This window comes from Nomascus leucogenys, chromosome 20, assembly GCF_006542625.1.
Source record: "Nomascus leucogenys isolate Asia chromosome 20, Asia_NLE_v1, whole genome shotgun sequence".
Taxonomy (NCBI): domain Eukaryota; kingdom Metazoa; phylum Chordata; class Mammalia; order Primates; family Hylobatidae; genus Nomascus; species Nomascus leucogenys.
The window spans coordinates 60,025,031-60,169,209 of NC_044400.1; the positions used below are offsets into that span (position 1 = coordinate 60,025,031).

General features: G+C 41.0%; 1 protein-coding gene, 1 long non-coding RNA gene and 1 other non-coding gene across 3 annotated transcripts; 1 reads left to right on the top strand and 2 right to left on the bottom strand.

Moving 5' to 3' along the window:
* Positions 1-16,274: 16,274 nt before the first annotated feature.
* LOC105738309 lies at positions 16,275-62,870 on the bottom strand. Its single transcript, XR_001114098.2, has 2 exons — positions 62,758-62,870; positions 16,275-17,322 (listed from the first exon to the last, which is right to left on the bottom strand). It is a non-coding gene; the product is annotated as an uncharacterized LOC105738309 (long non-coding RNA).
* Positions 48,933-48,993, bottom strand: LOC115832012. Its single transcript, XR_004027487.1, has one exon. It is a non-coding gene; the product is annotated as a U7 small nuclear RNA (small nuclear RNA).
* Positions 62,871-62,928: 58 nt separating the features above from the next.
* On the top strand, positions 62,929-103,540 carry SEPSECS (Sep (O-phosphoserine) tRNA:Sec (selenocysteine) tRNA synthase). Its single transcript, XM_003258545.4, has 11 exons — positions 62,929-63,255; positions 64,400-64,554; positions 66,517-66,635; positions 67,288-67,446; positions 68,335-68,488; positions 71,416-71,518; positions 78,304-78,433; positions 78,580-78,671; positions 96,180-96,273; positions 97,752-97,842; positions 99,302-103,540. Exons 1-11 carry the CDS (start codon positions 63,142-63,144, stop codon positions 99,594-99,596), a joined length of 1,506 nt encoding a protein of 501 aa, XP_003258593.1. The 5' UTR covers positions 62,929-63,141; the 3' UTR covers positions 99,597-103,540.
* The last annotated feature ends 40,639 nt before the right edge of the window (positions 103,541-144,179 follow it).

Consider the following 144,179-nt stretch of genomic DNA (forward strand, 5'->3'; position numbering starts at 1 on the left):
CTGGATCCCCAAAAAAGAAATGCTACGGAACAAGACAGAGCGTGATTTTACCATGCATTTCATTGCAAAGCAACCCAAAGACAGTCAGCCTGTTCTGTGATCTCGATCATTATTTCTTCAAATATTTCTTTTCTGCTCTATTCTCTTTTCCTTCTGAGATTTCTATTACATGGATGTTAGACTCTGATATTGTTCCAAAGGGCAGTAGAACTCTACCTATGTTTTCATTTTTCTCAATAATTGTTCTCTCTGTTCTTCAGGTTTGATAATTTGTCTTTAACTGTTTTAAATTCATCAATCTTTTGACTATTTCCAAAAAGTTGTTAAGCCCACTCAGTTTGTTTGTTTTTAATTTCAGACCTGTACTTTTCAGTTCTACAATTTCTATTTAGTTCCTTTTTAGAGCTTCTATTTCTCTGCTGAAATTTTCCATCTGTAACTCATTATGACATATATTTTTAAAGTCCTTGAAAAAAATGTATATATATAACTTTTAAATGTCTCTGCTAATTCTTACATCTGGGTCCTCTTATAGTCAGTTTCTATTTACTGCTTTTTCTCTTGATTATGGGTCAAACTTTCCTGTTTCTTTACATATCTGTTAATTTTTTATTGTATACTGAATATTGCGGATGATATATTATAGAGCCTCTAAATTCTGTTATAGTCCTTTCACAAATGCTGATTTGTTCTAGAAGATAAATAACTTGGCTGGAGTCAAACTCCACCTGAAATTTCTGGTCATTTCTTTCAGCAATCCAACTGTTGCTTTTTGTTGAGCTGCTTGAAGCCTCTCCATGCGTACACAGTTCAGGAGTCAACCAAGGATTTGGGCAGAGTGTATATGCATATTTTGGAGTTCTCTTCCTCTCTGACTTCTCTGTTTTCAAGACATCTGTCCTCCAATTTTAGCTGCTCTGAGAGCCCCAGAGTCCATTCCCTAACTTCTGAAGCCCTCAAGAAACTGTAGCTTTCTAATTGAGTTCCAGCTGCCTTGCACAGTGAATATTCAGAAGTGCCCTTAGGTGAAAAGGTGTATGAACATAAATCTCACTCATTATATTTCTATGTTTTGAAGAGTAGCCATGACTTCCATTCCTATCTGCTTGCTTTTGGTTGCTTTTCAATGTCTTCAAATAATTGTTTTTTGTATTTTGTCCAAAGTTTATCATTTTTATACATAAGATTAGTTCAATATAGTTTTCTATGGTGTGTTTGACTGGAAATGCATTTTTAGTGAAATGAATAATGCTATATTTTCTCAGTAAGTCATCTGTTAGTAGAGAAATATTACTTATAGGTAGATGAGACAAGATTCATCATCAGTTCTATTTGTAGTTTTAGTTTTTACAAATGGAAACACTGAGAAAACCTATTCAAATTAATAGATGGATATGGGAAACATTTTGTAATAGCAACGTCACTCAAGTCTTAGACCTTTTTCCAAGATATATGCTAAAAAAAATCAATCACATAATACTCTAGCATCAAACACCTTATGATTTATTATCAGACTCCTTATTTAGTTCCTCCAACATTTGAATTATTCACTTTCTCAATTTCTGGGGAGTACACCAAAAAGCATTTTAAAAGACTTACCACATTGTTAATAATTATACTGCAAGTCTTTCATTTCAAGCCACCTTTTAACTTGGAGTTGAGAACATAGAAATATTAACATTTCTATAGATCTTTTGCCAATAAAATATTTTTTGTTAAAATGGTTTTATCTTGAAATTTAAGTTTATTTTTGTCAAAGCCCTGGAACTGCTGATTTGGCTCATTCAATGTATGTAAAACATCTAACTTAAAAGTTAATCAGGGCTGGGCATGGTGACTCATGACTTAATCCCAGCTTTTTGAGAGGCCAAGGCCAGAGGATTACTGGAAGCCGGAGTTTTAAAGACCAGCCTGAGCAACATAGTGAGACCCCATCTCTGCAAAAAAACCCAAAATTTAAAAATTAGCTGGGCATGGTGTCGCACACCTGTAGTCCTAGCTTATGGAGAGACTGAGGTGGGAGGCTTGAGCCCGGGAGTTAGAGGTTACAGTTAACTGTGATCACGCCAGTGCACTCCAGCCTGGGCAAGAGTGAGACCCTGTCTCTAGAAAAAAACAAAAAGTTAATTGGAAAAGCCAGGTTTCATTATCAAATCCGTCAGCCAAAGAAGACTTTTTTCAATTCACATAAACATGTTAAAATGTATTATTGTATCAACATCTCGGTTTTAAATTCTAAGGCTCTACCACCTTCAGTATACCTTACTGATACTTTCTTCACTTGGTTCTTATGGGATACTCCCAAAGTACCGGGATTACAGGCAAAGGAGTATTTCTTTAACCAGAAAAGAAAGAAAACACTGCTGCTACTTCAGGGAACCTTTGTTAAAGGAGCTTTGCCAACACCTATATTTCAAATGCAGCCTTTGTTGGGAGCCTTGGGTTTGTTTACACCTTGGGACAAAAAGCCATTGGAAGATTCAGAACAGGTGTTCTGACACCAACTCAGGCACTGCTATTCAATTCTGGCACTAACCACCCAGAGTTAGTACAGAACCCACAAGTTAAGCATTTAGTCCTCATTTCAGATGCCAGCCATGCTTCTGGGGCCCCCTGGCCACCTCCCCTTATGAACAACTAGATACAAATTCAGGCGTCAAACCTGACCCCCTCAGATTTGACAATTTGGTAGAATCATTCACAGAACGCAGCAAAGATCTCAAGGTTCCTGCCTTCATGAAGATTTTGATGAGATGGGATTTACAGACCAATGAACAGGTGATTCCAATACAGTAAGATAAATGCTATGTAGAGGAAGTATGGGCTGCTAAGAGGGCATAGAAGAGGGACCAAGATTTGGGAGGATCAGGAAAGAGAGTTAATACAGACGAAACAAGGGTAGGGGAAGGACTTGACTGAAGTCAAACTCCACCTGAAATTTTGGATCATTTCTTTCGGAAATTCAGTTGTTGCTTTTTGCTGGTCAAATAAATGGTCAGGGTAGGCTTCAAGGGGCAGATGACATGTAAGTGGAGACTTAAAGGATGAGAAAGAGCAGTTTATGCAAGAAAAAAAAAAAGGAAGAGTGCTCCTGGCAGACAGGACCAAAGGCTCTGAAGAGTGCTCCCTGAAGCTCTCTGGTGACCACAGATGGAGGAGTGCCCGTGACCAGAGGGGGAAGCATAAGCTTCAAGAGGTGGTCCAGGGCCTCACTGTGTTTTATTTCTCAACCCGAAATACTCAATGACCTGTCCAGTACAGCAAAAAACAAAAAAAATTAACCACGCCTGGTTAATTTTTGTGTATTTTTTTGTAGAGACAGGGTCTCACCATGTTGCCCAGGCTGGTCTCCAACTCCTGGGCTCAAGCAATCTGCCCAACTCCCCACATTTGGTCACAGAAATCTTCTGTGTTGATTGTTGTTGTGTTGGTGTGAGGGTAGAGGATAAGCATGGTTTGCAAGATATCCCCCTTAAAAGATATCACCCTCAAAGCTCACTGGCCAAAACGGGTTCACATGCCCACCACTAAACCCATCAATTACTAACAAAGAGAATGAGACCATCTGTATTGATTTGGACCAATCAGGATTTATCCCCAGAGTTGGGAATATGATCCCATTTCTCTGAGTTACCTGGAGGAGATATAGACAACTTAAAACTATAATTTTGCCTGTAAGAGCTAAGGGAGGAAAAGATATTGGACAAGCAACTAAAGGTGTCACTAATTCTTTGCCACAAATTTGTTTTCTGTAGAGCAAGCTTGTCCAATTGTAATCACAAATTGACACATAAAGCTAATGAAGGAAATAAAAATATTTCACCATAAAATATGGCTCCCTGGTATAATGAGTATTTTAAAGTAAAAACTCTTAAAGATCAACAAGCTCTGGAAGAAACTTTCCCCTATCTACATAAAGATAGGACTGACCCACCAAGGAGAACAATTGCTCCTATTCCCCTCCTTGTTATCTTATGATCCATTACAGGAAAGAAGACCAAGAATGTAACCACACCTGAACAGACCTTATTCAAGGTATTGACTGTCTCAAAGTATCATATACATTCGAAAGAGAACTATTTACAAGTTAATTTCTGTTCTCCTATCCAGTCATTCTCCCTACTAATCATTTATTGCCCCTCAATGAAATTCCCCTTCTCCCCATCCCATAATCCACTTCACCAGGATCCAGGCCCCTATTCTTTCTGTAAACTCAAGATGGTACATAAGCTTCTGTACCTCATTGGGAGGTTGAGTCTTCATTCTGAAGGCTTCTGTGTTAAATAAATTTGTATGCCTTTTCTCCTATTAATCAATCTGCCTCACGTCAGTTGATTTTTCAGCTAACCTTTAGGCAGCCAAGGGCTTTGGCCCTGTAAACCAAAAATAAAATTCTAAGTACCCCCAACAGGCTGAATAGACCCCTCCTCCTAGTCAAGGGAATTCCAAAGAAACCTGAAAAACTAGTTCAGGCCATGATGGGAAGAGGGGTTGAATATGCCTCATTATACTGTCCTCCCTTTGGAATTCAGGCCAATCTGACCAGCATTAATATTAAAACAGAGATCTTAAGACTGAAAAAACAGACTCTTTTTAGCAATAAGACACCAAATTCCAACCTGACTCTAGTATAGCATCACATCACTGATGGCAGGCCTTGAAAGAAATTAAAGTATTTTACCTCAAAATATATATTTTTTTCTTTTCCTTTTTTTTTTTTGAGATGGAGTTTTGCTCTTGTCACCCAGGCTGAAGTGCAATGGCATGATCTTGGCTCACTGCAACCTCCACCTCCCAGGCTCAAGCGATTCTCCTGCCTCAGCCTCCCAAGTAGCTGGGATTACAGGCGCCCGTCACCATGCCTGGCTAATTGTTGTATTTTTAGTAGAGACAGGGTTTCACCATTTTGCCCAGGCTGGTCTTGAACTCCTGACCTCAGAAAATCTGCCTGCCTCGGCCTCCTAAAGTGCTGGGATTATAGGTATGAGCAACAGCTCCCGGCCTCTTTTTCTTTTCTTTTTTTGAGGAAAGGTCTCACTCTGTCACCCAGGCTGGAATGAAGTGGCATAGATCATGGCTCATGGCAGCCTCAACCTCTGGGCTCATATGATCCTCCCACCTCAGCTTCCCAAGTAGCTGGGACTATAGGTGTACGCACTACCATGCCTGGTTAATTTTTGTGTATTTTTTTGTAGAGACAGGGTCTTGCCATGTTGCCCAGGCTGGTCTCCAACTCCTGGGCTCAAGCAATCTGCCCAACTCAGCCTCCCAAAGTGCTGGGATTACAGGTGTGAGTTACTTCAGCAAGCTCCAAAATATATTTCTTTGACATATTTTGAAACGGCCCTGCAAAGCTGTCTCTTGTGGGGGAAATTTACATTCTGTAGAGAATCCTCTTCCCTTTCCAGGTCTTTTTCTGATCCTGAAGAGATTAGCTGGGAGTCTAGCACCTTTCAAAGCTCCAAGTAGGAAACATTTGCCATCTATTGCCTCTAAGGGCAGCCACTTATGAGACTTCATCTACATAATAATCTTGGTCTCCGCAACCCCTTGTCTTAACCCAGACACTCATTTCTGTTTATTACAGGTCTTTAGATAATAACTTAACTCTTTCAACTAATTGTCAGTCAGAAACCTTTTGAATCCACATGTGACCTGTAAGCCCCCACTGGAGTTGACCCACCTTTCTGAACTGAACCAATGTATACCTTACATGTAGTGATTGAGGTCTTTTTTTTTTTTTTTTTTTTTTTTTGAGACGGAGTCTCGCTCTGTCGCCCAGGCTGGAGTGCAGTGGCACAATCTCGGCTCACTGCAAGCTCCGCCTCCCGGGTTCACGCCATTCTCCTGCCTCAGCCTCTCCGAGTAGCTGGGACTACAGGCACCCGCCACCACGCCCGGCTAATTTTTTTGTATTTTTAGTAGAGACGGGGTTTCATCATGGTCTCGATCTCCTGACCTCGTGATCCGCCCGCCTCGGCCTCCCAAAGTGCTGGGATTACAAGTGTGAGCCACCGCGCCCGGCCGTGATTGAGGTCTTATGTCTCCTTGAAACATAAAAACAAGCTGTACCACAACCACCCTGGGCACAGGTTCTCAGGACCTCCTGAGGCTGTGCCATTGGTCATGGTCTCCACATCTGGCTCAGAACAAATCTCCTCAAATATTTTATAGTGTTTGGCTTTTTCATCAACAGCCCCACACTATCACATGGATTATTCTTCTTTTCTTCTGTCCAGCCAGAAGATGCCCACCTACTCAATGTGACCGACCAACATTTCCTCATCCAGGTCTTAATGTCCCCTAGGAAGACCTCTGTGAGGGTCTCCTGCCCCATCCAGATTAGGTACCCTCTTTTGGCTCCAAAGAAAGCTCTCTACCTCCAACATATGCTAACATTACACAATTTTGTAACAACCTGTTTACCTATCTGTACTGCCCACTGCAACATAAGCCAGAAGAACCAAAAAACCATGCTTAGTTCACTGTTATGCTCCCATTAGCCAGCATGGAACTAGTCACATAGTAGACACTCAGTAAATATTTACCAAATGAATGTATCTCATCCAACTCTATTTTCTGGTTGAAGTAATGGTTTAGAGATAATAAGCCCCTTATCCATGACTACATCAAAAATAGTAGTTAAGCTGGGTTAGAACTCACAACTCCTGCCTGTAAATGTGGGCTCTTCTCCACTTTGCTACTCCTCTTTGTGCTGGAAGGTTAAGAATCTCCAGATGTGGTGAGGTTTATTTTTTAGAGGTAGGTGTGTGTGTGTGTGTGTGTGTGTGTGTGTGTGTGTGTGTGTGTTTATGCTCAGCCCTTTTGTATTAAAAAAGAGAGGCACACTCAGTTTCCTGCAAGTAATAGGATTTTTGGGGGGAGTTTCCTTGCTTTCATTTTAGATACACGCATGTTAAGGATGATAGAAAGCTCATGTGACAAGAATTGCCATCCAGCCAGGCCCAAAGGAAACCTGACCAGGAACTAGGTTTTCTCCTTGTTCCTGAGCAGCAAAATGTCACCAGTTCCCTGCCATCCTGAGGACTCAGCTCTGCCCTATTGCTTCTGTTCTTGTTGCTGCTATCTACCAGTGACCCACCTTCTGTGCATGCCTTCCTGATGGCTGCTGCTTAATAGGAAGATGAGCTTGCACATGCCTTCTCTTTGCAAATTTTTATCATCTCTTATTGCTACCCAACTGATTTTCTCTTCTATATTTTCTAATTCTAATTTCTGACCACACTACTCTGGTTGGCTCCTTTGGCTACATTCTTTTCTGTTTGGGTATGGTTTTTTTTTTTTATGTCTGGCCACTCCATAGGTTAGCCCATGGGCTGGCTGCTTTTGCAGACAATTCGCTATGATGTGGGAGGATAAAAGGCAGGTCATGTGGAATATAACATGTTTTTTCCATGGAGATTGTAGTGGAGGCGTTTTTTTCTTTCCTTGTGATTGAGAGTGAGGCAGATAACATCAATGACCTGTCCAGTACAGCAAAAAACAAAAAACGAAAAAAAACCTCAAACCACGGTTTTTGGATAACAGTCCAACGCATTCTGTCATGGCAAGGTATAGTAGTATCTTTAAAAGGCTCAAATGCTTTCATTCCGGGCATGTGGTGGGTCCCAATTTTCTTTTTCAGGTTAAGGGGCTGGGGAAAAACCATGCTAGGGGTGGTGTAAAGAAAATGAAAAGTAAAGTAACTCAGATTGTAACATTATTTGAATTAGACAATAACAAGTGAATTTAAATGAAGCTAGATCTCAAAGTGATTTCTATGAAAACAGACAACTAAGTTTTATTTTTCTTTCCTTCTTTTTTAAAAAAGATTTTAATCTAATCTGGTAGAGTGGGAGAAAATAACTCAATGTTCTGAAAATAAATTTCCCAGAGGAGGCCATTAAGGCAGCCCTTTTGTTGCCTGTCATACTCTGAATCAGCTACAAGGACAAACTCTATTTGTTTGGGTACATTAATTTTGCTCAATGGCCTTTCTATAAAATGAGCATCAAATTGATGGGACTGGACCTCAGTAAAGAAGAAGTTCCAATTTTCTCTGGATGGATTGTTCTGGACATGCAGTGGAAAATTATTATTAATAGCAATTCGTGTTTACTATCCAGTGAACACAAGAGAAAGATGGAGTTTAGAAACACAGCTGTATCTGACTAAGCACTGAGCACCATAGGACAAATTACTAGGGAATGATGAGCTGATCTTTGTCTTCTGTGTGGCTAGTCTACTTGGGCCATATTTGGTATGCTGGACCACAGATTTTCTCTGACTGTGTCTTGGTTCAGCAACTTCAGGGAAGCAAGATAGGTTTTTAATATGATCTAGTCATTTGGGTTGTCTTGTTGCAGGTACCATATGGTGCTGGTGTGTTGGATGCCTTCATGTGTTGATTTCAATCATTCAACTGGACACATGGTGAGAGGCTGAACAGACATGCTTCCTTCCCTCATGGAGTTTATATTGCAATTGAATCTGGTTCCGAGACCTTCTGATTCTGATTCAGCCTTCTAAGTTCAAACCAAAGCAGAGGTATTCAATGGCTCTTAATTTTCCTTCTCAGGTTAAGGGGTTGGGAGTAAAGCATGCTGAAAGGATGTATGAAGAAGGAAATTAAAATAAGCAAAATAGGCCAGTTGCAGTGGCTCATGCTTGTAATCCCAGCACTTCAGGAGGCTGAGTTGGGAGATCACTTAAGGTCAGGAGTTCAAGACCAACCTGGTCAACATGGTGAAACCCCATCTCTACTAAAAATAAAAATATTAGCCGGGTGTAGTGGCACACACCTGTGGTCCCAGCTACTTGGGAGGCTGAGGCAGGAGAATCACTTGAACCCTGGAGGCAGAGGTTGCAGTGAGCCAAGGTCACGCCACTACATTGCAGCCTAGAGACAGAGCGAGACTCTGTCTCAAAAAAAAAAAAAAAAAAAAAAAAAGAAGCAAAATAACTTCATCTTCCTGGGGCTCAGTCAGAACCCAGCAAGTTCCTGCAGACAGTGGGGTATGGAGAGCTGCTATAATTCACATTTCTCATAAATGTATAAGACTTTGCCATTTGCATTCTATGTGCTAAGCTCATTCCTGATTCTATTTATCTTCTCTTCCATGGAAATAAACAGAGACCTACTCAAACGAGAGCAGGCAAAAGCTCCTTTTTTACAGCTTGTTATAGCAAGGGAATCAGCCACCATCACTTGTGTTTGACAGAGACTCAAAGGCAGGTAGAGGGGTGGGAAAGTTTCATAGTAACAAAAAGGGAAAGCTTCAGCTACACCCTAATGGGAGGCTGTTGGCATGGAGAAGTTGGAGGCAGCTAACCAGAAAGAGGGCATCCTATGTGATTGATTCGGGTATAATATTTGGCTTTCTCTGGTTGGCCTTGAGTTGGAAGCAGGGATTAGAATTAGGGAAGCTGGCAGTTATTAATCAAGTCTTGGCCATTTTGGGCCAATGGCTACAGGGGTTATTGTTTAGCTTCCTGGGCTGTTGGCTAGAGATAATGGGTTGGTTACTACAGACTGTGGGTCAGGAAGTTCTACTTAAAAAATATATATATATATATATGTGTGTGTGTGTGTGTGTGTGTGTATGTGTGTGTGTGTATATATGTGTGTGTGTATATACGTGTGTGTGTGTGTGTATATATATATACTCCATGCACAATATATATATACACACACACACACACGTATATATATAAAGAGAATGACAGGGAGGGTCTCACTCTGTCACCCAGGCTGGAGTGCAGTAGCTCAATCACAGCTCACTGCAGCCTAGACCTCCTGGGCTCAAGTGGTCCTCCCACCTCAGCATCCTGAGTAGCTGGAACTATAGGTATGCACCATCATGCACAGCCAAATTTTGTACTTTTTATAGAGACGGTGTCTCACTATGTTGTCCAGGCTGGTCTCAAACTCTTGGCTCAAGCGATTTGCCCACCTCAGCCTCCCATAGTGCTGTGATTACAGGCATGAACCACTGTGTCCGGCCTCAGAGTTCTACTTTGATAGATGGTCTGGCATCTCACTTATCATTTTACCTAGATTACTTCATGTATTTTAACTTTTAAATCTTTTATCTTACACATATCTATTCATAGCCATCAATTCTGCAACCTCCATAGTACATTTTCTAAAATTTTTTGATTATAAAAAGAATACATGTTCATCAAATTAAAAGTTTTAAAGATAGAGCTAAACAAAAGGAAAAATAATTTCATAAACTCCCACCAACCACATTTCTGCTGACAATTTGCTCTATGTTCTTTCTATGCATATATGTCAATATAATCCCATAGCACTTTGTACATTCGTAACTCTCTTATAAATAGTTGTGGGTCTGTGCTTCTTCCCCCTCCCCCAATTGGAGATTTGCAGAGATAGAGAGTGTTTTTCATTTAACCCTTACTCTCCAAACCTTACATGGTGTGTTAAACCTGGTAGCATGTTTAATAAGCATTAAGCACAATTGGGAAATAGGGAAATTTCATGTGGTTAAACCCAGTGGATGGATGGATAAATGGATGAATGGATGGATGGATAAATTGTAATACCTTTAACCACTGTCAATACTATTCCATGTAACTAATGATTTAAACATCAAACTTTTGAATGAACATGTTGTAGCCTCTTGACAGCAATGGAGAAAATTCTGACTTCTGCTCTTAGCTTAGTTATTTCTCACATTTGTCTATGACTGATAGTTAGCCAATTACTAAATGACAGTGTCAATCCCTTTCATCCATATGTGCATTCAACATTTTTATAAAACTGCAATCTCCCTGTCACGAGTAGATAGATCATTTTCATTTTTCAATTATTTGAGCTTCAATTTAGGACTTTGGTTAATGGTTTTGCAAGACATTGATTGGAGAGGTCCTTTTCTTTCCTGATTAAAAGCATGTATGATGGCGTCTCTCTAGCTATCTTTTATTTGTATCTAGTAATTGTGAATCTAAATATATGACTATGGTGATCTGTCACATACTATATTATGTGAATTTTTCAGGAAGCAAAATAATTCCAAAAAAATCATTTCAGAAGATTGTCATTAGTCAGACTAAGGATATTGGAAGTAAATCTTATGTAAAATAAATTGTTTTCAATAAAACATTATAATAGAAAATCACCGTTGCCAACTCCTATTCAATATTCCTCTTATTATAATATCTGTGTATCATATCTAGAGAGGAGTTTCTACATAAATTGTATCTACGGCCATTGTCCTTGGGGCTTAGTCTTTAAAAAAACTACAGTTGGTAGTAGCATGGAGGAGAAGAGTACAAAGTCAGCCATCCTGAGCTCCCCCTCATTCTAGCTCTGTCTCTTACAGGTTTTGTGATCTCGGATATGTTATCTTCTCTGCTGGAGTCTTACTTACCTGCTCTGTAAAATGAGGATCAAATGTTATCTTGTAGAAGATAGTCATACGTCGTTTCATTCAGTGTACACTTACTTATGTGTCCAAGCCCTGTGGTAGGCAGAGCTATCGGGTGATAGCACAACTCCATGCACAATATGTTTCTATTGTTTTTGATGCTCTGGGGATGAGTAGGATGGAGGCAGGCAAGGGGCTTCTTCAAATCTTCTGTTGCAGTGAAATTGGCAGCTCAAAGATATAAGCCAGTTCCCGGTAACAACATTCTGTAGTTGGAGGTAGGAGTATTGGGGCTCAAATCTTTGGTAATTTGATTTTGGGAAACTCTGAACTGTTCCCTTTCAATTGTCTCCTGGGCAAAATGTAAATAATGGTTTCTGCTTCACTTACTGTCCAGAATTCTCTAGGTGGTTATATCTGTTAGCAGTTTACATTCATTACCATAATCAAATGAGATCATCAAAAGGTATTATCTCTGCACGTGACCTTCGTAAACTGTAAATATATAATTGGTGATTAAAATTCTTACTTTTTTATTTTTTAACTCAGGTTGGTTTGAGGAAAGCAATGTTTTTCAGTTTTTTGGTTAAACTTTCCCAGAGGAGTCTGAAACTCTTCCCTGCACCTACCCTAGAGTTCATCCACAGCATCGCGTGTTTATTGACATCAACTAGGAAGCATTTCAAAAATCCCAAGGTGTCTTGCCCTAAGCAATTGAATTGTATGTAATCTCTGGGGGTGGAGCATTTAAAAACTCCCCAGGTGATCTGAATGTGCAGCCAGGGCAGAGAAACACAGCCTCAAGAAATGATTTTTCAGTTTAACACCTGAAGTTCAGCCAGAAAAACTCCTGAGGATTACAGCTGTTCCGGGTGGGCGGGTAGTGGTTTATCTAACCTCCCTCTCACTTTCAGGAAGGTGGAGGCTGCAGCCATTCTGGGTGCTTGGACAGGTGCATAGAGGATCTGCCTCTGCCATTACAAAATGCCATTGCCAGCATTTAATATTTTCAACAATAGTAATAAAATCATTTTTTATAATTGAAGTGCTTCACAGATTCCAGAGTGCTTTCAAATGCATCAACCCGTTGAAATAAATTTACTTCACCCACACCAATAAAGAGAAACAAGTGCTTTTTTATAGGAATTTTAGAAAGTATAGAAAAGCTGAAAGAAGACATCAAAAAATCTTCCAAATCCCATTACTTAAAGACAATCATATTTTGTAAATTTTCTTCTAGTTTTTTTAACAAATTAGTTAAAATTTTTATCATAAAATTATGCATGTTTATTATAAAAAAAAAGTTAAATACCGAATTTGTAAAGCAAAAAATGAAAGTCCCTATCCTCCCTCCAACCCCTCACCTATCCTAACTCCTAGCCCCACCTTATTAAATTACACTCTTCAGAGTCAGACGTTGTTAACAGTCTTTGTTTTTCCAATTTAGATAATTTTTTATTTTTTATTTTTCATTTTTTTAAGTTTCCATAGGTTATTGGGGGACAGATGGTGTTTGGCTATGTGAGTAAGTTCTTCAGTGATAATTTGTGAGATTTTGGTGCATCCATCACCTGAGCAGTATACGCTGCACCCTATTTGTAGTCTTTTATCTCTCACCCCCTTTCTACCCTTTCCCCCTGAGTCTTCAAAGTCCATGTGTCATTCTTATGCCTTTGCATCCTCATAGCTTAGCTCCCACTTATGAGTGAGAACATACAATGTTGATTTTCCATCCCTGAGTTACTTGACTTAGAATAATAGTCTCCAGTCTCATCCAGGTCACCATGAATGCCGTTAATTCATTCCTTTTTGTGGCTAAGTAGTAGTCCATCATATATACATACCACAGTTTATCTGCTCATTGATTGATGGGCATTTGCGTTGGTTCTATGGTTTTGCAATTGCGAATTGTGCTGCTATAAACATGCATGTGCAAATATCTTTTTCGTATGACTTCTTTTCCTCTGAGTAGATACCCAGTAGTGGGATCGCTGGATCAAATGATAGTTCTACTTTTAGTTCTTTAAGGAATCTCCACACTGTTTTCCATAGTGGCTACACTAGTTTACATTCCCACCAGCCATGTAGAAGTGTTCCCTGATCACCACATCCATGCCAACATCTACTATTTTTTGATTTTTAGATTATGGCCATTCTTGCAGGAGTAAAGTGGTATCACATGGTGGTTTTGATTTACATTTCCCTGATCATTAGTGATGTTGGGCATTTTTTTATATGTTTTTTGGCCATTTGTATATCTTCTTTTGGGAATTGTCTATTCATGTCCTTAGCCCACTTTTTGATGGGATCATTTTTCTTTTCTTGCGAATTTGTTTGAGCTCCTTGTAGATTCTGGATATTAGTCCTTTGTCAGACATATATATTGGGAAGGTTTTTTCCCACTCTGTGGGTTGTCTGTTTACTCTGCTGACTGTTCTTTTTGCCATGAGAAAGCTCCTTAGTTTAATTAAGTCCCAGCAATTTATCTTTGGTTTTATTGCATTTGCTTTTAGGTTCTTGGTTATGAAATCCTTGCCTAAGCCAATGTCTAGAAGGGTCTTCCCAATGAAATCTTCTAGAATTTTTATAGTTTCAGGTCTTAGATTAAGTCCTTAATCCATCTTGAGTTGATTTTTGTATAAGGTGAGAGATGAGGATCCAGTTTCATTCTCCTGTATGTGGCTAGCCAATTATCCCAGCACCATTTGTTGAAAAGGATGTCCTTTCCCCACTTTATGTTTTTGTTTGCTTTGTCAAAGATCAATTGGCTGTAAGTATTTGGGTTTATTTCTGAGTTCTCTGTTCTGTTCCATTGGTCTACGTGCCTGTTTTTATACCAGTACCATGCTGTTTTGGTGACTATGGCCTTATAGTATAGTTTGAAATCAGGTAATGTGATGCCTCCAGATTTGTTCTTTTTGCTTAGCATTGCTTTGGCTATGTGGGCTCTTTTTTGGTTCCATATGAATTTTAGAATTGTTTTCTCTAATTCTGTGAAGAAAGATGGTGGTATTTTGATGGGAATTGTGTTGAATTTGTAGATTGCTTTTAGCAGTATGGTCATTTTCACAATATTGATTCTACTCATCCATGAGCTCCTCCTCAACATAGTACTGGAAGTCCTAGCCTGAGCAATCAGACAAGAGAATGAAATAAAGGGCATCCAAATTGGTAAAGAAGAAGTCAAACTGTCGCTGTTTGCTGATGATATGATTGTTTACCTAGAAAACCCTAAAGACTCCTCCAGAAAGCTCCTATAACTGATAAAAGAATTCAGGAAAGTTTTCTGGATACAAAATTAATATACACAAATCAGTAGCTCTTCCATACACCAACAGCAACCAAGCTGAGAATCAAATCAATAACGCAACCCCTTTTACGATAGCTGCAAAAAAAAAAAAAAAACTTAGGAATGTACCTAACCAAGGAGGTAAAAGACCTCTACAAGGAAAAACTACAAAACACAGCTGAAAAAAATCATAGGCAACACAAACTAATGGTCTTTACATACAAACACTTTCTGGCTTTTCCTTTCTCTGTGCATAAGTTTAAAAAGCTTCATTTTTCATGGTTGTATTCTTAAAGTATATGCAACTTTTATTCAGTTTTACCTCAGTGAAAATTATATCATAAGCTTTCTTAAGTATGACTTTTAATGGCTGCTTAATATCCTATTGAATATATGTATTATAATTTGCTTAATTATGTACTGTTGAATAATTAGTTTTTTTCTAGCTTTTTACTATTATAAATCCTGCAGTAACTGTCTTGCACATGCAGCCTTTTCTGTTCTATTTAGGCAAATTCTTTCTTTCTTTTTTTTTGAATAGAGAAAGGGTTCTCACTATGTTGTCCAAGTTGGTCTTGAACTCTTGGCCTCAGGTGATTCTCCTACCTTGGCATCCCAAAGTGCTGGAATTACAAGAGTGAGCCACCGTGCCTGGCCTCTTTCCACAGTTTCTCTAGATATAGCCATACCCCAGGAGAGCATTCCTGGGTTGCACTGATGATTCTTTTTGTGACCCTGGGAAGTTGGCTATGCAGGAAGCTGGTTAACATAGAGGAAGGAGCATGGGTTTTGAGGGTCAGACAAACTTATATTCAAATCCTAGCTTTGGCTGAGTGTGGTGGCTCACACCTGTAATCCTAGCACTTGGGAAGGCTGAGACAGGTGGATCACTTGAGGTCAAGAGTTCAAGACCAGCTTGGCCAACATGTGAACCCTATCTCTACCAAAAATACAAAAATTATCTGGGTGTGGTGGTTGCACACCTGAAATCCCAGCTACTTGGGAGGCTGAGGCACGATAATCGCTTGAACCGGGGAAGCAAAGGTTGCAGTGAGCTGAAATCACAGCACTGCACTCCAGCCTGGGTGACAAAGCAAGACTCTGTCTTAAAAAAGAAAAAAAAAAATCCTAGCTTTGTCATTGATTAGCTGTGTGACTTTGGAAAATAACTTAACCTCTCTGACTCTCATATTGTGTATCTGTGATAAAGAGATAATAATGCCTACTTAATGGTGCTACTATATTATGAAGATTATATTGTAAAGCACTTATGGAGATAACTTCCCTGAATTAACACAGAGTAAAAGATATTTCCTGTACTTCCTTGAAAACAACAATGTTGTGGGGACCTTTAAAAAAATTGAAGTGTGGCTTATATACTGTAAGGTGCACATATTTTAAACACATAACTTGACGATTTTTAAGCATATGTATAAACCCAAGTAACTATAATTCAGATCAAGAGATAGAACATTTTCATCACCCAGAAGATTCTCTTATGCCTCCCACTTCCCCATCAGTAACCATTTTCCTTCTCAGAGGTAAGTGCTGATGTCTACCAAAATGGATTAGTTTTTTGTCTTAACCTTTATTATTTTTTTCTTTTATTTCTTTAAATAAAGTCTCTTATAGATTTATTTCCCCAACAATTTTGTCATTAGGATAGCATTGGATTTCACCTAGATAACAAGACTTTTCAGCACAAATATAAAGTTTTCTGTAAGTAGCATCCAGTACTTAGTCCTATGCTGAATCCAAAACCTCTTTTTTTGCATGTCATTCTTTCCTAGTCTTCAGTTGCACAGCGGAAGGGGAAAAGGGTGGAAGAGGAAAAGGGTGGAAGAGCAGAGGAAGAGAGGGTGCTATTTTGTCAGGGACAATGAGAATTCAACATGGCTGGGGAGGCCTCAGGAAACTTACAATCATGGCAGAAGGTGAAGGGGAAGCAAGGCACCTTCTTCACAAGGCTGCAGGAGGGAGAATCATCTTAACCTTTATTTAAAGGAATCAAACAGTATATATTTTTGTGTTTCTGGTATCTTTTGCTCAATAATTATGTCTGTAAGATTTATCCATGCTGTTGTGAGTTTTAATAGTTTGTCCTTTTATATTGTGTCATATTTCAAGCTCTGAACATCCTAACATTTGTTTATCCTTTCTACTATTGATGGACATTTGAGCTGTTTCCAGTTTGGATCTATTATGAACACTTTGGCACATATCTCTAGTGGACACAGAACACTCAATTTTTTGGTATATATACCTAGGAGTAAAATTGCTGGGTCATGGGGTAGGTGAATATTTAGCTTTGGTAGATAGTTCCATTATCGTCTATGAAGACAGATTTTGAAAAGTTAAAGCTGGTCAGGCATGGTGGCTCACGCCTGTAATCCCAGCACTTTGGGAGGCCAAGGCAGGTGGATTACCTGAGGTCAGGAGTTCAAGAGCAGCCTGGCCAAGTTGGTGAAACGCTGTCTCTACTAAAAATATTTTTAAAAATTAGCCAGGCATGGTGGTGGGCACCCGTAATCCCAGATACTCAGGAGGCTGAGGCAGGAGAATCATTTGAACCTGGGAGATGGAGGTTGCAGTTGTGAGCCAAGATCTCGCCACTTGCACTCCAGCCTGGGCGACACAGTGAGACTGCCTCAAAAAAAAAAAAGTCACCAAATTATTTATTCAATAAATGGTAAATGCTACTATGCATCAGGTACAGTCCTAAGTCCTGAGCTGGGGAAGTTCCAGGGTTAGTCAATTGAGACAATCAAAGATGTTAGGGACCACTTTTTCTTTTTATCCTCTTTAGAGTGTTTTAGGGCACTGAACTTCATCTCTTCATTCCTACCCCCATGGTCTTAAGATGGTTTCTGCAGTTTCAGGTATTATATTATTATCATTACAAGACCTCATCCACAAACAAAAAGCAGGTGAGGAGAAGGGTAACGTTTCTCCTTGTGTGTGCATTTTATTTTATTTTTTAATCAAAAAGAAAACTTTCTCATGACTCACAAGCAAGCTTTCCCTCTGGCCCCATTGGCTGGGTTAGGTGATATGCTCGTGCCATAGCAGCAAAGTCTGGATGAAGAGTTTCCAATGACCAGGTGCGGTGGCTCATGCCTGTGATCTCAGCACTTTGGGAGGCTGAGGGAGGAGGATTGCTTGAGCCCAGGGGTTCAAGGCTGCAGTGAGCCAAGATAGCGCCACTGCACTCCAGCCTGGGGCAACAAAGCGAGAACCTGTTTCAAAAATTTAAAAAAGTTTCCAGCATTTTCCTTCTTTTTGAGTTTCCAGCATTTTCAACTTCTTTAATGAGAAGCATGTTCAGCCAGCAAAGAAGAAGAAGAAAAATGGTTATAGACAAGCAACCAACAGTATCTGCCATAGCTATTTTATAGCTGTTTAAGCTTGGGTAAGTAACTTATTCACTTTCTGGCTTTTCCATCAGAAAAATGGGAACAATAACAATTGCTTTAAAGATTAGGATCAGTATCAAGTGAAAAAAATAACATGTGATGTGATAGGTATCAAATAAATGCTAATACCCTCCCTTTATACTGTTCTTACTCCTCTGGTGCTCAACATTTGTGATTTCATCAATTGTCCAAATAAAAGACCAGTTGAGAAAAGTGAAGAGAAGAAACTAAGAGAATGTATTTAATGTTGTGATATGTGTATGTAATTTATAAATTATATGGCTGGAGAAATTGCAGTTTATTATTTTAGAATGCAAAATAGACTGGAAATCTGAATCAGTTACAGGGAGATGTATTGCAGTTAAACGAATTGTTTTGCTTCACAAATACGTGAAAAAATATAGTCATGTGAAGGATATTGGATACCAAATGGACTTTATTTTTAACCATTTGTTTTAATAGCTCATGAAAATATGGTGGTGCTTTTATGGCTGCAATGAATTTTAGGAATAGGAGACTTCGCTGCAGCTTTCTAGCACTAAATCTTTTTAGTGGAGACATAAGAGACTTGGTATGCTGGTGTCTCTCCATGCATCCTGGTGGCCAATTCCTCCTCTGCTGCTATTCATGCTTTTCTAAAAACTGGAGGCTGTGAGGATGGGTGGAAGGGGTGATAATTTCAAGAGTTCGTGCCTTGGAAAGTTGTATCATCCCTCATGAGCTTCATTTGCTTTTCTTAAGTTGATTCTCATTTTTTTTTTTTTTTGAGACAGAGTCTGTCTCTTGTCACCCAGGCTGGAGTGCAGTGGTGCAATTGTGGCTTACTCAGCCTCGACCTCCTGGGCTCAAGAGATCCTCCTGCTTCAGCCTCCTATGTTGCTGGGACTACAGGCCTATGCCATGTTACCTGACTATTTTATTTCTTTTTTGTAGAGACAGGGTCTTGCTATGTGGCTCATGCTAGTCTCAAACTCCTGGCCTCAAGAGATCTTCCTGCCTCGGCCTCCCAAAGGGGTTACAGGTGTGAGCCACCGCACCTGGCCAATTCTCATTTCTTAAATACAAGCCTTTTCTTCTTCCTTTGTAGGGTATATGATGGCTTCTTTGGAATTGACTTTAAAAGGGGGAAGATTTGGGAGGCCAAGGCAGGAGGATCACTTGGGCCCAGGAGTTGGAGGTCGTAGTAAGATATGATTGTACCACTGCACTTCAGCCTGGGTGACAGGCTGATACCCTTTAAAAAAAAAAAAAGATAAAAGAAAAAATACGGGAAGACTTTGTGGGTATATACGATTCTTTTATTTCAATATTAGAAATTCAGCTTAACTTCTTATCCATAAAAACGGAATTGATGGCCAGGCATGGTGGCTCACGCCTGTAATCCCAGCACTTTGGGAGGCTGAGGTGGGTGGATCATGAGATTAGGAGTTCAAAGACCAGCCTGGCCAAGACGGTGAAACCCCATCTCTACTAAAAATACAAAAATTAGCTGGGCGTGGTGGCGGGTGCCTGAAATCCCAGCTACTCGAGAGGCTAAGGCAAAGAATTGCTTGAACCTGGGAGGTGGAGGTTGCAGTGAGCTGAGATGGCGCCACTGCACTCCAACCTGGGCGACAGAGCAAGACTCCGTCTCAAAAAAAAAAAAAAAAAGGAATTGATTAGCTCACACAACTGAAAATCTAGGTCATATTTGACTTCAGGCATGGCTAGATCCAGGAGCTCGAAAGTGTCAAAGGATTGGTTTGCCTGTTTCCTGTCTTGCTGCTTTCCTCTATAGTGGCTTCATTCTCAGACAAGCCAATCTCTAGAGGTAACAAAATACCTGCCAGTAGTTTGTCTTCTCAGCAAACTCAGAAAAAAGAAACCTTCTTTCTCCAATAGTTCTACAAAAAGGTATCTACTCTGGAGGGCAAGGCTAAGGACAGGGCTGATTCTGAGCCAGAGGGCACCAGTATAGGTAGAGCAGCAGTTTCTAGTTGGCATCAGATTGGGCAGTGCTTATGCTCTATCTTTTGTTAACCATTTTGAAGTAAGAAGTGGCAAATGACTTATCCTCTTGGGCTTTTGGTAACTTTCATTTTGTTTTATTCATCTTCATCTTAATTTTTCCCTTACCTCTTTCTTTTGCCCTTCTAAAATCTCAGTAAGTGGGTGGGTGAGATTTGATCCTAATTGGGGTAAAATGAGGGTGATATAGTCATAGTGGTGGTGATTGTGCCTTTGGAAAGGGGCCTGGTTATACCAGTCCTAGTTTTCCACCACAAATTCCTTTGGCCCCTTTAGTTGTCTTATAAAGAGCACGGACAATAGAGCTAGAGCTCCTGGTCTTAAAACCAGGCATTTCAGCTCTGCCCTTATGAGCTGCGTGACTTTGAGCTATTGCTTAACCTCTCTGTGTCTCTGTTTTTTTTACCCGTAAAATGAAGATAGCAACAGGGAATTGTTGAGGGGATTAAACAAATTAATATATATAAAACACTTATGTGATAGACTGGATTTTTAATTACCTATATATAATTAGCTGTGGGAAGAATGTACCTCCCCATCCCATTTGAAGTTAGACTTAGTCTTTCTTTTTAAGGCGGTATCTCACTCTGTCACCCAAGCTGGGGTGAAGTGGCACAATCATAGCTCACTGCAGCTTCGACCATCTGGGATCAAGAGATCCTCCCATCTCAGCCCCCCTGAGTAGCTGAGACTACAGGTGCATTTCCACCACACCAGGCTAATTTTTCAATTTTTTTGTAGCGAATGGGGTCCCACTGTATTGCCCAGGCTGTTCTTCAACTCCTGCTCTCAAGCAACCCACCTACCTCAGCCTCCCAAATTACTGGGATTACAGGTGTGAGTCACTGTGCCTCGCCTTAGACATTTCTTAAAGGAAGATTTACAAATGGCCAATAAGCACGTGAAGATACTCAACCTCAATAGCCATCAGAGAAATGCAAATCAAAATCACAGTGAGATACCACATCATACCTACTAGTATAGTTATAATAAAAAAGCCAGATAGGCCGGGCGCTGTGGCTCACGCCTGTAATCCCAGCACTTTGGGAGGCTGAGGCAGGCAGATCAATTGAGGTCAGGAGTTTGAGACCAGCCTGACTAACATGGTGAAACCCCATCTCTACTAAAATACAAAAATTAGCCAGGCATGGTGGTGGGCACCTGTAATTCCAGCTACTCGGGAGGCTGAGACAAGAGAATCGCTTGAACCCAGGAGGCAGAGGTTGCAGTGAGCTGAGATCATGCCACTGCACTCCAGCCTGGGTGACAGAGTAAGACTCTGTCTCAAAAAAAAAAAAAAAAAAAAGCCAGATAATAACAAGTATTGATCAGTATGTGAAAAAATTAGAACCCTAGGTGCAATGGCTCACACCTATAATCCCTGCACTTTGGGAGACTGAGGTAGGAGGACTGCTTGAACTCAGGAGTTTGAGACCAGTCTGGGCAACATAGTAAGACTCCCATCTCTATATTTAAAAAAATATATGAATGAATAATTAAAAAAGAACAGAACCCTTATGCACTGTTGAGAGGATATAAAATGGTGCAGCTGCTCTGAAAAACTGTCCAACAGTTACTATAAAAACTCTCTGGAAAACTGTGTGACAGTTACTCTGAAAGTTAAATATAGGTTTACCAAATGACCCATCAATTTCACTCCTAGATATAGACCCAAGACAATTGAAATGATATAAACTGGTATAATATTTCTGGGATGTAATCCTATTTGACCCATAAATTCTACCTCTGGTAATATATTTTAAGGAAGTATATATTTTCTTTTTTTTCTTCCGAGGCTATTCTCAAACTCCTGGGCTCAAGTGATCCTCCCACCTCATCCTCCCAAGTAGTTGGAACTAAAAGCAGGCACCACTGCACACAGCTCTAATAAAATATATTCAGACAAGAGTGCAAAATATATGTATAAGATGTTCATTGATGTATTGTGTAATAAATTTAGAAATAATCTCAAAGATCTATCGATAAGAGATAAGTTATGACACAGTTTCTATTAGGCAATGGAATACCTAGCACTTATTTAAAAGGATTTTGTTAATAGCTGGGTGTGGTGGCTCACACCTGAAATACCAGCACTTTGGGAGGCCAAGGCCGGTGAATCTCCTGAGCTCAGAAGTTTGAGAATAGCCTGGGCAACATGGCAAAACCCAGTGTCTACCAAAAATACAAAAAATGAGCTGGGCGTGGTGGCATGCACCTGTGGTCCCAGCTACTTGGGAAGCTGAAGTGGGAGGATCTCTTGAGCCTGGAAAGTGGAAGTTGCAAGGAGCTGAGATCATTTCACTGTACTCCAACCTGGGTTACAGAGTGAGACCCTGTCTCAAAAAAAAAAAAAAAGAAGAAGAAAAAGAAGATAAGGCCAGGAGCCGTGGCTCACGCCTGTAATCTCAGCACTTTGGGAGGCTGAGGTGGGCGGATCACTTGAGGGTAGGAATTCGAGACCAGCCTGGCCAACTTGGTGAAACCCGATCTTTACTAAAAATACAAAAATTAGCTGGGCGTGGTGACTGGTGCCTGTAATCCCACATACTTGGGAGACTGAGGTAGGAGGATCACTTGAACCTGGGAGGCGGAGGTTGCAGTGAGCCGAGATAGTGCCACTGCACTCCAGCCTGGGCAACAGAATGAGACTATGTCTCCAGAAAAACAAAACAAAACAAAAGAAAAGAGGATTTTGTGTTACCGGGCTGATGATCCTTTTACCCTGTAATTTTTATCTTGTTTGGAGGTGGAATGAACAGACTAGGACAAACATCTGCTTTTCTTATTCACTCACCTCTGGGCCCAGTTCCTGGAAGATACCACATATTTGAAGCAACAAAGGAGAATGTGCAATGTTTGCAAATTCCTTTTCTATAGTTGCTGGTTGTTGAAGGCTATGTTGAGTTGCTTTCTATGTTTCTATTTGACAGTTGGGGGTGAAAGATGCCCTTCAGTGTCCCAAATGAGAGAAGAGAATTGTAACTGGGAGTGGCCAAAGTTCACAATTTCAGCCTGGAGGAAAGTAAATTAAAGAGGTAAGGGCAGCTCCCACCTTGGAAAGACAATCTCCCCAGGCCTGCAGAAACAGACCTGCAGGATACCAGAGACCCCTTGTCTACTCCCAGATCACTGACAGAGCTTCCCTAACTTGAGGCTCAGCAACATTTGGTATCCTACATTTAGGCAGAGGGTTGCAAACAGTAGGGGCAAATGCTTGAACTCTGCTTAGCACTGAGTGGTCTTTGCTGCTTTTGGTCCTGAAATTTCTACCATGTTCCAATGAATCTAAGTACAATCTAGTCTCGGGGTCAGGTGGGGTAGCCAGCCTAAATTTTGGGATTTTTGTTGTTGTTGTTTTTTGTTTGTTCTGAGACAGTTTCGCTCTTGTTGCCCAGGCTGGAGTGCAGTGGCACGATCTTGGCTCACTGCAACCTCCGCCTCCCAGGTTCAAACGATTCTCCTGTCTTGGCCTTCCAAAGTGCTGGGATTACAGGTGTGAGCCACCATGCCCGGCCTTTAATAGTTCTTAAAGTATCTATTTATTGAAAGGAAAGATGTCCATGATGTTAAGTAGAAAAGGAAAGCTGACTACGTTAGGGCATAGATATGTTCATATGCTGGACCATGTTCAACATTTTACACCTGAAATATATGTAATTTTAAAAGCTGAAAAAGAGTATATATTGTGATTTCTATTTTTTATGTTAAAAGCATATGAGTTGTTTGTATAGAGAAAGCATTTTGATGGACATATATCCAGCATGGTAACAATGGCTATTACTGGGTGTGTTTTGGAGATGATCCTTTTTTTCTTTTGTATTCTTCACTAGCATTTTATTTTTATTTTGCAATGAGCAAGTATTTTATAAACAGTAGAAATAAAACTATTTTTTAAAAGATGCCAATGTGAGAGGGTCAGACAGATATTATTGGCCTCAATAGGTAGACTTTGGAGCCTGACAGATCAACAGTGACATGTAGCAAAGCACATAACACAGGGTGGTTCCTGATTGCAGGGCAGAGGGTGCTACTTTCTGCCCGACTTTTATCTCTCGCCAGACGTTTGTGGTCATGTCTCCTCCTGCATTATATGGAAGTTAAAGGAATGTCAGAACCTGGTTTGCTAAATGGAGGATTGCTATGGGCTGAGTTGTATCCTGCCCCTTCAAATTCATATGGTGAAGTCCTAACCCATAGTACTTCAGAATGTGGCCCTATTTGGAGATAGGGGCTTTATAGAGGTGCCTAAGTTAAGATGAAGGTATGAGGGTAGCCCCTAATCCAATCTGACTGGTGTCCTCTAAGGGAAATTTGGATACACAAAGAGATGCCAGGGATTAACCTATCCAGAGGAAAAGCCACATGAGGACACAGCAAGGAGGTGGCCGTCTGCAAGCCAAGGAGAGAGGCCTCAGAAGAAGCCAAACCTGCTGACACCTTGGACTTCCCAGCCTTCAGATTTGTGAGAAATAAACTGCTGTTGTTTTAAGTCACCTAGTCTATGATATTTTGTTATAATAGCCCTAGCAAATTAATACAAGGATATTCATCATTCTATGTTTTTGTGCATTGAAATGTATAAATATTTCAGCCTCAATATTTTCACAGATGCTGTCTTTTTGTCTTCATTCAGGGTAGCTTTCTTCAACAAATATTTCATAAGAACAACTTCATAATATAAATTGTCTCTATTTATGATTCCATATAATTATGGGCTTCCACAATTTCATTTTATTCCAGTACAGAACATATATTTATCTAATTAAAAATAGGTGCTTCAGCAAGTGATTCATCCTGCAAGTTGAAATATTCTAAAATGCAATTACAGAATTTCAACATTAATATTGTATACTATTTGAGGGCTTATTGTTTAATTTGTTCAGTACTCACTGTGCTTATGAAAGGATAAATTTCAAGTTTCTCCGTTTGCAAATGATTTTTCCAATAACCGCATTTTGGTATTTCATTTGACAAATACTTCGATTAAAACTTTTTATAAGCATATGAAAACATGCTCAGCTTTATTATTCATCAGAAAAATACCAATTAAAACTTCAGTGAGATACCACTACACACTAGAATGGGGAATCATAAAGATTGACACTACCAAGTGTTGGCAAAGATAAGTTGCAACTGGAATTCTCAGACATTGTTGGTAGGAATGCAAAATGGTATAGTACCTGGCAGCATGACATTATGTTATAAACTTAGATTCATTATGGCTGGGCGCAGTGGCTCATGCCTGTAATCCCAGCACTTTGGGAGGCCAAGGCGGGTGGATCACCTGAGGTCAGGAGTTCAAGACCAGCCTGACCAACATGGAGAAACCCCGTCTGTACTAAAAATACAAAATTAGTCAGGCATGGTGGCACATGCCTGTAATCCCAGCTACTAGGGAGGCTGAGGCAGGAGAATCGCTTTAACCTGGGAGGTGGAGATTGCGGTGAGCCAAGATCGCGCCATTGCATTCCAGCCTGGGCAACAAGAGTGAAACTCCGTCTCAAAAAAATAAAGTTAGATTCATTACCATACGATCCAGAAATTCTACTTCCAGATATTTAACCAAGAGAAATAAAAACATGTGTCCAAACAAAAACATGTACATGACAGCAGGGTGTGGTGGTGGACACCTGTAATCCCAGCTACTCAGGAGGCTGATGCAGGAGAATTGCTTGAACCTGGGAAGTGGAGGTTGCAGTGAGCCGAGATCGCGCCACTGCACTCCAGCCTGGGTGAGAGAGTGGGACTTCCTCTCAAAAACCAAAAAAAAACAAAAAAAAAAAACAAAAAAAAACCCCACAAAACAACATGTACATGAATGTTTATATTCATGTATATTCAGCATTATTCATAATAGCCCTAACTGGAAACAACACAAATGTCCATCACTATTAAATGGATAAAGTATGATATACTCATACCACAGAAAGCGATTCAGCAATACAAAGAAAGGACATAATACAGACAATAACATGGATACATCCTAAAAATATTACGTTAAGAGAAAGAGGTCAATCACAAAAGATTCAATACTGTGTAAATCTACTCATGAAATTCTATAGTATGTAAAACTATAGGGACAGAAAGAGAATCAATGGTTGCCTGGGGCTAAGGTTAGGGGAGATAAGTGAATATATACAGGTATGAGAAAACTTTCTGGGGTGAAGAATTGCTCCATTTTTTTGATTTGGTTAAGTAATTAGACACGATAACCAAAATTTACCAACCTGGACACTTAAAATTTGTATAAATAGGCCGGGCACAGTGGCTCACACCTGAAATCCCAGCACTTTGGGAGGCTGAGGCGGGTGGATCAGGATTTCAAGACCAGCCTGGCCAACATGGTGAAACCCCCTCTCCAGTAAAAATACAAAATTAGCTGGGCACAGTGGCAGATGCTTGTAATCCCAGCTACTCGGGAGGCTAAGGCAGGAGAATGGCTTGAACTGAGGAGGCAGAGGTTGCAGTGAGCCGAGATCGCGCCACTGCACTCTAGCCTGGGCAATACAGTGAGACTCTCTCTCAAAAATAAAATTAGTACAAATATTACCTTGATAAACAAAAAGGAGAAAGCAGTTTCCAACCAATTTGGAACAAAGTACAACCAAAATTAAGAGGACTTGTTTGTACAAAGTTCAGTACAATGGTTGAATATCTATATTGGTTTATAAAATAGATATTCAAAGGCTTGAACATTTTTAAACATCAGATTGATGACAGGTAGCAGAGAGGAAACACATAATGCCATATTGAAATATGTTTTTATGTTCAATGTCAGCATTGTCACAAGATTTTGTAATCTAGTTATTCTGTGCATATGTAAAAATATTTGTAGATTTTGGCAATTACAGTTTTGTGTTTTTGTTTTTTTTTTCTGAGACGGAGTCTTGCTCTGTCCCCCAGGCTGGAGTGCAATGGCACGATCTCGGCTCACTACAACCTCTGCCTCCTGGGTTCAAGCAATTCTCCTGCCTCAGCCTCCTGAGTAGTTGGGATTACAGGCACCTGCCACCACGCCCAACTAATTTTTGTATTTTTAGTAGAGACGGGGTTTCACCATGTTGGTGAGGCTGGTCTTGAACTCCTGACCTCAGGTGATCCGCCCACCTCAGCCTCCCAAAGTGCCGGGATTACAGGCATGAGCCACTGTGCCTGGCCCAGCAATTACAGTTTCTTTCTGATAATTAAAAGAATTATTTTTTGAGAGTTTGAATGCAGTTATAAATTGTGTGTGTGCCACATCCAAATGCAAGTAAATCTCTTTAGTAAGAACACCACTTTTTTCAAAATTTGTATGTATGTTATCACCACAAAAATTAATCAATTTTTTTTAGCATTGAAATTTTTATTTTTTTAAGCTGGAGTCTTACTCTATCACCCAGGCTGGAGTGCAGTGGCATGATCTCGACTCATTGCAGCCTCCACATCCCAGGTTCAAGCTATTCTCCTGCCTTAGCCTCCTGAGTAGCTGAGATTACAGGCACACGCCACTATTCTCGGCTTTTTTTTTTTTTTTTTTTTTGTATTTTTAGTAAAGACAGGCAGGCTGGTCTTGAGCTCCTGACGTCAGGGGATCCACCCACCTCGGCCTCTCAAAGTGCTGGGATTACATGCATGAGCTGCCAGGCCTGGCTTGAAAATTTTAATTTATTATAGAATAACAGTCATAATAATTTCATACATTAAACCTTCAAGAGAATAAACTTCAAAAGCTTTACTTTGATTCCTTGCAGTGGGTGGAAAAAATTAAATAATTATTGGACTGAACTAGTTTTCTATTTGAAGCTGATGGCAATGATATACAATTAGCACCATTCAACAGTAAAGTTTTTCTTCATCACGTATACTGCTGTCACTTTTTCTATACACACAAGAAAAAATAGGAGAAAACGAGCAAAAATATGAATGTTGTTTGATCTAAAAGTCATGCGTCATAGTATGATAGATAAATCCACCTTTTGCAGCTACACATGTTCATGGTTAACTTTAGGCACAGACTTAAAATAACTTCTAGCTTTAAAAACAGATGCTGATGTTTCTTCGAAAATTTGTATTTATGACCAGGCATGATGGCTCACACCTGTAATCCCAGCACTTTGGGAGGCCAAGGCAGAGTGATCACTTGAACTCAGGAGTTTGAGACCAGCCTGAACAAAAAAGAAAAAAAAAAAAAGCCAGGCATGGTGGCACACACCTGTCATCCCAGCTACATGGGAGACTAAGGCAGGAGGATCACCTGGGCCTGGGAGGTCGAGGCTGCAGTGAGCTGTGTTCATACCACTGCACTCCAGGCTGGGTGACAGAGTGAGACCTTGCCTCAAAACAAAAACAAACACAAAACCCAAAATACTTTGTATTTATCATATTATCAGTGACAAAATTACAGCCCTCATGATGATGTAAATGTTGACATGTTATGTACAAGTATCCTATCATCATTAACTTCTTTGGTTAACAAATACTCATTACTTAATTTTTCATTAAATACACACTTTGTAATTCTCAAACAGGTCAGGAAAAGGAATGGATTATTATTGGTCATTCTTCAGAATTAAGGGGAGAGTTGTCTTTGCCAGCTATGCATCTCATGACTACTAGATGAGATCATGAAAGAAGCTAGAAGTACAATGTGGAGGTCTTCCAAACCCATCCCGGTTTATCTTTTTAGTGAGGTGAAATGCAAATATTTTAAGTGTATTCTTCATAGAGTTTTAACAAATGTATATGCCCATGTAACCCATACTCAAATAAAGTATAGAATGTTCTCATTACTCCAGAAAGCTCCTTCACTTCCCCTTCCAGTTAATTTCTACCCGTATAGGTGACCTGTATTTTTGCTTTTGTTTTTGTTTTTGTTTTTTTGAGGCAGGGTTTCACTCTATTGCCCAGGCTGGAGTACAGTGGCATGATCTCGGCTCACTGCAATCTCAACCTCCCAAAGCTCAGGTGATCCTCCTGCCTTAGCCCCCCACGTAGCTGGGATTACAGGTGCATGTCACCATGCCTGGCTAGTTTTTGCATTTTTAGTAAAGACAGGGTTTACCCACGTTGCCCAGGCTGGTCTTGAACTCCTGGGCTCAAACGATACACCTGCCTCGGCTTTCCAAAGTACTGGGATTATAGACATGAGTCACTGTGCCCGGCCTATAGGTGACTTGTGTTCTGATTTCTATTGCCACGCATTTGCTTTGCTTGTTTAAAAGCTGTATAAAAATGGAATTTTACAATATAAATTCTTGTGAGTTGGGCTTCTTTATCTCAACAATATGAAGTAAGATTTGACTACAATATTGCATGTATCAATACAGTAGTTTGCCCTATTTTCTTTTTCTTTTTTTGAGACAGAGTCTCGCTCTGTCACCCAGGCTGGAGTGCAGTGGCATGATCTCGGCTCACTGCAACCTCCACCTCCCAGGTTCAAGTGATTCTCCTGCCTCAGCCTCCTGAGTAGCTGGGATTACAGGCGCATGCCACCACGGCCAGCTAATTTTTGTATTTTTAGTAGAGACGGGGTTTCACCATGTTGGTCAGGCTGCTCTCGAACTCCTGACCTCATGATCTGCCCGCCTTGGCCTCCCAAAGTGCTGGGATTACAGGCATGAGCCACTGCACCTGGGCCTCTTTTTTTAATTTTTAAACTGTTGAGTGGTATTCTGTTCCATGCATCTATCACAATTTATTTATCCATTTTCCTACTGATGGATATTTTTCTTCAGTGGTTAATACTTTTTGTGTCCTGTCTAAAAAGAGTCATTTTCTTAAGAGTGTTATTGGATGAGCATAAGTTCTTAATTTTGATGGAATCTAGAGTATCAATTTTTTTTTACAGTTAGTGCTTTTGTGTTCTTTCTAAGAAATCTTTGCTTATCCCAAGGTTGCAAAAACATTGTTCTATGTTATTTTCTAGAAGCATTATAGTTCCAGCTTTTATACTTAGAAGAACGATCTATCTCAAATCACTGTTTATGAGTAATGTGAGGTAGGAATTGGAATGGTTAATTTTTGTCTACATTAGGCAAATTTTTTGAGCCTAATTTACCCCCTCTACAAAGTGATTAAAGGCTACCTCAGAGTAGAGTTAAATAAAATACCTAAGTTATTAATACTAGCATTTAGCACAGAGTAGGTATAGAATAATGTAGTTCAATAAAGGTCATCTTATATTTTTGTGGATCTCTTGAATGTCCTACAAATAGTTCTGCCCATTTTGTTGTGGTCCTTTTAATGTGTAACACCCTCAATTAACATGAACACAAGTAATCAAAACTGGCATTTTATGTAAATTCCAATAACTCTTTGAGCAAGTATGATCTTCATTTTGAAGATGATTAAACCGGCTGAGAAAACATAAATAACTTGCCCAAGGAAACAACTAGTGAGTGGTAAGTGGTATTCCAAATTAGTTCCAAGTTCAAAGCCCACATCATATTCACCACATTCCTTTGACTTTTTTTTTTATTTTTTGAGACAGCTTCTTACTCTGTCACCCAGGCTACAGTGCAGTGTGTCATCATAGCTCACTGCAGCCTCAACCACCTGGACTCAAGCGATCCTCCCACCTCCGCCTCTGGAGTAGCTGGGACTACAGGCATGCACCATGACACCTGGCTAATGCCTTTGACCTCTTCACTGGGCCTGACATTCATGTTAACACGGTCCTTTGGAGTCATCTGGACGTGTTGTGACTAGCACTTAGAGATAACCCTCACTTTCGGCCTGTTTGAAACATCGTTTTCCTGGTGCATCTTCTACCACGATCATGATGCTCTGTCAGCAGTCTGCAAATGAGCCTCATGTGTCTTCCCCGCACCTTAGTCTTCTCCATTTGGTCACACTCCCCTCTGCTCTCCATCCATGATTCACATCCAGGGAAGTACAGCCCTCCAGGAAGGGGGTGTTTTGGACCTGCTGCACTTAGTGGGCAGGGTTCAAGGATTCTGAACATCATACTGTGCAAGGAGCAGACCCACCAAAGGAGTCCTTCAGCCCAATAGGCCAATAGTACACCTTCCCCCCGCCCCCCAATGTTTGGCTAAATCCTAACTGTCTTTAGAGTTTTCCTCTGTGAGGCTTTCTCTGCCCAGCGAGGCCCCAAGTCATCTCTGCCTCTTGAATGACTATCTGCTAACACCATCTCTGCTGCTCCTATAGAGGTATCAGTCCTGTGTTCTCTGGTTTCCTTCTCTTCTGGGTGCCTTTCTGTTGAAACACATTGAAGGCAGTCTGGCTTCAGGAAGCAAGTCTGCTACTCACCTATCTAGCACTTCATGAGCACAATGCTTCATTTGCTCAGTCATTCAGTCAAAAAAAATGATTTAAGAAGGCCTCAATCAGTAGAGCTGTAGGAATTGATTCAGGGGTTGTAGGCAGAGAGACGTGAACAGTGGCCTTTCTACAGAATGAGTATAAATACATATGCTACTGATGCCTGTGAGAGACCTGGGGGCAGGGACGGATGCAGTGGAAGGCTTCAGCCATGGCTGACCCTTGCCTAGAGCTCAAGGCAGCAACAGAGATATGAGAGAGCCGAAACCACATGTCAGCACTCAATTCTGCACTGGCAGTCCCTGTGATTCATGCATCAGGCCATTAATTCAGTAAGAAGCCGCTCAATGGGCAGATGAACAAAAACAGGAGGCCCTTCTGAGAGTCATAAATTCACTCTCCTAACGGCTTTATATACTTGAAAGTGAAGGGTATTCCAGGAGCACCGTGGAAACGACTCAGAGACTCAGTTTCTAACAGAAAACCAGGAAATTCTACTCTACTGCTAACAAATTGAGGATTTACTTTGTCAAGGTGGCTAGGTTGGTACAGAGATGAATAAAAAGCCAGGGCTTAATCTTTCAGGAGTTCAAAAACTGGTAAGAGTAATTCTCCCATTCTACTTTTTCCTCCTTCACCTCCATATCTAATCCTAAGAACTATTACCTTAATACCCTTGTATTAGTCCGTTTTCACACTGCTATAAAGAACTTTCTGAGACTGGGTAATTTATAAAGGAAAGAGCTTTAATTGACTCACAGTTTCCTATGGCTGGAGAGGTCTCAGGAAACTTACAATCATGGCAGAAGGGGAAGTAGGCACATCTTACATGGCAACTGGCAAGAGAGAGGGTGTGTCAGTGCCGGAGAAACTACCATTTATAAAACCATCAGACCTCATCAGAATCCACTCACTATCACAAGAACAGCATGGGGGAAACCACCCCCACAATCCAATCACTACCCACCAGGTCTCCCCCTAAACACCCGGGGATTACAATTCAAGATGGGATTTGGGTGAGGACACAAAACCTAACCATATCAACACTCTCCAGACTCTCTCCTCTTCTTCACCCCTCTGCAGCTGCCAGGGTTTCCTAATGTCTGCATGGATGGTCTCAACCCTCCTTACCTGGTTTCTCTCACTACCCCTGCCGCATATTCTGTTTCACCATCACACACCAGCAGATTCATGTTTCCAAAAAAGCAATCTGATCCTATCACTCAGTAACTGATATAAAGCCCTTTATTGATGCTCTGTTGTTTTAAGGAGAAAATTCAAACCCCTTACCAAAGCCCTTCCCCATCATGGCTCTGTTTGCCTCTCCAGCCTTTCCTCAATTTAAGTCTCCAGTCCAGACAAAGTGACTCTCTGGCTGGTTCCCAGACATCTCTGCTCCTGCCTGCTGCTTCCTCCCGCCATGTGTCCCAGCCCCTACTTCTGCTAACTATGCTTTCAAGATGCAACCTGGACGCTATCTCTTCCTCCTCCCGCTCTTGTGCCCTGAGTGAAGGTTGCCTCCTACGTATGCTTCCACCACCCCTACCCATTCTCACTTGTCACATGCACCATATCTGACTTCTTGCTCTTCTCTCCCAGCTAACTTTGATTTTCTCAACTAAACTTCAAGAACTAGATCTGACTCATTGTTGACTGCTCAGCACCTAGTAGAGCACCTGGCACCTGCTAGGTACATTATAAGTGTTTGCTGAATGTATGTGAATGAGTGCCTATGCAAGGTCATAATAAGACAAGAATGGCTTATTCAGAGATGACTGTAATGCACATTTATCTCTCCATGGTCTTTGGGTTGCTTCTAATACTGCACTTAGAAAAGTTGTGATGGATAATTGAATGCCTCATTGTTCTTGAATGATGTATGGGAGTAGTATGATCTTAGAAAAGAGACAAGGTTTGTTATCTTTGGGGAAATCAAAATACAAGTCTCCAATATAATTCTGTCTCACAAATGATACAAACATTCATGTTCAAAGTAATATACACATCAAAGATCTATAATGTAGTAGGTTGAATATTTTTGGTTAAGTACTTGAGTTTGAAACATCATGTTTATATTATTATTTTTTTAAAATGTTTTTACTTTTCTTTTTTTTTAAATAGAGATGGGGTTTCACCGTGTTGGCCAGGCTGGTCTTGAACTCCTAGCCTGAGATCCACCTGCCTTGGCTTCCCAAAGTGCTGGGATTACAGGTGTGAGTCAGTATGCCCGACTGAAACATCATGATTTTATTAAGCGATCTGCCTTGCTTTTGAAACAGTTTTACTTATTTGGTGGCTGCAGACATCCTTTGATATGTGGCTGCCACTCTCTACCTTTGTCTTCACATGACCTTCTCCTCTTCTGCTCTCATAAGGATACGCCATTGGATTTAGGTAATGATCTAGGTAATCCAGAATGATCTCATCTTGTGATACTTAATTACATCCACAAAGACTCTTTATTCAAATAGGGTCACATTCATAGGCTCTAGAGATTGGGGTGACCATATTTTTGTGGGGGAGGGGTAGCACAATTCACTCCGTTATCAAAAATATATTTCTAAAAGCCATTGGGATGCAATTCCAGGAGTTTTCAATGATCATTTTATCTTAGTTATAAATTACTATTGTGAAGTGCTCCTGAGGGGTCTTACTTCCTCAATTTGGAAGGGGCTGCTACTGGATGCGTATTGAGTATTAATATTGCATGGGGATGCCACCTACTGGTTGCTAAGATTCACAACTGGTAGACCTTGGAGGTCACACTGAGAGTAGAATAACATGTATCAGCACAGTTAATAAACCTGATTACATGAAACCACATTTATTATTAGCACATTGAAAATATAGAATGGCCATTCGAATACAGCTCCCTTCCCTCTCTGAGCCTCAGTTTCCTTACCTGCAAAGGTGAAGATTTCCTCACTCATTCCTTCATTTATTAAAACACGATTATTTGGGCATCCATCAGGTGATAGTGGCTGGAGCTGCAATAAGCCTCTTACAGATTATTCCTTTTCATAGGTTTGTTGTATGGATTAAATGTAATAATTCAAATAAAGGGTCTGGTGCAGTAATTATTGTTAACCTTAAATTATATTTGATCCAAATATCTAGTTAGAGTGGTCTGCCTTGACACTGGGCCTTACTTGTTGAAGATCTCTAGCTCTATTTTTTTTCTTTTTTAAAAAACTAAAAAAAAATTTTTTTTAGAGACGAAGGCTCACTATATTGCCTAGGCTGTACTTGAACTCCTGGGCACAAGGGATCTTCCTATCTCAGCCTCCCGGGCAGCTGAGACTATAGGTTTCAGCTTTTGTTTTGAATACTTGCTAGCTCTTGTTCTCTTCTCTTTACTCTGGCCTGCAGAAGTTACACAGCACCTCATCTAGTTCAGTTAACTCTTTGGATGTGAACCAACTATTGAGTACCATGAATTTCAAAGCAAAAAGAGAGAAGGGGTCTGGTAATAACCTTTCCTTTTCCTCCTTCCACCTCATTCTAAATTCCCCTTAGTTAGTGCCATCTAGAAGAGGCCTTTCAATCTGTCAACACTATTTAATATCTTTTACACAGTGGATAATATACTAAATGTTGAATATACAAAAACAATGAACTCTAGTCCTTGAGGCGAAGGTCTTCCAAATGCAAGTCCTAAAAATGGACCAGGCAGAACTCAGTGTCTCCAAGAGTGCAAGAAGGATGTTTTTCACTGAATGGTTGAAGCAGTGTTTGGAAAAACACAGATCTCATGATTTTTATAAATTCAAATGCAACACAGAGTCACATGGGCATAGAATTTTTCCTGGATGTCTGAATAATCTGCCAACCAGCTTTTTGCCTCCTTCTGTGTTTTTACTTCACCTGGACATCTCCTAACATCCTGAGAAGGAAATGTTTGTAAGCTAAAAAGAACTTGGAATGTCTTTTTCAAAAGTACATATTTCAACATTCAAGGAATTTCAAGAAATGTACTATTTGCCTAAGGGTAGATGATTTAAAAGGTCTCTCTTGTGATGCCTTCAAATAAGTTGGTGATTGGAAAGCTGATACATGAGTAGAAGGCATTGTTATTCTACATTGATGTTTCAGAGGAGGAAGCCAGTTAGGGGAATATTTTCCTCCCTAACATTTTATCCCTGCGGAAATAAGTCAAAATACCCAGTGTTCTTTGTATTCAAAGGTGACACTGGTACCAGCACGACTGTCAGCTGCTGTCAATCCTCGGCTTTTGGAAGCAATGTCATGGTGTTTTAACTTGCTTTTCAGTTTGTTCAGCATGTCTTTGAAGCATCACCTTTACTCATCTCTTCCAAAGCTCACTGTTAACTACATTGCACTATTTCAGCAGGAAATCAGCTAAATACTTAAAAGCTAGTGGGCCAGCCTCCTTCTTGTTGAGATATAAGCCTGTTTTCCAAAGAGCAGTCCTCAGAGAGACAGCGTCAACATGCCCTGGGTGCATGTGACACTGCAGATTCCTGGACCTTGTCCCCAGACCAACAGATTCAGAAACTCTGGGAAAAGATCAGGAAATGTGCATTTTAAACAAATGCCCCTGGTGATTCTTCTGCAACGATGGTTAAGACCTTTGAGTTGAGGGCTTTTGCAGTCACCAACTATAGTTTTGTTGAGCCTGTGTATTCATTTACACGCAGGGACATCAACAGTCTGCAGAAGCCAGTTCCCAGAAATACACCTGAGTATCTCCACAAAAGGGGGGTCTGTTCACATGATTCAAATCTTCCCAGAAGACTCTCTGACCCTTACATATATTATGGCTTATATTTGGAAAACGTCCCACTTGCAATCAAGTATACCTTTCTAATTGGCTACGTAGATCCTGAATAAAGAGAACACATCAAATTCAAAACGCTAACATACGTTGAAAGAAGAGGAGCTTGAGTAGTGAGAACAGAATTATAACCTTCAACAGAAAGGGGGAGAATATCCTTAGGTTGGCTGATACACAGGCAAGACCTATTTCTGGTATATGTTGAGAAAATAAAAATAAGTGCAACATGTTGGGCATCCTTTTTAAACAGGTAGACACGCAGCCCTGCCCAGGGCAGGTTACACTTCCTTTTCTGGCTGCCTAGGTACAGTGCCACTGGCTCAGGGCTCCATTTCCATCTGTATTGATTCTACAACCACAGACAGCACTTCTGCCCAGTAATTTTTTATTTTTATTTTTATTTTTTTCTGAGACAGGGTCTTGCTCTGTCACCCAGGCTGGGGTGCAGTGGCGCGATCTTGGCCCACTGCAAATTCCATCTCCTGGGTTCAAGTGATTCTCCCGCCTCAGCCTTCCTAACAGGTGCCCACCACCACGTCCAGCTATTTCTTTGTATTTTTATTAGAGATGGGGTTTTGCTATATTGGCCAGGCTGGTCTCAAACTCCTGACGTCAGGTGATCTGCCCATCTTGGCCTTCCAAAGTGCTGGGATTACAGGTGTGAGCCACTGCGCGTGGCCAATTTTTTTTTTAACTTTTGATTTTTGAAAAATTTATAGTTTTGCAGGAAATTGCTATATATATGTATTCCATATACCCTGCATCTAGCTGCCCCAATGGTAACATCTGGCATGACTACAGTACAGGAACAAAGCCAGGAAATTGACACTGCTTATTGGTACAATCTACAGAGTGTATTCAGATTTCATCATTTTTATATACACTGTGTGTGTGTGTGTGCAGCTCTGTGCAATTGTATCACATGTATAGATTAGTATAGCCACTACCACAACTGAGCTACAGAATTGTTCCATTACCACAAGGCTCCCTTCACAGCCATACCTAGCCCCTTCCACCCATCCCTAACCCAGCAATGGCTAATCTGTTTTTCATGTCTGTGATATGCTACAATTATTTTTAATAGCATTTTAAAGCCTTGAGGCAACTTCCAAACATGTTGAGCTTCCTGCCTGGACTGTCCAAGTTGTCTCTCAAGGTACCAATACTGTTTTGTTAGTGCTCTAGTTACAAAGTTGCATACATTTTTAGTGGTCTGACTATAATCCTGATATTTCTGAAAGCAGTCTTTTTAATGTTTGCTTTTGCTGAGTGTGTGTTTTTCAGCAACATCTATTTTGCATCACTGCAGAAATATTTGTACAGTGGCTGAAACATAACAGAGGTTCATTTATTTCACTCACAGAAGAGTCAAAGGAAGATGTTCTGTCTGGCAAGCATTTTTTTTTGCAGTATTCTTGTCATAAACTTTCAAACCAGCTGGGTGCGGTGGCTCACACCTGTAACCCCAGCAATTTAGGAGGCTGAGGCGAATGGACTGCTTGAGCTCAGGAGTTCAAGACCAGCCTGGGCAACATGACAAAACCCTGTCTCTACTAAAAATACAAAAACTTAGCTGGGCATGGTGGCTTGCACCTATAGTCCCAGCTACTTGTGGGGCTGAGGCAGGAAGATGGCTTGAACCCAGGCGGTCGAGGCTGCAGTGAGCCAAGATGATGCCATTGCGCTCCAGCCTGGGTGACAAAGTGAGACCCTGTCTCAAAAACAAAACAAAAAAAAACCACAAGAAAACAAAAATAAAACATAAACTTTCAAACATGTTCTTTGTTATCATCAACTTTAAACCTAAAACTAATACCATTTTTTAAAATTACACAGTACAATCTGTATTATTTCATTTTAACAGATCATATCATCAATCAGTCATCATTAAAGAGCATTTCTAAACCATTTAGATTTTAAGACATTTCTAGACGTGATGATGACTACATTTTATAGAACATATCTGTCTCATTACCACCATCACACACAGCTTTCTCCATTCTTACAGATTCCTTTTATGCAGAGGCTACTCTCCTGACTCTCTCCAGCCCATCTCTTACTCCCGTCCTTTCCCCCAACCAGTCCTTTTTTCTTCCTTCTTTTTGGGGAAGGCAGGGGTGAGACTGCCCTAGGCCACAACTGATAATGGATAAATCTGGCTAATTCTGAAAGCTATAGAGGCAGCTCATTTGGCAACGTCTCTAACTTAGACTTTAACAGTGATAAAGATGATATCTTGGCCTCTATCTGCATTATCGTTTGTCTTATTTCTTAATTGATTCAAAATCTGGATGGGAAAAGCAATTTTTATTTACTGGGGTCCACTCAAAGTTCCCAAGAAAACACACCCACCCACCCCCAACCCCCCCCCCCCCCACACACAGAGTTTTGTGATGATACAATTCAAAGGATAAAGGTGGCTTTTGTTTGTTTTACTAATGCAATGGTAGGGAGCAGGTGGAAAAGAAGGGATGTTGAAGCAGCTAAAGAAGTTTTTAAAAAAAATCTAAGCAGAGTACAAAGAATGAGGTGAGTGCTCAATGTGGATTCTGTTTTTAGGACAAGATAGTGCCTCTCAAACTGTGATCGTGCCAAAGAAATACCTGGGGATGCTGAAATTCCTATTATGATCACTAGATCTAGAGTGGGGCCCAGCTTCCATGCTTCCAATAAGCTCTAGGTAATGCTGATGCCTCCGGTCCACAGACAGCACCCAGAGCTACAAGGCTGTAAGACATCATGAATCACTACCTTTTGCAGGCAGTAATCGCTCAACCTATTTATTTATTATTATTATTATTATTTTCTGTGAGGAGGAGGGAGAGAGGAAGGAAGAAGGGAAAGATAGAGAAAAGAAGAGAAAAAAAGGAAGGGAAAAAGGAAGGGGAGCTCGACCTAGTTATCTTGAAGCAAATTTATGCAAATAATTATTTTGCTTAATCAAATATTTAGAATGCTCCAGTTTCCTAAATGCACATCCATCTGGATAGCATTTCATACCGGCCTATGTTACTCATCTGCCCCCGCTTCTAATGCCCACCCCTCCATTTTCAGCAAGCTTTTACCTCTTTCACAACCCAGCCCAAAATGTAATGGCTTAAAATGACTACCATTTATTTTGGTCACAGTTCTGTGGGTTACAATTTAAACAGGACTCAACTGGGCCATTCTACTGGTCTTGACTGGGCTTGCATGTGAATCTATAGGCAGCTGCAGAGAGCTGGATTGCCGTGTCTCTGGCAGTGCTGGCTGTTGACTGGGATGTTGGAGAGGACTGGGCCACGTGTTTCTCAGCATCTACCTGGCTAGAGCAGGCTTGTTCACATGGTGACAGAAATGTTGCAAGTACAGTCAGCCCTCCGTATCCATGTGTTCTGCATCTCTGGTTTCAACCAACTGCAGATAGAAAATACTCAGGAAAAAAACTGAGACTGTACTGAACCTGTATAGATTTTTTTCTTGTCATTATTCCCAAACAATTTAGTATAACAACTATTTACATAGCATTTACATTGTATTAGGTAACATAACTGATCTAGAAATGACTTAAAGGATACAAAAGGATGTGCATAGGTTATATGGAAACACTGCAGCATTTTACATAAGAGACTAGAGTGTCGATTGATTTTGGGAGGTCCTGGAACCAATCCCCTGTGGATATGGAGGGATGACTGCACATCCTTGGGGTCAGCCCAGATGTGCAAGCCCTTTGGATGCCTCTACCTGAATCACATTTGCTACCGCCCATCCCACTGGTCACAGCCAGTTGCATGACCAAGTCCAGAGTCAGAGTGAGACAGGAATGCCTAAGGGCATGTATGCTGGGAGCAGGAAGCATTTGTGGCTGCTTTTGCAATCAGACTATTTGAGTTGAAATTGGCCTTTAAGGCCTGTCACAGAAAGGCCTATCAGGCTTCTTTTTATGACCACACTATTCCTCCTACACTTTCCTCCTCCTGGAACCCATTTTTTACCTATCTTTGGACAGAGCCCTAGTCCACTTTCTTCTTTTTTTTTTAAGACGGGAGTGCTCTTTTGCCCAGGCCCTGGAGTGCAGTGGCGTGATCATAGCTCACTGCAGCCTTGAACTCCTGGGCTACAGTGATCCTCCCAGCTCAGCCTCCAGAGTAGCTGGGATTACAGGGATGTGCCACCATGCTTGGCTAATCTTTTATTTTTTGTAGAGATGGAGTTTCACTATGTTGCCCAGGCTGGTCTTGAACTCCTGGGCTTAAGTGATTCTCCTGCCTCAGCCTTGCAAAGTGGTGGGATTATGGGTGTGAGCCACCACGCCTGGCCACTATTATTTATTTATGTTAGTTACTTTATATATTTTTAATTCCATGTCAAGTGAGTTTTCTTATTGACTCCTTATAGATGAGGAAAGTGAAGCATAGAAAGGTGAAGTAACTTGTCCAAGATCACACAGCTAGGAAGCTGCATAGCCAAGATTTGAACTCATCTCTCTTGAACTCAAGAGGCTGGCCTTTTCAACTAGTCTTATAATTGAAAATAAATGGTTACAAATGACCTACATGCAGATAATGAAGAATTGGCCAGACAGTGTGTGTTTGCCCACTTGTAGGGACTGCAAATCAGGCTTTAGGGGTAGAAGAAGATCTCAGGGTTCATGGGTTTTTGGGTCTCAGATTTGGACTCAGATCTTTAGGTTCACAAATTTTTCTCAGTTCTCTTAAAGATAATCAGGCTCTGTTGAACTGAATCATTGTAACCAGTCTCACAAGAAGCTAAAAAAAAAAAAAAAAAGACTAGAATGCCAATTTATTAGTGTCTATGGATTTAGAGAAGTAACAACCACACCAGCACAGATGTCAGATGGTCAGAATGACCAACAGGGAAACTAAGTTGAAATGAGAAGGTTGCAGAGTGAGTTTATTTCCTGCCTCCTTGCAAAAAGGATTTGAGTCCAATGCAACGGGAGCTGCTATTTTTAAGGAATACAGTCACCACTGAGGCATGGTGAGTCACTCTCAATTAAAAGGCTGTATCTGCCAAACTGGCAGGAAGACTCATTGAGTCATCAATGCTCTATCTCTCTTGGAAAATGCTGGAGAAAGTCTTTTCTCTCAACTCTTCATTTTCAATATTCCATTAAAACATCAGTATCAGGCTTCACTTTATTGGCTTGGGATTGTGAAGTTGCTCTATTGACTCAATTATTCCCTGCCCAGCATTACAGTTGCAGTTTGTGCGGCTGTCACCAGGGAATGGCAATGCCTCAGGCTTAATTATGTAGGAATGGGGTGATCGGTCAGTCTTTCCGTTGATGTAAATAATTCAGGAAAAGTAACACAACCAAGTGAAGTGAATGATGCTTTTTCTAGAAAAAAAAATTCTCACTTATAAAACATGTGGTACACAGTTGGGATTGTGAAGGAAAAAAACACGAAAATCTGGTGTAAGAGTCAAGATTGAGGGCAGGAGAAAGAAATGACTCAAGATGTCTTAACTTCCAAGGGATTTAATTCAGGGAATGGGCTGTTTACAAAATCATTGGAAGGTCTAAGGGTATGGGCTTTAGACTAGGTTTCTAGAAATGACTCCCAGAAAAAAGCAGAACTGTCCCACCAGAAGAGCTACTACCTCTGAGGCCACCACTAGGGCCACTGATTTCAACTGTGAGACTGAGATCCTGTATCAGGAAGCCACACTAAACAAGCAGCTTGGCTTCAAAACGGGTTTCAAGATGTAACTTTGAAGCAAACTGCAGAAGCCTTTTCCCTTAGCCTTCAAAAAAATAAACTCCACATCCCTCTCTTTCTCACCGCATACACTCCCTCCACATTTGTCTAACGGTACGCTAGTATCTAACTATGTGCCTTCTTAGAAGTTCCAGGGGCTAATCTTGAGATAGGCAGACCAAGCCTGGAGACCCAGCTGCAAAATTCCAGAGATTACCTCAAGGCAGCTAGTGAACAACCCAGCCATTGTGGAGATGATGTCAGCCCACGCTCCAGGTAGACTGAGACCCAAGATAGCCACTGGAATGAGACACACAGACATTGTATTCAGCACAATTCTTGCATGTCTTTCATATCAAGTTTCCCCTTTTTAATCCCTTGCCCCTTGTCTTTCCCCCCAAATTCAAAGCGGTCACTTTGGATGGGAATCCAGCCACTTTCCCATTACTAGTTTTGGTTAATAAAGTCACTTTCTTTCTACCAGACCTTGCTCTTATTGAACTCTGTAGGCAACAAGCAACCGGACCTGCATTTGGTTACAGAGCTGCTCCTCACGCTGCCTCTAGACATGCAGAAGGCTGCAGAATGGATGCAGAAAGGCTGAAAAGCCTCATGTTCCTACTACCTTGTTTGCCAATGACATGACTTGTCATGGAACAGGAAGTTGGTCTCCACCAGATCCACCTTCCGAATCTCAGCTGAGTATAATCTGATGGCCCAACTTGATTTGTTTCTGGAATGCTAGTTGGGAGGAACCCTGGAGAATATAGTTTGTCGTTTTGTAGCCCTTGGTAAGGTCGGTTGGAAGGAGTTGAAGGGAGCCAGTCCACACTCTCCACACATCTAGGCTCAAGTGGCTTATTCGCCACCATGGCTACGACTAGCTGTATCAGCTGTGATCATGAGCCCTCACATTTGCGAGGGCGGGCGGGGGGTCCCTCCCTACCATGTGGTCATTGCCTTCCCTCTTTATTATTAACCCCTTTCATGGAAGAATCAGCTGAAGCCTAGAGGTGTGAGATATTTTGCACAAACCTATGCTGGAGGAACAAGGGGAGCCAGGCTTGGAACTCCATCTGTCTGATTCCAGAGACTGCACTCCCTGCCAGTACTTGATCCTCCCCACAGCCGCCATCTCTCCAAGTCAAAGGCCCCTGAAGTTCTCCCTCACGCTGTTTCAAGTGGCAACAAGCCCCAGGCTCCAGGCCTGTTCACGGACTCCTGACAGATCTCCTGCAGCTTTTCTCTTGCTCCTGCTTTTACTGGGAATTGTAACTATTTCAGCAGTTTTAGTGCTTGGAGGAAGCTTTCTCTACCCACCGCTCCTCCCTCTGGGGACAGGATTGCTTTACTCATCACAGGGAAGGCCTTAAATGACCTTCTGCTACATCCACAGATTTTATTTCATCTCTCCATTAGAAATAAAGATGAAGGCAAGACCATGGTTTCTGAGTTCTCTTAGTCTCCACAGAATGTAATTACTACATTTTTTTCTTTTTCTAATCACAGGAGACTTCCCTCAGCAACCTAGTTACTGATTCTATTACTCCCTCACTCTCCACTTCCAACTGCTCTTTGAAGCGGCTTTGGTAGGGAAGTTATTCCGCTTCAAGTTGTTTAAGAGGCCTCATTAATGAGGGTGATGACAGTCACATCCTGCCATGCCTCTTAAGAGACCTGTCGTTTCCTCTACCCTAAACATTGTAAAACATACGTGGATGGAATGGTAAAGCAATGTGGTCATTATTTGTCTATTTGTATCCACCATTGGAAAACGTCTCCTTTTCAATTTAAAATACTCTCAAAATATGAGGTGTCGCCTATTTGTCACTGGTCCCTGCTCTCTCCTGTCTCCACATCTGGGTTCATTCAGTAACCACCAAAAGAAAAGCAACCGTTGGGATCCATTATTATCATTTATCCATCCAAAACTGTGAATGCTTACTACGTGCCAGGCACTATGCTAAGTGCTCAGAAGAGTGAATAAATAGGGTTCCCGTCTTCCAGACGCTTCCAATCCAGACATTACACAAGCGGTCAACTCATAAAATAATTTAAAGTGGGTGCCAGGTGTGGTGGCTCATGCTTGTAATCTCAGCCCTTCTGGAGGCCGAAGCGGAAGGATCACCTGAAGTAGGAGTTCGAGATCAGCCTGACCACCATGGTGAAACCCCGTCTCTACTGAGTATACAAAAATTAGCCTGGTGTGGTAGTGGGCACCTCTAATCCCAACTATTCGGAAGGCTGAGGCAGGAGAATCTCTTGAACCCGGGGGACGGAGGTTGCAGTGAGCTGAGATCGCACTACTACCATCCAGCCTGAGTGTCAGAGTGAGACTCTGTCTCAAAAAAAAAAAAAAAATATTAAAGTGAATATATAGGGCATTTGTTCAAAACTATGTTCTTACTTAGATGAAGTGGAAAGGGAAGGCTTCTCAGAGGAGGTGACATTTACACTGAAGGAAAAGGAAAAAGCTGCCACGCAAAATGAAGAGAACATTTGGGGCAGAAGGCACAGCATGTGGGAAGGTGTGAGGTGGGAAAAGAAAAGGCTGGTGTATTTCAGGTCTGCAAGGAGGTGCACAGGGTGGAAGCCCACTGGCCAGAGGGAGGCTGATCCTCGAAATCAGTGGGGCCAGACCTTGCAGGGCCTTATGCGTCAAGGAAAGGAGTTGCAATCGTATGCTCAGTGTGATGGGAACCGTTGAAGGGTTCCAAGCAGGGGAGGAAAATGTCTACTTAAGGAATTCTCACGACTGAGTGAGGAGTGGACTGGAATGAGGGGATGACGGCAAAGAGGATGCAGAGGCCACTGCGCCTGTCCAAGGGAAGCAGACAGAAGCCTGGACTAGGTGGTGGGGAGTGGAGAGGGGGAGGTGGGGGACATGAGATTTGCTGATAGCTGAGATGTGAGTGGTAGTGAAGCAGAGGAGTTAATGACGCCCTCTGCTTTTTCAGATGCTGTTTGGGGCTCAGCAGTGAGGAATCCTAACACCAATATGGTGTATGCACTCCAACCCAGGCAACAGTGAGAGATTCTGAATCAAAAAAAAAAAAAAAAAAAGAAATCCTAACCCCTAACCTTCAAAGTGATGATATTAGGGGGTGAAGCCTTTGAGAGGTGAGCAGGTCATTAGGGCTGAACTCTCATGAATGGGTTTAGTGCCCTTAGAAAAGAGACCCCAGAGAGATTCCCCTCCCTTTCTGCCATGTGAGGATACAGAGAGAAGATGGTCTTTTATAAACCAGGAAGTGGCCTTCATCAGACACTGAATCTGCCAGGGCCTTGATCTTGGACTTCTTAGCCTCCGTAACAGTAAGAAATACATTTCTGTTGTTCAGAAGCCACTCAGTTTATAATATATTGTGATAGCAGCCTCTAACGGACTGAGACATTTTCTATTTCCTAATTTCTGATCTTATCTTTATTATTGTTTTCTTTAATTTCCTTTAGGTTTATTTTCCATTCTTTTAAAAACTTCCCAGTATATATTTTCCATTATTTTACCAACTCTTGAGATTAAAATCTTAACTCATAAATGTTTAGCTGTTTTTTTCTTTTCTGTTACATGCTTTTATGTTTCCCACAAGCATGATTTTGGTTGCCTCTCATAAGTCTTGATGTGTGGTATTTTCATTATCATTCCACTGAAAATACTTTATAATTTTTATTGTAACATTTTCTATGATGTATGGATTATTTAGAATATTGCTTAATTTCTAAATAAGCCTTGTTTGTGTTACTGATTTCTAGCTTAGGTGCATTGTGTCAGAGGATGTACTTTGCATGATTTCACTGCTTTGAAATTTGTTGTGACTTGTTTTATGTTATGAACCAGCGTATAGTTAATTCTGGTACATATTCCCTACGAGCTTGAAAAGAATATTCACTCTGCAGTTATTGAGTACAGTGTTCTAGGAATGTATATTAGGTCAAGTTTGTTAAACATGGTATTTCTATATCTTTACTAATTTTTTCCATTAACATATTCTATCAGTTTCTAAAAGGTGTCATAAAATTCCACTGTGATTGCAAATTTGTCTATTCTTCCTTTTAGATTCTTCATTTTTTGCTTTATGTATTTTGGAACTATATTATTAAGTGTATACAAATTTAGAATTATTATATCTTCTCATACAATAATTGATAATGGTAAATTAAACCTTTTATCATTATGTAGTATTTTTCATGGTTAGTAATGTCATTTATTTTAAAGTCTACTTTGTCTAAAATTAATAATTTGTCAGCTTTCTTTTTGTTAGTATTTGCATGTTATAGCTTTTTCCATTATTTTACTTTCAATTTTCAATATTTCTGTAGCCTTTTGTTTTAGATACATTCCTGGTTAAAACAGTATGTAATAAAAAATTTTTTTCCCATAGTTTTATTAAAGACTTTTTTTTTTTTTTTGAGACAAGAGTCTTGCTCTTGTCACCCAGCCTGGAGTGCAATGGCATGATCTCGGCTCACTGCAACCTCCACCTCCCGGGGTTCAAGTGATTCTCCTGCCCCAGCTTCCCAAGTAGCTGAGATTACAGGCACCCACCACCACGCCTGGATACTTTTTTGTATTTTTAGTAGAGACAGGGTTTCACCATGTGGGCCAGGCTGGTCTCGAACTCCTGACCTCAGGTGATTCACCTACCTCGGCCTCCCAAAGTGTTGGGATTACAGGCGTGAGCCACCGCACTCGGTCATTTTAAAGAGTATAAGTGATTTACTAGATTGGTATCATCCTGGGATTTGTATGTTACTTTGTAGAAGATCTTAATATAACAACCCACTGCTCTTCAGGTTATTAATAACCTAGTCTTAATGTTTCTCAGCCTTAGTGTATGTGAAAAACTATAAATTGTAAATTGCTATACACATTTACATGGAAATATAAACATCATCTTGCATATGTAATTGTTTTTGTCTTTAAAAATCTAGTTGGATAATCATTGTCTTCTAATATGGATATTTGCTTACTTATATTTGGTTTCTATGTATTCAACCTGTTCTGTTTCTTTTTCTTTCTTTCCTTGCTTTATTTTGAGCTGATTATTTTTTACTTTTTCACTTGCCCTGTGTTTGAAAATTATGCAATCTTTTAGCATTCCTTGAGTGGTTACTATAGAGACTACAAAATAAATTCTAGGTATGCAAAAATCTACTATCAATTGGTTCTTTTACTCCCTTTTCAGATGATACACATCATCTGAAGTATTGAGAACAATACTTCCCAAACCTTAATATGCATATGAATCATAGAGGATTTTGTTAAAATAGAAATTCTGATTCAATGATAGTTCTGAGATTCTGCCTTCTAATAAGCTCTACGAGCCACTCTATGATTAGAAAGCCTTTAGAACACTTTACTTTCTTTACCTCCTCTCTACTTAAATGCCAATAATGTTCTTTCTCCATATTTTAAACCCTACAACACTTTATTGTAATTTTTATATAGATGATATTAATCTAGATTCACCCACTTATTTATTTAATATATATATATTTTAGATGGAGTCTCGCTCTGTCACCCAGGCTGGAGTGCAGTGGTGCCATCTCAGCTCACTGCAACCTCTGCCTCCCAGGTTCAATCAATTCTCCTGCCTCAGCCTTCCAAGTAGCTGGGACCATAGGCATCCACTACCACACCCAGCTAATTGTTGTATTTTTAGTAGAGATGGGGTTTCACCATGTTGGTCAGGCTGGTCTCGAACTCCTGACCTCAAGTGACCCACCCACCTTGGCTGCCCAAAGTGCTGGGATTACAGGTGTGAGCCACTGTGCCCGGCCTCACCCACATATTTACTTACCATTTTTATTGTTCTTTATCCCATCCTGCATGGTTGATTTTTTTTTTTTTTTTTTTTTTTTGAGGCAGTCCTCACTCTGTCAACCAGGCTGGAGTGCAGTGGCACAGTCATGGCTCACTGCAGCCCCAACCTCCTGGGCTCAAGCAATCCTCCCACCTCAACCTCCCAAGTAGCTGGGACCACAGAGGTGCACCACCATGCTTGGCATTTTTGTATTTTGTGTAGAGATGGGGTTTAGCCATGTTGCCCAGGCTGGTCTCGAACTCCTGGGCTCAAATGATCCACCCACCTCGGCCTCCCAAACTGCTGGGATTACAGGCATGGGCCACAGTGCCTGGCCTTCGATATTTTGATATTTCATCTGGAACCATTTTTCTTTTGCCTTTTTTTTTTTTTTTTTTTTTTTTTTTTTTTTTTTTTTTTTTTTTTTTTTTTTTTTTTTTTTTTTTTTTTTTTTTTTTTTTTTTTTTTTTTTTTTTTTTTTTTTTTTTTTTTTACCATTTTTCTTTTGCCTTAAGGATGCCCTTTGGTATTTCTTTTAGTCGAGTTCTGCTGCTGAAAATTCTGTTTTTGCCTGAAAATGTCTCTTTTTATTGTGAAATATTTTTTGATTTACAGAGATAGACTGGAGGATTCCCATATATCCTTTACTCACTTTTTTTTTTCTAATGTTAACATCATATTTACTGTAATACATTTGTCAAAACTAAGAAATCAACATAGTTACATACTCTTTTTTTTTTTTTTTTTTGAGACGGAGTCTCGCTCTGTCGCCCAGGCTGGAGTGCAGTGGCGCCATCTCGGCTCGCTGCAAGCTCCGCCTCCCAGGTTCACGCCATTCTCCTGCCTCAGCCTCTCCGAGTAGCTGGGACTACAGGTGCCCGCCACCACACCCGGCTAATTTTTTGTATTTTTAGTAGAGACGGGGTTTCACTGTGGTCTCGATCTCCTGACCTCATGATCTGCCCGCCTCGGCCTCCCAAAGTGCTGGGATTACAAGCGTGAGCCACCGCGCCCGGCCAGTTACATACTCTTGAACACACTTCAGATTTTATTTGTATTTCTCCACTCGTATTTCCTTTCTGTTGCAGGATCCAATCCAGGATACCGCATTACATTTAGTTATCATGTCTCATTAGTTTCCTTTGGTCTGTAATACTTTCTCAGTCTTTTCTTGTTTTCCATGACTATGACAGTTTTGAGATATACTAGTCAGGTATAAATAGCCAGGTATTTTCTAGAGCTTTTAAAAATTCTCATTATTTTTTTTAGGGGCTCTTCGGCATAAACTGGAAAGCCTGCTAGACAAATTCTGAAGAGCTGTAACACTCTAGAACATTTTTCAATTGGAGTTTGTCTGTGTATTAATTTGCTAGGGCTGCCATAACAAGACTGGATGGCTTAAACGACAGAAATTCATTTCTTCATAGTTCTAGAGACTAGTCTGAAATCAAGGTATCAGCAGGTTTGACTTCTTCTGAGGCCTCTCTCCTTGGCTTGTAGATGGACATCTTCTCTTTCGGTCTTTGTGGTCTTCCCTTTGTGTGTGTCTGTGTCCTAATCTCTTCTTATAAAGACACCAGTTACATTGGATTAGGAACCCACGCTTGGGACCTCATTTTACTGTAATTACCTCTTTAAAGGCCCTATCTCTATATACAGTCACACTCTAAGGCACTGATGGTTAGGAGTTCAACCTATAAATTTTGGGGTGACACCAACATTCAGACCATATCATACACCTTTCCATGCTTTGAAAGCATGGTTTTTATTTTTTTTTCATTTGTGCAAGACGTGTCCCAGCATAGAGAATTCTAAATCGGCAGTTATTTATTTCAGCACTTTTATTATTTCATTGCCTTCTGGCTTCCATTGTTTCGTCTGTGTTCCATGTTTTTTATTCTCTTATACTCTCTTCTGTATTTTCATCTTGGTTTTTAAGTGCCATGCTTTATTCTGGATAGTTTCTTCTAGCTATCTTTCGATTCAGATTTGAGGGTACAGTAGAGTATTTGTTGACTGTAAGTAGCCTAAGTGACTGGAGGACATCCACGGGGGAATGGGAGGAAAAGCTCAGGTGAAAATTCAGGGCTTACAGAGAAAATCTAGATTCTTCAGACTGGCAAGGGAAGCCTTTTGACATAAGGCTCTAGTTTTACTTTGTAGCTTTCCCTCCTATGACTTAAGACCAACCAGCTAGACTCATATCTTTGTGAAATACATCTTTATTTCTGATTCTAAACTGAAATCGTTTCCTCCTTTGAAGTGTTGATTTCCCCTTGTCTCTACTGAGCTAATCCCCGAAGTTTTGGCTTACGTGCCCCTTATTCAATGAAGCCACTTTTGATCATTTTAGGCCAGTGGCACAGGGACTCCTGCAAGCTACTTAATATATGTTAGCTTGTAGTGTTAGTTATCTTGTAATGTTTATGCTTTGTTTTTCAAATAAATAATAATACTTGAAGGAAAGGTATGTCTTGTACTTTTCAGCACCTAACACCTTAGCCTCAGTACGTAAACCGGGGTTTGGACATATGTTAATACATTTATATTGATTGATATTTTTCCTTTGTCACTCTCAATGTACTAGAGAGAGATCCTCTAGCTATATACACAATGCATTTTGGCTTTTGGTTACTTTTTTTTCTTTTGAGATGGAGTCTCACTCTGTTGCCCAGGCTGGAGTGTGGTAGCAAGATTTTGGTTCACTGTAACCTCCGCCTCCCAGGCTCAAGTGATCCTCCTGCCCCAGCCTCCTAAGTAGCTGGGATCACAGACACGTGCCATCACGCCCAGCTAATTTTTGTATTTTTGGCAGAGATGGGCTTTCACCATGTTGCCTAGGCTGGTCTTGAACTCCTGAACTTAAGCGATCTGCCTACCTAGGCCTCCCAAAGTGCTGGAATTACTTTGTGAGCCACTGTGGCCAGCCTTGGTTACTTTTAATTTTATGCAAGGTGCAGAAATAAATGAAGACCATATAAATGAGAGCAGCTAGAGGCTGTTTATTCAGAACTTGCTATAGCAAGGGGGTCAGTCATTGTCATTTATATTTGGCAGAAACTCAAAGACAATGAGGACAAGGGGAGTGGAGAAACTTTATCACAGAAAAAAGGAAAGGGTTAGGTATGTACCATATGGAGGCTGTTGGCACCGAGAAGCTGGAAGCAGGTTAACTAGAAATGGGGCATCCTATGCAATTGGTTTGGGGAGCACATTTGGCTTTCTTTGGTTGGTCCTGAGTTGGAAGTGGAGGCGAAATAAAGGGAAGCTGGTGGTTACAGGCCAAGTCCTAATTGTTTGGGGATGATCACTGCAGAGTATGGTTTGGCTTCCTGAGCTGGTTGCTGCAGAGGGTATGGGTCAGAGTTCTATTGTCATATCGCCTGGCTATTGCTCACCTGTATATTCAGTCCCTCAGTCTCCGTTTTGGCCACTCTCTTACTTGCAAGAGTTTGACCAGTTGAAGGAAGGCTAGTGATCCAGATCTCCAGATCTTGGGGATTGTTTAGTTGCCTCCACAATCAATCTTATTGTGAGATCTTTTGGACTTTTTTGTGTTTTACCATTATGGTGATAATCTGGTAAGAGGGTGCCTGTACAGAAGAATTTAAGACTCTGGATAGAATGCAAAGGACCAGCATTACGACAATTATGATGAAAACAAGAACAGGTAATAGTTCTTTTAAGATGCTTCAGAACCAGGAACCTCATTCCCCAACTCAGGCAAAGAGAACAAAATCATAGGCTATGATGGTCAGCTTAAGAAAACCAAGTAGCTTTTTCTTTAAGGTGACATACAGCCTTTTCTATGTTGCCTTTTTCATTGATCCAAGTACAGCAAGACAATGGCAAAGATTCCACTGTGACTGGCCAACAAGGAATCTAGAGCAGTATGATTGTCGATCATTACTCACGCTAAGGAATTGCAACTGATCTGTATTCCATTTAGTGCAGGGGCAGCATCATTGATAATTCTTCAGCTAGTGATACTTTTCTTACAGTTTTTCTCTATTAGTGTGATTCTCATCATTGTGACCAGCATGAACAATGAGCCATTAACTCCCCAGGGGAAAGTGCCTGAATAATCACAAGGGGCTTTGTCTTGGAGTTCATGTGAGTCAGGATTTCCAGTCTTGGTGACTTATAGAATTAAAGTCTCTATGTACAGACAATACCACTTGGAATGCCACTCCTATAGTGTATGAGGTGTTAGTTGGAGGCAAACAGGACCAGGTATCCCGGCCACCAAGGAAGTAGTATCTCGTAGGGGTGCATGGAGATACAAGAGAAAAGGAGTTGCTCATGATACAAGGTTGGACCAAGGCCTTGTGCTAGCTGAGATACATACTTGGATCTCAATTGGCCTCTTCCAGTATGTGCCCAATCACCATATTAAGGTTACTGAATTCAAATTTAGAAATACCTAGGGTCTGAACAATAGATTATAAAAATTGGTTCTTGTTCAGGGAGGAGACACTAGCACAGTTGCAGGTTGATTTCCTGAAGACCATTTAATTACAATTGTCCATGTAATTACAATTGGAAACATCATTGTTTTTTTTTTTTGAGACAAGAGTCTCGCTCTGTCGCCCAGGCTAGAGTGCAGTGGCGCAATCTCGGCTCACTGCAAGCTCCGCCTCCCGGGTTCACACTATTCTCCTGCCTCAGCCTCCCGAGTAGCTGGGACTACAGGCACCCGCCACCACGCCCAGCTAATTTTTTGTATTTTTAGTAGAGACAGGGTTTCACCGTGTTAGCCAGGATGGTCTTGATCTCCTGACCTTGTGATCTGCCTGCCTCGGCCTCCCAAAGTGCTGGGATTACAGGCGTGAGCCAATGCGCCCGGCCTGCAAACATCATTTTTAAAATAATTCCCTATGTCTTGTTTAATGAGATTGGCGTTAGAGTTCTGAGATTTTTATCATGGAGGTGTGGTAATGGAAGCCATATCCAACAGTCAGTAAAACTGAGGGAAGTGGCTACTGCGTGGAATAACCAAAGAATGGCATTATGATAAGTATGTTTTGAGCTTACAATTATACTAAGGAGAGAATAAAAGGAAAAGTGGGGGTAGTCGCAGTGGTTCATGCCTGTAATTCCAGCACTTTGGGGGGCTGAGGCAGGCAGATCAGTTGAGCCCAGGAATTTGAGACCAGCCTGGCCAACATGGTGAAACCCCATCTCCATAAAAACATGCAAAAATCAGCCAGGGGTGATGGCACACACCTGTAGTCCCAGCTACTCGGGGGGCTGAGGCAAGAGGATCATTTGAGCCCGGGAGGTCAAGGCGGCAATGAGCCGAGATAGTGCTACTGTGGTCCAGTCTGGGTGACAGAGCAAAACCCTGTCTCAAAAAAAAAAAAGGAAAAGGGGCCATAAGGGGAGGACAAAGCCAGGGTTCTGTATAAAATGGGAAGAATGATTATAAGTAAGCAGGTAAAAAACAAAACAGGAATTACAGATCTTGGTCCAATGTCTTGGCAGGAAGCTGTCCACTACTTTAAGTCATCAACTTCTTCTGAAGGTCTTGGGTTCCGAGGGTCAGCTACCAACTTTAGAAGACTGTCTACTTCTAGAGGATCTCTAAGCATCCTCAGGTTGAAGCATCTTTTTAGATTAGCATTTCAATTGTATAGCATTCTGAATTGCTTCTTTAGTTGTGAAATGTGTACCCAGGGATTGATTTCCTGGAGTTTCATTGTTGTGTTTGCTATTAACACTGCTAGATAAGGCTACTTTCGATGAGGTTCAAGAACAGTTTTTTTCTGTTATCACTTCCAAATACATAAAATTTCCTGTTGAAGATCACAAAGAGGCTGTTTAGGAAGACGTTGTGGGGATACTGGCATAATGATCTTGGGGATAGAACTGGGTATGGTCCATGAGTTCCTTGAAATATTTTGTCATTTTTGTGTGCAGTAGGACAGAGTCTATTATCTAAAGTGAAATATCTCAATGCATGGGTCTTGTAGTTACCAGTTCTTATGGGAATATATTCCCAAGGGAATAATGAACCCTGTAACCATAAAAGCTAGTGAAAGCGGGAGTAGCTTTGGTCAAGGGAGCTCAAAGATTTCTGAAAGTTTTGCTAATTTAAATTTAAGGATGCTATTGGTTTTTTTAATCTGTCTAGAAGATTGTGGGTGGTAAGGATAGTGTAGTTTTGAGTAAGGGGTAGTTATTTTATAAAAGTGTTATTTTATAATAGTTCCCATAAAGTGTTTGCTTTAGTCATTTGATATAAAAGTTGTTATGCCCCAGGTTGGAAACATAAAACCACGCAGCTTTTGAAAGACTGTAATGACTGTAGCTTTTTGGCAGAAAAATGCTGCAGTCTACTCTGAAAACAGACATACAATAAAAACATTTTAAAAATCTATCTGAAGGTGTGCAAAAGGGTGTTGAGGCTTTGGTTCTTGGCCATGTCCCACCTTTACAGATTTTTCAGGATTATGTGTCAACAGGTTGACACATGACCCCAAAATAACCTCAGCTGTCTTTTTCAAGTTTCCCAACTAATGTCCATATAAGGGAGTAGGCAATTTGTCTGTCCCATGATGAGCAGTTTTCTGGAGAAATTTAGCTAACTTCCATTTGAAGTCATCTGATGTCACCAAACCACTGTCTTGGGAATTCCAGCGATGATGCAAACAGATGTTTTTCATTCTTCCTTTTCAAAGGTTTGGCCGAAACATTGATATTTTATTTTTGAGATGGAGTTTCACTCTTTCACCCAGGCTGGAGTGAAGTGGTGCGATCTCAGCTCACTGAAACCTCCGCCTCCCAGGTTTAAGTGATTCTCCTGCCTCAGCCTTCTGAGTAGCTGGGATTAAAGGTGCCTGCCACTACACCTGGCTAATTTTTGTATTTTTAGTAGAGACAGGGTTTTATCATGTTGGCCAGGCTGGTTTCGAACTCCTGACCTCAGGTGATCCACCTGTCTCGGCCTCCCAAAGTGCTAGGATTATAGGCATGAGCCACCGCGCCCGCCAACATTGATATTTTATAATTGTCTCTTTGGATACCTCCAGAGATTTATCCTCTGAGGGGTCAGATAGGATCATACACTGGTTAAGTCTGCTTGTTTGTCACAATGATCTGCTAGAGCATTTCCTTTACCTTTCATATTTTCTCTTTTTGCATGAGCCTTTACATTATAGTGACCACCACTCGAAGAAACAAGAGTGCATCAAAAAGCTCATTAACTTGTTGTCTATTGTTTTGGGAGTTTCGGCAGAGATGAGAAACTCCCCCCTTTTTTTTTTTTCCTCAAAGCATCTCAAAGTCATGTACTCTTCCAAAAGCATATTTGCTTTCTGTACATTTGTTTATTCTCTGGTCTTCAATTAATTGAAAAGGTGTAATACATGCATTATGTTCTGGCATTTGTGCTGAGTTTTACCCTGGTAGAGAACACTATATTCTAAAGAGAAATTAGTGATACCCTAACCTGCTTGATAACCTGCAGTTTCAGTTTTTGTTTTTGAGATGGGATCTTGCCCTGTCACTCAGGCTGGAGTGCAGTGGCATAATCACGGCTCACTGCAGCCTTGACCTCCTAGATTCAAGAGATCCTCCTGCCTCAGCTTTGTGAGTAGTTGAAACTATAGACATGCACCACCTTACATAGCGAATTTTTTTCTTTTTGTAGAGACAAGATTTCGCTATGTTGCTCAGGCTGGTCTTGAACTTCTGGGTTCAAGCAATCCTCCCACCTCAGCCAGTTTCAGTTTTGAGGTATGACCCATTAACAAATAGTATTAGGTCAGGTTCTCAGTGGGAGTCTCTGACAAATATGAATACAGAAAGTTTCCTAGCTAAGGTGAGACTATTGTGAGGCTCCCTTTCTGGTTAGGGGCAGAAGAGTGGCAGGATTCAGGGTGCTGCAGTAGTGAATGGTAATGTGAGAGGAAGAGAGTAGCAATATCCTAAGAAGTTAATCAGCTGGCTGAAAAGTGTTGTGTGTTTTCAGTCAGTGGTAATGTCAGTACTATATGAGGGACCATGAGATCAAGTGGGGAATCTAGAACTATTTCAGCCTAAGTATGGATAAGTAATTTTTGTTTTTTTCTTAATTGCAGCTTTCGACATAGATAAGACAGGAAAGCCTTTGCAACCAGATCAAAGGTAAGGCTATATATAGTAAGTCATGAGTTTTGATGGTTCCCATCAAGTTGAATTAAAACCCCAAGGGCTTATCCATATAGTTTATACATAAATAGACCAAAGGGATTTTTGTAGTTATAGATGACCAGTGAAAGAAGCTGTTGAAGAACTTTCTTCAGATTGCAGAAAGCCTATTCCAAGTTTGGGTTCCCAGAAGAAAAAGTCTCTTCCTGAGATCTAAGTCAATTCATAAAAGGATATCACAATCTCAGAAAATTTGTATGCAATATCTAGTTAAACCTAGAAGTTCTATCAACTGTCATTTAGTGAGAGGTCTAAAATAAGTTTGGATAATCTTTTGCCTAATGAGAGAATGTTCTTCCCTCCTTAGACATACCATATCCTAACTAATGGATTGTACTTTGGAAAAGTTGAAATGTTTCTGTTGAAACTTTGTTCCTTTTCTGTTAAGGCTGAGAGCAAGTAAATGGAACACTTTCACAAGTTTTCTTGTTCTCTGAATAAAATAGATCATCTACATATGATATCAGAACTGAATCACAAGAGAAATTCAGATCTTTTAAGAACTGTTTGAGGAACTGGGAAAAACAGGAGGGGGCTTCAACAAAACCCATGATTGTCCAGGTATATTGTTATCTTCTCCAGGTGAAAGCTAAAAGGTATTGACCGTCCTAGAAATGGTCTAGAGGCACATCCAAAATAAATAAATAAATAAATAAAAAGGCAGAGCAAAAGCACACTACAGTGAAGCAAGTGGCTTCAGGTAGAATTGATGCCAAGATGGTATCTGAGTTAGGTACTACTGGGAAGCAAGGAACAAAAATCTGTTGATTATCCTGAGGTCTTGCAAAATTGATATTCTCACACATTTGGTTTCTTTACTGGCAAGACTAGAGTGTTACAAACGCTAGTGCAGGGTATGAAAAGACTATTAGATATAAGGCCTTCAAAGGTAGCTTTAAAATCTTCCTTTGCTCTGTCTTCAAGGGATATTGGGGATGATTAGGTAACAGTTTGGTACAACCTATCTTCTCTTCAGTTTCTACTCCAGTTATTTTTTTCTATGTCTGTGGACTTTTAAGGCCACAAAATGTCAGGTACAGTGTGAAGACCTTCATGTGGGGGTATCCATCAAACATAATGTAGGAGGCAAAGGTATATCCACAGTAGGCACAACTTGATTATGAATAGATGAGTCTTCTGGAACTTTAAGAAACAATTCCTCTCTTGCACATTTAATATTACGATTCCATTTGCAAAGAGGAGGCTATTAAATTTGCAGGGGTAGTTTCACAGACCAGGAAGGGATGTTTTCACTCAAGGGGTTACAATTAAGGGCTGGGAGATTGAAAAAACCTGTGGGTTATTTGAGAGACCTACCACTTGTGTGTATGCTTACTCTGAGGAGGAGGCTCAGCAAAGGTGGTGAAGTCTAATGCAGAAAGAGCAGCAGATGTACCTACCAGGAATTGATGAGATTGACCATCTGTCTTCATTCATTTATGCTGCTATGACAGAATACTGGGTAATTTATAAAGAACACAAATGTATTTCTCATGGTTCTGGAGGCTGGAACGTCTAAGATCAAGGCGCTGGTATCTGGTGTCTGTTGGGGGCCTTCTTGCTATGGAACTCACATGGCAGAAGGTGGAAGGGCAAGTGGGGGCAAATGTTGTGTCCTCACATGGCAGAAGAGCAGAAAGAATGAACTTAACTCCTGCAAGTTATTTTTATAGTTGCATTAATTCATCCCTGAGGTAGAACCCTCATGACCTAAATATCTCCCATTAGTCCCCATCCCCCAACACATTTGCCTTGGGGATTAAGTTTCTAACATACAGATTCTGGGGACCACATTCAGACAATACCATCATCTATATAGTTAATTCACTTGAGAGATAAGGGCAAGGCAGGATATTGGGAGCATTTTTCTTCTTCTGAGAGCACTCTCATTGATTGGAATTGAGGGATTTTTTTTTTTTTTTGTCTTGGTTTTTCTTTTATAAGATAGGACAATCTTTTTTCCTGGTTTACAATATCTGTAAGTGTCCTTGTCAAAATGGCTGGTGGGAAGAGGGCCACCTAGCTGTTTGATCTGTAAGACCATAGTTTATTTTGGGCCTTGTGTCATTTTTATTCTAAAGCCCTTTCAAAATGTTCTGACAGGTGTTTAGTTCAGGTAAAGAGCTATTTTCCATTCTAATTTCTACTTTTGAATTAGCCTTCTAGTTTCGGTTTTAACTCCATTGACAAAATAAGATGAAAGGGCTGCTGTTACACTGGCACCGTTGTTAACTCCTGAATATTGTCAGGAGGTATATTATAGTCTATCCTGAAAATCTCCTATAGTTTCATCTTGTCTGTGTTTGCATTATTGAATTACGGTACAACAGATATTTATAGAAAACATTTGGGATGTTGCTTTCAGGAGGCTGTGTTCTACTTTACAGGGCTTTTTTTTTTTTTTTTTTTTCAGACTCAAGTTTATTGGGGAAAAAGCGATCCTTGTAGATCCCTTCTCATGTCAGTCCAATCAGCTTTTCTTTAAATCCAAGATTTAACACCTGAGGATCTGGCCAATATATGTATACATCGATATATTTAGGTTAGGTAACCCTGAATCATATGCATTCAAATGAATCCTAAATTCTTCTATAAATAGTTGCTGGTCTTACTTGGAAGTAGAAAAATGCTTGATTATTGCTCTTAATTCATCTTGGTGCAAAGTTTAAATTCTGCAGTTGCCTGCATACCTGGCTTTTGAGGGGAGAGGGATCTTTAGAAGCAATTGACATTTTAGAGTTTTAGGAGAGTTGCTGGGAAAATGCAGGAGTCCTGGACAAGAGGAAGAGAAGGGGGGGGGTTGATGGAAGTGAAGAAAGAGAGATAGCAGAAGGCTAAGGGATAAGAGGGACATCTGGATATAGGGAGCCAACCCAAAGGGGAAGATTTACTAGGAAATGAGTCTAGTTTGTTGTTGCTTAAGATGTCAAATTGCTTGTTAGCTTTAGCCAAAGCATCTTTTAGTGGAATAATTCTTGAATCAGAATTTCCTTTGGAGGCCTCTGTGTACCACTCAAAAACTTGCCCATCAGACCCAAGAAATCTTAATTCCCTTTCTTTTCTTGCCCATCAAATAAAAAAATTTGTCAAGTGTTTCCCAGAGCGGCCACTGAAGGCCCAACTCCTCATTGCTGAAGTTATGCCACTTAGAGAGATAGGCACAAGCATTAGGATTGTAATGAGAGTATGTATAAGAAGCAGAAGTTTTTCCTGGTGGAGAGGATTTAGACTTAGAGCACCCCATGAACGCTGGCTACTGTGTTGAAAGTTATGCTTGTGCTTATGCTGTCTCAGCCCCCAGCCTGATTTTTGCCCCTTTTGAACACAGACCGAACAATCTGTGCCCCCTGGCAGGCAGAATATCAGAATGACCTCTTTCTTTGGATCAAAAGCAAGCCCTCAGAACAAAAAATCAAGATGAAGGGAGAACTTCATCTAGTTTTATTGGTGACCCACAACAAAATTTGTCCAAATGGATGTAGTCTGGTGAGAACTGCAAACTCATCGGTCTGTGAAACTGGCTTAAACAACAGGGTTGTAGGGCCCATGGCCATGTTCTACCCTATGATTCTCCCTCTTATGGAAAACAACACTTTTAGATAGCACAATACAAAATAGAAGTACAAAGGACAGCACAAAGGATGAAAAGGAATTGCCTGATTCCACTAAGGATGCAAATAGGAACCAGTAACAAAATCTGAGTACCAGACTTCAAATGAATAGCTTAGGAACTCAAGGCAAACAGGGAGGAGTTTCAAGACAGCACTGACTTACCATGTTGGCATGGACTTGACAAGCCATAAGCAACAAGGCACAAGGAGCCCCTGTGGGCACCACAAGTGGCCAAAGGCTGAGGTCCACCGCCATGGACAGCATAGGCCATGTCTCAGTGAAGTCTCCGGGAAAACTGGAAATTCAGAACTTGCTAGAGAAGGGAGTCAGTCACCATCATTTGCATTTGTCAAGAGTCTCAAAGGCAGGCAGGGGACTGGGAAAGCTTTATAGTGAAAGATTCAGGTACGGGGAAGAATTCAGGTGTGCCGATTGGAGGTGTTGGCAAGGAGAAGCTAGAGGATGGCTAACCAGAAACAAGGCATCTTACGTAATTTGTTTAAGGAGGATATTTAGCTTTCTCTGGTTGGTCTTAAGTTAGAAGCGAGTAATAAAAGAGGGAAGCTGGCAGTCATTGCCCAAGTCTTAACCATTCTTGGCTGATTGCTGCAGAGGTGGTGGTTTGGAAGGCTAGTTGATAGAGAGGTTGTGGGTGGGAGTTCTGTTATCACATATGATCTGGCCATTGTCCATTTGTATAGTCAGTCTATCTAGGGGAAGATGTCATTGAGCAATTACCTCTCATTTAATCATCATAACTGCCTCTTCCATATCTCCATTTTACAGATAAGGAAAGCAAAGCTCAGGAAGTTCGAGTAATGTATTTAAGGTTATACAACTAGTGACACTAGCAGAATTTAAACCTGTGTGTTCTGGACCTATTTTAAATGATGCTTCATCTTGTAAAGACCATGAGGTTATTCTGACGTTGCCCTATGAAAAATAGTAATTACATAATATTATTAAAAATAGTAATTACATACTATTTTAAAATAGTAGTTACAAACTACTATTTTAAAATAATAATTACATACTATTTTTAATAGATAGCATCATTTAAAATAGGTCCAGAACACACAGGTTTAAATTCTGCTAGTGTCACTCGTTGTATAACCTTAAATACATTACTCAAACTTCTTGAGCTTTGCTTTCCTCATCTGTAAAACGGGGATATGGATAAATACTTGTTGGGTGAGTGAATGGATGAAAGTAATTTTAGAATACTTCTCTTGAAATTGCTTCCAAAGCTGGTATCTTTTGAATACCTTTAATGAATGCATATCTTGACAATGACTAATTTTTGGAAACAGACAAACATTTTTCTGAAGTAAGATGGTGAAGAAGGTGAGAGAACAAGCTGGCTTAAAAACCTGGCATGTCCATTCAGTAATGACATTAATTTTGGGATTTTTGCACATTTTGCATGTGATTGACAAAGCAGCTTTGAAGGCTTTTCCAAAGAAGAAGTTGCAAAAATAGTTGCATTTTGAGAATAAGAACTCAACTTTCCAAAAGTTTGAAAAATAGTCATTTAGAAAGTAAGCTAAGTTCTTGTTGTTTTGTGGTTTACCTTTCTGTTTAAAGTAGTTAAATGCTCTATGTCATTCAACAAATATTTATCAAACAGCTATTATGTATTTAGTGCTGTGCTTTGAACACAGATATCAATATAGCCCTTGTCAACCAGGAGCTCACAGTCTAGTTGAGACAGAAAATTAACAATTGAAATGTAATTCAACAAATACCATAAACAGACTGATACATATTAATAGCTGGATGCCATGCGAACATGCAGTAGAAACAGTGATGAGCTGGTACATGTTGAACAACTGACTTCTAGGGGAGTGGGTTGGAGGGTAAGGGCCTGATTTGTGGTGTTTACTGATTTCCATGGTGTAAATGCTCCCACCATGGCCAACGTGACATCATCAAAAGGGGAGTTGGAAGATGTGCAGTAGTATGACATTATATTGAATTTCCACCATATAGATAAAATGCATGTAAATAACCTGAAGAGCATAGATAATAGTAAAATGTAAAATAATTAGGAAGTGATGAATTTTGAGTATTTTTACTTTTGCTTTTAATATAATTTTTGAGTGGCTGTATTTAAAAACTAGCTCACAAAATCACTGAACATTTAACAATCGGCTCTTGCTAGTGGGTGTGAATCAGTGCAAGCGGGCATACCACCAGGTGAAAGCAATGTCAGGAATTACTGTAGGCTCACATAAGATGAAGATTGTAAGGAAACTGAAGGCAGGGATCTCCAGCAGTGAACCTCTAAGTTGTTGAATTGTTACAGGACTGCCAGGTTCCTATGCCCGCTGTGCAGGAACACACCAATATTCCGACAGCAGGCTTGCAGCAGACAAAGAGTTTTAATAATCACAAGTTACAAGCCAGGAAACAGGAAGAGTTCTCAAGCTTCAATCCATTTCATCAAGGGGTTCTAGGCAAAGGTTTTTAAGGGGATTTGTGGAGGGTGAGGGGCTGGAAAATTTGGGGTTATGGATTCGTTAGGGTAAGGGAGATGAAATCATTAGGATGTGACAATTGCATTCCTCCATGAATCAGCTTTTTATTGGGCCTTCTAGACAAGCTGGCATCCTTAGTTTTGTTGGTATGCGGGATCTAAAGAAGCAATGCAAATAGAAAGCTTATCTTCTCATAATGTCTTAGATTTTATCTATAGAGCAGAAAAAGAATGAAGAGTCTTGTGACAAAGGCCACATTCTCCTGGGGTAGTAAGTAGCAACCAGCTACAAGAAAGGCGGCCATACGGCAAGCTGGCTTAATAACAGCAGCTGTAAGCCTAGTTGGATTTTTTTCCCCCCCTTAATCAATTTTACAAAATGTTCTTGGGGATAGTTTCAGAATGGTCAAACTAATTCATTAATTCAATATCAACTTTTTTTTTAGGCCCTACTTTATTCTGGGCACTATTTTAGGTGCCCGGGGGAGGGGGGCACCGCAGCAAAAACCGAGGCCCTGCCGTTAGGTTAGAGAGTTTACATTCATGGATGTGTGTGTGTATAAACAAACGTCTGGCATGTCACGTGGTGAGTGGTAAGTGCTATGGCTAAACAGTAGTGTAAAGAGGAAAAGGAGTGGGGCACTGCTATTTCCTATGGGGTTGCGAGGCAGTAATAAGTGTGGAAATGTATCAAAGTAAAGATCGAAGGTTCTGGCATCTGACAAACAGTTTGAATAAGGCAGAAGCACAGACCCTGCACAGATCTCAACCATCCAACAGGACTGAAACACAGAACTTGGAAAAACCCACGTACCTGGTTCTTATTCTGCTCGCCCGGTCTGCACAAGTGTAAAATCCTTTCCTGAAGTTCGTATCAGGAACACCTGGGTTTAACTAGACCAATCAGCCGCAGCGGGGCTGGGCTAACTTCAGTCCCTCCTTTGCCTGAAGTCAGCGAAAAGCGCGGACTCCCTCGCGCATGCTCAAATACGCCAACTTCCTCCTGGAGCGCCATCTGAGAAGGTCTGCGCATGTGCACGAACGAGAAGTGTTTTTCTTTTTTTTTTTTTTTTTTTTTTTTTTTTTGTCCCAAGGCGCTGCCGTACCGTCCAGGCGGCGAGTTGCATTCTGGTTCCGTCTTGTGTCTGGCGTGTGGAGCTAGTGCTCCCGCTTATTCGCCACTGTTGCCACCGCTGTCATGAACCGCGAGAGCTTCGCGGCGGGCGAGCGGCTGGTGTCGCCGGCTTACGTGCGGCAGGGCTATGAGGCCCGCCGCTCGCATGAGCACCTCATACGGCTGCTTCTGGAGAAGGTACCGAGCTGTCGGTCCCCTCCCCAGCTGCTGCGACCCCGGGGCTCTGGCCCCGCCGGCCGTCCCCGCTGGTGCTGCCTCACCGGCAGCTCTTTGCTGCTTGAGACTAGTCCCAAGTCTGTCTCAGCTTGGCTTGCCCTAGCTGACCGACTGCGGTCTGTGCCTTCTCAGCCTTGCCAAAGCCAGTGAAAGCCAAAGGGTGTTCTTATAAGGGGGTGTTGAAGTCGGGGTTCTGAGTCCCGCTGTTTCTAACTTCAGAATGCGGAAGTGAGGGAAAGTCCCAATGTACTTTTTTATTCGCGGAAAGGGCAAAGTTTGCACCTCCATCTTTCACCACCCTCAACGACTCAGAGCACATAATGGTGTTTGTAGACCACCGTAGGCTAACTCGAACCACGTGCTTTCCGCGGAACTTCACAGGTCTCCCTCCTGCCAGCGTTACTGTATTTTAATTTCATTAAAAGTTTTGGTGTGTTTGTTTTTTTGAGACAGAGTCTCGCCCTTTCGCCCAGGCTGGAGTGCAGTGTCGCGATCTCCGCACACTGCAACCTCCGCTTCCCGGGTTCATGCCATTATCCTGCCTCAGCCTCCCGAGTAGGTGGGACTACAGGCACCCGCCACCACACCCGGCTAATGTTTTTATTTTTAGTAGAGACAGGGTTTCACCATGTTGGCCAGGATGGTCTCAAACTCCTGACTTCAAGTGATCGGCCATTCTTGGCTTTCCAAAGTGCTCGGATTACAGGCGTGAGCTACCGCGCCTGGCCAATATTTCTTTGAAGTTTGACAACTACCGCCCTTCTCCACGTCCCACCGCCCCAGTCGTAGCGCCCTGGTTTGAAGCATCTTCACTGGGGATGTGGTGTATTGGTTTTCAGTTAGTTTCACTTACGGAAATTTAAATATCTGAGTAAACCTCATTGGATGCATTTATCATCACTTCTCGAAATCTGTAAATGTAATCAAATGTGCAAATGTTTTGCCTCCTTGCATTCTCTATCTAGTGGTGAATTTATGCCTGAATTTTAGAAAACAAGGAGCGTGGCAAAATACACATTAAAAATAAAAAATGTATTCCTGTAGTGTTCCAGAGAACGATAGTTTTATTAAATATAATCATAAGTTTTTTTTTTTTTTTTTTAAGGGCAAGTGTCCAGAGAATGGCTGGGATGAAAGTACACTTGAACTCTTTTTACATGAACTTGCAATCATGGACAGCAACAATTTCTTAGGCAATTGTGGTGTGGGAGAAAGGGAAGGGAGAGTGGCATCCGCATTGGTTGCTCGTCGTCATTACAGGTATCTTTTTTTAAGTAGTAAGGGAGATATATCGTTTATTTATTTTTGGTTCAAAATAATGGCAGCAGTATTCATCTTATTAGATTATCAAATGTCTGTTTGTAAACCACTTCTTTCCTGCTCTAATGGATATGTAAACCAAATGCAACAGGGAGATGGAAACAATTTTAACTCAGCAGGTGATTTTCAAAGACAATAGAGTAAAAATATGTGGAGTTACCCTGTCAGGTTCTGGGTGACTAACACAGGCTATACATTTTCTTAGGAACGGTTACCCTAATAAACATATCTGGTTGTAAGAGGTCAAAATCCATTAAGGTTGTTTATAGTTTTCCATATTTCTTTTCTAACATTGGTAGTGTTTTTTTTTTTTTAGAATGATTTATAGTTATCAACTTTAAATTGTTTTAAACTGTGTTTAAACTGAATCCCATTTTATTAATACCTCTCTGTTGCAATAGTTACAGGGAAAGGTGTATTAGATTATTAAGTGACCTTTTTCTTTTGCATTATTGCAGAAAGGTTTTCATCAATTTTGATAACGATTTAATTGGTAGTTAATATGATCACTCCTTGCCCTGTCTGCTAAACTTTCTGTGAAGTGTAAACTCTTTTAAATGAAACCCCTGTCTTCCATGCTTTTACATTATAATGAAAATTTCCTGGGCATACTAGAATTTGTATTTCAGTAAAAAACCACTGCAGTCAAAACTGATGATAATGCCTAACTTGGATGAAAATTTCAGTTAACAGTTTGCTGGTAACACGGTTGATAATATATGTAAGAAACGTTTTGTACATGAGATTTCAGTGGTGAGGAAGTACAACACTAGTATTCTTCGATAATCCCCCATACCGAATTTTTGATACATTTGACTGTCAATTAGAAATTACTCAAATTACAAAAGAGTTTTTTGTTTTAAAGAGTATTGAGAGGTATCTTTAAACAATGTATAATATCGTCTAATTTAAAATGAGATTTGCACACTGATTTTCTAGGAGCATATAGTTCTTTTAAAATTAAGGCAATATTTGAACCATCACTGGAACTTAGCCCAGTGTGTGATTAGGGGAAAAGTAAAGAAAAAAGATAATTTGGCTGGGCACGGTGGCTCACGTCTGTAATCCCAGCACTTTGGGAGGCCAAGGCGGGCGGATCACGAGGTTAGGAGATCCACACCATCCTGGCTAACATGGTGAAACCCCGTCTCTACTAAAAATACAAAAAAATTAGCCCGGCGTGGTGGTGGGCGCCTGTAGTCCCACCTACTCGGGAGGCTGAGGTAGGAGAATGGCGGGAACCTGAGAGGTGGAGCTTTCAGTGAGCCAAGATCACGCCACTGCACTCCAGCCTGGGCGACAGAGCGAGACTCCATCTCAAAAAAAAAAAAAAACAGATAATTTAATGTTTCATATATTCTAGTTTTCTATTGCTACAGAACAAACCACCCTAAAATTAAGTGGCTTAAAACATTTATTATTACCTCTCATAGCTTTTTGGATTAACTGGGCTCAGTGGGGTAAGTATTGCTTTGGGTCTGTCATGTAGTTGCAGTCAGATACTAGCTGAGAGTTTAGTCATCTGAAGGTATGCCTAGCATGAAAATTTCACACAGTCACTTCTGCTAGATTCTTCCTGGCCAAGCAAGTCGCTAAGTTCAGCCCAGATTCAAGTGGAGAGGAAGTAGACTCCATCTCTTGCTGTGGGAGTAGCATGTGGGCATAGGGAGAAAAAGAATTGATGGTGGCCGTCTTTGGAAACTAGCTATGACAGCATAATTGATGAAGTTGTTTCAATTTAAGTAGGAGAGTTCCACATCATTAATAGTTTGTGACATATATCTGTAACAGCCAAAAATTGCTCCTGGTGTTTTTTTGGTTATTATATTTGCATATTTGTACATTGTATTACTCGGAATGCTGAATGTATTTGTCCAGCTTTTGGCCCATTTTTTTGCTTAGGTTCATTCATGGCATTGGACGATCGGGTGATATTTCTGCTGTGCAACCAAAAGCTGCAGGCTCTAGCCTTTTGAACAAAATTACCAATTCTTTGGTCCTGGACATTATAAAGCTGGCTGGTATGTACCATCTTAATCATAATGCTTTTGGCTGACTGGACACACACACACACCATTGACTCATTTCATTTATTACTGCTCCTTTCCAAAAAGAGTATGAGTGGCTTCTGAAAAGACTTCTTTTTGTTTTTTTTTTCTGAGACGGAGTCTCGCTCTGTCGCCCAGGCTGGAATGCAGTGGCACGATCTTGGCTCACTGCAAGCTGCATCTCCTGGGTTCACGCCATTCTCCTGCCTCAGTCTCCTGAGCAGCTGGGACTACAGGCGCCCGCCGCCATGCCCGGTTAATTTGTTTTTGTATTTTTAGTAGAGACAGGATCTCACCGTGTTAGCCAGGATGGTCTCGATCTCCTGACCTTGCGATCCGCCCGCCTCGGCCTCCCAAAGTGCTGGGATTACAGGCATGAGCCACCGTGCCCGGCCGAAAAGACTTTTTTTTTTTTTAAAATAAAAAGTCTTTAGAATAAGATAGAAAATCAGAGCCATAAGCCCAGAAGTTGAATTTGGCATTGAGCTTCCCAAGAGTGAGTACAGAAACAGAAGCACTAGGGCTACGACTCTTACTATTTTATAGATGAAATATATTATTTCCTCAAGAAGGCTGCTGGGTGCTTAGCGGGATAACAGATTTCTGTTTTGCTTCTCATTTGTAGGTGTCCATACAGTAGCCAACTGCTTTGTAGTTCCTATGGCAACTGGTATGAGTCTAACTCTGTGTTTCTTAACATTACGACACAAAAGACCAAAGGCAAAGTATATTATATGGCCACGAATAGACCAGAAGTCCTGCTTTAAATCCATGATCACTGCAGGTAAGAGAAGTGTCATATATAATGTTTTAAACATCATAATTAGGAAATTCAGGTTTCTTATATAAAGATAGATAAATGAAAAATAAACTAACTCTCTTCTCTATTGCTTTTTGAAAAGAAAAAATTGTGGTAAAATATATGTAACAAAATTTAATATTTGTATTACTTTATGCAACTTTTAAGTTTATGGATACTTAAATATCTATGGTTCCATAATTATTATTTGTTGTGGGACCTTTGCTTATATACTAGTTAAGTGTACTGTTTTAATTGAAAATGTGAAAACAATTTTTATGCAAAATTTACAGTATACATTTTGTTTTCATAGGAGGCTTTTGTAGGCTATGAGATAGATCAGTGATCCTTAGGCTGCTGAAATTTATTATGTTTTTCTTTAGAGATAAAACATTAAGTAGATGATTGTGATTTGTTTCACTGAGTGAATTGTATTATTATTTATGTCCATCTCTGAAATAAAGTGAACTTTAAAATAAAACAGAAATATCACCAGAGAATAAGTAGACTTAATTTTCTGTGGATTGAAATTGAACTGGATTAAAGTGATCCTTTTTGTCATCAGTGTCTATGTTATTACTTCTATAGATATCTATTTAACATTTGTTTTCCTTGCTTTCCAGAATTCATTCTTGTCATATCCAAGTGTTAAAGAGACTTATGGTCCTAAAATTGTGTAGTAGTCTCTCACATTATTTTGACATGCCTTTGACTAATACCAGTACTGAGCCATGTGTTTATTACCAGAGGAAGGTTAATCTACCAAAATAAATATTAAGAGTTCTTGTGTAGAATAGCATGCTTCCTAGAGTTTCAGGATCTTCCCTTATTTTAGTTCACACTAACATTTTGTTTTCTGGTTGGTTTGGTTAGGTTTTGAGCCTGTGGTGATAGAAAATGTTTTGGAAGGTGACGAGCTGCGTACAGACCTGAAAGCAGTGGAGGCTAAAGTCCAGGAACTTGGGCCTGATTACATTCTGTGTATTCATTCTACTACATCCTGTTTTGCTCCAAGGGTGCCTGATAGGTAAATGATTTGTGAATATTGTCCTTTAGCTGTTTATCAGTCTTTTAAATAAAATATGATATACTAATTCTCAAATATGCTTAAATAACACTTCATAATAAATAGGTGAATGGTCTTTTCTAAGAGAATAGATTGACCTTGTGGGGAAATAGCGTTAATGGCTTGGGAAACCAACCATTTGAAATATAACAAGGAAAAATAACTAGTACAGGGTGGGGAGCTCCCTTTATCACCTGAGTCGATGCAGACCGTCTCTGTTTTCTTGCTCTTTGCCCTGTTTCTGATCTCTTAGCATGTTTTTTCTTATTATTTAATAGAAGTTTCTTTTCTAAGCTAAATGTTGGGTTTACTTCTTTTCATTGCTATCAGTATTAATAAATTAAAAAAAATTAGGATTGTTTACTTTCAAATTTCTGTAATTGGAAGATTAACTCAGATTATACCTTAGGTGTGCATAGTGGTTGTCATTGTCTGCGTTTTGAGAATAATACAAATATTTAAGAAATAAAAGCAAAAAGGAAAGAAAAAGTAAAGGTTTACTCTTCTAAAGGATAGCCACACATTTTTATTCTGAAAATGTAATAGGCTCAGGTCTAGTAATACAGATTTCTGTTTTTGACTACAATTTTTTTTGTTGTTTCATTTTAACATTTTGAATGGAAGTGGTAATAATTTGTAAGAACTATATCGACTTCGGGCTTTTCTTGTAGCATCAAGTTATACTTTGGTTTTAATGCATGGAATTACATTATTTGGCAGTAATGAATGCCATGTTGGCTTTTGTTGTCTTATAGGCAGATTGTAAGAGACAGTTTTTTAACTGTGCTCTTAAAAATTTACCTTGCTACATTCATGAGCCTGTCTACTCTAAGATTACTTTTCATATGCTTTGTGGTTTATTCATTACTTACCAGATTTCAAATTTGTATTGAAATATTAAATAAGCATTGTTCTTTATTGATGGTTTTGATAGCTATAAAATTTTTAATGTGATAGAAATCACATTTTGAAAAACAGCATATGGATATTTGTATTAGTTGGATTACTTATCCTTGTGGATACTTTGCTTTTGTTTCATTTTGACTAACGTCTGTTGAATGTTTACAGTATGCGTGGCACAGCGTTAAGTGTTTTACCTGTATTATCTCGTTTAGAAAAAATTTAATGAAGTTTTTTATCAGTCAGAAAAATTCTCATTTGTCACCGTTATGTAATGAATATTTCTGAATAAGAGTGAAGTTTAGGAAAAGGGTGATGCACAGTAATGTTTGAATTTCTGACTTTATTAAATTTTAAAACCACATGTTTTTTTTTACATCAGCTTCATTCCTTTATAGTCTTAATTTTTTGGTTACAGTATACATTTTGTTTTTATTAGTTAATCAGACAAAAACTATTGTGGAGGAAATTCAATTAAGGGAGATATTGCAAAAAAGAAGGGTATTATTTCTTCTAACTGATAAACGCCTTAAATTGGCTTCTAAGTTAGAAAACAATTTGATACATATGAAAAATATTTTTTCTGCTTCTCCTTTCATTTAATACTTTTTTTTTTAACACACCCTAACCATTAACAGATTAAGGTAATTCAGATTATTTAAAACTACTCACAAGTTATTTTTTTTTCTTTTAAAAATAGAGCTTAATGTTATGGAGCCTTATTTTCAAAGAAGTTCTTTATTAAGGAATATTTTCATTAGAACACGCACATATGAAAGTGCCTTTTATTTTACGAAGAAAATACTTTGGTGTATCCCAGAAGGTCTATTTTGTTAAAAACATCATCTGATTAGTTTGAAGTAATAAAAAGGATTTCTATATCAATTTGTAGGGTTTGTGAAAATGAATGATAAAATGAGTTTTTAATTCATAAGACTTCAAGCAAGCAAGTTGATAACTTGTTTTTGGTCTGAGGCAAACTGGACAAAAACAAAACTTGTAACAGATGAACATAATGGTATTCCTACTTACAGTTAAAACTGTATTAATGACATCTACTAGAAATAGGGCATGTATTGTGCGTACATCGGTAATTCAAACTATATATTTGAAGTATATCCTGTCAAAAAGGACTTTACTTGCATAGAAATGCTTTCAAATTCTTCATACTTTAGAAAGAAAACTTTTAATAATTTTACTAAAACATAGGATTTAGTTTTAGTCTCATAGCATGAAGACATTTCTATTAAAGATGAGCTCAGTCTCAAGAAGTATTTGGCTTTGTGAAAGAACATCTATTTATTATGCTGTCACTGAAATTTATTACCTTACTTTGCATAAAGTTAGACTCTCAAATTAGATTAATATGAGAGGTGTAAAATGAAAAAGTAAGAGTAGATAAGGGTGGATTTAAAACCAGTAGCTATTTAGAAGATTCCTCAGTATCCAAGTTGTTGGAAAATGTTAGTTATTTTGGTAATGACACATTTTAATGTTCTGTATTTTTTAATACATTAAAGTCTATTTGAGAATGCATTTTTTATTTTATGAGATGTTTAATGTGAGATTTCTTAAGATTCCAGATATGCTAATTATTTTGCAGATACTAGCTTCACTATGGTAAGCAACCAAAAGTGGAAAAAAAGAGCATACCATCTTGTGAGGGGTCATTATAAATAATCTTCTGGCTTTCTGTTTAGGGAATTTTTAATTTTAAAATGATTTGCCATCTACATAAATTTTTGTTTTTTTTCATATATTGATAACATTAGTTTAAAAGCCTTTTTAGGTTTATTCGAAAGAGCTTGCTATGTATTTCCAAGCTGCTGAATTACATGTCAAAATACTGCAATAGAAATTTCAGTGTTTGTCGTTTTTTTCCCTTGGTGTACATAAGGATAACTATTAAATTTTTAAAAAAGTTTCTGCACTATCATTTATAAAGCACAGTGTGAGTATGTCTTTCTATTGAATATTTATGTTTATAGATTAGAAGAACTGGCTGTGATTTGTGCTAATTATGACATTCCACATATAGTCAATAATGCTTATGGAGTGCAGTCTTCAAAGTGTATGCATCTCATTCAGCAGGTAAGAGAGTTTAAAATGATATATATGTCAAGGAAAAATTCATTTTACCATATTATAGGATTATTACTTTTTCTTACAATCTGATATCATAAAAACAGTTATTTATGACTCTCTGTTTCAGGTTGTGTTAGGAACTTACATCTGATAATCTCTCAATAAAAGTCATTATTCTTTGGTACTATGGTGATAATTGGACTGATAGCTTTGGTAGGCTGAAATCAACATAGAACTACTTTAGTAGTTTAACTTTTAACTTTCTGAGACTGTTTCATTACCAGGATTTTCATTTTTCTAATATACTGGATTATACAATTTAAAAAATATATGATTTGGTCTATAAGGAATTATTGTACCTTATTATCTTAGACTAGAAGTGACTTCATTTATAAACATACTAGTATATAGCTGTTTTTGTATTTTTTTTTTAAGCATCAGCTAGATCCTGGTCATTTGTTTTAGGTTCTAATTTTGAAAATATGTCTTTGTTTCCCATGTCACTTATAATAAGAACTATGGCCTGCAAGGCTTTGTGTATTCAGGCCTTTGCTGATTTGCTGATTTCATTTTCCACTGCTTTCCTTTTGCCTGCTGTGCTCCAACCATCCTTGCTGCCTTACTTTTTTTTCCATTTTGTCATGTGCCTGCACTTCCAGGCCTTTGCTCTTGCTCATCCCACTCACTGGACTGCTCTTCTAGAGAGTTACGTAGCTTTCTTTAGGTCAGTGAGACTTCCTCAGAAAGGAATGACAATCAATGATTGTTATTATTGACAATCAATAACTGGTTACTGAACAAAGTGAATGAATAAATGAAATATTGTGTTCATTTATACATGTATGATATAGGCTATATAGTTTGTGTGCATAATGATGTTAATATATATACTCAGTTTTGACATACATGTCAAACCCTATCTAATACTTCCCCCTTCCTCGCTAGCGTTTTCTACTTTTTTATTTTTTTGAGATAGGGTCTCTTTCTGTTGTCCAGGTTGGAGTGTGGTGGTGCAACCACAGTTCACTGCAGCCTCAACCTCCCATGCTCAAGTGATCCTCCTACCTCAGCTTCCCGGGTAGCTGGGACCACAGGTGTGTGCCACCACACCCAGCCAACTTTTTGTATTTTTTCTAGAAATGGGCTTTTGTCATGCGGCCCAGACTGGTCTCAAACTCCTAGGCTCAAGCCAGCCTCCCCCCTCGGCCCCCCAAAGTGCTGGGATTGCAGGTGTGAGCCACTGCGCCCAGCTGTTGCTAGCATTTTCTATCCTTCTTTTTGCTTTTTTACCATGTTCATTGATTTTAAGATGCAATGTTCTACATTTTGACATCTGAAATTGTGATGTCTTATAATCAGTGGTATCTTACAATGTTAATAGGCAATGGTTTTTTTTTTAACGTAGTGACATATAAAGTAGTGATGTTTCTTAAAATTGATGGCTCCTTGCTATTTTTCTCCAGAACACTTATCACCATTTGATATAATGTTTGTTATTGACAGTAATTAGAATTAAGGTTCTGTTGGGGTAGAACTTTGTTTTGTTCACTGCTGTGCCCTCAATACTTAGGACAATATCTGGTACATAATGGACAGTTAATAACTGGTTACTGAACAGTCAGTGAATAAATGAAGTATTGTATTTATGCATGTATGATATGGACTACATAGTTTGTGTGCGCAGTGATGTTAATATACACATTCAGTTTTGACATACATGTGTGATTTGTGTTATGTGGGCATAAGTTATTCACAGATTAGCTGTGGCCTACTCCAATATGGTAAATGCTCTGAAGCACGATAGATACTATCTAGTACATTTTTTTTGTCTTTTATATTATTTTTAGTATACTAGTATCATCTTTTACATAAATGTGGTTTACATGAAATAGTAATCGCTGATTTGCTTAATTTCCTTACTCAACTTTGTATCAGTTAGGATGTCATTGGCAGCAAGTAAGACACCCAACTCAAGTTGGCTTAAACCAATAAGGAAATGGATTAATTTATATAGCAAGTCCAGAGGTGGAGTGGGTTTAAGGCATGGTGTGTTGGGATTTCTTAAAACCTTTAGAGAAAGACTGTTTACCATTTCCTTGGTATTTCTTTTTGTTATTCTTTAACTTTTTAAGGCTTCTTCACTTATTGTAGACTAGGTTATATCTAATTTGTATGGTCATAGAGGAAGGGTACAATTTTCTACACTGGAAATCTTGAAAAACATTTTATTTCAGTGATTGATTTTTATTCTTCCTTTCCCTTTCCCCATTGCTCTTCTTCTGTGTAATTTTTAGCAGCTTCTCTTTTAAAAGTCAAATACCATCAGCATTACTAAAAGTTTAGGAAAGTGAGGAAGGAGTAGAAGATCACTCATAATGCTATTACCCTAACAAATACCCTTAACAATTCATGTATTTACTTTTTCTCTTTTTATATGCATATTGTTTTTACATAGTTATATTCATTGTGTACATGTAATTTTTTTAGTGTTATATTTCTGTACCCTTCAGATGCCTATAAAGTTTTCATAATGATCATTTTAATGATACAACATATTTTTAAATACTAGAAAATTTGGTGGTGCATTTGAAGAGGTTAAAACTAAGAGAGGGTGGGTATGGTGGCTCACCTCTGTAATTCCAGCACTTTGGAAGGCTGAAGCTTGTGGATCACTTGAAGCCAGGAGTTTGAGACCTCCCTGGGCAACAAAGCGAGACTCCATCTCTACAAAACTAAAATAAAAAAAAAATATATCTGGATGTGGTGGTGTGTACTTGTAGTCCCAGCTACTCAGGAGGCTGAGGCAGGAGAATGGCATGAACCCAGGAGGCGGAGCTTGCAGTGAGCTGAGATAGCCCCACTGCACTCAGCCTGGGCGACAGAGCGAGACTCCGCCAAAAAAAACAAAACAAAAAGCTCCAGAATACAATAAGAAGGTGCCCTTGGAGTTGCACATCCCTAATACTCTGCTTTGTCATTACCTCTCTGCATTAGGAGGTGTTTTACTAAAATTTTAACCAAAAAATAAAACTATAAGATGGATGAATAAACTTTTAAATGCAGATATTGTTGCAAATAATGTATTACCTTCTAAAGTTGACATTTCTTAAAAAATTTCTTTGATACCTAATATCTGGATATATTTATGGAGTGCATGTGATATTTTGATACATGTACAGATTGTGGGATGATTAAGTCAGAGTATTTAGGCTATCCATTACGTGGCATTTATTATGTCTTTTTGTGTTGGGAACATTTCACATCCTCTCTTCTAGGTATTTTGAAATATACAATACATTGTTGTTAACTATAGTCACTGTACTGTGCTATTGAACATTAGAACTTATTAAATATAGCAAATATATAAACATTCTATTTTTCCCAAATTGGCCTTCATGAAAAGAGGTTGTGGCACTATTGATTTAAATCAAATGAATACTTGAGTCTTGTTGAGTGCAGGTTGCTGTTTCATGACATTCTAAAAAATTAAAGTTAGCTTTAATTCATCTCAATATTCCTTATTGTTAATATATACCATTTACTACACACTCTCCTACTAGGCTTTTTTTTTTTTTTTTTTTTGAGGCAGCGTCTTGCTCTGTCGCCCAGGCTGGAGTGCAGTGGCGCGATCTCGGCACACTGCAAGCTCTGCCTCCCAGGTTCCCACCGTTCTCCTGCCTCAGCCTCCTGAGTAGCTGGGACTACAGGCGCCCGCCACCACGCCCGGCTAATTTTTTGTATTTTTTAGTAGAGAAGGGGTTTCACCGTGTTAGCCAGGATGGTCTCAATCTCCTGACCTCGTGATCCACCCACCTCGGACCGTGCCCGGCCCCCTATTAGGCTTTTAAAGTTATCAGCTGAATCCTGACAACTTAAGGTGTACTTCTCATTCCCATTCTGCACATGGAGAAATAAAAAAAGTGGGATTAAGTGACTTGCCTAAGGTCCTATAGCTACAAAATAGCCCATCTAGTTCAGTGTGACTCCAAAGTCCCATTTTTCTGTTAAAAAACAAAGTACTAAAGTACTAATACTCTAAGTCTTTTCTTGAGAAAATAATATTGCAAGAATCAATCAGTGAAGAAAGAACTATAAATAAATTTTTAAATTTTTATTGTTTTAACATTATGTTTTTAACTTTTTTGTTTTTAAGATGAGGCCCCAGAATGACTTAATGCTGAGCATATAGAATATTCTGTATGCACATAACTGCACCCCCAGGCGAAGTCAGTTTTGAATAACCTATATTTCTGTTTATATTTACTAAAATGATGAATTTAAGAGATTCATGAATTATGGATGTTAGGATAGATTAATGGAGAGGGATATAGTAGAGTCACAAAAATATGCATATAAGGCTAATTATTTTGAGTCAGAATGGATTGTAAAGCTCCAAAAGTGTGAGAAGCAGCAACTTTGCCTATTAAGAATTTGAGAGAAGTAGGTGTTACTACTGTTTATTCACAAACCCAATTGTCACTTCATTCAACAAATACTTTCTGGGTTCCTGCTTGTGTACCAGGCACCAGGGTAGGAACTGGAGATGAAATAGTGAATCTGACAAAATCTTTAACCCTCATAGAGCATTCTATTTTTTGTGGGAAAGCAGAGAGTAAAACTTGAGTATGACAAGTCTTGGATAAATGCTCTGGTATTTGGGGAGGTTGGATGTCATTAGATGGAGTGATCTGGGAAGCACTCTTCAAGAAGTACACGTGGGTGAAGCTCTGAGTGACGTGAAGGAGGAAGCGTTGCAGCTCTCTAGAGAGGGAGATTCCAGACAGAAGCTAACAGCCAAGACTCTGAGGCAGGAGTGTGCTTGGAATATGTGAGAAATAGCAAGGAGGCCAGTATGGCTGAACCGTAATGAACAAGGTGAACAGTGGTTGTAGAGCTTTGAGGTGTGTTAAGGGTTTGGGATTTTATTTTTGGTATGATCATTGGCCATGGAAGGATTTCAAGCAGGAAAGAGTGACATGCTATGTGGGAAATAGACTGCAGGGAGGCAAGAGTGGAAGGCTGTTGTAGCAACCCATATGAGATTTGTTGGTGACTTTGGCCAGGGTGGTAGTTGTAAAGGTGGTAATAAATGCTTTTATTCAGATGTATTTCGAGAGTGGATTTTAGAGCATATACTGGTGACTTAGATGTAGCTGAAAAAAAGGGGTCTGTACCATTTTTGAGATTGGGTCTGGCCTGTTTGTTTTCTTGTCACAGAATGTGCTGCCTTTTAAATGCTTTCTGTGTTTTAGTGATGGAAGGGTTCTAGCAAAGTCTGGTGCACTGATTCCTCTAGTACTTCTGCTTCCAATTTAGGTTCCTGTTTCTCTCAGGAGGCCTTGGACAGTACTAAAATGTTAATACAAAGGCAACTCTGACTGTTCCACTTATCTTTATATGCTGCTACTTTGCATGTTTTCCAGTTTTTTTTTATTCTGTTCATCTTATATGCGTCTCTCTGTTTTCCTGTGATATGGTGAGATTTTCTCTGATCATGGTTTATTAGGAAATTAGAAAGAAGAGGAAGAGGAAGGTTAAGATTTGAACAGTTGTATAATGGCCTCCAGAGCAGCTGCTCCTCTTCCCTGCTTCGGCTGCTTCCACCTGTTGCCTGGATCTCGACTCTTAGATTAGGCCAGCTATCTGCTCCTTCTATTCTCCCTCAGATAGCGAGGTGTGAAAATGAAGGTCAAATATGGTTATAATATTAATAGGAATGTAGATTGTGAGTACAGATTGAAAATCTGTGGCTACAGATAAAGAAAAAGACTATCTTAGTTGTAATTTAGGTAGTATCTCTATTTTTAAGAGGAGAAAATTGAAGCACATTAGACAGAAGGTCATAGACTGTGTTGGATGAGGACCGAACTTAGTTTTACATTTCTAGTAGGTAAGTATTCAATTTTTCACCAGAATGTTAGATTTTCACTGGAAGTTCATTTGCAGTGGCATGAAATCATCTAAGTTTATAATATTAGGGAGCATGAGTTATGTAGAAACATTGCTTCTAGAATTGCCAAGAGTATACAAATAAAATTTCCATTAAGTGATGTTAAAAGTAAAACTTTGCATTTATTTTTTGTTATCTGAGTGCTTAAAATGGTCATACAGGTAGTAGATTGTCCAAGCATTAAAGAGAGGCACATGTATAATTAACTGTTTGGCAACTCGGATGGCTATAGTCCATTAGGTTATGGTGGCCACTCTCGAACTCACAGAGGGTGTTTAAAACCACTTAATAGTTATAGGACCCATTGTAGACATTTGTTGTCAAAAAAAGGAGCCCAGATGAGAGGCATGGGATGAATCCATTCTTTCTTATAAAATTTTAACGTGTAAAGCTTTGTTTCATTAAAGTTCCCACCTGAGCTGATACTGAAACCGTGCTTGCCTCACAGAGTTGATATGAAGATTAAATGATTTATGTGTGAAAGCAGGTTGTAAGCTTGAAGTTCCACATATAAGGAGCACCATTAAAAATTTTCGTTTAATACTTATAAACATTTTCTTGGCACTATTACAAAGAAAATAAAAATAAAAATTTTCGATTATTTTTCCTGTGCATTGTTTTAATGGTGTTTATTTTTATTCTAAGGTAGAGTTGACAAAAATTGTATATATTTACAGTGTACAATTTGATGTTTTGATGCATGTATATATCGTAAAATGGTTAAATCAGGCTAATATATTAATTAACTCAAATAGTTATAATTTTTTATTGTGGTATTTGTTTGTTAATAGCAGTTATCTGTTTTCCTAGCAACTAATATGTAATATTATATTGATTCTAGGGGGCTCGAGTTGGTAGAATAGATGCTTTTGTTCAGAGCTTGGACAAAAATTTTATGGTTCCAGTAGGTGGCGCTATAATTGCTGGCTTTAATGATTCCTTCATTCAGGAAATCAGCAAGATGTATCCAGGTAAATAAAGAATTTGCTTTTCAGAAAAAGTAACTAACAAACAAAAATCCATTTGTACATAGGCTATTGTAATAAATCTTAATTTCCAAAGCTACCCCCCCCACCCCCCACAGTCTTCTTAATGTAACTTACTCTTCTTATTTCAGGAAGAGCTTCAGCTTCACCTTCTTTAGATGTCCTTATTACTTTATTGTCACTTGGATCAAATGGCTATAAGAAGCTACTAAAAGAAAGAAAGGTAAGCTTTCCCTTTAGGTGTCGAATAACATTCTCAACTAGAACCATGCTCCAAATCGTTGGTGTTTTCTGCCTATTGGTTTCTTGCGTCAGGAGGGAGACATCTAGTATGGTCCAACAGTATTTATTCAGATCTAGAACCACCGTAGGTGGTTTACTATTAGTTTTTATCAGCCTGTCTATCCAGATATTACGAGGAATCTTGGTTAGGTGATTTTGCTTTTATTTATTTACTTTTTAGAAACTCCTGGATTAGGGACTCTTATTCAGTAAAATTCAATTCATTTATCACTTAAAGGTACTTAAAGGTAGAAGCTCTTAAAAGACAAATGGACAAGTCATCTTTTTAGTTTTTGGAAACCTGAAAATTGTTTAGGAGTGAGATGTCAGTCACAGGAGGAAGAACCAGGTCAGAAGTTAGCTCTATCTTTTTTTCTTTTTTTTTTTTTTTTTGAGAGGAGTCTTGGGCTGGAGTGCAATGACACTATCTTGGCTCACTGCAACCTCCGCCTCTCAGGTTCAAACGATTCTCCTGCCTCAGCCTCCCAAGTAGCTGGGATTACAGGTGCCCACCACCATGCCTGGCTAATTTTTTGTGTTTTTAGTAGAGACGGGATTTCACTATGTTGGCCAGGCTGATCTCCAACTCCTGACCTTGTGATCCACCTGCCTCAGCCTCCCAAAGTGCTGGGATTACAGACGTTAGCCACCCCGTCCGGCCTATTTCTTGTCATTATTGAATGCTGAACTCATTGGTTACATTTGTTATGAAAAGAAGTTACATTTATATTTGAAAACAGGACTTTATCTCCAACACAACTAGCTTAATTCAGGACACCTCCAAAAGACAGAGATCGTATAGCTGGGGCAGGCAGTGTTTTATTCATCTTCTATCTGGGAGAGAGTGAGTTCTCTGGTGCCGTTTTTAAATCTGATAACTTTCTAGCACTTAATAACAATTGTAGTCCCTTATATTTATAATAGTACTTTATATATTCTAAAGCATTTTCATATGTATTATCTCATAGATCTTCTCATAGCCTTAGGATGAATACATAACAAGTTTAAAAATCTTGTGCTCTATTTTACCCCAGTCCTCCTTCCCATACTAATTCATTCCATGGGAAAGTAATTGTTTAATTGTGAGGACATTTCTTAAGATTTATGTGATATAAGAAAAGATGCTGAATGTCATTAGTAATTAGGGAAATTCAAATTTAAAACCACAATGAAATACCACTACACACCTTTTAGAATGGCTAATGTACCGAAATATGCAACAAGGTAATGACTTTCAAATGCATTATGCTAAATGAAGGAAGCCAGACTCAAAAGGCTACGTATTGTACAGTTTCATTTATATGCCATCCTGGAAAAGGTAAAAAATATAAGGAAAGAAGAAAGATTAGTGGTTGCTAAAGGGTAGGTATTGGGGAGGGAACTTTTTAGGGTGATGAAACGTTTTATGTCTTGATAGTGGTAGTGGTTTCATGACTGTATATATTTGTCAAAATTCATAGAAGTGGGCACCTAAAAAACACATCCCAAATTTTACTATATATTAGTGAATTATACCTCAGTAAGTCTGACAATGAATTTTTATACAATAAGAATAAAACTCTGGTTTTATAAACTCCAAATTATAATCATTCATGGTCATAGATTGTTGGAGCCAAGAGAAAACCATGGCAAATCTTTCAAGGAAACAGATCCATATGTCAGATGACAACTTTCTATAGATGAGGAAAACTCGTCATCCGCTTATATGAGAGTTTAGTTGTTTCAGATGTCAGGGGTTCTTAGCTCTCCTGTAACTAGTCGTTTCATCCTGGAAAAGTTTTAAAGATTTTATTTCCCCATTTGTGAAAGACATAATTGATAGCTCAGGCCACTTTTATTTTTAAAAGACTCTAGAATATTTCTTAAAAGAGTTACTTCCTGGACTTTGGACATAACAATCATGGGAACTGGCCTGTAATTTAGTAATCCAGTATAAAGCATATTGGTAATATAAATTAGACATTTTGTAAATTTGAGTTTTTCTTTTTAACGCAATGGTCTCTTCAATTTCATGTTACCTTATACCCATTTTTACCCTTATCAAGCTGTCTTGGCTTCCCTCCCTGCATCTGAATAAGCCCAGTTAAAATAGCATAGTCTAAAGTATGGAAATACAAAGGTAAAGTCAAATGTGGGATAAGATTCATTGAGTAAATATTTAACTTACTGTGTATTTATTGACCACATGTCATGTGTCAGGCATATAGATATATATAGATATAGCAGTCAATACAGTAGATAAAGATACTTGCTCTTGGGGAGCACACATTGCCTATGGGGGAAACCAGCAATAAACAGGCAACATAATACAGAAATTACAAAGTTTGCTTGAAGGTGAAAAGTGCTATGGAAAAAAGGAAGAATAAGGAGAATTCGGGATGATGAGGTAGTGGTGGGAACTGATTTTTAAATATAGTGATTAGGGCAGGCCTTGTTGAGAAGGTGACTTTGTTTTTTTTTTTTTTTTTTGAGACGGAGTCTCACTCTGTCACCCAGGCTAGAGTGCAGTCGTGTGATCTTGCCTCACTGCAACCTCTGCCTCCCGGGCTCAAGCGATTATCCTGCCTCAGCCTCCCGAGTAGCTGGGATTACAGGCATACATCACCATGCCTGGCTAATTTTTGTATTTTTAGTACAGATGGGGTTTTGTCATGTTGGCCAGGCTGGTCTTGAACTCCTGACCTCACGTGATCCGCCCGCCTTGGCCTCCCAAAGTGCTGGGATTACAGTCATGAGCCTCCGTGCCCAGCCCAATACCGCGACATTTGAGTGAACTTGAAGTTTGAGGGAATATACACATATGATGGTGAAGTGCGTTTCAGGCAGAAAGCCAGTATCAGGACTCTAGGCCAGATGTGGACCTTGTGTATTTGAGAAGCAGCAAGGAGGCCAGTGTGGCTGGAGCAAAAAGAGCAAGGAGGAGAACTGTGGGAGTTGAGGTCAGGGTGGTAATGAGGGTGGGCTGATCATGTGGGGCCTTCTAGGTCACAGTAAGGTCTGTGCCTCATACTCTGAGTGAAATAGGGAGCCATTGGAGGTTAGAATTCAGTAGAATGATCTGACATGCTTTGAATGCTCACATTGATTGCTGTTTTGATAATAGATTGGGGGGCAAGGGCAGAAGCTGGATGGATTCCTGTTATAGGAGCCTTTTATAGTGGTTAAGAAGTGATATTGGCTGGGAGCTAGATGGTGGCAGTGGAGTTAGTAAGAAGTGGTTAGAGTCTAGGTTTGTGTTGAAGATTGAGCGAGTAGGAGTTCCTGATGGATGGTAGAGAAAAGTAAAGAATAACTCTGAGATTTTTTACCTGAGCAATTGGAAGGATGGAACAGCCATTAGCTATGATGGGGAAGCTGTAGGTTTTGGGGGAAGACTAGGAGTTCAGTTTTGGACAAAATTGAATTTGAATTGACCTTAAGATAGAGTTGCAAAGTAGAGAGTAGGATATTCAAGTTCAGGATTAAGAGAGAACTGGGCTGGAAATAAAAATCTGGGAGTTAATTGTCCAAGAGACTAGATGAGATTGCAAGAGAGTGAGTCTAAACAGAAAAGAGGTATAAGGACTGAGCTCTGGGCACTACAGCATTAAGAGGTCTGAGAAAAGCAACCAGCAAAGGAGACTTAGAAGGAACATTCAGTTGGGAGGAAGACCAAGAACGGTGTCCTAAGTCATCCCTTGGTATCACTCAGATACCAAAATCTGTAGATGCTCAAGTCCCATATATAAACTGACATAGTATTTTCATATAAATTATGCACATCCTCCTGTATTCCTGAAATCAACTCTAGATTACTTATAATACTGAATACAATGTAAATGTTATATAAGTAGTTGTTATACTGTGTTGTTTAGGAAATGATGTCAAGAGAAGAACTCTGTGCATATTCAGCACAGATGCAATGTTTTTTTTTTTTCTCCAAATATTTTCAATCCACACTTGGTTGAAGCTGTGGAGGCAGAACTCATGGATACAGAGGACCAACTGTGTATTAAGGAGGAGGGAGTGATTAGCATAGCTAATGGCACTGATAGGTCAAGTAGGGTGAGCATTAAGATTTGACCATTGGTTAGAAAGATTTCTTGTAAAAATCATTCTTAACATAGTCTTCCCATGCAAGGTTTGTGTTTATACAAATACCATATACGTCCTTATACATTTATATATATATGAAATAATTACACATAATACTGAGCACTTATTATCTGGAAGGCACTCTTCTAAGTACATTTTTATGTATACCTTTAATCCTTAAAATATTCTTATGAGGTATTGTTATTCTTATTTTCATAGGAAATCAAGAAGTAACATGTATGTGGTGAATTGTGGAATATGGACTGAAATCTAGGCAATTGGGTCTCCTATTCTCTGTCTTAACTTCTAAATTCTACTTGCCTTTTTAAATATAGATGATAATCTAGTCTGGTGACTATGGAGCTATTTATATGGCTGTAAATCCCAAGATACGGGTCTACGGATATCTAAAGGAGACAAAAACAGTGAATAAATCTAGCTACTCTGGCCAAAAAAGCTCAGTTATATTTTAGAGAGGATATATGTTGTTTGCTTGTGCAGAATCACTGTCATTGGAGAACTGCTCCTCCCTGACTCCAGGTGGTCCTGCTGAGTCCATCAATTACAGTGTCCCCCCTCTTTCATACGGTGGGCAGATGATCTGGCTAGCCTGGTTCACAGGCATGTGGAGATAGTATCCTTCCAGTAGATTTGATTGATCCTTTAGAGACAGGACCTCTTGCTTTGCAGATAGTAAGCTGTAAGGATATAATCTTACAACTGTCAGCTGCCATATTTCTAGCCATGCCAAGAGAGACTTCTCAACACTAGGGACTGTAAGAAGAAAAACAGAATTAAGTCATTCGAGACTCTATCCAGCCATACCTGCTTGTGGACTGGGCTGTGAGATGAAGCAGTAAATTCCCTTCTCTGTTTTAAACTTTCTAATGCTGATACTTTCGATTCCTTTTATACCCTTAAGCCCTTATATCATTAAGTCCTTCACAATGCTTCCAACATTCCTTTCTTTCCACTTCCACTGCTATCACTCCCTAATTTAAGTCCTTACCACATCACACCTGATGGTTACAATAATTTACTGACACTTCTCCTGTTCCCTTCTCCACCTTGGTCTACTCTAATTTGTCACATCGTAGAGCAGTGCCAGGTTAATATTCTAAAGACACAACTTTCGGAGGTCAAGGCGGGCAGATCACGAGGTCAAGAGATCGAGACCATCCTGGCCAACATGGTGAAACCCCGTCTTTACTAAAAATACAAAAAGTAGCTGGGTGTGGTGGCACACACCTGTAGTCCCAGCTACTCGGGAGGCTGAGGCTTGAGAATCACTTGAACCCGGGAGGCAGAGGTTGCAGTGAGCCAAGATTGCGCCACTGCACTCTAGCCTGGCGACAGAGCGAGACCCCATCTCAAAAAAAAAAAAAAAAAAAAAAAAAAAAAGACACACCTTTCTTCAAGTTATTTTCCTTTGGGTTCTGGTTGCCTACAAGACAAAGTTCATACTCCTTTAAAAATAGTATCGCCCCTGCTCATTCATTTATTCATTCAAACAAATATTTATGTGTAGGCCTAAAGCTAAATCCACAAACAAGACTGACTTAGTCTTTACCTCCATGGAAATTATAGTTTTGGGAGGAAATCTGGATATTAAATAGTTACAAATCTGATGAGAATTATGAAAGGAAAGCAGGGTGTGTGAGAGCATCTATTACCAAACCCAGCTGGGACACCTACCCCAGATCTGGAAGGGTCAGGTAAAATCTCTGTGGAGAAAAGACAGTGCATTTATTCATTGACATTCGTGGTGTGGTCCTAAGGTAGTACTGATGGCTAGTACAACTGTAGAACTATGAAAGGGTGTTTTAAACTGAGTCTAGAAAGCAAAGTACTGTGCAGTTATTTGAGAGTTTATGTTTACTTTATAAAATTAGCTTTCCTTTAGGGTAGATTCAGATTCATTAGGTCAGAAGGAGGGCTTAGACAACTGCATTTTTAACAAAATTTTCGTAATGAATTTTGGTGCAGATTTATGTTTGATAGCCCTTGTTTTGGGGCACATAGGTCACTTGTACATATAACAGAAACTTGGAGAGGAAACATACAATGTCATAGCATTTTAACACTTATACATAGGTAGATAATATTTTATGGCATTTGAGATGGAATGCACAAATATCCCAAATATCAAAACTTGGAAATATAACGTTAGTTATCTGTATTTATTTCTGATCTTTTGTAGTCTTTTTTCTTAGCTGCTTTTTGTTTTATGTTAAGCACTCCTCAGATTTGGCTAAAATCATAAATTTATTTTATTTATTTATTTATTTTATTTTATTTTTAAATAGAGATAGGGTCTTGCTATGTTGCGTAGGCTGGTCTCGAACTCCTGGACTCAAGTCATTCTCCTGACTTGGCCTCCCAAAGTGTTGGGATTACAGGCATGAGCCTAAGTTTATTTTTAAACTAAATAAATGGAATATATTATAACTCTAACAATAAGACCATTATACAAAGTTATAAGTCATTTTAAAAGTATACTTTATTATATAGATAGTAACTTTTAAGACTAAAAAAAAGATATTATTTTAGATTCTGGGGTACATGTACAGGACGTGTAGGTTTGTTACATAGGTAAATGTGTGCCATGGTGGTTTGCTGCACCTATCAACCCAGCACTTAAGTATTAAGCCCAGCACGCATTAGCTATTTTTTCTGATGCTCTCCCTCCCCCTGCACCCCTCTGACAGGCCCCAGTGTGTGGTGTTCCCCTCCCTGTGTTCTTGTGTTCTCATTGTTCAGCTCCCGAGTGAGACCATGCGGTATTTGGTTTACTGTTCCTGCTTTAGTTTGCTAAGGATAGTCTTCCAGCTCCATCCATGTCCGTGCAAAGGACATGATGTCATTTCTTTTTAAGGCTGCATAGTATTCCATGGTGTAGATGTGCCACATTTTCTTTATCCAGTCTATCATTGATGAGCATTTGGGGTTGATTCCATGTCTTTGCTACTGTGAATAGTGCTGCATTGAACATACATGTGCATGCATCTTTATAATAGAATAATTTATATTCCTTTGGATATATATCCAGTAATGGGATTGCTGGGTTGAATGGCATTTCTGGTTCTAGATCTTTGAGGAATCCCCACACTGTTTTCCACAATGGTTGAACTAATTTACATTTCCACCAACAGTGTAAAAGTGTTCCTATTTCTCTGCAACCTTGCCAGCATCTGTTGTTTCTTGACTTTTTAATAATCACCATTCTGACTGGCACGAGATGGTGTCTCATTGTGGTTTTGATTTGCATTTCTCTCATGATCAATGATGTTGAGCTTTTTTTCGTATGTTTGTTGGTTGCATGGATGTCTTCTTTTGAGAAGTGTCTGTTCATGTCCTTTGCCCACTTTTTAATGGGGTTGTTTGATTTTTTTTCTTGTAAATTTGTTTAAGTTCATTGTAGACTCTGGATATTAGACCTTTGTCAGAAGGGTAAGTTGCAACATTTTTTTCCCATTCTGTAGGTTGTCATTTCACTCTGATGATAGTTTCTTTTGCTGTGCAGGAGCTCTTTAGTTTAATTAGATCACATTTGTCAATGTTTGCTTTTGTTGCAGTTGCTTGTGACATTTTTGTCATGAAATCTTTGCCTGTGCCAATTTCCTGTATGGTATTGCCTAGATTTTCTTCTAGGGTTTTTATGATTTGGGGGTTTACATTTAAGTCTTTAATCCATCTTGAGTTAATTTTTGTATAAGGTATAAGGAAGGGTTTCAGTTTCAAGTTTCTGCATATGGCTAGCCAGTTTTCCCAGCACCATTTATTAAATAGGGAATCCTTTCCCCATTGCTTGTTTTTGTCAGGTTTGCCAAAGATCAGCAGATGGTTGTAGATGTGTGGTCTTATTTCAGAATTATCTATTCTGTTTCAAGGCCTGTTTTTGTACCAGTACCATGCTGTTTTGGTTACTATAGCCCTGTAGTATAGTTTGAAGTTGGGTAGCATGATGTCTCCAGCTTTGTTCTTTTTGCTTAGGGTTGTCTTGGCTATATGGACTCTTTTTTGGTTCCATGTGAATTTTTAAATAGTTTTTTTCTAATTCTGTGAAGAATGTCAATGGTAGTTTGATGGAAATAACATTGACTCTATTAATTTCTTTGGGCAGTGTGGCTGTTTTCATGATAGTGGTTCTTCCTATCCATAATATGGAATGTTTTTACATTTGTTTGTGTCCTCTCTAATTTCCTTGAGCAGTGGTTTGTAGTTTCCCTTGAAGGTTCCTTCACTTCCCTAGTTAGCTGTATTCCTAGGTATTTTATTTTCTTTGCAGTAATTGTGAATGGGAGTTCATTCATGATTAGGCTTTCTGCTTGTTTGTTGTTATATAGGAATGCTTGTGATTTTTGCACATTGATTTTGTATCCTGAGACTTTGCTGAAGTTGCTTATCAGCTTAAGAAACTTTTGGGCTGAGACAATGGGGTTTTCTAGATACAGTATCAAGTTATCTGCAAACAGAGACAGTTTGACTTCCTCTCTTCCCATTTCAATACCCTTTATTTCTTTCTCTTGCCTGATTGCCCTGGCCAGAACTTCCAATAGTGTGTTGAATAAGAGTGGTGAGAGAGGGCATCCTTGTCTTGAGCTGGTTTTCAAGGGGAATGCTTCCAGCTTTTGCCCATTCAGTATGATATTGGCTGTGGGTTTGTCATAAATGACTATTATTATTTTGAGATATGTTCCTTCATTACCTACTTTATTGAGAGTTTGTAACATGAAGGGATGTTGAGTTTTACCAAAGGTATTTTCTGCATCTATTGAGATAATCATGTGGTTTTTGTCTTTAGTTCTGTTTATTTGATGAATTACATTTATTGATTTGCGTGTGTTGAACCAGCCTTGCATCCTGGGGATGAAGCCTACTGAGTCGTGGTGGATAAGCTTTTTGATGTGCCGCTGGATGTGGTCCTGGTTTGCCAGGAATTTATTGAGGATTTTTGTGTCGATGTTCATCAGGGATATTGGCCTGAAGTTTTTTTTTTTAATTTCTGCTAGGTTTTGATATCAGGATGATGCTGGTCTCATAAAATGAGTTAAGGAGGAGTCCCTCCTTTTCAATTGTTTGGAATAGTTTCAGAAGAAATGGTACCAGCTTCTCTTTGTACCTCTGGTAGAATTCAGCTGGAAATCTGTCTGGTCCTGGGCTTTTTTTTGGTTGGTAGGCTATTAATTACTGCCTCAATTTCAGAACTTGTTATTGGTCTATTCAGGGACTCAACTTCTTCCTGCTTCAGTCTTGGGAGGGTGTATGTATGCAGGAATTTATCCATTTCTTCTACGTTTTCTAGTTTATTTTCGTAGTGGTGTTTATAGTATTCTCTGATGGTTGTTTGTATCTCTGTGGGTCAGTGATGATAACCCCATTTATCATTTTTGTTGTGTCTATTTGATTCTTCTCTCTTTTCTTATTAGTCTAGCTAACAATCTACCTATTTTTTATTAATTTTTTTAAAAAACCAGCTCCTGGATTCGTTGACTTTTTTTTTTTTTTAAACGGTTTTTTGTGTCTCTGTCTTCTTCAGTTCCACTGTGATCTTGGTTGTTTCTTGTCTTCTGCTAGCTTTGGGATTTGTTTGCTCTTGGTTGTCTACTTCTTTTAGTTGATGTTAGAATGTCAATTTGGGATCTTTCTGGCTTTTTGATGTGAGCATTTAGTGCTATAAATTTCCCTCTTAACACTACTTTAGCTGTATCTCAGAGATTCCAGTATGTTATCTCTTTGTTCTCATTAGTTTCAAAGAACTTCTTTATTTCTGCCTTAATTTCATTATTTACCCAGGAGTCATTCAGGAGCAGGTTGTTCAGTTTCAGTTGTGTGGTTCTAAGTGAGTTTCTTAACCTTGAGTTATAATTTAGTTGTGCTGTGATCTGAGAGACTGTTCTGATTTCAGTTCTTTTGCATTTGCTGAGGGGTGAAACTTTTAAGATTTCTATATGCTGTCATTATAATGCCAAATAAGCATGTTATTTAGTATTTCTTGTTTTTGTTCTTGACTTCGAAACCATAAATAAAAATAATCATATGCAATATTTACTACAAGAAACTAATGTAAGTCTTGAGTAATTTTGTAGTTAAACTTATTTAATTAGTAAATTAAACTGAGAGTCTGAGTGTACTCTTCTAAAAAATTACTATTATGTGTCTGAAATGAAACTTGGTCCTTAATTATGAGTACTTTGGTAGACTAATGCCCCCCTTGGAATTTGCCATCCATCCCTCTATTCTTAGCATCCCTTACTTGATATATAGTAGATGCTCATCATATGTTTGTTGAATGTATGAACACAGGGTACTTAAGAACACCTGGATCAATTGTTGTATAATCATCTCATATTTTATATAGCATAAGTGTCTTTCTGGAAAATTAGTCAGAAGGCAAATTATACACACACACACATATTTTTAAAGATATGGGGTCTTGCTATGCTGTCCAGGCTGGACTTGAACTCCTGAGCTCAAGCAGTCCTCCTATCTCAGCCTCCCAAGTAGCTAAGACTATAGGCATGTACCTCTGTGTCCAGTTGCAAATAATATTTTGATACTGATTTCCCTTGTGAATTCTGTGCTCTTTTTTATTTTTTATTTTTTTTGAGATGGGGTCTCATTCTGTCACCTAGGCTGGACTGTAGTGGCATGATCATGGCCACTGCAGCCTTGACCTCCCTGGGTTCAGGTGATCCTCCCACCTCAGCCTCCTGAGTAACTGATGTCTGCAGGTGCACACCACCATGCCTGTCTAAATTTTTTTTTTTTTTTTTTTTTTTTTTTACCTTTTGTAGAGACAGGGTTTTGCCATGTTGCCCAGTTTGGTCTTGAACTCCTGAGCTCAAACAATCCTCTTGCCTCAGCCTCCCAGAGTGCTGGGATACAGGCATAAGCTACTGCACCCAGCCTTTTTTTGTTTTGTTTTAGGGGAATAATCTACTGTATATTTCTATGTTCTTGTAGAAACATTTCTCTAAATATTCAACTATATGGATATAGTCAAAAACTTGTGAAAAGGAATGGAGATTACCTGTTGTATATAACAGGCATTGTACTTCCTGCCTAGCCGAAGCACTTTTCTAACCTTAAGATTTTGGAATTGTTGATTTTAGGGATTTTGTCATCTTTTTGGAATTTCTGTTATGTCTTGATTGTTCTGTCTTGTGACATTTAGGCTTTTGACTTTAAGATTTTTGACTACTTGTAGATGATTGATTCCAAAGGCCCATGCATGTGTACATTTTGCTTAGCATGAGTGAAAATACACCTCCTTTGAGAATGACCTGCAGGAATAGGTAGCTCAGCTAGTGAATGAATCCAGCAGGCAGCTCAGTTTCATTGGGACTTTGTTCTTTATTATCACTGGGTAAACACTTTATGGGAGAAATTTTATGTTGGAGTAGTATTTATGAATTGGATGCCTTCATCTCAGATGTCAAGAGGTAACTCTCTTTGTAACATTCAGAACTTTGTTCTTTTCCTTTTATCTAGATATATAGAGTAGAGTAGAATAAACAGGAACAGGACAAGAACAGGATTATAGCTACAGTGTATTATCATGTGTCTGTAGCAGTCCTGCTAGCTAACTTTAGTTTTTTTTTTAAATCCTGAAAACTCTTTTAGGCTAGAGGAAAAATAGGTGGGTGGGGAGCTAACATTTTTATGAATGTCTCTGCTGTATGCCAGGAACTGTGCTAGATTCATTGTATTTATTATTTCCTGTAATACCCAGAGCAAGTGTATGAGGTAGGAATTATCCCCATTTTGCAGATAAAATTGAGGCCCAGAGGAGTTGAGTACTCGCCCAAGTACCACATATAAGTACCAGAATTGCCATTGAAACCCAGGTCTGTGTGATGCTAAAGTCTGTGTACTTTCCATCTTACCACTTTCTTCTCACCGCTTCCAGTCACTCATCCATTGTTGAGGGAGTGAGCACTTGCTCTGTGCTAGGCATTTGAGCCATAAAGATGATGATCTTGTGACCCTCCCACTCTATCTAGTGGAGGTATGTAAAACCCCAAAGGCTCTCTAATGTACTAATTGGTTTTATTTAAAATTATCTGTATAGAATTTATAAGAGAGAATATCTCTAGGAGTAATTTTCAAAGTATTAAGATGCCCATTTGAGAACTCTGTCACTGTAAGTTAAAGTTTGCTTCTTTAACAACTTCATTCAGTAGGCAGGTTTTTCTGTTGGAAAATGTGGATGTCCTCCATAAACCATAATTGCATATATGTAGCATAAATTTTTTTTTATTGGATTTGTTGCAGAAATAAGGGCCTCTTTTGTTTAAATGGACTTGCTTTTGAACTGTGAAAATTTAATCGTGATAGTTTATTGGTTCAGCTCTGGAGAAGCTGAGGCAAAGCTATTTTGCTCCAGCCAGAGCTATTTATATACCATCACTGAGAGCTCCTTTTTATATTATTGGTGTTATTGTGTACTAAAAAAAGAATGTTAGAAGAAAACTTAGAATTTTTTTCATTCTATGCCCTTATTCACCACAATGATATTTTTAGAGGTTATTTCATCTAGCTATATCTCTTCAGAAAAGGCTTTATCTTTTTCACAGTAGTGGCAGACAAGAACTCAGCTTGAAGCCATTCCTTCTTAAGCTTTCTTTTTTGAAGGGTGAAAGGATCAGAGAGAGTGGAGCTCTGTGTGTGAATTGAGCCTCTTTGCCCTTATCCCCTTCCTGATCAACACATTTGCTTCATTGAGGGGAGAAATGACCATGAATTTAACCCCTTTTAAAAAAGGGGTTAAAATGTAAGACTGTATCTTTTAGTTTGTCTATGCAAAAGGAAAGTCTATGGTCTTAGAAGTTTGTCCTCACTTCTGTTTTGCTTCTGGAGAAGATCATTATTCTGTTTAGCTTTCCTTTTAGAAGAGTGCTTTGCTGAACAGGGAAGGCAGGTAATCATTTATTGTTGCAAATATCTGCTGAATTGGATAAGTGGAAGAAGAATAACAGCACTATGGCTGCTTGGTGGCTGGAATTTGTGAGCTAAAAACTGGGGAACAAACTAAGTTTTAAAAGAACATCATACACTTCAGTGTCCTTATAGCAGAGCTAAGTTTGGAAACACTACTAGATTTGCAGCCCTGTCAGTGGAGTAATTGAATCTCCGCAGAAGCATCTGATTTCAAGCCTACATATGGGGCCTTAACAACTTGGTGCAGATGGGTGTAGCCTCTGAGGCAAGATTTGCCAAGTGCGCCTGGATCCTTTTAGCTGGCCACAGTCATAGACAGCAGCATGTCATATTCAGTACCGTTTTCCTCCAATACGGACATCTGTCTGCTTCAGTATTTACCTACCGTCGGTCATCCATCCATCCATTCATGTTATCTTTGAAATAGTAGACTACTGGGTATGTTTCTTTTGGTTTATTACCTGCCTTGTGAAACATATTGTAATAATATATGAGGTTCCATTTTTATTTTATCCTATAACATGAAACAGTATGTTTCCAAAGACATGATTACATAAGACCGTTTTACTTAAAATTTAGTGAATTATGCACATCTTTGGATTCTGGGAGAGACAGGCTAGATGTCGGATTTCATGACTGCAAATAAATTTGCAAAAGGCCACATGGAAGATAATGCTTAATATAATTCAACTTCTCTTCCATTAACATCTTGAACTATGCTGTAAAGTTTTGTATTTTTATTCTAGAAATATAGCTGACATTAGCATTCAGGTATACAGTTCAGTTTATCTCTAGTGAAAAGTCTCTTAAAATCAAGTTAAATACAGCACAGAGAACATGGAAAATCAATAATATTTCATTTCTTTTAAGTAAGATCTTTCTATATACATTTGCTTCGGTTGCTTATAAATTTCTTTCTTTACAGAAGTATTTTATAATAAATGTCAGTTATAGATTTAACTGTAGCAAAAAAATAGTACAGGTTCTGTAGTAGCTTTAATATGTCAGGTAAAAAACTGCTTAGCTAAGTATTAGTGTAAGATAGTGGTATAGTCTCCTAAACGATATTTTTAAAATGCAGTAATATTAATAGGAGAGCATTTAGGAGCTTAACATGTGGAATATTATAGAATTCAGCATATTGTGCTTTAAGATATTTAAAACATATTTGCTTATTGGTTTACTTATAACCCTTTACACAGAGTAAACATATTATAAATATTTGTTGATGGATGTGAACTTGCTTCAAATTTTTTTAAATCTAATTACTCCCATACTAGTGATATGAGATTTAATTACTTTAGTGTTATCTTCGTGGTCTAAAAATACTATCCTAACATTACCTACAGTTCAAACGGAATTCTAGTGGCATTAGCAAGTGATTGATAGAACTGGTAAAAACTAATTTGTTAAAGTATTAGAAGTTGAACATTGGGCAAATTCACTTTTTAATAGCCATGTATGCATCAGTAAGTTTAAAAGCACCCTCTAGGGGTGTTACTTAGGAAACATTTTCTCTTTTTTCAGAAATAGCTAACTTGAGTACAAATTAAGTACTCATCAGATTCAGCTTATTCACAAATGTGACCACATTGGTATTTAATGTGGCTGCCAAAGTAGATAGAATAATATTTTAAATTGCCTTCACCACTGAAATATGTAAACTGGAGAAAATTTTGCTTCATGAATATATGCTTGAGGATAAATGAAGGATGGATGTGGGTTATATTGTTGTTAGGCGGTTTGTAGGGGGTAGGGCTCTGTAAAAGGCATTTCCTGCCTATGACATTTGTTTCTGCCTATGGGAGGTTGATGAATTTCAGAGTAAATTGGAAAGGCGGAGGCCAGTTAAGACTTTGGTGAATAATATAAGTGAAGAAAAATCAGCATTTAATATCTAAATGAAAATATGTGACTGCTTTAAAAAAATACAGAGCATTTAAATTAGTAACCTAATTACTTTATAGGAGATGAAAATATATGGATGAAACCCAGGAATTTTCCTCTTTATTAACCCTGGTATGTTACTAAAAAATTATAAATTGTTCTAATTGCTGGAAAAACTTGATTTGTTCCATTTGATTATCTTATTGTTTCACCTTTCGTAGTATGGGAATATTGGGTTAAGAAGGAGGGACCAGGGCCAGGTGTAATCTCAGCACTTTGGGAAGGCGAGGCAGGTGGATCACCTGAGGTCAGGAGTTCAAGACCAGCCTGACCAACATGGTGAAACTGGCGCAATCTTGGCTCACTGCAACTTCTGACTCCCAGGCTCCAGTGAATCTCATGCCTCAGCCTCCCGAGTAGCTGGGATTACAGGCTCACGCCACCATGCCTGGCTAATTTTGTATTTTCAGTAGATAAGGGGTTTCACCATGTTGGCCAGGCTGGTCTCGAACTCCTGACCTCAGGTGATCCACCCGCCTCAGCCTCCCAAAAATGCTGGGATTACAGGCGTGAGCCACCACGCTCGGGCCAGGATATTTTTATATGTCTAAGAAAAGATGCTTTTTTGTTTGTTTCTGGAAATGATAATGACATTTGTCTCCTTAAGTATTTCTCTATACTTTAAATAACAAAAGAGAAAAGCTTATCTCATGTAACAGTAACATTTATTAATAGCTTCATTAGGTATGGCCACTGTAGATGTTAACTTTTTGAATATAAAAGGAATGAATTTATTTTAGTGATCTAAGATTTTTGTAATTCCAACATTCTGAGAATCTTATAAAGTATCCTAAAATTTAAAAATGATTATTCAAAAATTTTTAGGTGAGAATATAAAATATATGTACTGGGTTGACAGAAGTGAAAATGTTTGTGGTCTTAAGTAGACTCATTAATAATTCATAAACCTGGTAGGAATTTTCCTCTTAATCTTTACCTAACAAAAGATGGAGTTAGTCATCTGTGTACTTCAGACATGAAAAAATTCCTCTGGGACTCAGTGTGGGATGAGAGTATCTTGGCCTTTGAGGTTGGAGACGTGTCATTTCTTGCTGTCTCCGCTTGGGTGCTCTGTTAGCCCCTGGCTGTTTGGTGTATCCTTAGAGTTTATGTGTTTTGTCTGTGATTAGAGGAGCTCAGTGCAAATGGGTTTGTTTACCTGCAGATGTAGTTGGGCAGATATTGATTTCAACACTTTTTAAAGGTCTTGTGAGGAGAAGAAAGTAAAATTTTAGGTCAAATAGTTGCCAACTTAATATTTACTTGTAACTGTTAAACTGCCGCTTATATACATGTGACATTTGATACTTGTACAATATATTTTTGTTATATTTTCTACTATTGAATATATTTTATTTTTCAGAGTTGGACAATTTTCAGTTTTAGTTGCCTTTTTTTGTTTTTGTTTTTGTTATGTTACCCAGGCTGGTGTTGAACTCCTGGGCTCAAGCTTGGACTATGGGAGTTGCTGTATTCTTTTAATTGAAGTAAGGGAATTGTTCACTTTAATGTTGTGTGATTTAAAGGAAATACATTTATAAACTACCTTTTCCTAAATAGCTTGCATACCAAAGTCTGGCACAGTTTTCTTGGTGTTGGGGCAATGGTGGTGAAAAAGACAAAGCCCTTGTGGTCAAGGAGTTTTTCCCTTGTAATCGGTAGTAATAGGCAATATTCATTTAAGCAAATACATGAGATAATTTCAGATTGTAGCAAGTACAGTAAAGGAACCAAAATAGGTAATATGTTGGAAGGAGATTGGGATTGGGAAGGAGATTGGCAGAGTTGGAAAGCTACTTTAATAGGGAAGTTAACAACAGAAGGTGTCTTTAGCATTTGACAAGAGGGACCACTTGGGGAATGATCTAGGAAATGCAGGGAAAGCAAACACAAAGGTTTGAACACTAGAATGATTGGGAAGGAGGCTACTGTGACTGGTGGGTAGTGACTAGGGGAAATGATAGTCACTAGGTTGAGTATACTGGCTGGGTCACATTATGTGGGGCCTTAGAGATGAAGAGTGTGGTTTTCTAATAGTTACTGGAGGAAGTCATCAGGGGAGAAGCACGAACTGGTATGCTTTTAAAAGACCTCTCTAGTCTCTGAGTGTAGAACGGAGTATAGAACGGTGGAGAACAGGCAGAAAAATCATTTAGAATCTATTGCTGTGTCCAGGGAAGAGGTTGATGGCTACGAGGACCAGAGTGGTAGGTTTAGAAGTTCTGAGAAGAAGATGGATTTGTGATAGATACATAATAGTGAAGGGAGAAAATGTGCTGGTTCTTTGCCTTTACTGAAATCCTGTGGCTTCTGATATTTGTGGCAGCTTTGAATTTCACTGTATTGTGGCAAAGGAGAAAATTGGTCTTAAGGCACATGGATGAGTTAATTTAAAATGTAGACTTCGTACCAATCAGATTTTTGTCTTACTAAATCTGGCAGTAGATATTTGATTTGTTTTAAATGTGACATTTTGTTGTTGCAGGAAATGTTTTCATATTTGTCCAACCAAATAAAGAAGTTGTCAGAAGCCTACAATGAAAGACTGTTGCATACACCTCACAATCCCATATCTTTAGGTAATTTCTTTTTTCCTTAAGAAAAACAAATACTTATGATCCACTCTAGGAGGAAACTGGTACTTCTAGAAAGAGAGAAAACCTTTTCTAGTTATAATAATATTTCTAAATTCATCACAGTATTTTGATTTGTAAATTGAAAAAGTTTAGTTAGGCTTTTGAAATGCTTTAATGTATTTCTAAGATAAAGCCTATACACTGAGAGAATCAGAATCAATATTAAGTATTATAACAAAAATGCAGAAAATAATACTTAAAGTCTTGTTTCTAACCAGAACTATATTTATAAATAATTAAAGCTTTCTCCAGGTCGGGTGTGGTGGCCCATGCCTGTAATCCTAGCACTTTGGGAGACTGAGGCAGGAGATCACTTAAGCTCAGGAGCTCAAAACCAGCCTGGGCAACATAGTGAGACCTTGTCTCTATTATTTAAACTAAACAAATAAACAAAACTTTCTCCAGTTAACAAAACCCCAACATATCAGAAATTAAATCTTTTCTTATGTTGTTTTTAATCTCATTATTGCTTGTTTTCTTTAGCATATGGATGTTAGAGAAATTTGTATTTATGATATTTTCATTTGTATATATAAGGACTATGTGTTTTTATCATGTAATGTAGGGGCTACTAAAAACCATAATGTGAATATTGACTTTTATGAACTTAATTATCTTTTAAGCTTCATAATTACCCCCTTTTAAATTGTGAATATATGTAATATAATGTTTCATATTTCACATATATCTGAAGAAAGTAAGGAAAGTGAATCATTTGTGGCTGAAGCTACAAATGGGCTTCTGTGGAATACCATTTGAACACCAATATATAATAAAAACCACCCCAGTTAGTCCTTTGCTGATTTATGATCTATGTAGATGTTATAGAAGGTGATATTGTGTAACTTGAATTCCGAATCTTCCATGTCCTAGCCCCTGACCTCCTTTTCCCTCACATGCAAAATTGTTAAATGATTGGTTGAGATTATTTGTGAAGCATCTAGCATGGTGAGTCCTTAGTAAATGGTAGCTACGAGTGGTGCTATGTATGCAATCCAGTTTACCCACACAGCCTCAGAATGATCATTTCCATTTCTATATGCAGAAGTTGATCTTACTTAGTTTTATATATGTACTGAAATATATCCCACATCCTCACTTTACAAGTTTTTAAAACTTGGTTGAATTTGAATAAACAGCCATACTGATCATGTTATTGTTCCATCTATTTAGTTGGAAAAATTTACTCTCCTGAAGGATGATATGGAAATTCTGTTTCGTATTCAGAGATGTTAATTTACATTAAAATATTTTTGTCTGATATAGAAACAAATCCCTATGATTTATTAAGTACATTAAAGTGAAATTGTGCCACTTGACAATGAATAAAAAGTAATGTCTTCATCATTGTTATTGTTATTATTTGAGTGATTTTTGTGCCAGTAAAGCAAGGCTTATTAGGATACTTTTTTCTTTTTCAGCTGTGACACTTAAAACACTAGAAGAACACCATGACAAAGCTGTCACTCAGCTTGGCTCAATGCTTTTTACCAGACAGGTTTCTGGAGCCAGGTAAGTATGTTTAAAATAGATGTGGGTTTATTTGGCTTTTCAAAGTTAACTCCAATAAAATACCTTTCCTCAACAATAGTCCCCCAAGTATATGCTGAACTATACCTGCAAATTCATCATGGAGTAAAGAATGATGAGTTAGAGAATCTGTAAGGCTACTGTATGCCCACCTGTGGACTGCTTATGCCTGAAATAGTCACAAAAAGATGTGAATCTTGTTTGTTTTCATAGATGTACAGAAACAAAGTTTTATTACCTCTCTACATAGATTTTTTGTCTTTATTTCCTTTGTTAGATGATCTTTGGCAAGTCACGTTATGGTATTAGAAATAAGCCATCTTCATCACTAAATTGAAGTGAAAGTGTTAAGGAAAAGCCTTCTTCCTAAACTAAAAAAAAAAAGAGCATGCAATCCTTGCCTATGTAACTGCCTCAGAAAATTTTACTTTTTCCTCTTCTATATACATGGCCTGAAAAATGAATCTTTCATTTTAGATTTGATGAGGTCAGAGAAAAATGACTTGAAAAGAAATATCTTGCTGCAAATACTTTACATGCTTCTATTAAAAATTTTTCTGTAGCTACCAGAGGATAGAGATTTTATATCACAGGACAACTTTTTAAAAGTAAAATCTTAGATTAATTTACTTTTTACCTTGATGAACTGTTATCTTTATACAATTTAGTTTTGACACTTCTAAAATGGTGTTCTTGACATTGCTTTTAGTATTGCCACTATTTGTCTTTGTGTTTAGGTTGAGCCTAATTGACTTCTTTAAAAAAAAAAAAGCTCAACGATTAAACTATTAGAAATCTGCTTATATCTACTATGCCAGTGAAATTAAGCTTTAAAAATGCAGGTGCCTTTGCTGAATATTACTGTTTGCTGACCACCACCCCACTATAAACAGTTACATAACTTCTTCTGTGTCTTTGCTTTAAAACTATCCATTGCATAGCACTGATCAGATAGTTAGACTTTTAGTTTGTTGATTATTTGAGGTAACACATGACAATTACAGTGGTTTGACTTGCAAATTTCAATATTTCAGTAAAGTGTGTATATATGAAGTCATATTCCAGATTTGGCACAAAACCAAATCATTTTCTTTTTACCTCTTTAAAGAAGATGTAGAGGTGTTTAAGATTCCTAGAGCTTCAGGTAAAGAGAAAAAGATACTGGCAAAAATAAAATCAAAAGAGATTCCTAGAGCTTATAGGTCTTTAATAGAAGATAAGTAAACGATGATCACGAGGCGGGACTTTTCTATGTAAAAAAGCAGTGTATTATAGAATTTCATTTTAAAGTCAATACAGTCTGTTTTCGTAGGCCATGATTTATGGCTGTTTTAAACTTCTTAAGTGGATGTAAGGCTTTGTAACACATATCTTTTGTTTATGGGTGACATTGTGTTACCATTACCAGACATATTAAATTGGTAAATCTTTCTTCTTTCAGGGTTGTGCCTCTTGGGTCCGTGCAAACTGTGAGTGGCTATACTTTCAGAGGCTTTATGTCACATACAAATAATTACCCTTGTGCTTACCTCAATGCTGCATCAGCCATTGGAATGAAGATGCAGGATGTGGACCTGTTCATAAAGAGACTTGACAAGTGTTTAAAGGCGGTAAGAAAAGAACAAAGTAAAGAGAGTGATGACAATTATGACAAAATTGAAGATGTGGATATTGAAGAAATGGCTTTAAAACTAGATAATGTACTTCTTGACACATACCAGGATGCTTCTTCATGACATGCGAAGGGTTTCTTCTTGATCATTTGAAAGAAATGATAAGGCTGTAGTACAAGCAAACAGTTTAAAGATAAGACTTGAGATTTTTGAATTGAGAATTTCATGGGAATATTCAGTCAAGGAGTAGACTGTGGTCTGAACTAGCCATTGATGATTGTTAAGTTTCCCATTCTTAGACTGCATCAATCCTTGTGATCCTTAACAGGTTATGATATACAGTTAGCATTTTTCTAATTGTTAGAATATCTGTCAATTAAGCATCATGACTCAGATAATTTTTACTAGTGTAATGACAGTAAAATCACCTTCAATTCTCTTTGAAATGTAGAGTGCTTCCTCCTAACCATTCTTTACCATTTCTGATCACACAGAATTGAGAAAGATCTCTTAGGCCACCAGTTACTAGTTGTTTGTTGAGATGTGTAAGTCACAGTGTGCCTGTAAAATGGACATTCCCCAGGGAAGCGGAGTCAAGGTATAAACTTTGGTTTTGACCCAAAAGCAATGGCTGTCAACTGGGGATGATTCGCTTATCTGAACAGCATCTACAGACATTTTTGGTTGTCACAACTGGTGGGATGCTGTTAACATCTACAGGATAGAGGCCAGGGTGCTGCTCAACATCCTACAATGCACAGGACAACTCCCCACAACAAAGAATTATCCAGCCCAAAATGTCATTAGTGCTGAGGTTGAGAAATACTCCTCTAAAGTAGATAAACTCCTTGAGTAAAGAGAAGTTTACTATAGCAACTTTCAGTAGTACTTCAAAGAAGATAGCTTTATCAGTGTCATCAAACTATACTATATAGAGAATCTTAAGCGATAACCAGGGTCACGGGTTCCAAACATGTCATTATAAATTGTTTTATATGGCACTCACTGGTGCATTTTTCCTTTTGGATAAGGGAAAACATTATTCCACTTACTGTTTTTGCTTTAAGCACCCTGCATATATTGGTTAGTTTGTTCAGATGTTGTGCACAGACATCATCAAAATTAGCTAACATGGGTATTTTTGAACATATTTTTGCTAAGAAGATGAAAATCACATAGTATGATAAACAGGTGTATTCCCCTTTCCTTGCCCATGTGCTCATTTTTCTGAGTCTGAAATTCCAGACTTACTGGCTTTAACAATAATTTTTGTTGTTAATTTAAGAAATAGACTTATTTAAGACTATTTTAAGAAATAGATACGTCATAGCCTGAAGATTTACTGAAGCTTCTGACCGTGCCACCATGCCAAAGCTATGTTTCTCAAAACCAGCTCTGTGGATCATGTTCCTAAAAGATGCTCATGGGGAGAAAATGTTTACAGACAAATAATTTTGGAGCTGCCTTTGCAAACCTGCCTGTTGGCATATTGAAGGCTCTAAGAATTCCTTCACTAAAAAACCCAGTAATATATCCTTATCCAAAGAGAAACTCATTTTTTTAAAGTGAAATATTTGTTAACAGCCTATTGAACATACTTTTAAAAACACTATGGTAGAGAATGCTGTGTTGCCTTCTGGGCTGCATTTTTCTTATTGATTTGGCATTGTAACCTATGTATGAGAAAGGGATTTTCTGGTATTTTGGTGACATTGTACATTGTCCCAGACTATTTGTAAACATGAGCTCAGACAGATACCACTTCCTTTAATGTGTAAGGTAGACGCCTATGGTCACTGGCTTGACCACCTTGGAAGTCAATGACTATTTTGAGATGAAGTATTTAACTATGAATATCATAAAGGTTATTTGAAAATGTATTTATTTTATCTTTGGGGTTCAAACATTAAAAAAAATTACATAGCTGTAGTAACTCATTTCAAGGGAATAAATGCTGGATTAAAAAGTGTAAATTTTTAATGAGAATTTGGGACTAAATTGCAGAACCAATAAAGCTGAAGAGTTGCAACCTCTAGAGTCAAAAAAAGGGATTGAAATGTTGTTGCAAATGTAAATGCTGGCAGTGCAGCTTGCTATACATGTAAGCCAAAATTGTTTTATAGAACAAGGGATCTATATTGTTGTGATCATCATTTAGCTTAAGAAAGGCCAGAGCTGGGAGAGTAGCAAATGTTTTCTCATCTGCAGTGTATCAGCAGTTCTTGGGCTTCAGCTGCTGAATAGATAATAATTCTAATTGAAGATAAATTACATGAACTCACATGTGAATGATAGATATGTTACAACATTTCGTTCCTGATGCAGAAAATCAGCTGTGGTTTTTATTATTAACCCTTTCTTTCTCAGTGGTTTTGGAATTCTAGCTCTATTCCTCCTGGCTTAAAATTTGACTCTGAGGGCATAGAATTCACAACAGTTTTTGAAGAGTTCTGTCTATTCAGGCTTTCCTTTGTCCCCACCCTGGTGTCATTTTCACTCACTCGCATTTCCACACGTAAGTATTAAAAAGGATGTATTCATTATAATTTGCTAGTACTGACTGGTAAGGCTCATGATTAGCCTTTGTTATCTTTGTACTGTGATGAAGGCAGTGGATGATACATTACCAATCATTGCTGAAGATAACCTCTTCTATCTTTGTGACCCAACTACCCTTATTAAAACTATCAGGTAAAACATTGGAGTTAGGTTTTTAAAGTCACTGGGCTGTGGCAGTCTGCCTAGAAAAGAAAATTGTGTAACATAGAATATTCTTTTGGTCACTACACAATGCGTTACTTGTACATGGCAGGGAAAGGAATTTTAAATCAAACTCGCAGTTTGGTTCTTAGGTCCTCTGCTGATGAATTCTCGCTCTATCGGGAATGATATGTGACGCCAGCCTTAGGAACCTGGTGTTCAACTGTAAATCTGTTTAGCTTTTTGTGTTAGTTGAATGAAGTTATAGAACATGAATTATTGAATACAGTTCTGTTCAGCCAATAGGCACTTGATATACAGAATGGTAAATTTAAATATAAATTAAATTTTTCTAATATTATGATCAGCACTTCACTGTGGTTCTGTGTCTTTAACCACGTTATAATAAGAACTGTCATTGAGGACTGGGCTACAGAATGAGCTTGTATTTTTAGACTACGTCTGTGGCTTCCATAGATTTTAGTAAAATTTAAACAGAGATAATTTGTGTTTACTGCTGATGTTGCTTTAATATTGAATTAGTAGTTCATCCTGAGAGTTATACTTCACAGAGGAAAATAACCAATAGCTGAAAACAACAACAATAAAACTCTGGTGAGTCTGACTCATACTCGGACAAAGTTTTTGGAATACATACACATTTGGTGCATATAAGAGTTGGGTTTCCTTTTCCCACTTTCTGAGATATACTAACTTCTGCCAAACCCTTAACTGATTTTGTTATGTTTTGCAGTTTTGAGGCCAACCTTATTTTGTAACTGAAAAAAATCCAGTTTTGCATACATAGAAATTTGGTCATTTTAGAAGTCTCACAACCTGAATAATTTGATAATAATTGAATATGCTATTAACAGCTTTTTAAGAAAAGGTTCTATTATTCAGTTTTTTCCTCGTCTGTCATATTATGCTGGTTAATTTCTCTTATGGCCAATCTTAGTAGACAGACCTAACACTCACTGCATCCTTTTGTGCCTTACTTTTTACTTTCCTCTTGCCCTTTTGGTATGTGCACATGTAAGATGGTAAGTTTAAGGCTAATGAATGTATGTTTGTAATTTCCTACTCACTACTCTGCAGTTAAAGCTAAGGCCTTAGGCAAAATCTAGAAATGTTTATATTGTTTTGTTTTTTATCAAGTGGTGTCAACTTGAGAAATACAAAGAAAGGCTATGCTTAACTGTATAACCATGGGGGATTTTAGCCATGAGAATATGAAGCTGATGTCAGCCTGCTAACCTGTTTTACCAAAAGGAAAAGATGTTTCCAAAAATGTTTTCAGTGTAGACTGTTTAAAGATAAAAATAAATTATATAATTTATTACATGAAATAAATTTTTAATAAGTCACTGACAGTACGTTATTTTACCTAATCATTACGATAGATAAAATCTGAAAGTACAAATAACTGAACTAAATTACTTGCCCATTTTTGATTCAGTCATCAGTATCAGCTTGTCTAGAAATCAGCAAGAAAAGTCATACCTTAATGAGAAGCATGAGTCATGGCTGGGGGCTAAATTAAAAAAAAAAAAAAAGGAAAGAGACGATATTCCAGCAATCATTTTGCAAAGGATCTATTGACTGTAGGAAGTACTTAGAAGCATTTAATCTTTTCTAAAAGAAATACTATCTTTTATTTGAAAATAGGTTAATATCACTTTCTCCTTTAGATTTCACATCTAAATTGTGCTATTTGAAGTTTGCAAGTAGTGGCCTTTGATTTGGAATTTGATCTCTGCACTGGCATTTATTAACCATGTGAGGTCACATATTCAGCCTCTTTGAGTCTCAGTCTCATCAAATATAAAATAGATACAACCTTATAGGATTGAAGATTAAATGAGATAATGTGTGGTAACGTGATTAACTTGGTATCTATGCATAGAGTACTTACTGTTAATAACTGCTATTATGCGCCGCAAAAAGCTATACTGTCCTAAGTTGTACTAGATTTAAATTTAAATATATTCATTATTATGTAGTTTATTCAGTAGAACTTTTTTTGAGGGGGAGTTATCAATGAATTTTGTCCATTCGCCAGTGGAAATTAAGTTAAAAGTATGCAGTTGATTTTAGATGACCATTATTTTTTATTTTCAGGGTTTTTCTATTTTTGCTTTTATGGATTTTCATTTGTTTTGCATTTTTGAGAATTTTTTTAAGCCCATATTTAAAGTGCATTGACTAATTACCTGAAATTTCAGATCACAACCCGGAAAGATACACAGAAAAAGTTCACATCACAAACACTTCCACATTGATTATATTATCTGACCAAAATTTATGGTATAATAGGCAGATCTACAGGCATGCCAATTGTTCAGTATATTTAGCCCTATTCTTACGTGACTATAGTAGAATAGCTGATCATGGATCCCAAATGGATATCTTTAGCAGACTTCTTTCCTGAACTCCGCACTTGTATGCAACTGCCTAGTCAACATCTTTTGCATGTCTGATGGACATCTCAACCTCCACATGCCAAAGGTGATTCCTTGATCTTCCCCTCTAAAAATCTGTGATCTGAACTTCTCTTCAGTTGATTAGGCCAGAAACCTTGGAGTTATCCTCCACTTTTCTCTCTCACATCCTATGCCAAATCCATCAAGAGATCATGCTGTATCTACTTACTAATTTATGCAAAATCAAGCCATTTCCCACCTGCTCTGTAACCAGCCAGTTCTGAACTTCCAGTGTTTCTTGTCTGGATTATGACAGTACCCTTGGTTCCCCTGGTTCTACCCATGTCCCTTTACACATGGGGCCAACTTGGTTTATGCTGTTCCCAGGGAAAAAAAGTAAAACCCACAACCAACCAAACTGCTGTATAGATCCATCCCCATGGAGCCCAGAGCTTCCTAGGCATGAAAGTGACTGATGCACACACAGCCAGAGTGATCCTCTGGAAACACAGGTCCTGTCACTTGTCTGTTCAAACTCCTGCAGTAGCTCCCATGTCACTCAGAATAAGCCCAAGGCCTTGCTGTGTCCCAAAAGGCCCCACAGCACTGGCCATCATAACCACTCCTCCTTTATCTTTCTGACCCAACTCTTCATCTTTGCCTGCTCCATTCCAGCCAAACTGGCAATCTTGCTGTTCCTCAAACACTCCAGGCATGCTTTGCCTTAGAGCTTTGGCTCAAGCTAGTCCCTCTGCCTAGAAACATCTCTTAACCCAGATGCTTGGCTAACTCACTTCCTTCATGCTTTTTGCCAAAGTTCTCCCTTTTCAATGAGCTCTACCTCGATTACCCTTTTTAATACCGTAGCTATCTCCCCCTCCCCCTCCCCCCACTTAACAATGCGTAAAAATTGTCTTAAAACTGAGGGTTGGGCCTCAGTTTTAGGGTTTGTAAGAATCATCTGGAGTTGTTAAAATGCAGATTCAAATTCACTAGGTCTGAGGTGGGGCAGCATCTCTAGCAAATCCCTAGGGCATGCCCACACTTCTGGCCCATGACCACACTGAGGAGCAGAGGTCCAACATAGCATGTCATCTACATATTTGTTATGTTGTACTGTTTGTCTCTCCCTCTCTGGCTATAGCATAAACTCCACTGAAGCAGAATCTTTGTTTTGTTCACTCATGTATCCCAAGCACCTAAACAGCACCTGGAACATGACAGACAGTCAAATATTTATTGCATGAATGATTCAATAGTTATTATTAAATATTTATATAACTATGTATGAAATCTCGTCATGTCTGATTGAAACTACTTAGTGGTTTTCTATCTCTCCTAGAACAGAGCTCTAAAAATTTTACTTGAGTGGTAGACACAAAGAGGTTCTGTTCAGATCTTGCACGGAAAGACTCTACCCAGCTGAAAGGAGTGTGCTTAGCTGACAGCCTCCCTGCTGTTAGCTCCTTCAAGGTTAGCTCAAGCCTGTCTTTGAGCCAAAGTCATGGCCTTCAGCCAGTTTCTGAGCAAGGTGCAGATAAAAGGGCCTGGCCATTTCCACTCAGTGCGGCTCTGGAGCTCCCTGCTGGGCTGGCGGACACTTGGTTGGGTCTGCATCACAGTCGGAGGGCTCCCCCTGCCCTGGCCTGCTTCCCCTCTTTTCTTTTTTCAGGTGTTACTCCCCAACAAAACTTTTGCTGTCCTAACTTTGCCTCAGTATGTACCTCCCAGAGAATCCAGCCTTCGATACCCATGGCCAAAAGAATGACCTACACTCTTCTGCACACCTTTCTACTCGTTCTTCTCTCCCTTGCTCTAAACATGTCTACTAAACCCAGTTGCATCCACTTGGTACTACTCCAGTGACACCAGTCGTCAGTAAGGTTCATTAGCCTCATGAATCTTTTCTGTGTTGGCCATCGCAGATTATGCCATTGTTTTCGTCTGGCATCATTTTTTAGCTATTTTATGATTTTAAATACTAACTACTGTTTTGAGGAATGATTCATGACTTAATGATTTAGCACACCTTTGGTAAGTGGTCCATATGCCGTGAGAAGGTGAATCAGTTGTTCAGTGACCAACCTGCAGGAAGAGGTTTCTCCTGGGCACTACAGTGATCACAAAGTGAGAGGCCAGACTTCAACCCTGGCTCTGCCACTTAGTGGCCGAGTGATCTTGCACAAGTTACTTTTGACTCATCAGTAAAATGGGGATAATATCTCACAGGATTGAAATAAAGATCAAATGGAAGAATCTATCATATATAAAGTACTAGCAGAAAGTCTCGTATATAGCAAGTGGTCTGATAGTAGCTATTATTAAATGAATCTTATTTAAAATTATTAAATGGTGGTTAAAAAAAAACTGGAAAAGATCTTCAGTAAAATAGCACCAGAAACAGTCTTTGTAAAATGTAGTTGTGTTTGTTGGCCTATCTTTATTAAATCCTGTTCGTTCTGATAAAGAAAGAAAATTGAGCCTGGAACTCTCTTCAGAGTGCTTGGCTTCAGTGGCCTTTTTGGAGGTGGCCACTCGCTCCCCTCCTCTTTGCTCCTGCCTGACTTGTACTGTTGGATTCATTTCTTTGTCTTAAGGCTTTTTAAGTCCTGTTAAATGCAGATGCCTCAGGAAATAGATAACTGCTATTTTTCCTTATTAGTTGGTGACATCTTACTTTGGATGTATTTATCAGATGTTTCCCTAAGAGTGGGCTTTTTGTTAAAAAAAAAAATAAAACACACTTTTTATTATAGAAACTTTCAAGCATATACCAAAAAATATGATGACGCCTAGTATCCATTAATCAGCTTTGGCACATACCAAGTCCAATTTTGTTTCACGTATAGCACCAGCCAGTCCTCCCCTCTATCACTTTAAGCAAATCTCATCATCATTTCTGGGTGTAGCTCACATTTCAATATGTGTCACCAAAGGAAAGGACTCATTTTCATTTTTTAAGTCACAATACCATTATCACACCTGAAAATTTTAACAATAATGTCTTGATGTCATAAAATATGCTGTCTGTTTCATTTCTGTAATGACCTTTCTTTTACCCGTTAGTCAGGATCCAAGTAAGATCACCTAAGAGTAGATTTTAGTGGAAAAAGGGTAAGAGGAGGGAATCAGGAAGCATTAGGAACCAGTGACAATTACAAAAGTGCAGAGAGGGGAGATTGAAAGTACTTGAGACAGTGTTTTCGTTTTGTTTTTATTTTTTTAAACAACTTTCCCCAGGGTTAATAAAACTGGATTTACAGGAGATGTTTATGCCTCCACACAGGCTCCCAAAGGTCTTTCAGGATGCTGGATAAATTATAATTTCACATGCTTCAAATTTTGCTTGTTATCATGAGAAATGGCCTTGAGTCCACACTGGTGTGTAATAATTCACTTTCAATGCCAACTTTCCCAACGCGAGGCTCTAAGTTAGAACCCCAAATAGGATTAGTTCTGTAATATGCTGGTGGTGGGGTGGTAATTGTTGTAGTTATATAGAGCTAACTTTTATTCTAAAATGGATTGAAGACAAAGCAAGCTATGCTGGGTTCCCGCCAGCCAGGCTCAATGAGCCGAGAAGGCAGAGCGCCATCTCAAAACCAGTGTTCAAAGGAAAGGGGGGCAGAGGGGCACCCCCGGGGTGGAGCAGAGGAGCTGACTGTGGTGCTTCTGGTGGAAGAGTCTCTGATGCGCTTAATGGATCACGTGAGAGAGATGAAGGAGCTTTCTGGGAGAACTTGGAGCTTCTGACCAGATGAGAAGCTGAAAGAGGTCTGTTCCCACTCCTCCTTCCAAAAAACTTGGTCATGGGCAATCAGTGGGTCCTTTACACCACAGTGGCAGAAGGTACTTTGAGTTAGAAAACTCTCAGACAAACCAAACCAAACCTCACGTTGGAGACATTAACCTGGAAATGTAAGATCCAGAGTCCCTAGGAATCCATTAGTCTAATGAAATTCCCCATTTTAGCTCTCCCAGGTAATAAAGCAGATTCTGAGAATGGCAACCCAAAACCACACAGCCCCTTCAGGATGGCACTGAGGCAGGTCTCAAGCTGCAGCCAGCCACAGGCCCATGACGGCCAGGGGCAGGTCTGAAGGAGGTAGAGAAACCTTTTGCAAGACAAAAAGTTGATCCAGAAAACGTTTTCCCAGTTTTCGGATCAACTTTTCTTTTATTCCCCCCCTATAAAATGCATCGATTTCTTCAGTTTCCAGTGCCTCTCTCACCACATCCAGTTGATGTGCTGTTCCGTCATTGCCTGGTGACTCAGACCTTCCTGGGGTGGGAGAGGTGGGGGTGGTGGTGGGCAGGAGCATTTGAACAGTAATCCCTGCTAACTTTTCTTGAAGGCCAGTAAAAACACTCATCAGTTTTTATCTTCTAATTAAAAGCAAATGGACCTTTTAACATCAGGAAATTCAGCATTTTTTGGGTTTGCATTTATGATCATTGTCTATTTTCCATTTATTCCCATCTATTTGCAATAAGTGTATTTTGGGCCAACTTGGTTTATGCTATTCCCAGGGAAAAAAAAGTAAAACCCACAACCAACCAAACTGCTTTATAGATCCATCCCCATGGAGCCTAGAGCTTCCTAGGCATGAAATTGACTGACGCACACAGAGGCAGCAGGTGCGGGGCCACATGCCACTTGCCGCCTTTTTTTTAGTGTGTGTTTATAATCAGTAAATGGCTGTAGATGTTTAAATGGTTGCCTAATACTGATGGAGAGCGGATGCCATTATAACTTGAACTTGTATTGCCACGCAGATGGTGGAAATAAACATCCAATTCTGCACACAGTTTTGTTTGTTTCTCACTTTTAAAAGATCAGCTGAGTGTCAGGCATCCATGGTGCCAGCAGGGGGGCTGCGGCTGTGGTTGGGGAGCAATAGGAAAGCTGGGCTGCTGTCGGGTTCAGATTGGCTTTTGTGCTGACAGTCAAAAACAGCAGATTCCCCTGTAAGTGGGAGGGGGTTCATGGCAGCAGTGGACTCCACCCTGAAGTTACCAGGCAGCAGCTCCAAATACCCTTTCACACAATCAAAATGTGTCTCCACAAAACTTAGCTCTTGGGCTCTGCTGCCTCTTACCCTTCTCCATCATAGAAGGGTTCCAGCCCTAACCATGCCTGCTGGAACCCTTGCTACACCTTCTTTTCTTTCTCCCTTCTCTTTCTTAAACACCTTGAAAAATGGAGCTGGTTGGACACAGTGGTGACCACACCAGATTCGGTTTCACCCTCCTAGCTTCTCTTGTCTGTCCCTCGAATGCCCATTGGTCTCCTACATTTTGTGGGACCTTAGCAAATATTTCTTGAACAAATGATCAACCGATTTGTTCACACTCTAGAAATAACCAACAGGGTTTAATGATAGCCTAGTCCAGAAATATTTGTTTTAACAGATTTGGAATAATCACAGAAACGAATCTCCGTGAAATTTTGCAAATCAGTGAGCAGAAAAGAGCAGAGTGAATTTGGGGACAGGGAAGTCTTCCTAGTGCCTTAAAATTGCCTCGTGGAGGAAGCCCACACCTTGGGAAGAAGCCCAAACCTGGGAATGCCCTGCAAGCCATTTCTCTGGGACAGTGACACTGGCACCAAATGTAAATGTTTTAAGAGGTGAATCCATGCTTCAAGGTAAAGAGTATGCTTCATGGGGGAGCAAGGGGCACAGGGTTTATGACAAAGGCCATTCCCAACAGGCTTGGTCTGTTTTATTAATGAATCCTGCAAAAGCAAGGCAAACCCGCCCCCACCTCCTCCAGTTGGCTTCTTTCCTTTATACCAGCCCTCTTTCTCTGAATCATTTCCATTTCTGTAGAGTGCTTTCTGGATTACAAAATGCTTTCATGTACACTATTTTGTTTCCATCTTCTGACAGTTTTAGGAGCCAGGCAAGGTGTGATGATTATCCTTATTTTGCAGTTAAGCCCCAGAGAAGTTTGGTGACTTCCGTGGCTTGTCTTGTCTGGTGTCATCCTGAGGGTAAGGTCTGGAAACCCTGATGCTCACAGTTCTGATGCTAGGCTTGGAGCTTTCTTGGAACATTAAAACATGGGGTAGGAGCCTTTGCTTTAGAGCGGGGGTGGTCAGCAAATTTTTCTATAAAGGGCCAGGCAGTAAATATTTTAGGCTTTGCTGGCCATACCATTTCTGTTGCAACTACTCGAAAGCAGCCACAATCTGTAAATGAATGGGCATGGCAGTGTCCCAATAAAACTTTACTTATGGACACTGACATTTGAAATTCATATAATTTTCATGAGTCGTGAAATATTCTTCTTTGGTTGCTTCCCCCCACCCACTGGCCAATCCTCTAAAAGTGTAAGAACTATTCTCAGCTCATGGGCCATGCAAAAATAGGCAGCTGGTTGGATCTCACTTGTGGGCTGTGGTTTGCCAACCCTCCTTTAGAGCTGGTTCTGCTGTTTATCAAGTGTGTAATCTTGGACAGGTTCCCTGGATAAACCTCAGTGTCCTCAGCTACAAGATAGGAAAAGTAAGGAGGAGTTCCTCCGTCAGGGACTGGGGGATGCCATGGAATAACTGTGAAGTGTTTAGCATGATACTTACGTAGATCACTCTTGGGAGTGGGAGGTGTCATGATAAGATGATACTGAGTCCCTTGAAGTTGTTTGTCCTCCCAAAATATACTGATAGGGGGTGCTTGTCACTGTGTAACAACCTCAGCCTTTTTTGCACTTGGTGCTAGTGAAAAGTTGAGGGAAAATCCAACCATGCCCACAGGACAGAAATACTTTTTTTTTTTTAAACCAAAGAAAAGCCTTTTTAAAAAATAGCAACTTATCAGGGACAAGAAGTGTCCAGACTAAATGAGAGCAGGCTGCACGTTGGACCTGCTGACATGAAGCCAGGGCAAGGTGCTTCCCCACTCTGGCCTCCGTTTCCTCCTCCGTATAAGGAGAATTTTGGATTTGGTCCTCTCCCAGGTCAGTCCACCTCTAACACTCTGTCATGCCAGGTGATAACCAAAATAACTAGATCCAGAATTCATGTCTGCAATGCACTTGCTTTGCTAGTAAGGCCCCTGCCACCAAGGGGAGATCACACATTTTCTAGATGTCCTTTTTTACCTCCCCACAGGGTCACTGGGGCTTCCCTGTAGGTGAGGTCATTGGGCAAGTCTACCTCTCTACACCTCAGTTTCCTCATCTGTGAAATGGGGATAATAACAATGGTCTCAACAGCACGGGGTTGAGGGGAAAACGAAATAGGATGCTAGGTGCAAAGTGCATAGCATGGGACAAGCACTTTGCCAAGGCTGACGAAGAGCTCAGTGTTCTGCACGTCATTGGTGCCCACCTCCATGCTCAGGTCCTCAAGAGACCCATGACGATCTTCCCTTGATCTTGGCTTTGGTGTTGGTGATGGCGGTGATGAATCATCTAGTAGCCAAGTAGGACCTTTTATTCCTGAGGACTAATGAGACTGTGAACTTTGCGAATCCTCCGCTCCTAACAGCCAGAAGACTCAGCCCAGGCCAGAGGTCATGGTCTGTGGGGCTCTGGTGGTCAGTAGAAGAGGCCAGGATAGAGTGAGGTGGACAATGACCGTGAGCACAGAAAGCTGCACAGGAGCAGGATCCAGGTAGGAGCCAGAGTCTGTCCACTCAGCATGTGTGAACCTGGCCTAGATTTGCCCAAATCCAGCTCTCTGCTCTCCCCTTTCAGAAGCAGAAGCTTGTGACTTGGCATCTGTTTCTGGAACCCACTATGGCCAAACCTTCTCAGAAGATTTTGCACCTTGAGCCAAAGAGGATGCAGGGCTCTTGGGACCCAAGAGGCTGAGTAGGGCTCCTGCCCTCCCTCTCCAGCCTGAAGTTTCCCATTCATCAGCTGGAACCTTCACACCTGCCCAGAGGACTGCTGACTCGCACTGACAGTGGCCACAAGGTGACAGCTTGTGTCCTGTGGGGGTAGATGGTGATAACCATCTGGTAACCAAGCAGATGAAGTCCTGGGGTGATGAAGTCTTAGGAAGTAAAGAAGATTGGTCTTATCCTTAGCCATCCTCACTCCCTTGGAGCAAGCCCCCAAAGTCCCTGCCACAGCAGGCCCTGGGCATGGAAGGGATGACTGATGACAGTGTCATTGTCAAGGATGGGTATGCCAAGGATGGAAGAGTGGCTGCTTCTGCCTTGCACCATCCCCTTCTCCTGAGCCAGTCTCCTTCCTACCTTTTGACTCCCTCTCAGGCAGTAGTCACAGCCTTCTAGAGACGAAGCTGGAACAAATCACAGGTCAGCTGGCCTGCAGGGCAGTGGGAACCCCCAGGGCATGGGTGGAAAGGGCGGAGGCGGCCTGGACCATTTATCTATCTGCCTGAGATTTACTGAGCACTGGCCAGAGACTGCTCATTTCTTCTCAATATTTCCTCCTGTCCGTTAGAATCCTAACTTCATCTGGAAATAATGCTGCCCTTCCCAGTGGGAATAACACTGCCCTTCCCAGTGGGATGAGCTTCCTAGCTGATGTAACCATGCATTAAGGTTAGGCCAATGAGATGTAAACTAAATTATTGTATAGAACTGCTAGAAATTTTCCCTAAAAGAAAAATGATATGCCTCTTTGTGCCTTTTTGTTCCTGGCACAGAATTCAGATGTGATGGCTGGAGCTTAAGCAGCCATTGTGGGCCATGAAGTAGACATACTAAACCTGCTGCAGAAGCAAGGTGGAAGGAGTCTGGACCTCTGATGATGACAGTTTCACAAGACTTTTCCTGGGGTGTACACCTCCAGACACCTCTTATTCCTGAGAGGCAGATAAACTCCCTTTTAAAGCCACTGTTGTTCCGAGTTGATCTGTTACACATAGTCAAACCTGATCCAAACCCGAAAATAAAAGAAAAAGCCAAAAAACCTGATCCAAACTGATTCAAGTCCCTGCTGTGTGACAGACACTCTTCTAGGTTGTGGTGAGCCAGCAGTGAGGATAGGATGGTCGCCAGCACAGTGATCATAGTGCGTGCCCTGTACAGCCACATTCTAGTGGAGAGAAAGCTATATATGAGGAAACAGTAATTTTATGAAATAATTGGTGGCATGAAATAAAACAGGTGATATTGAGTGAGACACAGTTCTGAGACTGTCTCATGTATTAACTAATTTTCATATCAATTCTGTGAGGTGGTGACAATTATCACACCCATTTTACAGATGAAAAAGGAGGCCCAGTGGGTGGGTAACATTGCCTGCATAAGGACACATGCCAATGAGCGGAGGAAGCAGCATGTGATTCCCAACACTCAGCCTCCAGAGCTCACCCTCCTAGCAGCTCCCCCAACTGCTTCCATAGCAGCGTAGAGAGAGGAACCACTTCTCAGGAACTGTGGCCTGACCAGCGCTGGGCCCTCTGACTGATATCGAATAGTCTTTTTTTTTTTTTTTGCCCAGGCTGGAGTGCAGTGATGAGATCTCTGCTCACTGTAACCTCCGCCTCCCAGGCTCAAGCGATTCTCCTACCTCAGCCTCCCAAGTAGCTGGGACTACAGGTGTGTGACACCACGCCCAGCTAATTTTTGTATTTTCAGTAGAGACAGGGTTTCACCATGTTGGCCAGGCTGGTCTCAAACTCCTGACCCAAATGATCCTCCCACCTTGGCCTCCCAAAGTGCTGGGATTACAAGCGTGAGCCACTGAGCCTGGCCCTATCCAGCAGTCTTGATAACAATATTCCCTTCAGGTGTGACATTTTGACCATGATGATCCTGGGGCATGAGACTTACTGGTGGCTGCCCCCAAGAGCATGCCTGGCAAGAGTACCAGCTGGAAACTGCATGACCTTTCTGGGGTGAGGCACATGGCCTTTCTTCCATTGCCTTTTATTGGTAACAAGTAAGTCACAAAGGCTGGCCCAGTCTCAGGAGGAGGGGACACAGACTCCCACCTTTCTCAAAGAATATATAGATTTGTTTAGAACCATCACATGAATCAGTGAAATGTGTGCTCAGTGATGGTCACTGGGTAGGGAGGCCCCTAGGAAGCAATCGGAACACAGACATGGTAGCTGGAGCTCAAGCAACCATCTTGGACCATGAGGACTCCACGGACAGACACCAGGAGCCAACAGCACTGCACAGACAATAGTGACCATGCACAGTGAGTGGAATCTCAACCTGATGCAAGTGAGTCCTAAGAGCTAGGAGCTGAGGAGGCCTTGTGTTGCCCTGGGCATCAATACCAGTGGTCAGTGCTGGCTGGGTCTCCTCCCTGTCTATAAGAGCTCTGTGAGCTGCTGACCACTGCAGCAGCTGACTTAGGAAGCACCAAGGGGCTGGTCCAGGGCAGATGTTCTCAGGCAGGTGGAGGTGTCTGCGTGGGGCAGGGCCAGCCCTGGAGCTACACTGGCCCCTAGGTAGGCCAGGTGGAGTGAGCTGGTGTGATCACCAGTGGATTGCTTCTAACCATTGACATCTTGGAGAGGGAGGTTTTGAAGTCAACTTTGCTTTATAGAAACCGGCCCAATTGCAGGACAGCTTTCTGGAGGGTCCCAAAAGTTGTGGAATTGCCTGCGGTCTGGAGAGTATGGACCAGGGCAGGAGAAACTCAGGGACTTGCTCCAAAAGTCTTCCAATTTCTCCCACAGCCATCACCCCAACCACCACCTAGGAAACAGGAAACCACTCCCCGAAGAAGAGTCAACAGATGGTTCATGGAACAACAAACATAGGAACACTTGCTATTCAGTAAGGGCCTAGGCTTTTCCTATATTATCCTATGTTGTCTCCTTTCACCTTCACAACAGCTCTGCAAGAGAATATCACTATCCACTTTCTACAGAGGAGGAGACTGAAATTCAGAAAGATGAAGTCATGTGCCTAAGATCACATGACAAGTGGCAGGGACAAGCCTGAAAGCCAAACCTGCCTGGCCGTGAATCTTATTTTCTTTTCTCTGCCCTATCCTAACCCTCAACTCTAGATATGGCACTGGGAGTTGGGCTTGGACACGCTCCAGGATCCTTGAGTGACAGCAGAAATATGTCTGCGGCTGCCTCAGGCCATTCAATAGTAAGCTCAGCTGGTTCCAGGACAAATCCTGTAGGAGGGGAGCACTCTCAATGCTTGGAGGCCCCATCGGGGTTCCACCAGATGCTGCCCAGACCATCTGCAGCCAGGACTGTGGGGGTGGGGGCCCAGCAGCTGGGAAAATGACTGTGGAACTATTTCCCAGAAAAGAATAATGGAAAATGGGGCTTATTAGTGGGGAAAAGTGAAGAGTATGCAACTAAAGGACTGGATTTTCCATACGAAGGCTTCTCTCCCTGTCTCTCATTCTTCATCTTGCTTGGATTGTGAACAAAGCCCTGTCTTTTTCTAGATTGAACAAATGGTTTGTCCTCAATGCTTTCTTGGGAACACTTGGCCCAAAATTCACCTTGGATGAGACCTGAGAACACAACAGCAGGGGAAAGGCTCTCAGCCCCGGGCATTTTGCCTTCTTAGACACGAGAAGTATGAGCAGACTCCATTTTAGCCTGGCTTGGGCTGCAGAGGCCCCATAACAGAACCATGCTCCATGAACATCCTCCTAAGTCCAAAATCCTCTGAAAACCTAAAGTTTAAGAAAATCTGACCCGACTCCAACTACGTGAGGCTCTTTCTAGTCTTTGTTTATCCCACATTGTGTGAATATACATACCTTTTTGCTGCAGAAATGTAATGTGTGTTTGTGTACAGGAGGCTGCCCCCATGCGGGTACAATGCCACACAGTACCCTCCTTAAAAACCCCCAGATTCTGAATGTGGAAAACACCTGGTCCCAAGAGGATCAGACCAGCAATTGTGAATCCATATCAGAAAAATGCATATTCTTCTTGTCCTTCTCTCATTCATTCTTTGTCCTTTTTCTCTCTCTTTTCTCTCCCTTTTCACTCCTCCTCTCATTTTAAAAATATTCTGCTTCTTCTTTACCTTCCCTTTCTGCTTTTCATCTTCGTAGTTTTTGTTGTTGTTGTTTGTTTTTTGAGACAGAGTCTTGCTGTGTCACTCAGGTTGGGGTGCAGTGATGCAATCATAGCTCACTGTAACCTTGAACTCCTGGGCTCAAGCAATCCTCCTTCCTCAGCCTCCCAAGTAGCTGAGACTGTAGATGCATGCCACTACAACTGGTTTATTTTTTTACTATTTGTACAGACGGGGTCTTGCTTTGTTGCACAGGCTGGTCTTGAACACCTGGTCTCAAGCTATCCTTCCACCTCGGCCTTCCAAAATGTTGGAATTACATGCATGAGCCACCACACCTGGCTTCACCTTCGTAGCGCTTTGGCTCTCGTTTTCCTCCTATACACACATGATCCATCCATCCACCTAACAGATGTGTACGGTGGCCCCAGCATGTCGCTTGGCCTTGCAGATACAATGGGGAGCCAGTGGGCATGTCCTGACCTTAGTCTGGTCCTGAGGGTGAGTCTAGCTGGGGAGCCAACAAGGAAAGAGATGATCTTCAGGCCATGTGATGGGAGCGAGGATGGAGGAAGCCTAAGGAGCTAAGGCAGGAAACACGTGGAAGGAGCACTTTACCTAGACTCGGGGCAGGATGGAGCCTAATGGGGGCCTTGGAGGTGCCTTTATTTCCTCCTAGCCTCACAAGCTTTCCACCAAAGGCACCGCAGATAAACACACTAGCATGTTATCCCTGCAACACAGCATCTCAACGCCATGTCCTGGCCTTCTCTTCTGCCAGCGAGCTCCACCAGTCCCCTCTTCTGTAGGGCCACGGTCAAGGGCTCTGGAAAGGTTTCCCAAAAGAAGGGAATCTAAGAGGAGAGCTGGAGGATTTTGTTAACTGGAATTTTCTTTTTTCCTCTTTATCATGTGATATTCAGTGTATTCCTTTCCTAGGGCTGTGTAACTAAGTACCACAAACTGGGTGGTATAATCAACAGAAGTATATTATCTCATAATTCTGGAGGCTGGAAGCCCAGGTCAACGTGTCAGCTGAGCTGATTCCTTCTGAGGCTGTGAGGCAGCATCTGTTCCATGCCCCTCCCTAGCTCCTGGTGGTTTGCTGGCCGTCTTTGGTGTTCCTTGGTTTGTAGATGCATCACCCCATCTCTACCTTCATCTTCCCATGGCGTTCTCTGTGTAGATCTGTGTTCAAATTTCCCCTTTCTGTAAGGACACCAGTCTTATTGGATTGGGCCCACTCAACTCCGCTATGACCTCATCTTAATTAATTACATCTGCAATGACCCTATTTCTAAATAAGGTCACATTCTAACGAGCTGGGAGTTAGGGCTTCAACATATGAATTTGAGGGGACACAATTCAACTTACAATATCAGGTCTTTTCTTGGAGTCATAGTGCTTCCAGGGGAGAGTCTTTGGTCCTTACCATCTAGCTCCATTGGATCTGTGGCTCCCAAAAGGAATGACAGGATGAGTCAGCAGGCAGACAAGGAGCCAGGTGGGCTTTCCTGCTGCAGAGTGAAGGAGGCAGCAGCCGCGTGACTGATGCTGTCAACCAAGGGGAGCCTGAAGGAGGCAGGGAGGCCAGAGGCTGGTAGAGGAAGGCTTGGGTTCCATGAAGGCTGGGGCCAGTCGGGTCGCCAGAGCTATCTCAAAGGGCTTTAAAAACAATCGCTTGATGCAAAACACTTGAACAGAAAAGAGAAAATCATTTCCCATAATTCCGCCTGCCAATCATGAAGGACTTTTCAAGCTAAGCTCAAAAAAATGACAAGGAACAGATCAGTGTAGCATGGCGGTTCAGGATGGGGGTTGCATGGCCGGCTCTGCCACTTACGAGCTGTGTGACCTTGGAAAAGTTACCCTCTTTGTGCTTCAGTTTTCTGATTTGCACGAGAGGGTAAACAGCTGTACCTACTGTATAGAGTTGTTGCAAGGATTCCTTGTGAGCCTATAAGCAGCAAGTGTTGAAGCCCAGAACAGACTATAACCACACTAAGTCTGCGTTTAGCTTTTTCAGAGAAGCTTACCTTTAAAGCAACTATTTAGGGAACAAGCAAACTGATCCTTTGGACTGGGAGGATAGTGAAAAAATGTCTATCTCCTTTAAATTAGTGCCATCCACGTCCAAAGCTCAGCTAAATTGCACCCCAGGACACTGAAAAACTTGCTGATATGGCCATGGAACTGCTGTGAGTATTCCCTGAGGAATCACGAGGTATGGGAGTGGCATGAGAGGGCCGGCGATGGAAAGAGCTTTTTTAGTTCCTTTTTAACGAAAAAAGGGTAAATTGCAGAAATTCCAGATGGGAGGGTGTTAATCCCTTATAAAATTGTTAGGCAGTTTGGCACACTGGTAGAAGAAAAGAGCAAAAACCACCCAGGATTCTCATGGGCTCACTGGCTCTTTTGGGATGTGGTTAATATGGATTTGCGAAATGCTCCAGACCAGGTGGACCTTGATCTTGTGAGATGTTATCAGAAACCCTCACAATATCCTTTTGGACAGGAAGGAGAAGTGTGATCTGGCACAGGCGGGTCAATTTGTCTTTGGTTGTAGGCAAAAGATGTTGAGTAACAATCAGTTTGAAAGGCAGGTCTTAAGCGTTGAGTCCTGGGTTCAAAGGTCTCCCTGTTGCCTTTTAGAAATGGATAACATCCTTCCCAGCACTGGATGGAATCTCCTTTCCCTCCCCACCCCTCTGAATATAGTTTTAACGTTTTCTTGTTTGTTTGTAGCAGCACATTAAAATACTAACAACAAACATAGGATAATTTTGTATTTGCATTTTTTTTCTTAAATTTCACTCCAATGGTGAAATGTATCATCAAAATTCAAGCCATTTGGTAATCATTTCACATTTCAGGGGATGCTGAAGTCCTGAGTCTTGCTGATGAGGAAGGAAGCTAGTTGGCCAATAGGCGTTCTTTTCTGCTCATGTTTTTTCACACACACACACAAAACAAAACAAAACAAAAACCCACCATTTTCCTGCTTAATATCAACTATATGCCCAGCACTGTGTTGGAACCAAGAGACTCAGAATCATAAAATCAGAAGGAACCTGGAGATTTTTGAGAACAAGTGCAAAAGCCGTTTTCCTGATAATATAGGACTTGCAGAAGCATTTTCATGAAAGCTCTTGCTATACAGCCATCCTCAAAAGGTTTGCAAGCTTCCTTACCCTTTGTGCTGGGGTTTTACTTTTGAAATAAAAGCCAATCTCCTGGGAAAGGCCATAAAGACAAAATTGCGGTCCAGGCTGTTTTTTGTTTTTTTTTTTAAAAGCAAGGAAGAATGTTCAGAGAGGAACTCCTGAATGATTATATTCAGCCAACCTCTGGGAAAAAAACCAAATAACTCCCTTCCCCTCCTCCAATAACTACAAAACCAACTGGCCCCAGGATGTGGAAGGCTGGCTCGTGCCCTATCTCAGCCAGGCTCTTTCCTGGCCCTTGCTGCAGTGTGTGTGGTGGGCCCAGCTGTGTACACTGTACCCGGCGTTTCACGGGGAAATTTGTTCTTGTAAGTGGAGTGCAACAGAACATGGATCATAACCATGACAAGCCAGGAGGTGACATCCCCCAGAGTTTCCCAAAGCAGCTTCTTTCTGTTCCTTCATAGTACTATAAAGTGTGTTTTCTAAAAATGACAGGCCAAATAAAAAAGAGAGCTTCTCTTCTTCTCACCTAGTCCATTCCTCACCCCTCACTCGCTTCCTTTAAGTCAGATCTCAGTTCCATCCATCAGGAGCTGGCCGAGATTGTGTAGGTAATCTAAAGGGAGGTGTTTGCTGACACATGGGATTGCCCCGAGCTGCTGGGAGTTTGGGAGGTCAGTGTCACATGGTTTTTGTGCAAATGCCTGAAACTGCTTTACAGAAATAAGAGCTTCATCCCACATGCCTTGACCAGTGGCTCTTGATCCTGGCTGCCCATTTGCAATACTTTGGGAGAACTGAAAAAAATCTGGTGTCTGGGCCCCCACCCCAGACCCAGTGACCCAGATCTCTAGGGGTTGGCCTGGATCTCTGTAATTTAAAAAAAAAAAAAAAATCTTTCCAGTCTTTTCTTTCTCTTTCTTTCTTTCTCTCTCTCTCTTTCTTTCCCTTCCTTCCTTCCTTCTTTCCTTCCTTCCTTTCCTTTCTTCCTTTCTTTCTTTCTTTCTTTCTTTCTTTCTTTCTTTCTTTCTTTCTTTCTCTTTTCTTTCATCTTTCTTTCTGTCATTCTTCTTTCTTTTTTGAGGCAGAGTCTCGCTCTGTCGCCCAGGCTGGAGTGCAGTGGCACGATCCGAGCTCACTGCAACCTCTACCTCCCGGGTTCAAGCAATTCTACCTCCTCAGCCTCCCCAGTAGCTGGGACTACAGATGTGCGCCACCACACCTGGCTAATTTTTGTATTTTTAGTAGAGATGGGATTTCACCTTGTTGCCCAGGCTGGTCTTGAACTCCTGACCTCAGGTGATCCACCCACCTCGGCCTCCCAAAATGCTGGAATTTATAGGCGTAAGTCACCACACCCAGCCTCTTTCCAGGTATTTCTGAACCACTTAGGCAGCAAGAGCTTAGAGTTCAACATCTGAGAGACCTGGGTTTGAAACATGATTTCACTGCTGACTTGTGAGGGGGCCCTTGAGAATATTTCTTAATTTTTTTTTTGAGTCAGTTTTCTCAGCTATAAAATGAGAGATCATAGTAACTACCTTTGAAGGTTGAAAGGATTAAATACAGTGTTAGTGCTTGATACATGGTAAGTGCTTAATAAACATTGGATGTTAAGATTATTATCATGGTTTTGAATCACTGCCAGGTGCTTGTGGATTTGGACTCATGCTCTCTGCCTCATAGCCTCCTCCATGTGCTGTGGGCTGGATTTGAAGTAACCAGGACCTATCTTCTCTCTGTTTCTCTGCTCTGCCCATGAATATATTTGGCTTCAGTCTCAAACTGAACATGGGACATTGGCTCCACTCCTATCACCTCTTGTATTCAGGATGAGAGCAGAAGAGTGAAAATACAGCAATAGCCTTGCAGTGTATAATTGGCTCCAGTGGTGTCATTGTTCTTGACCAATCGCCCTGGCAGTGAGGGTGTGAGGCTCTGACTGGCTTAGGACTGTGTCACATGGCCCATCTAGAGCCAGTGATGAAGTACAAACTGAAGAGTATGGGCTGGAGATTGGGGAGGGAAACCACAGTTGGGTTTAGTGGATGCTGGGGCAAACACTATAATGCTTGCCTCCTACAACCTGGCTCACCCACTGTTAGCTATAACTAAGAAATAAGACCACTTATTACAGGAATGGGACAGGAAAGAAGATGTTGAAAAACCTGTGCTATAGCTGAGGCTGATATCTAGCTGGTATGCACCAACAGGGTGCAATGGCCTGTGTCTACTTTGTTGGTTGCCATATTGCTTGTTAATTATTTCAGTATTTCCTCTGCCTATAAGTTCAATGACTTCCTGGATGCTCCCTGTACAGATTCGAATCTCTCTTTGTTTGTGCTCGTCCATCTAGCTGGTGTCATGTTCCCCCCTCTATGTGCATGTGCACCCATCCAAATCCTACCTACTCTTCAAGATCCCACTCAAATCCTCCTTTTCCAGAAAGCCCCTTGCTCCCTCACTTCCTCCCATGACTAAAGGAAATGCTTTCAGGTTTCTAGCACTTTTATCTATGTCTATTTTATAGCATGCATCACTTTCAATCTCATACAATTATTTTAGCACATACCATTGCTTTCATTCCTAGCCTATGACCTTCCAGAGGGCTAGGTTTATTCAGCTCAGTGCCTTCATTACTGTGATGTTTAATTTTATGTGCAATAGAGACTCAGAAGGGTGAGGAGGTGGAAGTGGGGAGGATGAAGAGAAATTGATTAATCATCACAATATACGTTATTCGGGTGATGGATACCCTAAAAGCCCTGACTTGGCCACTATGCAATTTATGCATGTAACAAAATTGCACATGTACCCCATCAATTTGTAAAAATAAGAAGGATAATAAGCAAAGAAAATGTTATCTGTCAACTTAGCTGGGCCATGATGCCCAGCTATTTGGCCAAATATTTTTCTGGATGTTTCTATGAGGGTGTTTTTGGATGAGATGAACATTTAAACCAGAGAACTCTGAATAAAGCAAACTGCCCTCCGTAATATGGGTGGGCCTCATCCAATCAGTTTAAGGCCTGAATAAAACAGAGACTGACCTCCTGTGAGCAAGAAGAGACTCCGACAGCAGATGACCTTTGAATTCAACCGCAAATTGGCTCTTCCTGGATCTCCAGCCTTCTGGTCCACCCTCCAAAATGTGGACTTGCCAGCCTCCGTAATTTTGTGAGTGAATTCTTAAAATAAACCTCCCCCTTTGTATATGCACATCTTATTGGTTCTGTTTCTCTGTAGAATGTTGGTGAATATAGTTACCTAGTGGAGTGCTTGGCAAAAAGTAAGTCTTTGTGCATAAGTGAATGAATGAATAAATGAATAAATGGATCCTTATGGCCCTTGGGTGCTCTGGATCTAAGGGAAAGCCTGCTTTTTTAACTGCAGCTGAAGGGATTATGTATGGGAACAGGGTTTATAAAGGGTAGAGCTTCACACAGATGTTTGTGGTTACAATTGTTACTTCTCCCACGACTGTTACTACCTCAATCGTGGCTACTGGTTCTAGAACTTTGGCCACTGCTGGCCTTCAAGTAGTTGGCAGCTCTTGCCCTCATGGATAACCTGACACCTTATTCCAAATAACCTCCACCCCATCCTCTTTCCCCAGCTGCCTAATACTGACTTGGTCAACGGGTGTTTAATTTCCTGTCTCCCTCCCCTATCTGGGCCATACCGTTTGAAGTCATGCCTCAATTTGTTGGAAGAAAGCCATGAGGAGGGGGCCTTCACTGTTTTCTTTTTCATGAGCAAATCATGCATCCATTGGAGAACTGAATGAATTAGCAGCTAGACGGGGACTTTTTGCTTGTGTGTCTGGTAGTAAGAGGAAACCAGTTCTCCAAACTCAGTGTTTTTGCCAAGACATGTTACTGTCGCCACTGAAAAGCCTGTGCTGAATGAGGACAGTTTCTGAAACCAGTGACAAGCCCCAGATGAGAAATTGCCCCAATTTACTGCAAGTCCAAACAGCTTGGCTCCGAGGAGTGGGCTGGCACCACATTTGAAGAACAGCTGTGAGATCAATTTGGGTATGGGTTTGTTAGTCATGAGCTGGGTTTGGAAGGGTGTCTGTGGGGAGAAGGGTCTTGGACGGGGGACACAAACTACTGTGAATAATCCTGACGGCCACATGTATCGCTCGGGAAGATTTCACTGCCTCAGCTGTGCCTCATCAGTTGGCCAATTCAACGAAGCCTCAGTAGATAAGAAAGAACAACCCAGGCCGGGGGCCAGCTAGCCAAATCCCAGCCTGGCGTTGGGCCTGGGGTTGATGATACATGTTGTCAGATGGCAGTCCCAGCCTCTGAGATTCTCACGGTGGAAGACAGAAGCCCAGGAAGGTCATGGAGCACTTGTCAGGTTACAGGAGACCCATGAGTCTTTCTGGGGTACAAGTGTTTCATCTCAGAACACAGCAGGAGGACAGCAGCCACAACAAAGGGACAAACAGTTATCAGATCCCCACCATGTGCCAGCCCCGCTCCTAACCTCCACGAACTGAAATCCTGCAGGGCAAATAGCACGCGAGGCAGTGTGAGGAGTACCAGGCTTCCCAAGAGGCTGCTTCACCCTCTCAGGCTGTTAGCACCCTGGTTGGGCTTTGGTGCTATTTTGCTTTCTCTTTCTTTTCTTTCTTTTTCTTTCTCTCTCTCTCTTTCTCTTTCTTTCTCCTCTTCTTTCTCTCTTTCCTTTTTTCTTCTGTCTCTCACTTTCTCTTCTTTCATTCTTTCTTTTGTTCGTTCATTCTGCTTCAAAGATAATGTTTGCATTCTGGCTCCATGCTGTTGTAGAAAATTCAAAAACAAAGGTAGAAGGAGGAATGTGCTGGAAACAGATTATTTGAACATTCTGACATCTAACAGATGACATCTTCGACAACTTTCTCCTATGTATGTACTCACATAGACATTTATATGTAATTTTACATAATGAGAATTTTTGGTTTCCTAATTTGCATTTTTTACTCAATGTCACACAGAGCTTCCTCCAACAATAACTATAGATACACACATCAACATTTTTATATTATTATTATTTTGAGACAGAATCTTGCTCTGTCTCCTAGGCTGGAATGCAGTGGTGTGATCTTGGCTCACTGCAACCTCTGCCTCCCAGGATCAAGCAATTCTCGTGCCTCAGCCCCCTGAGTAGCTGGGATTACAGGTGTGCACCAACACACTCAGCTAAATTTTGTATTTTTAGTAGAGATGGAGTTTCACCATGTTGGCCAGGCTGGTCTTGAACTCCTGACCTCAAGTGATCCACTTGCCTCAGCCTCCCAAAATGCTGGGATTACAGGCATAAGCCACCATGTCCGGCCCACCTCAACATTTAAAATTTATGTATTTCTTATTATTATGATGTATTTTTTGAGACAGAGTCTTGCTCTGTTGCCCAGGCTAGAGTGCAGTGGCACGATCTCAGATTCAAGTGATTCTCCTGCCTCAGCCTCCCGAGTAGCTGGGATCACAGGCGCCTGTCACCGTGCCCAGCTAATTTTTGTATTTTTAGTAGAGACGGGGTTTCACCATCTTGGCCAGGCTGGTCTCGAGCTCCTGACCTTGTGATCCACCTGTCTCGGCCTCCCAAAGTGCTGGGATTACAGGCATGAGCCACCATGCCTGGCCTATTTATTATTTTTAATAGAGATGGTGTCTTGCTATGTTGCCCAGGCTGGTCTTGAACTCCTTGCCTCAAGTGATCCTCCCACCTCAGCCTCCCAAAGTGTTGGGATTGTAGGCGTGAACCTCTGAGCCTGGCTCACATCAACATTTTAAATAATGGCTTAATATTCTGTTACATGGCTGTATCAAAATAAATGGACTCAGACACCCATGGATGGACTCTTAAGTTGTTGCCACTTTTTTGCTCTCGCAGACCCCACCAGAGTGATCCTCTCTGCACCCATCCACTCTCAGACATCCCCCTGCCCATTTCATTTCTACTCTGTGCCTAGTACCTAGCACCTGCCCTGTGTCTGGTAGGTTCTCTGTAGATGTTTGGGGAATAACTCGAGCAAACAGCTTCATGTCCTCGTTCTGTTATCTCCTTAGGAAAAGTACCTAGAACTAGAATTTTGGGATCAAAAGGAACAGACATTTTAATTTTGGTCACACATTGCCCCCTCGCCTTCCAGAACAGTCCTGCCCACTTGCGGTCCTCCATACGTTGTCGGAGTTCCTCCTTGCACCACCGCAGCTGGGTCCTCTCGTTTTTTTCAATCTTTGCCAATCAAATAGGTTTGATGCTTTATACTTAAAGCTCCATTTATCAATTTGAGTTAAAATTATTCGTCTCCCTTCTTTCTTTACCATCAGCTAGCCCAGAGCTTGAAGTAAGGGAAGTACTTAATAAATATGTAATGCAGTTGCTTAAGAATGTCTGTAAAGCCCATCACCGTGCTAGGTGCCCAAGGACATGCAGAGAAATATGTCATTGTTTCTGCTGCTGGCCACATGGAGACATGACATGTTATCTTACATGGTCGGCACCCACCTTTGGAAAGAAACAATGCTGTGGGAGGGAGAACACAAGAAAATGAGGGTCCTCCCATGGGGTGGGTTACAGAGGGCGTGTCCTGGGAGCAGACACAGTGTCTAAGGTGGAAAGGAGGAAGCGCAGAGCAGTGAGACCTCTCTCAATGAGGCAGACACTCCCTCACTGCATTCGCGGTTGGCATCCTTGCCTCACCCCTCAGGGAGAGATTCCATGAAGGAGGAAGGGACTCTGTGCAGTGGCGGTGGTTTCTTAACCTACAGCTGAGAACCACCTGCAAGAGAACCCTGAATGAATACTTACTAAAAATGCATTTTCCTGTCTTCACCGCAAAGCAAGTGGGTCGGAGCTCCTGAGATTGGGCAGGTCCTGGCACCTCCATCAGGAAATTCCTTGACATGGCGAAACTTGGGAGCCATGGCTCGGGGCAACACCCACCTGGTAGATGTTAGAGTGAAATAGAGAAGGGGGATTTAGGGTTTGCATCAAAACAAATAACCCGTTCTTCCAGCACCCTCCCTGCCCTTTACACCCTCACATCAGCCCCTTTGTTCTGGTGTCAGGAGGCGAAATCTCTCTTCCTGGTTCTTGTGTAACCTCGCTGTGGGAGAACATTCTTTGGTCTGCGGGATTTAGAGAACTGGCTAAGTGTGGCTGCTGATGTGTCCGTATCCCTGCCGCCGTGGGAATGTTTGTGGCTAAGTTGTCCGTAAAATGCGAAATTCTCTTGGGATTTTTCAGGATTCTCAGGGGAGGACTTCCATTTGCCTACTCAGTGGCCGCAGAGGAGAGCACACTCTTGCTGCTCCGTCTGTCCGCGTGACTGTCCCCTTGCCTGGGACGGGCAACTTCCCCCCGGGGGAGTTGGCCAGGGCAGGCCGTTGGAGGCAGTGGCAGCTGCTGGAACCTTCCCAGGTAGTTGCCTCTAGACCTGAAGAATGGGCCTCCCCAAAGCGTGCACTGTGGAAAATGCAATTTCTGCTTCTTTCCTCCTGCGGCTTCAACGGCTGCAGAGGTAAAGCTCAGAAGAGCTATGGACATGTCAGAAAGCAATCGAGGCGGCTAAATCCCGGCTATCACCGCACAGGCGCGCCTAAGTCCCAATCTTGCTTTACCCGCGGTCTTGGCTCAGGCCCCCGCTCCTGATGGAGCACGGGGTGGGGGGTGCAGGGGGAGCTGTGATTTCCAAGAGGCTGCCAGATGGCGGCGAGAGGCCCGGTGCACACATGTCATGCCGACTGACAGCCTCGGAAATGATGCAGATGGAGCAGGAGCCCTTTAGCCACAGTGGATGGCATTTATGCAATTCATTGAATGCCTAGGCGGGAAATAATGCGTCCAGATAACCCGCCGGAACCGCTCACTAGAGCTCTGATAGGCCGAGACCGGCGTATTTCCAGCAGCGCAGGGCTGGTGCAGTCAGCATATAAGGGTAATGTGCGTTGGAACCATCATTCCCTGCAACCAGTTAAAGCAATTGCTCTTGATGTTGCTGACTTAAGGCCAGATGAGTGGAGGACAGACGAAGAGCAAACGGCTGTGCCCAGGACCACCCACTCCTCCCGGTTATTCTCTGCCACCTCCCACCAAGAGGACACTCTTCCTCTCCTTTAACCAGCGAACCCACCCCCACCTTCAAGCAGCTTTCCCGGATTTACCAAGGGCAAAAGGCCACCTGCCCTTTCTTAGGATCACTTTCCAAACCAGGTAGTTTCCAATACTAGAATCTCAGTTGTTTCACCCACTGACTGTGTGGCCTTGGGCAACTCTCCAGGCTGCTGGGGAGATGGAGTGAGGTAACATGCAAAGAATGTAGACCTGGCTAGGCATGGTAGCTCACGCCTGTAATCCCAGCACTTTGGGAGGCAGAGGCGGGCGGATCACGAGGTCAGGAGTTCCAGACCAGCCTGGCCAACATGGTGAAACCCCCTCTCTACTAAAAATACAAAAATTAGCCCGGCGTGATGGCGCAGGCCTGTAATCCCAGCTACTCAGGAGGATGAGGCAGGAGAATTGCTTGAACCCAGGAGGCAGAGGTTGCAGTGAACTGAGATTGCACCATTGCACTCCAGCCTGGGTGACACAGTGAGACTGTCTCAAAAAAAAAAAAAAAAAAAAAAAAAGAATGTAGCCCTGTGCCTGGAACAAAGGAAGGCTCATTATTAGAATTATTATACATAATATATAATCCATATGTTATTACACATATTACATATACACATATTATATAATATACATATACAAGAAATATGTACATTGTATATATAATTTATCTGTATATATGCAATTTAGTATGCCTGCATCTGTGCAATTATATATTGTAATATATAATCCATGCTATATACACATATTACATATATACATATTATAATATGCATATACATAAAATATGTACATGGTACATATAGTATATCTGTGTATATGTATTTAGTATACCTGTATGTATGCAATTATATATCGCAAATATACAGATATTGCAATACATACAAATATTGCAATACATACAGGTATACTACATATACAATTTATAATACATAATATTAATAATTAGGATTAGTTTAACACATACTAAGCATCTACTATGTGCCAAGCATGGTTCTCCCATTCCTGTCAATGTGTGACAAACACCCAGAAAGGGAGTGGGCCATGTGTGCAACTTGCTGTAACATAAAGCCAAATAAAATACTTTCTAAGCAGAGCAGGCAGGAGATGAGGCTCAGGGAGAGGCCCACGAAGAAAGAAGGAGCTCCTCAAGTCCTGACTGCCAGAAAGGAAGAGAGGGCTTACTGGAAAACAGGAGTGTGTGCTGGACCCAGAAGGACAAGTAGGGTTTGCCAGGAAGAGCAGGCATCCTAGGGTATGGGGACAGAGCGAGAGGAGGGGGCAGAGGCCTTTGCTTATCTAGATAGCAGCTGGTGAGTGCCCACTGTTTGCCCAGGACCCTTTCAGGCCCTGGGAATGGAGCAGTGACCAATATGAAACACCATGGCTTAGCTAGGGTTAAGAAAAAGAAAATATAACACAGAGGGGAAGGAAATCCTTTATCTGTATTGGGTCATTTTCGCATTGCTATAAAGAAATACCTGAGACTGGGTAATTTCTAAAGAAAGGGGTTTAATTGAGTCACAGTTCTGCAGGCTATACAGGAAGCATGATGCTAGGATCTGCTTGGCTTCTGGGAGGCCTCAGGAAACTTACAATCATGGTGGAAGGCGAAGAGGGAGTGGGCATCTCATACGGTGAAAGCAAGAGCAAGGGGGTGGAGGTGCCACACACTTTTAAATGACCAGATCTCTGGAGAGCTTACTATCATGAGGACAGCACCATTGATAAGAAATTCACCTCCATTATCCAATCACCTCCCACCAGGCCCCACCTTCAACAAAGGGGATTCCATTTCAGCATGAAATTTGGGCAGGGACACACATCAACACTGTATCACCTTCCTTCTGTCCCTGGGGGGTGGGAGACAGTGGTTGTGGGAGAAAAATGGCACTAGAGAGAGATTGAAAAGGTCATGTACTGGGGTCTTTGCTTTTCCATTCCCAGCAGCCATGGCTGGAGTGGTTAGCTCTAGGAATATCCAGACAGGCATGAGTTTACTAGAGCACACAGAGCTTGCACATTTTCCACTGGGTATTCAGGGCTCAGGGGAGGCTGCAGGCCCCAACTCGGCTCTGGAGCTATGATGAGAAGCAGGGAAGGGAGAGGGAGCTGGCCACCACACAAGCCTGAGGTGGTGCTTTCCAGCTTCCTGCTCTCTTTTGTTTTGAAAAAACCAAGTCCTGAAGGGAGAGAAATTGCTTTTTTTCTAAATTCCTTCATTTCACTATTTAACATAGGCCAGAAAACAGGCAGTCATAGGAAGAAAGGGACACAGGCTGCTGGTTAGACTGTGAATTTTCTAAACACCTGGGTTTCTCTTCTGCCTCACAACCCAGGGTACAAGTAGAGAGACAGAGCTTGGGGGAAGAGAAAGTGAGCCTTCAGCCAGCAGTGTGGAAGCCAAACCCAGTTGGAGAGGCCCAGAAGCCCTGGAGCTCAGGCCTGTCCAGTGGCCTGCATGTGGAGCACCACGAGGGCCAGGGTTTGTTTCTCAGTCTGCTTTCCTGAGCTGTGTGGGTTGAACCCAGAGGTTCCAGCAAACCATGGATAAGGAAACTTGGAAGCACGCTAAGTGCCAGTGCATCTGCCAGGGGCAAGGAAGGCAGTCAAGGCCAGCAGGTGGATGCAGAAGTGTTTCCTCAGCTGCAATCCCACTCCTGATACCACTTCCCTGCTCTCCACTGAGGAGAGATCTCTGATTTTTCTTTCAGGTAGTAGTAGATAGAGTCCCAGGGGTAGAACAATGATTGACCTCAGCCCATCATGGTAATCCCATCCTCCTTTGCTAAGTATTAAATTTATCAGCCTCTCTTGCAGCTAGGTGTGACCATTGTTTTAATTTGGGCCAATGAGATGTAAAGGAAAGTCTGTTGAGGAAATTTTGAGAAAGAGAGTAAGAGCAAGCCAAGGAAGAAGTTCTGAGAGCCAAGGAAGAAGAGATGCTGGCTTTCTGCCTTTGAATATAGCCATGATGTCTGGAACAAAAGCAGCTATCTTGCTACCATGAGGTAACAAGCATGAGGATGAAAAGACAACCATCCATAGATGGCAGAGTAGGAAGATAGAAGTTGGATCTTTTGCAAGAAGATCTTTTGTTGAGAAACTAAACCAAAGGCTCTAGGCCTTTTCTTGAGTAAATTGTAAATGACCTTATGGTTTAATCCACCAATAGTTAGGTATCTGATACTTGCAGCAGAGTGTATTTTTGCTGATATACTAAGTATTAGGATTCAGTCAGGAAAACAGAAACTACATCTATTTTTTTTTTTATTTTTTTGAGACAGAGTTTTGCTCTGTTGCCCAGGCTGGAATGCTGTAGTGCGATCTTGGCTCACTGCAGCCTCCACCTCCAAGGTTCAAGTGATTCTTCTGCCTCAGCCTCCTGAGTAGGTGGATTACAGGCTCATGCCACCATGCCTGGCTAAATTTTGTATTTTTAGTAGAGAAGGGGTTTCTTCATATTGGCCAGGCTGGTCTCGAACTCCTGACCTCAAGTGATCCACCCACCTCGGCCTCCCAAAGTGCTGGGATTACAGGCATGAGCCACCATGCCCGGCCACATCTATTATATTAACAGAGATAGTTTAATACAAGGAATTGGCTGAACTGAATATTGAAAAGGCAAAGTGGGACCACTGAGATATCAAAGAGGTAGTAACTGAAGGAAGCAGCTTCCATCCTTAAGACTGGAGAATCAGAAGAGGTCGGGGTTATGAGGACTTAGAGGCATGGAGGAAGTGCCCTGTAAAGCTGGTATCCAGGCTGGCTCTGGAAGAGTGGGAAAAAGCTGGAAACAACCACTGCTGCAAGGCTGAAGGCTGGTGCTGAGGCTGTGCAGATGGGAACAGGAAGAAAACAGGAGGAAACAAGCTCCTTTTCTCTGCTCCTCTGCCTTCCGGTTTCCCCTGAGAAAAAAAGAACTTTTATCTGAGGAATCCAAGTCATTTTAAATGATCAAGCCCAGAGAGACAAGACAATGAGACAGCACTCACATCCTACACTTCACTTTGAGCTATGCATTCATCTCTTGAAACTGCTTGCTATTACCACAAGGAGCTGTACATTAACCCAGTAATCCCACACCAGACACTATAACCCATACCCTATAGCTTCACAATGTATAGCCAATCCCTAACCAATGTTATTTCTGTAAACCAATGAGGATTCCTGACAGAGTTGTAGCAGCCCACTCTCCCCATGTCCCCCTTCTTTGCCTTAAAAAACCTGCTTTTGAGAAAGGCAGAACGAAGCTCATAGGCAAGGTTACTTGGGGCTGAGTCTTCCAGGCAGCTGTCCTCACTTTGGCTTAAGTAAACTCTTTAAATTATCATACCTCAGCCTCTTCCTTTAAGGCCAACACTCTCAACCAATAAAATGTGGCAGAAGTGACAAGTAGGTAGGTTCCGGAGCCTGGACCTTGGAAGGCCTTGTGCTTCTCTCCTTCCCATCTTGGAATATTGCCCTGACATGGCCATACCATGAAGAACGAGCAGTGAAAGACCATATGGAGAGAGGTGCCCAGCCCAGAGAGCCAGAGCCCAACTGCCTCACCAGCTGCTAGCCGAGTGCAGCTGCATGAGTGAGCCCAGGTGAGTCCAGCAGCCAAACCACCCAGCCAACCGCATGAATTGGGAGAACTAAATGTTAGGGTTTGTTATGCAGCACTAATAGATAACTGAAACAATGTACAATGAAGACAAGAGGCAACTAAGGCAGGGCACCCAGCAGTAGGACTTGATGGTGCTAGGGCAGATAGGAGGGGAAGCAGCAGAGGAGGAAGGGGCAGGGACAGGTGAGAAGGAAGGGCCTGGGTCTCTCTTCTGACCTTTTGTTATTATGACTATTACTTTTGAGACAGGCCTTCCTCTGTCTCCCAGGCTGGAGTGCAGTGCTTCGATCACAGCTCACTGCAGCCTCAAACTCCCAGGCTCAAGTGATCCTCCCACCTCAGCCTCCTGATAGGTGGGACCATAGGCATGCACCACCACACCTGGCTAATTTTTAAATTTTTTTTTGTAGAAATGAGGTCTCAGTATGTTGCCCAGCCTGGCCGCAAACTCCTAGACTCAAGTGATCCTCCCACCTCAGCCTCTCAAAATGCTGAGATTATAGGCATGACCCACGGCACCTGGCCCTGACCTCTTATTATTGAGGCTCAATGAAACCACAGCTGTTAGTTGGTTTCTTTGAGCAACAAACCCATGACAATGTGGCTCCAAAGCATAGTCCAGTCCTACTCCTTGGAATGCTGTTTCCTGGCTTCTCTTCTAACTAATTTTATGCACCCTAATCTTCAGCTTCTATTGTCGTGTCTTTAAAGCAGTCCTTCCTGACCCTCAATCAGGACCCTCCATGTGCTCTCTGAAGGCACACTGAGTTTTCCTACAGAGCACTCATCTAAATTTATAATTATTTATTGTTGTATTTCAAAGGATCCAGGCCCACAAAACCAAAAGAGCTGATGCATCAAGACCCTATGAGACATGATGAGTAATAGCAGTAATAGCAGAACTTCCCAGTCCCTCACCCTCCGTATGAATTTCTTTAGATCATCAGTTCTCCAAATGTGGTCTGGAAATCAACGTCACTTGGCATCATCTGAGAACTTGTTAGGAATATACGTTCCTTGGCCCTAATCCCAGTGATACTGAATCAGAAACTCTGGGGGTGGAGCTCAAGCAGTCTAGGATCTGTCCTGGTGATTTTGATGATACTAAAATTTCAGAACGACTAAGCTAGACATCAGGGAGAAAGGTGAGTTGCAGAAAAGCAAGGAATGAGATGAGATCTTGAGACAAGATAGCCCTATGTCAGGCCCCTCCCTGCCTGGTGTGCCCGGAGGAGGGTGGTGTCAGAAATGCCCGGGAGGTTTGGAGGGGATTGGTCTGAATACACAAGGATCTTTGCCTAGTTTCCCAAAGAGATCTCAGATGAGGCATGACTGCATGCTGGACCCACAAAGCCACCCCCTGGACCACTGTCAACAGGGCTTTGGGACATGTCGAGAAGACCTCTTAAGTTCCTCCTGAGGATCATTCAGACTGCAAAGCCAGAAAGGCCCAGATCTCTGCCTTCATATTTTGCATGTTATTATTATTATTATTATTTGAGATAAGTCCTCACTCTGTCATCCAGGCTGGAGTGCAATGGTGCAGTCATAGCTCACTACAGCCTCTAACTCCAGGGCTCAAGCGATCCTCCAGCCTTAGCCTCCCAAATAGTTGGGACTACAGGCACGAGCTGCCACACCTGGCTAATTTTTTAAAGTTTTTGTAGAAATGAGGTCTCATTATGCTGCTCAGTCTGGTCTCTAACTCTTGGGCTCAAGTGATCCTCCCACCTCAGCCTCCCAAAGTGCTAGGATTACAGGTGTGAGCCCCAGCGCCTAGCTGCCTGTTATATTTAACAAAACTGGATTATGGGGGAACTCCATAATGATGTTTTTCCTGGTCAAACTTCAGGCAAATTGGGAGCTGCTCAGCAAATCTTGAAGACCTATGGTCCAGGGAGATATCCACTGATACCCTGAATTCATCTTCCAATTCCTGGGCACAATAATAAAGTCTACTATTGACTGGCCTGCCAGGCACTTTTCCTGCATTTTGGCATTTAATCCTCACTATGCCTCATTGAGGGAGGGACTACCATATCCCCATTTAACAGATGAGGAAACTGAGCTTTAGCGGTATTAGGTAACTTCCCCAGACCCATTCAGCCTGGATGCGGCGGGGCCAGGACTTGACCCCACGCCTATCTCTCCCCAGGGTCTGCACTGACAGCCCGGCTGTTCAGCTGCCGGCCTCATCGTTTTTTGGAAACACATTTCACACTTTTCTTAAAGAAGTAGAAAAATGAGCATCTCGGCAGAGAAATACACAGTGCGCTGCGCTGGCTGAGGAAGTGGAGAGAGGGTCAGAGGCTTTCCCTGCAGCTGGTAGGCTCAGCTGTGGACTCCGAAAATGATATTCATTCTCTCTCTCTCTCTGTGTCTCTCTCTCTCTCTCTCTCTCCAGTCATCCTTTGCTCCAAGCATCAAGGCTGAAGAGCATAAACAGCGGGCACTGCATCTCCCCGAGTTTATTTACTAAAACAACATTTTTTATTACCAGGACATGTTCACAGCGAAAATATGACAGCCCACATTTTATGTCACCATTGATCTTTAATCCGAGCCTGCCTCGAGGTTTCCTATAAAATCAGGGCTTCCTGGTCCCAAATGTGATTCCGGCACCCGAATGAATGACGACCGGGGCTGTTCTTTTCTCATCTGAAAAGGCTGAAATTGCTTTGTGTAAATGGGTAGAAAATGCTGATATTTGGATTCCATAAATATCTCGCCTCCTGAGCGAGCAGCGCCGGGTTTCATCTGCGCGGTCTCCTTGGAGTGTTTGGGGCCTTATCACTTGTATCCCGGGTGCGGCATACAAATGAGCCCCCGCCCCACGCGAGTTTGGAACATTTGGGCGCATCTGCGGTTCCTGAGCGGGGATGCTGCGGAGCGAAGCAGGACATGGCCCACGAGAGCAGCGGGGACTAGAGATAAGCACGAACCTCGCTTTAGGGGAGAGAGCTGCGCACAGCCCCTGCTCCCCACTTCCATTTGCAGCCGGCGCCTGCCTGCGTGGGAGAAGCTTCTATCTATAGCGCGCTATTTTTAGCTCCATCATCTGAGGAACCTGACAGCCAGTTAATGACTGGGACCCATCGCGGCGTGTCTGCCGCGCTGTGGCATTCGCACGCCAGGAGCAGATGTGCTGAGGCTCAAGGTTGTTGCATCTGAAAGTGCCCTTCCTTCCTTGGGAGGTGGGGCTGTTTGAGCAGGCCTATATCAGGGGGCGTCGCCCCCCACTTTCTGACAGTCCTCCTAGAGCAAGGAGGGGGCATCTTACTCATTTCTGCTGCAGTGAATGTCTTCTTCCTGATGCACACCCTGGCCCCCCTTCCTAGACAGTGCAACCTGGGGAGATGGAGGGGACAGGGAAGGCTGGGTGGCAGCTCTGAGCGATGACAAAGGACTCCTATTGCACTCTGGGGAGATCGGAAACCTGGGAAGATCAGGGCACAGGCACCCTAGTTAAGAAGCTGTAATTTTTCCCCAAGGAAGGAAAATTCTGTGTTTCAGGGATTTAATGCCTTTCAGATAGGCTGTACTCTGTGTTGGACTGAACCCCTGATTTTATAGATCAGGTATTCTCAGAGAGACCCAGCAACCTGCCCAGGCCTATACAGACTGACTCCCTGCTCCACGCGCTCTGCACCTGCTGAACCCAGGGCCAAGTTACAAGTCAAGGGGCTGGTCATACTCAGTGAATGATCCCAGGGATGTGTTTGGTGTTTGTGCACTCATTGATTCTTTCACTCCTCCTACATACTTGGACCTGGGGTGGGCTGACTGGCTGAGTACCAGAAAATCAGACCCAGAGCAAGGGGTGACACAGAAAAGCCGGCGTCAGGGCCCCAGCTGGGAAGCCTGGGAGAAAGTCTTGGGTTGACAGTTAACATCACAGACGTGCCCAGGAAGAGGCCCTCTGTCAGGCCTCCTGGATAATCAACAGCCGACATGTGCAGCAGGTAGTGTGTGCCAGGGCACCGTCCTGAACATGTTACAAGGATCAGCTTAGAGTCCTCACTGCAACCACTAAAGTTGGTATGCTGTTATCACCCGCATTTCTCAGGCAGAGAAAGAGAGGCCAGAGAGGATAGTGACTTGTTTGAAGTTGCCCAACTGGTGAGTGGAGGGTCTGCGATTGAAACTGGAGCCACCTGGCTCCCTGTTCACACCCTTAACCATTCTTCTGTACTGCATCCAGGTCAGGGCTATCCGACTTGCCTCACTCATCCCAGCCCTGCTTGAACTTCCAAACAGGCTCCGTCACTCTCAGGTTCCCCTAGAACAGCACTGTCCAGTCACAGCACTCTCTGTGATGGTGGAAATGTTTTGTAACTGCTCTGTACAAAGGGTAGCCACTAGCCACGTGCAGCTACTGACTGTTTGAAATGTGGCCACTATGACCGAGAAACTATTTTACTTAATTTCAATGTCGATAACCACATGTGGCTAGGGGCTAGCTATTGAACGGTGCAGCTTTAGAAGGCTGGCTGCACACTTTAGTCAACTAGGGAGATTTGAAAGATAATTATGCTAGGAGCTATTCTCAGAGATTCTGATTTTGGTTGTCTGGGGTAAGCCAGGGCATCATTATTTTAAAAGAGCTGCAGTTGATTCAATGTACAATGAAGTGTTGAGAATCACAGGGCTCCAGGAGATCCCAAGTCCCGCTAGCCTTGTCTGCCCTGTAGTAAGCCGCCCTCTGTTTATACTGTGGCGGATACTGTAAGTGACTCATTCAACACTGCTCCTATTCCTTTTATCCCTCACCTTCCTCTACTACAGAGGCTAGAAAGCTAAATACTTCATATCTCTAATGGCCATGCAGCTGGAAATGCCCCTGTAACACTGCTCTGTCCAAAGAAACCTAAGCAGAATTCTGCCGGCTGTGTTCCATCAGCTGCCTTCTTCCTGCCTGGGATGAAACCAGGTATCTAGTGTTGTGGCAGCCATGAGGGAAGACTGGAAGAGTTGCAATCAGCTTGCCTTGATATCATGCTAAGGACGCAAACCCAGCAACTGCCTACTTCTAGAATTTTTGTTTTGGAAAACAATAACAACCTATTTCCTTAAGTCATTCTAGTTGTATTTTCTGTCTCTTACATTCTGAAGCATTTCTAGCACAGCCATCTTTTTTTTTTTTTTTTTGAGACAGAGTCTCGCTCTGTCGCCCAGGCTGGAGTGCAGTGGCGCGATCTCCGCTCACTGCAAGCTCCACCTCCCGGGTTCACGCCATTCTCCTGCCTCAGCCTCCCAAGTAGCTGGGACTACAGGTGCCCACCACCATGCCTGGCTAATTTTTTGTATTTTTTTAGTAGAGACGGGGTTTCACCATGTTATCCAGGACGGTCTCGGTCTCCTGACCTCATGATCCACCCGCCTCGGCCTCCCAAAGTGCTGGGATTACAGGCGTGAGCCACCGCGCCCGGCTGCACAGCCATTTTTATTATCCTTGGCCTTGAGATTGTTCTAAAGACCAAACATGTTAATGTCTGGGAAACCACTTTGCAAACTGTAAAGCACTCAGTGAATGGACAGTGTTTGGAATTGGTCTGGAAACATTGCCAATCTCTGCTTTATGTAACGAATCTAAAAGCAAGGGCATGAAGGCCGTACTATTTCAGGGTGAGCTGGGGAGCATTTCCAGGAGGATTTTGGTGAAGGGAGGCGCAGAGTCCTGGGAATAAGGTGACCAACTTGTCCTAGTTTGGCCAAGACATTCCCAGTTTTAGCACTGCAAGTTCTGTGTCCCAGGAAACTCCTGTGTCCTCGGAAAACCGGGATAGTTAGCCACCCTGTCTGGAGCATGCAGCACAGAGACCTACCAGCCACTGCAAAACATCTGCTTTTGGAGCAGGTTGCTAACTCACCCCAAAGGGCCTGGCGACTTCCTACTGGGAAATCTATCAGCTGATGCACTGTGTGCCAGAACTTACTCTACTCAGCATTTCAGCTGTGGTTGCTGGTAATGAATTAGTGGTGCTTTGAAATGTTCACACACTTCCTTCAAAGCCTCCATTTCTTTTTTTCTCGAAGAAGGAGGAAGTGTGTGGGAATCTGCCACTCCTGGGGAGCAGGGCTGGCCTGTGGGCTAAGTGCTTAACTGTCTTGTGCAGTGCCCTGCCCAGAGCCAGCCTCCAAAACACACGCTGCTTGGTGGAAATGCACCAGGCTGGTCTTTGCCTCCAGTCCTGTTCTCCATCCCCAAGGTGCTGCATCTGCATCTGGGTCACCCCCCACCCCTGCCTCTCCTCAATTTCATTCCAGCCGGAATGACTCCTTGCCAGTAATTATGCTCACCCCTTTCATCTGAATGGCATGTTTCCGTTTGCAAAAGAATCTCATGCCTATTATCTCTTTTGGTTCTTCCAATAGTCCTGAGAGGTGCTTATTAGTCACTTTATCCCCGCTGCTCAGGAGGTTGAGGTGGGAGGATCACTTGAGCTCAGGAGGTGGAGGCTGCAGTGAGCCCAGATCACACCACTGCACTCCAGCCTGGGCAACAGAGCAAGACCCTGTATCAAAAAAAAAAAAAAAAAAAAAAAAAAGACTAAAAGCCCTTTAATAATAACAGCCATGTGCCCAGCACTGTCCTAAGCATCTGTTAATTCTTCTGGTCTTTGAAGTCTGTGCTATTTTCACTTCCATACACAGATGAGGAAACCAAGGCACAGGGAGGCTAAATAACTTGTTTATAGTCTCACAGCTAGTGAGCTGGGGTTATAAGTCCAGGCTGCCAGCTCCAGAAGGTGTTTCCAGCCGTGCACTGTCCTGCCTCCATGGACATCCTGTTGAAGAATTCCAGGAGTTGGCAGCACAGGGTAGTTGGAGGGCCTTTGTGGATCCTGCATGCCTTCTGTGCTGTTCCCATCAAGTATGAATTTATTTTAAAATACCATGCTGCCTGAAATGACCATGATGCCCTGGCAGGCTTTGGGGGGTGTGTTAATTTCCTGATGCTGCTGTAACAAATTGCCACAAACTTGGTAGCTTAATGAAGATTTAGCTTCCAGTGCAGGAGGTCAGAAGTCTTAACTGGGTCTAATTAGGCTAACATCAAGGTATTGGCGGGGCTGTAGTCCTTCTGGAGGCGCTAAAGGAGAGGTATCCTTTGCCCTTCCAGCTTCCAGCGGCTGGCTGCTTTCCTTGGCTGTAGCCTCTTCATTGTGAAAGTCAGCAGCATCTTCCAGTCTACGACTCTGACCTCCTCTTGGTAAGGATCCTTGTGATTAGGCTCACCTGGATAATTCGGGATCCTCTTCCCCTCTCAAGATGCTTGACTTGGGTTGGTCGCGGTGGCTCATGCCTGTAATCCCAGCACTTTGGGAGGCTGAGGCAGGCAGATCACAAGGTCAGGAGTTTGAGACCAGTCTGGCCAACATGGTGAAACCCCGTCCTTACTAAAAAATACAAAAATTAGCCAGGCACGGTGCCATGTGCCTGTAATCCCAGCTACTTGGGAGGCTGAGGCAAGAGAATCACTTGAACCCAGGAGGTGGAGGTTGCAGTGAACCGAGATCGAGCCATTGCACTCCAGCCTGGGCAACAGAGTGAGCGAGACTCCATCTAAAAAAAAAGATGCTTGACTTCATCACATCTGCAAAGTTCCTTTTGTCATGTAAGGTAACATATTCATAAGTTTTGGGAATTAGGACATGGGCATCTTTGGGAATGCCTTACTCTACTTACTATAAGGTTGAGGCAGAGTTTGAATCCCAGCTCTACCATGTGTAGCCTCTGTGCCTCGGTTTCCTCCTCCGTAAAATGGGGGATGATGAAGCTGCTGGACATACCTCCCTCCGAAGATTGTGAAGGTCAAAGGGGATGATACATGTTCAAGTGCTTTGCAAAGTTCTATGAATGTATAACTTATTATTATCGAATAAAATAGTACTCAAAGAGAAAGACTGCTTCAGGCCAGCCCAGGATCAGTTAGAAATACTTGCCTTCTGCAGCCCAGAAAACTCAGCTCCAAGGTTACCCACTGTAACTTTTGCTTCCATTGCCAGACTGAAATGTGAAATAACTGCTCTCTAGCCATTTCGCTCAGGGAGTCTCTTCTTTTTGACCAGAATCAAAGTCAAAGTCATGGAAGAGTCCTTTCTCATGTGGGGCTGCATCAACTGAACATTCCTCCTAAGGGAGGAGACCACCCCTCATATTGTCTTATGCCCAATTTCTGCCTCCAAAGAAAGAAGAAGTAAAAACCAAAAGGCAGAAATGGAATCCACAGGCAGATAGCCCAGCACCACACCCTGGACCTGGTAGTTAAAAATCAACCCCTAAGCTAACTGCTTGTGTTATCTATAGATTTCAGACATTGTATGGAAAAGCATTGTGAAAATCCCTGTCCTGTTCTGTTCCGTTCTGATTACCGGTGCATGCAGCCCCCAGTCACGTACCCCTTGCTTGCTCAATTGATCATGACCCCCTCATGTGGACCCCCTTAGAGTTGTAAGCCCTTAAGAGGGACAGGAATTACTCACTTGGTGAGCTTGGTTTTTGAGACGTGAGTCTTGCCGACGCTCCCGGCCGAATAAAGTCCTTCCTTCTTTAACTTGGTGTCTGAGGGGTTTTGTCTGCACCTCTTTCTGCTACACTCCCACTTCTGTGAAAGATTTAACTTCATCTAGGAACATCTGCTCAACATGCTCCTCATGCCCTTCCCCTCCTCCCAGTCCTGTGTTCTGGGGCAGAGTGAGGAAATGCAGTGGATACAGAATGAAGTCCATGCATCTTCTCTTTCAAGGGGCTGGCACTCCAATGGGGTGAGGTGCTCTTGAGGGGTCTCCAGGGAATGCATCCAGCATGGCATGGCATGATGTACCACAAATAACCAAAAGCGCTTTTCTCAGTCCTTTCCATAAAATATCTCACTGAATCCTCAGAATAACCCTAGGAGGTAGGTATGGTCATTTTCCCCATTTTGCAGATGAGAAAACCAAGGCTCAGAGAGGTTTAACTGCTTGCCTAAGGTAAAACAGCTAGTAAGTAGCAACACAGGTGTCTAGAGGCTGTCTCCATTACCCTTTACCACCGCTGTGGTCTCATCTTTCTTTCTTTTCCCAACTCAGGGACATTTACATTTTAACAAGACTCATAGGCCTTAACAACTACATAATAATTATGAAAAATGAATATAATGATGGAAATATTAATAATGTATGAGGCCAAAGAGGAGAGCTATAAAAGCTCAGAGAAGATTCAAGGGTAGAAGGAAACTGAGAGAAGATACCGCAGTGGGCTTTGCAGGGGGTGAACCGTGTGGTGCAGGAGAGGTAAGCCACCTGCGGCCAAGGCTTCTCCAGGCCAAAGCCGTGAAGTTAGGCAGGTTTGGAGGCAGTTAAGAATCCTGTTTGATTGGAGTGGAGAATTTGCGGCCTGTGTTGGAAATTGAGGTTAGTCCCACTCATTCATTCAACAAACATTTACTGAATGCCTTCTGCAGGCCTATTGTTCTCCTTGGTGCTGGGGAATTAACAGTGAAAGGACAGATAACCCCAAGCTCCTGGAACTTCCACTGCATTGAAAGAGACAGATAAGGACATATTAATAAGAACATATCAGGAAGTTAAGTGCTGAGAAGAAAATAAAACAAAGTCAATAGGTGTCGGAAGAAGCAATCCACTGTGAGTTCTGAACATCCCTGCTCTTGATTGCTGGGTATGCCAGGAATGCCAAACCATCCTGCTTTTACCTGGGCTATTTCTCAGGGTTGTGTTTGCATCAGGCAGTCTTGTTTCCCACCAGACAAAAAGCAGGTTTGTTTACTGCTCACTTTCCCAGGATCAATGTTCTTTGGGTGTGATGGAAATCACCTGTAATGTGTGGCATCTCCCTGGGCCTGCCTCTGTCACCCCCATAGGACTTGGGAGACATGGAGACCCGAGCTAACATCATGCTCTCTACTTGCTCTGCTGTGACTAATAAAAATTCCTTTGTCTCTGACCCAAGAGTCTCATATCTTCTGCCAGCATCCATGAAACAGTAGCAGGCTAACTTTTTTTTTTTTTTTTTTTTGAGATAGAGTCTCTCTCTATAACCCAGGCTGCAGTGCAGTGGTGTGATCTCAGCTCATTGCAATCTCTGCCTCCCAGGTTCAAGCGATTCTCCCGCCTCAGCCTCCTGAGTAGCTGGGACTACAGGTGTGTGCCACCACACTCAGCTAATTTTTGTATTTTTTGGTAGAAACGGGGTTTCACCATGTTGGCCAGGCTGGTCCCAAACTCCTGACCTCAAGTGATCCACCTGCCTCAGCCTCCCAAAATGCTGGGATTATAGGTGTGAGTCACTGGACTTGGCCAGGCTAACTTATTAGCTTGCAAGTAGGGAATGTTTCAGACTCTTCCCAGTCCCTGATAGAATGATGGTGGTAGAGTAAGGACAGGGGACAGGTGTCTTAAGGTAATCTAACTTTGATCTCAAGGGGTAAGGAAACACCACCTGACCTCAGTCACATGTCAAAGATCTAGGAGGTAAAAAAGAACTGTAACATTATCGTGTTAGTTTTTGTGTCACTATAAAGGAATATCCAGGACTGAGTAATTTATAAAGAAAAGAGGCTTAATTGGCTCAGATTCTGCAGGCTGTACAGGAAGCATGGTGCTGGCATCTGCTCCTGGTGAGGCCTCAGGGAGTTTACAATCACAGCAGAAGGTGAGGGGGAGCAGGCTCATCACATAGTGGTAGTGGGAGCAAGAGAGAGAGGGAGGAGGTGCCACACTCTTAAGCAGATCTCATGTGAACTAACTGAGCGAGAACTCATTCATTACCAAGAGGAGGGCACCAATCCATTCACGAGGGACCCACCTCCATGGCCCAAACACCTCCCACCAGGCTCCACCTCCAATATTAGGAATCACGTTTTAACATGTGATTTAGAGGAGACAAAGATCCAAACCATATCAATTACTGATTAGGTGATTTAGGCAATTTCATCTGGTGACTGCAGGGCAGGTGGGAGCATTGGTAGGCTTTTCAACATAAGAAGGGAGTGAATGTGATGGCAACGTGTTATGCTGTCTGTAATTTCATTTAAAATATTTTAACAGAAATAGTGTAATATCCAGTGTGTGTAGATTCACTTTAATCTATTCTCTAGAGACAGTTAACGTTTTACGTGTTCTAATCACAACACTGCAAGGGTGGTTGGTTAGCATTTAATAACTTCAAGCCAGACGTCTAACCTGAGATGGCTACCACAAGATTTCAGTTACTATTTTTAAATTTCAGATCAATATCAGAGGCTTTGTCAGCTAACATAATAGGTGCTAGAAGTTATTTTTGTTATTGGTGAAATAAGCAGCATTTATGATTGGCTTAACGTATTGTAGCAGGACCCCTGCTCTTGATGAACTGAATTTAAGAATCCGAAGAGCCCAATCTTGGCTGCATATTGTAATCACCTGATGGGAAGCTTTAACAAATATCAATGTAGTATCTGGGCTCTACTTCTAGAGACTGACTTAATTGGCAGACTTGACGAGGGCCAATGTAATGGTGTGTTGCTGGTGTGCACCCTGGGAATTGGGATTTTTAAAGCTGCGCAATGATTCTAATGCATGGCAGAGTTTGAGAAGCATTGCAACAGCTCACACTTAAGTCTCTCTCTTAGGAGCTATGTGACCTTGAGTAAGTTCTTTAACCTCTCTGAGCCTGTCTCCTAATCTGTAAGATGGGTATGATAATATGCCTACCCCATCAGCTGATCATGAGGATTTCATGGATTATTGCATGATGAGTGCTTAGATTAGTGTCTGGCAAGC

What these genes read in the sequence shown, in the direction of transcription:
- SEPSECS (XM_003258545.4), top strand. Translation starts at nt 63,142, where the DNA reads ATGAACCGCGAGAGCTTCGCGGCGGGCGAGCGGCTGGTGTCGCCGGCT. An exon ending in GTATGCATCTCATTCAGCAG is followed by an intron (nt 71,519 to 78,303) that starts GTAAGAGAGTTT and finishes TATTGATTCTAG; the next exon opens with GGGGCTCGAGTTGGTAGAAT. An exon ending in AGCTACTAAAAGAAAGAAAG is followed by an intron (nt 78,672 to 96,179) that starts GTAAGCTTTCCC and finishes TTGTTGTTGCAG; the next exon opens with GAAATGTTTTCATATTTGTC.